Genomic DNA, 144179 nt, shown 5'->3' with positions numbered 1-144179 from the left:
AGGGTGAAATCCACTGTTTTACATAGAGTAAGCAGGTGAGAAATTGATGTATAGCAAGAATTAAAACATGAAATCTTTCCTTATGAGCTGCTGCTATGATTCACTTCAGGCAATCTACCTTAACAGATGCATAAACCCCGGGATGGTTTATGGCCATTACTGTTTATGACTCTTCATGGTCCTTCTCTTGACCCACTCAGGTCAGAATATTTCAGAAAACATGTGTTTTATTCTGGAATCCAAATAGTCATGTAGATGTAGAAAAGTGATTGATGATTGAAAAAAAAAAAACCAAACTGAAAAAGTAATGTATTTGCACTCCTTGTCTCCTTGATCCCTGGAAATAGGGACATAGACCTGAGCTATGAATGTGTGTTCAGGGGATATTTCTTATATTTCAGTATTTACAGTGGACTGTAAGGAAAATGAGTGTAAAATAACAAAATTAATATTTCATTTCTCTTAATTTGATAGCGGGGGATTTTTGAGCTTGACAAGACTCACTAATTAATTTGCTCTTCTGGTTGGAAAATATTTCTTCCATTTTTATTCAGGCTATGAAAGAAACAGCATTTTTCTTCCTTGGAATGTGCTCCCTGGTGTCTCTTGCCTCTTATAAATAGGATTATTGGAAAAGGAAATCAATGGATGACTGGAAATGATTGTCTGTATGTTTTGGTGGATATTGGGCTACTGTGGTAAGGTCAGTAGGAATCAAGAAAGCACACAGAACTTACATCCTTTTTTTTTCTTCCATGTAGAAGGAGCCTTGTAGAAGGGTGGCTCTTCAGGAAGCTGTACCTACAGAAGACTGAAGCAGTACAGCTTTGAGGATGAAGGAAGAGAACATCAAGGACTGAACATGTTTATAGAAAGTGTGTTTATGGAGAAGACTTTTGGTAGTTTATTTTCCCTGGACTCAACTACAAGACTGAAAGGACAGACTTTCTTTTCCTGATGTTTGTCAGACAAACCTGAAAAAGAGAAGAAAAAGGGAAGAAATTTCAATGTGAAATTTCCTGGAAATATTTTGTCATCCTCACATGATGCAACCACCAGCCGTCTGTTCTTTTCTGTAATGAACATGAATGTAAAGGGGAACTGAAGACCCTTATCTGCTATGAAAGAAGATTTGAATAAAAAATGATTTTTGTCTTTTGTTCAAGTCAGCCCAAGAAATGGTTTTTAACCCATGTGGAAAAAAACCTCTTGATGTATTTATATGCCCTGTAGCTAAGAGAACATAAAATACTATTGGAATTTGGAGCAGTTCATTAATTACTCATGAAATTGAGTTCACTGTGAGCCACATATTGAATGATTCTGGATTTAGCTTATGTAATTTATATAGGGTTTATATCACATCCCCTATGGAATAAGTATTAAGCAAGGGAGTTAACCGTACCTTCCTTGTCAAGCAGATACAAGTTAGTTTCAGAGGGTGAAGTATTGTATTCCTAAGCCACAGAAGAAGAGATCAATGGCCTTCTTTCTTGACAAACTTTAGAAAATCTGTGAGGCAGTTATTTTGTGTTACTCTTAGCTGAGTGTTACATATTCCATCAAGTGTTGGAAAGCAAATTTTTAAAGGGAGGAGTTTTCTTCATTTTTTTTTTATAATACCATAAAGACTGATGTGCAAAAGAATATAGATTATGTCAAGTCCTTTCAGATTCAAAATTTCAATATTTTCTTCTGCTACAACAGTTTAATTTAGAGGAGTCTTTTGGTAAGGGATTTGTATCTCTTTAATGAAACTGAAGAGCATGAAATGTGGTTTCCCTTCTTTTAAATGAGGCCAATTTTAGAGAAATAAAATGAGACATGAATAAATTGTTGAAGTCACAGTGCATGAAATTAAGAGAGCTCTTGACTATATTGGCAACAAGTTTTCTCTCTAGTGTTTTGATGACCATGTAGCTAAGTGGTTGTGGGCTAATTGGGAAGAGTTGGTTTTGTTGCTTTGTTTTGTTTTGGTTCCTATGCCTTTTACAGATCTATTGGCTTCAAGTTATTTTGCAGGTTCTATGGACCTGATCCCACAGAAGGCAGGTGGAGCCTTCTGGCTCCAGCCAGGTTTTCTGTGTATAGAAGCAGATGCTTTTTGATTTAAATATCCCTCCTTGCAGGCAGGTACCTTGAAATCAGCAGGGCTTAGACAAAAAAGACAAATATTACTGCAATACCTGTCCTTCCATACCTCCCAAACTCATCTTTGCTTCTTTATTTTTCTACCCCCAGCACAAGGAGGTATATCAGGTCCTGAAAATTTTCCTTTCAGGATTATCCCCCAAGAAGAGCTCTACTTTTTCTGAAGTCAATCACAGAACACTCTCAATGTCCCCTTGTAAATTTTACACTCTTCCATGTCTCCTGGAGTTTCAAGAATGATAGAATTCTGAAGAGAGAGAAATTCAAAGGATTTTTAAAAAAAGAGACCTTAAAAATAGGTGAATAAAATCAATCAAATTCAATTAAATTCAATAGGGCAAACAGTGAGAAAGGGAAATTAAACATTCTAAGAATGAAAACCAAGATACAGTAAATTTCAAAATTCTACCTTTTTGAACTACTTTGGATTTATTTTTTGAAACGGAAAAGAAGTCCTGATTTTCTGCCACCAAAAAAGGGGGAAAAAAGAAAGCTAAGAGATTCTTTAATGAATGGAGCACTAATTTTGAATGAGTACTCATCAGAACACAAGAGAATTCTAGAATTTTTGCAAAATAGAACATTTCTCCTTTAAAGAACATTAACAGGTGTCAGGTTTTTTTTGAATTGTGACATTTCCTCATCCATTTAAAGCTGGATGTGTGTCTGAGCTCTGTTTCAGAAAACTAGAAGAAAAGTTTCATATTCTTGATCACAGTAAATGTGTGATTTAGGAATCCATTATTATTTAGCACTATATTAGCAATATAATACTGCTGTTGAATTTCACTTACAGACCCACTGACTTCAGTGCTGTGGTGCTCTGGGATCTAAATATAAATCTAAATCACAATTTCCCTCAAAGCAAAGGGAATATATTGATTTAACTGACTGAAGATCTGGCCTCACATGCACACAACTATATATATTTAAATCAAAGTTCAGTGTCTCTTGTGGGACTCTGATGGTTTTAGAGATGTATCTCCAGCCACTGTTATATGGCCACACATTTGTCTCAGTGTTCAGCATAAGAAAGACTTCAAACTTAAATTGTTCATGAACCTGTTCTATATTGTTTTAGTGGAGAGGATGGGAAAAGACTAACTTTTCTTGGTGAGGGTGGAGGGGGAATCTCTGAGGTATGTAAAGAGTGTGTCAGAGAAGAATATAATTTGTTCCTCTAGCTTAAACATCTATCAGTGTAAGCCTGACTGTAATGTGGTAACTAAATGGCAAATCAGAAACCCCTGTCAAAAATGCTCAGTCTTGGAAATTAAGTATCACTTCATGTAAGAGAAAAATGATGGTAGATCGGAAATACTGATGCATAAGAATGGAAATAATTGTGATTTCCATGAGAGGATTGCCAGTTTGCAGGATTTAAATTGCATGCAAACTGGATTTTACATCTCTAATTGAAGATGTGTTGCCTTAGAGGCTTGACTTGACATTGACAAACTTCAACAGAATACAAAGACAGGAAAATGGGCTTTTGTTTGCCTTGAAAGTGATTAACAAACTCATACTGTGATGTTCCTTTTATTCCTAGGAATGCCAGTGGGATGATAAGGTTGCTTCTGTGGGAGATTAAAGGTGCCTGTTACACAGCGGTGGTAAGAGGTACTGAAACACAAACAGGCCATGCAGAAGGACTCTGATTTCCCAGAGAAAAACCTCTTATTTTCTAAGGTTATAACAACTACAAAGGAAGTTTTTGGAGTGATCATATTCATCAGGTTTTCTTTTTAATGAATAAAATTAATTTATTCATTCTAGAGATGAACAAGATGTCTGATTGCTTTTACTATTTAAAACTTTTTGCTCATTAGATTAGAAGTTTTGCATGCATTTAGGAGAGCTTCATCCTGTATAGACATAAAAATTTGGGAATAATATCATTGTTTGAGACCATATAGCAAAGTTTATTACTTATATTACTTATATTACTTTATTACTTATGGTATATATTGCTGATTATGGAATTCTTCTGTTTGTTTTCTTTTTTCAAGGGCCCTCTATATTTTCCTTTCTCAAATATGTACACAATGCTGGGCATTAGTTAATATTCAAAGGGCAGAACAGATTTCTTCTACATCTGGAAGGATCACTTATTTTTTTTTTTTTCAAAGGAATCATTGCTGGGAGATACAAGATGATATAATTTCTAGGGGATGAACACTTTGTCAATAAGAGTTAAGGCATGATATAAGAATATAAAAAAGGTAGTGTGAATTCTAAAAACAGGATGCTGTTAGGTCAAGGACATTGTCCTTTTCACATGGATAAGCCAATGCTGAGTTGTCTTTCCTGAAGCTGGTTTTCAACAGAGTTAATTTTTTTGTGTTTGTCTTTAGATGCATGTGAAAGAGTATCTTACTGATTTTTATTACTGTATTATACATTTATTTTTATTGCAGAACTATCCTTTGGTATTATTTTGCTACTGATTTATATAGATAAGCAAATTACAGAAACTTTTTCAATAAAAATGAGTGCTCATGTTAAGAGAAGCATGGTCTCTCCTAGCCTGGGGGCTGGACATGCAAGAATTACTTTCTGTTCTAGGTCACACATTCAGTTTCTCCTGTTTATTTGAGAAAGGCAGGACATCAGCCAGAAACTGCAAGGTAACCCATATTTTCAAGGGGCAGTTTTGAGAAGTGAACAACAATAATGTGTTACAGAGACCACAGGATCATAACTGGTTAGGGGGTTTTCTGGAGGATTTTTGTAATAAAGATATGTTGTAATCCTGACTGCAGTCCTGAGATTTATATTGATGGTTTCATCACCCTGTCTTGTCCCTCTTCTGGACAGGGAGAGAAATATTTGTTGCTAGAGTGGACGTATAACAAAAAGTAATGTTTGGCTGGTTGCTCAGCACATGCATTTTCACCTGGTTGTAGCCAAGGATGAATGAGTGGGTTTTTTGTGCCCTGTCTACAGAAAATTTGCTTTCATGAAGTGTCAGAAACAGACATTCTCAGGATGACTGTTCAGTTGTGGGGTGCACCAACAGGGGCTTCAGCAACCGAGCTGTCCATGGGTCTTATTAAATCCTAGGGACTAAGAAGCCTCAAAGAACCTTGTTACAGTTTTATGAAGGTCAGATTTTTGTCTTCTTTACCTGAGCTGGTTTTCACTATACCCTGTGTATAATCTTGTGATTTCTCAGTTTGCTGAGCCTCAAGTATGAGTAACCCTTAGGTTAAACATACTTTATTATTATAGACTGAGCTCCACTGAAGTATTTCATTTAACTATAAATGATGAAGAAAAGTAGACAAAGTTCTGGAGCAGCATCCCTTGCTTTGTCAGGGCAGCACGTTGTGTCCACATCCTTTACTGTTATTAAGCCATATAAAAAAGTCAGTGCAATAATACTGTGAGTTAAAAAAATAATCTTAAGTTGTTCAATATGCATATAAAGATTATATTATTTTATTTATTATATATATGTTATATATACGCTTATTTATTATATATTATATTTACTTATATTGTTTCATGCTGCAAAGACTTACTGTAAGTACAAGCACGCCCTCTAAAGTGAAATACTACTAGAAAAGGTGCTTGTAAGCTGCATAAAAAAGCTGTATTAAAAAATAAGAATATAGATGCAAATAGATTGTCTGCCATGAATGTTACAGGTCTCCATGCTGTAAAACAAATCAAAAAATAGCAAAGTGCATTCCATTTCTTGAAAAAAAAAATTGTTTTGGTATTTTTTTTTTTTTGCCTTTATGCATGCTTTCAAAGCACAATAAGGGAAAATGAAATTTATTTTGGCCACAGGTAATAATCCAAAGACTACTCTTCTTCTTCTTAAAGCTCTGTCCTGGGGTGACTTTGTGATGCTTGTATCCCCAGTTGTCTGTTCTGTTTATGCTGGATATTAAGTTCTGCACCTTTAAGACTGGTTCCAAGAGCAAAGAGGGGGGAGAAGGAGTGTGCAGTTGGTTTGTTTAATATTATTCGTTGTTTTTTTGCTTGTGAATACTTTGCTTGTTAAACAAACAGTTTTTTCCACTGTTCTTGAAGGAGGTTTATCTCCCAAACAGGTTGGGGGAGGGGCCACATGAATGCTTTCTGGAAAAGGCCACTTCAGAAGCTTCTTCCCAAAATTTGCCCTAAACCAGGACAAGCTCCTGCAGGCAAACAAAGAGAGATTGTCTGTAAATATATGACATTTCCTGTCAGCAAATTTTGAGATTTTATATATATTTATATATATAAATATATATATGTATTTATATATATTTATCCAAATAAGGAAAAATTTGTACCTATAATAGTTTTTAAAATACTTGATGTTTCTTTAGGTAATAATTTCTGAGAACTCTTGCAGTTTTAGGGAAAAACCCAGCAAATACAAAAAATAGCAGGATGATAAAACAAGAATTAAGCACCTTATAGAAATTTTCTCATTTGATTGGCGTGCTATTCCTGCATCTACAACTTAGCATATTAATCACAGATAACACTATTTATAATCTAAACTATATTATGATAGGTTGTTAGAGTGCAAGGTGATGATTTTGTTGAGAGCCTTACTTTTTGTAAAAATATTTGTTTTTCTAAAATATCCTGATTATGGGACTCTTCCCAAGAAGGTAGAGCTAAAAAAACCCCTCTAACCTCTTTGAAGGAAATGGATACTTAAAAAATAAATAGAGAGAAATTATACATCTCATCCCTCCCCATTCCTAGACTGGATTCCCTTGCCTCTGACTGAAAACATTACCTTTCTGAAGGTAAGAATTGAATGTGTGCTACTTCCTTCCCATTCCATTTGAAACAGTAAATATTGATTTGTTACTTTGGCACAACTTCATTTACGTATACATTTTTTTAGCTTCTTTGAAAAATAACTTTTGTAATACAGAGTCTTCCCTGAACATAATTTTTTATTTTAAATGACACAAAGTTCCTTGAAGATTTTTGTGAGTGTGTTCAGGACATTTGAGGTTAATTTAAAAAAAGAGGCTGAAACTATCTGGTAGTGGCTTGTTTATTTTTTTCTGTTTGGGAAATGCAGATGATTTAGTTTCTGTTGGAGACTCTGCATGTGCCAGGTTACATACATTATGTTGGTACTTATTACAGCATGTTAAAAACAAAGTTGTTTCACTTTACCTCAGCTTCTAGATTCAGCAAATTAATTATGATGCAGGTCACGCAGAGTATGGACCTTTGAGTGAAAGTATATTTGAGATAGAGAAAAAAACCAAGCCAGTAATTGGAATCCAATTTACCATGCATTGACCTCAGCCAAGGAATATATTAAGTCACTGTAGCAGGGTAGCACAGCAAGATCACATTTGTTTGACATTTTGGCCAAGTCTGACAGATGTTTTCAACCTGTTGTCAATCTCAAATATATTTTAATGAGTTTCTAGTGGTCAGAACTCCCCGCTGCAGATGTCATTGTTCCTGAAACCATGATAAAAATCTCTGGGGCAATGACAGAATGGGAAATTCTTTTGAGTAAATTGTGTGTCAGAAGAAATGCTAACTAGTGCACAAGTGCTGTTCCAGAGGATGGTCCTCACCTTTTCAATAAACTGAGCTGATACGAAATCAATTTGGTTTGTGGGAATTCCCCAAATTATAGAAGTGTTTGATTCTCAAAAATACAGGTGAAATTTCAGAAGAATTCTTCAAGATTTTCTGCTTATTCTGGTTTCTATGCTACTCAGAAAAAAAACATTTGTGGAACAACCAATTTTTTTCTGTTTCCACATCTGTGTCTGGGTAGGACATAGAAGCATATTGACATAGAAATAACAACAATTTTTTTATAATGGGCTGAGAAGAAATGATGTTGACCCTTCAATTGCAAGAGTATGGTAGAGTTAAAATAGATCAAGTGGAAAGCTGCTCTTGATAGCATTGATGTAGCTGGGCAGGAGAAATGCATTGCAGAGCAGATCAGTGGCATGACTGAAATACAGGGGGTTACCTAGGATGGCAGTCCATTCCATTCCTCACTCTGATAAAATTTATTGAATTCTCTGCTGGGTAAAAGACCAAACTAATGCAAATTGAGTTTTGGGCAAACCCAGATTTAGTAAATTATCATGAGTAAAAATATAATATAGTATATTACAGTATTAAACTGGGGGAGTGACTGATTGAATCTTTTTATTGCAATAATCTCTTAGTTTTCCAGCTGGCCAAATGAATATATTTTTCCCTTCTTTCTAGCTCTTCTTTTTTGCACAACATATACAGTGTTAGAAGTCCAGTATGTGATAGGATTTATTTTGTATTTTGATGTATTAAAAATTGAGTAAATTTGCAAGAGACCACTTAGTATGGTGAATGGAAAAGCTCTTTTCATCTGTTTGAAACAAGAGCCTGTTTATCCCTGAAAAAAGATAAATTTTGAACACAGATAATTATTATATTCACTGGTCAGCTAGATGTGAGTATCATTATGTAATTTCACTAATTTGTTAACAGCCAGACCAAAATACCATTAAATTTCACAATGAAGTCCCAAAAACAGGTCCTGGAAATTCATCATTTAGAGGTCTATTAGTTTATCTGTCAATTAAAGTAATACTTTAATTCATGTATATGTAGTTTTGAAACAAAAACTTTGTCCAAATAAAGCTCTGTCTGGGGAGGGATTTGTTTGTTTGTTTGTTTGTTTTAGTATTTTTGTTTTTCTGTGTTTATTTGTCACATGAGCAACTCGTACAGGCTGTGAAAAACTTTTCATAATAGACAGAAGAAAATGTTTTGGAGGGATGAACCTGTAGGTTCTTCATTAATAATCTTTGCTGTAATACTGGTCATGGTATTCTTTGTCAAATGGAATTCAGTATTGACCAAGGTATCACATTCAGTTTTATGTAAGAGTTTCTTGGAATTGAGCATGTTCCAAAACATCCTTTTAAAATGTAAATAACTCACTAACAGTGCTACCTAGAAGCTCTGCCTGCTTTAATGGCTGTATAATGTCAGGGCAAGGAAGAAGGAATTTGTTGGGAAGAGAAGGTGGCCAAAGCATGTATTGGTTTCAGGGATTGCATTAAAAAAATTGTGCCAAATTTTATCTCTGGTTTGCCAAATAAACCAATACCTAAATATTTTTTCAGAATATTTTCACTAATACCAAAACCACACAAATGCATTTCTTGCAAAACAATTTGGGTAAATGTCTGGGATGTACCTAAAATTATAGTATATAGATGCTCAGAAGGAGAAAAACATTCAGGTGAGAGCTGGAATTTGTTTCTCATATATCAAGGCTATCAAAGAGGACACCAATTTATCAAACTAATAACTGTGTAAGTATAGAAGGATATAATTTAAGAAATTACTGTATATTTTATTGGGTGATCTGACTTCTATATTAGATATTATAATGTCACTGAAAATTGTTCCTTAAACCAACCTTTTAAGAATATGGCCCTTTGGCTGTTGCTCATTTCAAGCTTGTTTAAACTACATTAACTCATTTTTGGACTTTTCTTCTTCCATCATATTATATGAAGCACACCCTATTCATGGCTGGGGAATGTGAGAATGAGAAGTACATGACCAGAGGCACTACATAAATCCATGACACTTCTTTGCAGCCAGCTACAATGGAGAAAGAAACGAATGCTGATGTGGTCACAGCAGGTTTGGAGGTAAGAGGACAAACAGGGAATCAGTGCTGTTTCCAGATTTTGATATTCTACTGTATAGTAATTAGTAACACCATTCACAGGTAATCACAATCTATCTAAATCAAGTACACAGTTTATTACTTTTTCTTCAGCCCAAAGAAGAAAGGACAGGTTTCCAATCTTTTGAATCTGTTTTACTGCTCTGTTCACCTGTTCAGATTCTGTTAAGTTATCTGGAAAGCTTGCATAAAAAAAAGCCAAGTTGCTTTTTCTCCACCATAATTCAGGAACAGTATATTCTGATTCAGTTGCTGTGAAAGCATATCTCTGAGAAATTCAGCAGTAGAAATCTGGGTTCATGTTTTCTCTAGAATAAACCACACTTTGTGCTTCAGCTTATAAGAAGAAAACCCAAGCATTTTCTTGAGAAGGCCCTGTGCTTTTGAAACATGTGCTGATTAGTGGTGGTGTGTCACCAGCTGGAACTACTTGAACTAGAGAGCACTTTTTATTTTTCCACTCTCCTTTGGTAATTGGCAAGTATATTTTCTGCTTGTAATCAATGACTTTTATATTCTGAGTAATATTTTTAAGTAAGAAGAAATATTATAGCAGCTAGAGAAGATATTGATTTTAAGCAGAAAATACCCTTTCCAAATGCCACTCTAGATGACTGAAATAAAAAGAATATCTGTGACATCACTAATATGGCCAATAGACCTGTCACTGGGTAAAATAATGAACATGAGTAAATGTGGTTCTTAATTTTTCTTCTGTATGAACCATGGCACACAGACAAGGGCAGGATCAAAGGAGGCGTCACATACAAAGACCAATCTCCTGAGCTAATAAGTGGAAAAATCCTGACTGGATATTGTATAACAGAGCACCAGGAGTTCTGTTTTGTTTTAGGAAGAAAAGTGGAATATCAAATGTAATTTTTATTATCCTGAAGTCCAACAGGTAGTTAACAGCCCATGGATAAATATGTGCTGCTGTACAGTTCTAGTACATCACAGCTGATGTTACTTCAGTTTTTCCACCATGGTCTTTATGAGCACCATAACCTGTATTTCAAGTGATCCTTGTCAAGGATGCATTCTTTTAGCTACTAATGGAAATGTAAGATGAAGAGTAATGGGAGGAAATTTCTTGGAGGTACTGTGTCCAGCTGAGAGCCTGCTCAGTTAAGTAGAGGTCAAGAGAATAACTAACCCTGTTCTGGCTACTACTTTTTTCATAAGTGCTATCTGGCTGTAATGTATCTTTATTATAATCCAGAAGAACTAAATATAATTTTTTTTAATGTTTATAAACTTTGTTTTGTGAAAGCTCTGGCAAAAGGAAAATGAAATAAAGATTTCAATTTTTTTTCCTGATATATGGCAAGTTTGGAAATATCTTTGCATTCTTGAGGAAAATTTACTTTCTAAACTGATGGATCAGCAGTTTCTAGATTAGTAATGTGAACTTGTCCAGTGACAGTCTTATTGTTCTTGCAAATTCCAAAAATCTCAGAGGAAGTGGCTAGAAAATTATGAGAGGTCTCACTCCTTGAAAATTATGAGGTTCAACACCTAGACTTTAAGTAGAGGCCTAAGTAGGCTTTGAAATCTGCTTACCAACAAAAACACCGAAGTGACTGCACCTTACCATGTCCACAGCCTGGCTGCTGCATTTCAAAGTACTTGAAACACAAATGCCTTACCTCCCATTTCATTCCCAAGAGCTGTACATCCTGCAGCTGAATCTAGAAAATACGAATGTAGGAACATCATGGGAGGAGCTGGTGGTGAATGCATCACCCTCCTGTTCTCTCTAAAAGATATTTCTGTAAAATTTTAGGGCTCTCTTAAAAGATTTTCTCTGTAGCCCCAACCCTCTATTTAAAAAATTGCTGCTGCCTAAATTTTATAAGAGGGAGATCCATGAGAACTGGCCTGGTTTCCCTCTCTGCAGGTGGCCCTGTGATCCTGCTGAATATTTTATGAATGATAAACAGGAAAAGAAATACACTGAGTATATACAGTGAAGGAACTGCTACATCAGCTTCTGTCCATTCAGAGGTACTCCTGCGAAAAAAATGTGAAATATAAACTGCAGCCTATTGCCAGGCATTATTATAAATTTTAACCTGTGATGTGTAACTGAATTTCACAAAAAGAAATCTGTCACTGTGTCAGTGATCTTCTGTGTGAACAGCAAAGCTGGAATTTCCAATTAGCATTGTCTGCACAACTGGAACAAGATGACTGACAAGGGAAGATGGAGCATGCATGACCAATGATGTTGTTTTGTGATCTGTAAATGTTAGTAAATCTCTTGTAGCTACTGAGCCACTCCTCTGTTTGTTGTTGAGAAGCTTCAGTGTGCCTGCTCCTGTGCTTGGCAAAGATCTTGTCCTCTGATCACACAAACATTTCTGGTTTATTTCTGTCCTTAATCTGAGGCTGGTTTCTAGGAAGACATGACCTGCTGCAGATGAGGTTGGCATCTCATTAGAACGCCGTTTCTTCTTCCCGTGAGCGGCTCTGTGCCCTAGGAAAACTACACAGGTGCTGCTTACCATGGAACGTATTTAGCCTTACTTTGAAGACTTTGTTGGTCTAGAATTTATGTAGTATATCAACAGAGGAAAACAGGCCACCAAATATTCAGGAGAATCAAAATGTTAATACATGTGGAAGTGAAATATCCTGCCTTCTTTGGCTCTCAGTATTAGGGCCTTTGCAATGAAGTTAAAGTAACTCAGTAGAGTAAAGCTGGCTCATGACATTTCTTTGCACTTTGTTTGAAGCAGAAGGCTGATGAGCATTTGAATACGTGACCATCTCGGATATGTAAGTTTTAGAGCAAAGAATTAATGATGTTTTATAACCTCAGTGGAAAGAAGCTTCAGTAGGCTGTGTTGAAAAACCCTCTTTTGATATTTGAAAATGGAACAGCCAAAGAAAGATTAAAAAAAAAAAAAAAAGCTACAGGCTTCATCTTGCAAGCTTTCATAGAAAGGTGAGATGAAAGAGAGCAGATGGATTTATCTTTTTGCTTAGCAGCAAAACTACGAATCATATTCATATAAACAGATCTCTCAGCCAAATATAGCTTGACAGTAATTCTATAAGATTTATCAAGTCAAGGGAAGTGATTAGGTCTGATGTCAAATAATATGAAAATAGGATATCTCATGTGATTTCAGTATTTGAGACTTGAGTCCATTAAATAAAACTTTCTGATGAAAATGCTATCCTGTGTTGCAAAAATTTTCATCTTCATATATTCAAACTGCTGCAAAATTCTTATACCATTCAAATTCTCATTTTCAGTAATCTTAAATTATTGAAATAATTTTTGGAGCACAGATAATATTGTGACTTTGAATTTTTATTTAATGGTCAAGGTAAATTTTAAGTTTTTGAGACAGTTTCCTTGGATAGAAATCCAAAAAGGTCTGTTTTACATGTTAAGGCTAAGTATACAATAATCTCTTGAAATGCAAAAGCTTCAGACAAAAAGCATGGTGTAAGATATGAAATAAGATGCATCACAGTCTTGCTTTCGTCTTTCTGTAACACCCAAAAGTAGGTCTGCAATGCCATTAAAAATAAAAAAATTGAGGCATTACCTGCTTCATCGAGGCTCTCAGATATAATTAATTCTAATGAAATCTCTCTAAGCCTCTAAAATATCTAATTTCTGTTTACTGAGTTCTACAGACTATCTGTTTAAATGGAGCTAGGTTCCCATGCACTGTGCCATACAAGCTTCTGACTCTTGTTGAGTCAGTAGGAACCAGATGCCTAAAATGCTTTGGTAGATTTGACTTTTAAAGTTTTCACTACATATAGAATTCAGGACTTAATTGTTTGCCTAAGTCCTGTTTTTATGAGTGATTTAAAGATATCTTGAATGAAAAGACTATAAGGCACTTGCCTTCTCAAAATCACATATGTACCTAAATCCTGTTGATTTTACTGTAGGTTGGGTAGGTAAATGCTGTCTGGATGTGATTACTTTTAGATTATTCATGCTAGTTACCAGCACATATTAAATAAGGGATGTGTGGAAGAGCTTTATTGCTTTGTTCACTTGTGTTATCTCTCATTACTATTTTATTATCTCTTGTACTATTTAAAGGACAGTGTACTTTTTGGAAATCTTTCCATGGTTTGTGTAATGTTTGATTCAGCTGTCATATGTCTCTGAAATGATTAATTGATAGCCCAACCCACAGCACCAGAAGAGAAAGTCTTTGCTGATGAGCCTGGAAGATCAGGCCTAAACATGCAGTGTGCAGTGCTAGGGAAGGTGTGCTGCAATATCTCATTTACAAAAACATGGCAGGTGGGGACAGCTTGTGCACAAGTAGAGTGCACATTGGGCATGCCAGGGAAAAAAAACTTGCACTAAAACCTATAGAAATCTACTTCAACTATTGATGTTGAAGTCCACAAACTCTACAAACTGATTGCCCAGGTGCAGGAGCTCTAAGAAGCTTTTTGAAAGGTGAGGATTTTCTGATCTTTCAAAATCAAGTCATGTTTGTTCAGCTTGAAGCTGTGATTTAGCAGGAAAGAAAAGGATACCAAATCTGCCAGGTTCTTTCTAATGACACTGATCTCAGGCAGAGTAATCTCTTTCCTAGTTATAGTGAAGAATAAAAATCAAGAATTTTTATAATGAGTATGAAATCTGTGGCAACATGAATAGCATTAGTGGTGCTAGGAGTATCTTTAGGGAGAGAATGATTAATTGCAATCCTTCTCAGTGACCTCTTTCCCCATGGAAAACTGTGTTATTAAATTAGATTTTCATGGCCTAGGAATGGTATTCCCCAGTTTATTGTTTGCACTGAAACCTTCCAAACCATCCTGGCCAGAGCCAGCATACAGATAGGAGCAAATTCCTCTGAGCAGGTTTTCATACCACACTTTCAGGCTCTCAGGGGAATGGCATTTTTCAAAGCATAGGTGTCAAGTTATGTTTCTTATCCTTAGCTAGAGTTCTGAATCAACCATATATATATATATGCTTCAATTTAAATCTTACAAAATTTCACAAAAAATTTTCTTTCAGAAGAAATATGATGGACATGGGCGAGCTTTTGTTTTCTGGGAGCATATTATAGAATATTTACTATTAGATATTGTCTGAGAATTGTATACTTGGCTGACACAGAGAGAAATAAGTGGGGTGGAGGAGGGTAGGAAACTCCCTGAGAACTTGAACTACATAGATAACAAATGTTTTATTAATGTTATGATCCAGTTATTAAAATTCTTACAGTGATGCCTCTGCCCAAATTAAGGTGCAAATGAGTCAAAATGGCAAAGTCAGTAGAGCAGATTTTTATTTAACAGAAAATTGTGTAGTAAAGGGAGATAGAAGTAGGGAATGAGAGTACAAATGGATGTAGTCACCACCTGTTGGATCCCACCACTTGATGTAATTTTGATGTCTGATAGTCTGTGTCTCAACCCACCAGAGGTAAGGAAAGCCCACCAAAACACCAAATTTCCATGGTTTATATTTGTTCAGGTTCAGCTGAGGAACACCCACATACCTCCCTTGGGGTGGGAAGTTTCACACTGAGTGATGTAATGCTTTGAATCAGGAGACACTTCAGGAATATTTGATGGTCCTTGACACCTCCTAGGACACCACAGCTGCCTTTCATGTTAGCAGTTGAGTCAATTATGCCCTATCAGAAAATATTAATGATTCAAGTATCTCACAGGAAACCTTAATACTTTCTGTGTAATGTACCAAGGAGTGAGGTGATCCTTTGTACATCTCCTCGAAGATACCTGTTTTTTGTTGGCTTATGACATTTTGGAAAGACTAGGATAAAATCATGATGTTAATTGTTAATGATGTCTTGAGTGAAGACAGAGCCTTTCAACCAAGTCTGGGAATATTTCAACACAAATTTACCAAGTTACTCAGTGACACAATCTTCTTGCTTTATGTTGTAGGTATAAAAGAACTTGAAAAACTAATGCTGCTTTTTTCTTAAGTACCTTCAATTGTACATAGAAATGTAGGAGATTTGTCACTTTCAGAAGGATAGAAATGTGAATGAGTGACAAATGATCTTAGTAGAGTTTATAAAGGAATAATTAATGGTGCATTATGCTGAAATGAATATGCGTGTCAGGCTGCAAATGCGTTCATGGAGCTATCTTTTATCTTCAGGAACGTCTTTCATGGTGTTCTGAATATGGATGATGAGTACTTAGATCAATCTATTTTGTTGAAATTTAAACTGCTTTTGTTTCTTTTATATATATGTGTGTATATATATATTTATTTTATTTTTTTTAATGTGTGATATAACCACTAAATTAATTTCCTTTTAAGTGAATTTTTACAAATCTCATTTTTATACATGCCATAATAATTTTCTGGAGATCAAAGACTGTGATCATTAGTTAAAAGTCCTAAAGGCTTTGTGAATTCCAGATGATGCAAACAGTAAATGAGGAAGTGTTGGTATTTGTCAGTGAATTCTTGGCATTACAATATATTGTCCCTGACTTACATTGCTGTAGATATCTCCTGAACTATAAATTATCAATTTGATTTAATAATACCTAACAGCAGATGTCAAAGATAAACAGCTGTGCTGATAGAAAACTTTACTTTGCATGTTGATCTCTTAGAAGCCCACATAACAAAACTATTAATAGTGTAGTTTCTGCCTGCAATATAGAAACCAGACTTTGAGTACCTGTTTTGCAGCATGGTGACTTTGCAATACCAGTAAGTGGGTTACCTGCCTTTGCTTTTTTTTTTCTTTTTTAATTTTATGCTGCTATTCTTTCCAGTTGTCATAGAAGAATGTGTTTCTCTTCTTACATCCCCTGCAGTAATCTGTTAATAACAAAACCAAAAAGTAGGCCTGTCATTGGTTTACTGTGTTGTGTGAAAGTAGTTGTTGACAGGATACACATCTGCTGCCTAAAATGATGGTTTTTTGGCAGTCTGACAGCTCTTTTATTCTTGTCTCCTTAAGCAGTACTGAGGTCCTCTGAAACATTATATATCAGCCAAGTTTTGAATCCTTACAATATGGTTGTTTAACGTGCCCATGGTGTCGTTTGTCAACTATTTATTTAATTTTGGGACTTTAGTTTTAATTTTATTTTAATACTGCTTAACTACATTTTCAGAACTTCTATGATCAAAATCATTATCCAGGGCTTGGTTAACATACATGTCTTGCTGTGGAAGGTATCATCAAAAATATGTTCTTTCAAGCATTTCTGGTGATAGTCAGAAACTAATTCATGTGACAGAGAAAATGTGCTGGTCTAGCAATGTATTGGTCTGTCAGGATGATTTTTGCTGTCAAGCTTTACTCGGAATAAATATATCTATAAATGCCCTTTCAATGAATATATAAATTCACCTTCTATTTACATTTCCTAAAATAGGATGAAAAGAAACTAAAAATAAGTAGTTGTTTTTTTTTCCATTTACTTGCTTCCCTTTATTGTTTGCTCTTTAATTTGTAGCTGTTCATGAAGCTACCTTGCTTCCCAATGTTTACTTGTGAGAGATCAATATATTGATCTATCATATTTTGGAAAGCTACCTTTTGAACCATGATTTATTTTTGCTTTTTAAAAACTGTATGTTTGGGAATCACCTTGACTCTAGGTGTGCTGAGAGGACACAAATTCAGCAGGGTAGAATGAAAGGTATCTATTAATTTCTGAGTGGATGCCATGTACTTAAGTTGTTGTTCTTGCCTAGGTGGTTTTGTGTATTAGAAGGGGAAAAAAAAATTGACAAAATGTATGTGAAGAATTTTCACAGCAGATATTAATATTAGGAAAATTCATCAAGTCTAGTTAACAGGTCTGTTTCTCTAAGATCACTTTTTGGTTTTCATTGATTTCCTATAAGACATGCAGAAGAAAGGGCAGAGGAAACATGTAATCTAATCTAATGTGGCAAGACCCTTTTGGAAGAGTCTGAAACTGATTTATTTAGTGTAAAGGAAACATAGCTGTGTAGAGGGTTTTACATACAGTAGTAGCTTGAACAGTTCTAATTTTGCTGCTAGTTTGGCGTCTCTGTTGAAGTGTAAGTCATCTTAGAAAATAAAAAACCCCAATTTTTGTCTCAGTGGAAATCAGTATGTTGAAAGTAGATGACAATGTAATCTGCAGACTGATAGTTATTTTGACTCAGTGGAGATCTTTAGAGCGATGAAGTGCAAGAACTTAAGAAGCCAGAGTGTCTCTCTCCCCACATGGCATTGTGAAAGAAAGGAGGATAATTCTGAAGTGGCCTACAGTGGTAATTGTATGATATATCAACAGATTGAGATGTCACGTAGCAGCTCTGCTGAATTTAAACTGTCGGTATTGCGTGCAAGTTTTTGCCTTTTCTTGGAATATGAAGAGTGAGAATGAGATGGCTAGGTGTCTAAATCACATAAATGAATATTCTGTATGTCACTGCGACAGATAAAAGTCAGTAACAGCAAATAAAATAAGTGATCTAAAATACAAATTTAAATCAAATAATCTTTTTTTATCTCTACTGATGACAGTTTATTAAGAGCGTTAAAATAACAGCATGCAGATACTTGTGGAAGCATGTTTTCACAGCAATACAATAGGGAATGCCTTGCCTTTTCTCTATTTACTGCTACCAGAATTTAAAGCATTACCCTGCATCCTTTACTTCGGGAAATTTAGCCCATGGAGTCTTCAGCATCTGAAGAATCAAGGGATATCTGCAAACTGTGACCAGAGAAATGACAGCTGACAAAAGAAAGGTGTCCAGCTGCAAGAATTGATATTTTTTTTTTTTTTAAAAAAAAGGTCTTTCTGTGTTGCTGCTCAAAGAATTAGTTTTATTTCACTCAAATAGGATTTCTTTGACAAGATATTTTCTTGTCAGGTGTGTGCTAGCCAGAGAAATTAAGCTGTATTCACACTTCTGACCTTGTATCTGCTGTTTAAAATGTGCAAGTTAAATGAAATTTTACACTTCTTGCAAAGGTTTTAAAAGTAGGAGAAGTACTAAAGTGCAAATATTTTATTTTCAGTGCTTAGCATATCCATCTTTATTAATTGATACAGGGAAGCAAATGCCTTTTAACATCCTTTAGTGATGCAGGCCCAAAGATCTTTATCACTACTTTGATCCCTGCTGATGTCCTTTCTCACATACTCTTTCCTAATTCATTAGGATTTCACAGCCAAGAGTTCTATTTGGGACTTTTTTGACAGAATGCTCTCTATCACAATACAAATGTATGAGGTTTAGCTATGAAAATGCATTTTGTTAAATACAAATTTTTGACATTTATGGTTAGAAGGAAAGGTCTGTTCTAGAAAACAGACTGTTTTGTGTCTTCTGTCTGCATATGGCAGCATGCCTTCTCTCAAGGAAAAGGCTCCTTATCAGGCCATGTTTTTAAATTTACTTTTGTTATTTGGCAATGGCTCTGAGTAGCTGAACCTTGAATTTGTGAGGCTGGTGTCTCTCTGTTGTTTGGCACAAACATGTTTTGATGAAGAGTATTGTTTGACTGAAACTTTAATGAAAGACTATTTCAATTTTTGCCGTGTTGGTTGCTTGGCAAAATGTCAGCATGAAATCAGAAGTTGAGGCATATAAAATAGACAGCCTCTTTTAAGCCAGTGGTATACAGTGGGTCACATTTAGCAATGGCTTAGCTCTAATTGATTCCCTGGAAATGCATTTAAGTTTAAGTTGGCTCATTATTTCAAGCTAAACCTGTGTTATTTGCATAGAGAGCATGGTTAGGGTTTGGGGGCATGTAACCGCTGTATCACAGTTAATGAATGATGTAGAATGAGGTTCACTTGCCAAGATTTTTTAGTTTTTTCTTTTTTAAATTCTTCCCTTAGGGAATATTTGCTAACTGTGTTGGAACTTTAAAGCCCAACTCTTTTATTTGAAAATTCTGGTTATCCCAATAGTGTTCAGATTGTGTTTTATAAAGATTTCTTCAGTTTTAGGAGGTGGATTTCATACAGTCCCTTAAATTTAACTATGATCTGTGTGGGAAAACATATAGATGGACATGTTTGGGAATCAATAGCACAAGGCCCATGGTTTATGATTCCTTCTCAAGTCATAAGATGATTAAGAGCATGGTTACTTTGTGACTGTTATCAGCATTATGTAAAGATATTTAATTTAAAATAAGTAGTATCATTATATAAAATGAGGAGGATTGTTTGTACAGCTACTGTGTTATGTTTTTGGTGCTCATTCCCATTTTTACTAAGCAATTATAATTTGTTTTCTTTTAAATGACAATGTACCTGTCTTTGTAGCTTTAAAGGAGATGTTATTTGAAAAACTGTAATTTAAAGTATTGCCAGTATTTTCATCAGGGCTACCAAAATCATGTTAAAGACAAATTACACTTAGGAGATTTTTTTGGTGGGCTTTAATAGTTTTTAAACTGGTCAGAGTTTCATCACTAAATGAGTAAAGATAATGTAAAAATTCTGTACCCTATTGTGGTGATGGGTGAAGAAGTACAACTGCCTGTCATCCTGCAGGTATTCTCCTGCCTCTAGCTGGGACATTTCACGTGCTGCTCTCTCTATTGAAATGAATTTTTTTCTCTGGCTAATGGTCCTTGCCTTATGGGAGCAGAACCAATAAATAAAGAAGCAATAATGATGTAAAGATGTTTAATAGCATTGAAAGGTCTCAGAAACCATTGCAAGTGTGCATGCCAACCAGACATTTATCAGAAAGAGAGGAGTGCCTATATATAGGGCACAGAATTCTGGGGAACAATAGAAGTACAGCTTTAATAGACTCCTAATTAACTTTGCTTGTATGTACTATTTATTGCTATTTGCCACTTCTGTATTTAGAAGTGTAAATTGATATTATTGAAGCCATATTTTGTAAAAGATGAGAGAAAACATTTTTTTCTCATAATTGCTCTTAATGCTTTAATACATTATATATATTATATATATTAAATAAATTGAAAATGCAGTGGGATAGCACCAGCCATCTCATTGATGCCTTTTGATTTAAGAGAGAAAAATTACCAAATGCGCAGTTATGATAGAAAAATTACCAAATGCGCAGTTATGATAGAATAACTATAATAGTTATGTGCAGCTGACAGAAAAAAACTCAATAAAAGAGTGAGACAAGCCCTTTCCTCTGGAAAGAATGGAAATATGCCAGTGGAATTCCTGGGGCAGGATGTTACCTTAGGTGTACAGGGTATGTTTCAAAATTCTGTCTTTTACAGATCTTTTACAGATCTAGACTAGAAGCACAAAGCTTAAGTTTTTGATATTTTCACCATGCAAGTTATGGGTGTGTCTATGAGTTTATGCAACAGTTCATTTGTGAAAGAGTTTTGAATGAGAAGATTAATTTAAAATAATATTAATTGTAAATAATGTAGTGTTCTATAGAACTGAGCTTGCTAGGGTATCTATTTTCTGTTCTGAAGCTGATAGTCACATGGCAAATGGAGTATTTGGTGTCAGAGATTATTGCTTTGCTTTCATATTTCTGTCAGATTTTACTTATGGCTTCTGAACACAATGGCAGTTGGGGTAGATACCTTTGCTTCCCTTAAAAAAAAACTATGCAAAAAATATTTCCATATCTCCAAAAAAAAAAAGAATTATCTCCATATAAACTATATCTAATAAAGGCAGAAAAATTCCTTCTTAGTTCTCTTGTGTTCTTCTAGCCTTCCACTGCCCTTCCCTTCCTGCCCAAAACCTGATGTATATATCAAGATATCCAACACTTTTCTATATATCTCAAGGAAAAAGAGAGCAGTTGTGCAAAATAGGCTGGGAACCTGTAGGTTTCTCCCGTTTTTCTTTTCTCTTTGTTTCCTTATGATGCAAACAGTTGAATTTTCTTTAGAGTGACTAAAAAATTATTTCATAAATAATTCTTAAAGGCACCAGATATTATCTTAGATAAATGGCCTGATAGACCTGAGAAAACTGTCTGTCTTGTTTTGAGACAAGGTTTATAACTAGGTAAAACCGGGAAGATCTTTGTCCTTTTTCTTTTCTTTTTTTTCCTCCTGAAACAGCTTCTGGGCTTTTAATGCCATTTTTGGGTGGCTGACTTATACTTTTGCCCTGTTATTATGTGTAAAGATTTTTCTCTTCTCCAAATTGTGTGGAGTATATTTTGTAGGCATTTCTCATGCATGAGGAGCTTCTTTGTGAATGACTTTTGAATTAAAATGTGTTCATTTTCTGCGCTGTTCTAAAATTTCACTGTTATTGCACTTCTTACCATGTATTATGATAATGATGCTTTACACTCTTTTCAATGCAACTGCTTCAGATAAGCTCCTTATAACTAAGAGTCAGAGTCTTAGTGTTTATTTTTCTTTTGCAGAGTTATCAGATGTAGTGTATTATTTTAATTTTTTTTTTTTTTACAGAGAGCTTAGAAGAGCAGTGTTCCTAGGACAGTCACAATTTCAAAAGTATAAGTGGTCAAGCTCAGATCTAAATTGTACAGATTAATTTCTTTCCAGCTATGTCTTTGTTTGCCTGTGGGGTTGTGATAATTGTGTAGTGTCCTCCCAACCATCGTGAAAACAAAACATTGGCATAACTGCCATGAAAATTCACGAGACTAGAACTTTTTCAAACTCAGCAAATAATGCTCTTTCTGCAACCAAACAGTTCCTAGTCTTTGTGCAAGCCAGTCAAATTGCAATGGAGTTCAGAGCTGGTGAAGAACAGAACTAATTCCGATGTCCTTGCAGTTGAAAGTTCCCTGGACCAGGGTGTCTACAGGCTTGCTCAACGTTTACAGAACAAGTAAGAATCCTCTGTCTCTTGCATTTTTCCTACAGAACAACTGAAAATTTCGGAATGAAACATTCAGTGCTCAGAACATTGTCTAGTTTTTGGCTCTGTGGTGTTGAAACGAATCATTCAAAATGCCGGCAACATCAAAACGTCCTGTCTTTTTGAAATTTGTGTTTGAAGGTATCGACTGAGGGAAGGAGAAGAGAAAAGGTTTATTAGGTGTACTGTGGGTTCTACTTATCAGGTTCAGTACAATCATCTATTTCCTTTGTGCTCCTGTGTCCTGTCATCTGAATTCTTAGCCATCCATTGGCTCTAGAGTTAAACTACGTGCTTTTGATCTATGCTTTTTGTTGCAGCTGTTCCATGCCATGTAGAGTTGGAATTAAGCCCATAGGTGTTACCGAAACAAAACCAGATAACAAGGATACAGGATGGGAAAAAAACCACCCTCGTATTTCATGCAGTAAGCTTTGGAGTTGATACATGAAAGTGAACTGCTCCCATATGTTCTTATTGAATAACTGGCAAATGATATAAAAAAAGTAAATTGAAGAGGCTTCAGGAAACCTACATCCTTGTAAGGAGAAAAGCAATACAAAAGCATTGAGTGTCTTTTATGCCAGATAGTTTAGTGTCTAAGAATTTAAATGTGAAAAAGGTAAGACAAATGGTATGAAGAAAGGGAATTTGTTTGTTTCAATCATGTTTGACTGTCAGAGTTCTTTAAATCCTTTATCCTACTCAAAATATATGGTCTTTTGTTTTCTAGCGTAAGGAACATATAAAATCATGAGAGCTTATTGTAATTTTTAATGATTTGCAGCTCATTTACCTATAGTATAATTAAAAATGGTGTTTGAACTCTCTTTCTTATGCTCTCAGTAAGGACACGAATTTGGAGCAAAATTTGCATAATAACATTTGCTTTTGTCGATGTTCAGAGCAGTAATATAATTAAAAAGGTGAAAGGCTTAAGAGATGATGGTTCATAATGTACTTATTAAAACTCTGATTAAAATAAAATGTCTGGGAAAAAAGGATTAACCAGCTTTGGTGTTTCGTTTTTGATTTTTCTCATTATGTGTATGGTAGCAGATGACTCAACAGTGCTGTAAGAGAAAAAGCACTATAAGCTACTGCTGCTTGGGCAAACCTATTCAACTGGAGTTTTTAACAGCTGTTCCCAAGCTTCATTAAGGCTCATTATAAGTTGTCATGTAGCAAAGAACTTATATTTTCGGATGATCTGTGCACAGCAGTGAAGATAAAAGTCTATCTTAAGGCTGCACTAAACAGAACAGAAGATGGTACATATTAAAAATAGATTACTGAAATTCCCTAATTAGCTAGCACAGCCCTATAAAAGCAAAGCACAATCAGTGAGTTTTAAAGAGGGGTGGGGAGGAACAGCTCATCTATGGATGGGCTCTCAGGCTTGAGCCTGATAAGCTCATTAATAAAAATTATTTACCAATTATCCTTTAATAATATATGCATACTTAATCACATGCTCACGTGCTTTTATTTCCCCAAAATCTAATGCCTAGATGGTCTGTTAAGAATTATTGCCACATTTGTCTTATCTGACAGCAGAAAGGGCAGTCAAATTTTTGATTGAAACTCTGCAAAATACGTGATTCTAAAGTGATACAGTCCGTGAATTTAAGTGTAGCATCTAAGCAGGGCTTCAAATGTGAATACATCTGACTTTTGGAGAGGGTGGAGTGGGGAAGGACAGAGACAATAACACTGTTCTCCATTTTGCAGCATTGTCATGTAGGTTTCCATGTCTCATTTAGCCTCCTATAAATAACTAAGAAACATTTGTCCCTTCTGTGTTTTGAACGGTGGGAGATGTAAAACTTTTGAAGGCAGTGAATACGTGTTCCATAAAAAGCTTAGAGGGGGCAAGATCAACAAAATTACTCCTCTTGAAGAGAAACAGTGTGACAGAAGACTCAGTAATACTCTAGTTGTTTTAACCCACCTCACTTCCTTGATGATGTTCTGGAACATGAGGATAATGCCAGTCATTTGCTAAAGTGATGATTCAGTGTGAAATCCTGATTCTTTTCTGCATATGCTGTCAGCAAGTGAAAGGGCAGGGCGTGAACAAGACAGGGAGTCATAGGACAAATTTCTCTCTAGTGAGTCTCCCTCATTCTTGAGCAGGATCAGACAAAAACAGACCTGTAAACAGATTTTTTGCAAATGCTTCTGCAAGTCCAGCTGGAAACCTGATCCCTCAATGTTTTGATATTTACCCAGAGATGTGCTATATTTTTTCAGTCTGTTGTTTTGGTGTTAAAAAAAATTACGAGCAATCTGTTACAAATAAGAAGAATATCTACATTTTTAAAATGAATTTATGCTATAAAAAGAAATATTCTGCATAAAATGAATCTTCTGCTCATGGTCTGTGACACAGACCGTTGTGTAGCAAGAGCCTGAAAAGAAGTATTTCCAGTTCTGCTGTTATTCTGCTTTTAATGCAGTAATACTTACATTCAGAGTTGGGTTCTGATGGGAATAGAAGTTTGTTAATGTTCATTTTCATAAAAGAACTCCTCCTCTTGTTGCAGGTGTTTTGTTCAGAATTTTTCAGGTATTTTCTAATCTCAGTACTCTCGGTGTTCGTAACTTGTAGTGGATATTATGCAATAGGTAATTTCATTGGCTCTGTTCATTTCATTAAACCAGTATGTTATCCAGTATAATAAATAGGTTGTTCTCACTAGGGAGAGATCACCAAATGGGCAGAATGACATCTTTCAGGGCAAGACTGAAATGCATCATAGTGCCTTCTGACAATAAAGGCTATTAGAAACCAGAGCTACCAGTTTCATCTTCCTCTTCACAAAAATTTGCCCCAAATTATAATATTCAGTAAGTCTAGTGGAGGAAAAAAATCCTGAAGTACTGGTTTCCTTTTGTGCAACTAAAGCTGGAGGAAAACAGGTTCCTTTCTTTTTGGAAATGATGCATGGTGGAAAGTCTCTCAATGAGAAAAATACCTGAAGCAGATGGAGGTGCTGAAACATCAACCTGACAGCTGAGGAGAGCGTAAGGATGCAAGGCACAAAAGCTGAAAGTGCTCTGAGGAGAGGGCCTGAAAAGGTCTGGAGGAGAGGGGTAGAAATTTCCAGCAGGAAGATAAAAGGACACAGAGAATAAGAAAGCACCAAGTCAGAGGAAGGGCAATGTATAAATACCATCAAGGAAACTTTTATCAAAGATTGCATGAGATGGGGAAGGCTGGAAGGGAGAAAATATGAGAGAAGAGACAAAGACAAAACAAATATCTTGTTGTTCTTGAAAATACATTCAGACAGAAGTTGCTTCATTTATAAAGAATCTTCTCCAGGCAGTTAATTAGCTTTGTCAGTCAGCTGTCGTAAACCAGATTATTGAACTGTTTCATATTTGAAATTCTTTAAACTAACGTCTTGACATTGCCAGTAGGTGTGTTAATAATCTGAAGACATGAGAAGAATTTATTAGCTTTGGTGTGCCTGTCTGTGAAATGTAGTAGAGAGTTAACTTCATATTATCCAAACACAACTTGAGCTTTCTCCTGAAAGGTTCTAATTGCATTTTGAAAATGCTATTAGCTTACTTTGAGGTGGCAAATGGCAGTATGATCGTGTGGGAGGCTGTGTGTACATAATAATGCATCCTCGTGGAGCAAATGGCAGTTTCATGAGTGCCACACTGCTAAAAAGAAGTTGAAAAAGGGAAAGAATTTGTTTTATTATTTTCAGCTAGCAGACTCCAGCATTTTCTGACATGATTTGAGGGCAATCTTAAGCTGTTTTGATTGCTGTCTAAATGCTGAATTAGGCTGAAAATCTGTTGTAAGTATTCATATGGATTTATCTGTTTGGCATGGTGGTTTTTTCCTCCCAAAGTCTTTATTCACAATAGCCCTGTGGATTTCAGCAATATGTATATTTTACAGGAATATCTGTGTGTGTGTGTGCAGCATTATTTATTGTTTAAGTGTTATTTCCCCTAATTTTCCTTTTTTCCAAACAAACAACATGTAGTCATAATTTTTATTTTAAATATTCTCATCACCATGGACATTTCTAGTAATAAAAAAAACCACATATTATGTCTCACGTGAAGTGTCTTTGCCATCCAAATTGAAGATTTTTAGTTTTTTCATAATTTAGAAAGTAGTGTCCCATCCTATCTCTCTTTATGACTGTAGTGACTTAGTCCTCTTGACAGGCTGGTCCCTGTTTCCTGTGCTGACTGCCAACTGCTTTGGCTTTCAGTCCCTTTGCTAAATTAGTCCTTTTAAAAAGAATTCATTAACTTCCATTTGCTGCATTTTATTCCATTCCATTCACACACTCATGTAGTTAATGTTTAAGTCTTGTCTCATCTGTCTTCTGAATCTTACTAATTCCTCTGTTCTGCTGATTTCTTCATGAGAAAAGACATCCCAAAGAGTCCTTGTGGTCCAGAGGATGCAAAACATATGGAAACCCTGCTTAGATCCTGAAACTCCTACAGCATGTCTAGAATGGCCTCATTCTTCAAGTAATTTAACTCAAATAATGAGATTAACTCAGATCACACTGTAGCATGTACAAAGTAATGCTTTTATGAAGACTAATAAGTTGCTCAAATTCGCATTTCTCAACCTGCTGACCATGCAGTGGTCACAGTGCAGGAGTACACTGTGACCCAGATTTTTTCCATTCCCATTTAACAGAATCCTCTCTTCTCTTTCCAGTGAAATATTTTGTCATACTCTAACCAGTTTTATAGTGTCTGATTCTTGAAGGATAACGATGTAAAAATGTTATGAAGTTTTCCTTTTATGGTCTCTAACTTTTCCTGGCAGGTGGTAGTATTGCCTGTAGATCATTCTTTACAAAGCAAGCAGTGCATAGCTCTGCCAGCTTTATCACTCTGTACTTCATACTCATCTCTGGCCAGCTTTGTACAGCCACTTATAATTAATAGTCTCAAAGTCTCAGCTGTGCATCTAACATTCCAGACTTTAATCTCTCTTATCATCCATCTTACCTCTACTTACCTTGCAGGAGTAATAATTAACCCCTAATTTTCTTTTTTTTATCCCCTTTTGACAAAGTCTCTTATCTTCTATCTAAACCTGTGCTATAGAAAATAAGTCTTAGAATACATGTAAAAAATATCAGCAAGAATTACACACTGATATTTTAGAAGACTTCCTTGCAAACTGAAGGTTTGTAATCATAGTGTTTGGGAAAAAGGACCACTGATTGCAACCTGGTCCACTGAACTGTCATGCAGATTTTTTTAGAAACTTCAAGGAGTCTAAGATTTTATTCCATATGTTTTAAAGAGATTTTCAATATCTTGTGTCACTTTGCACCTCAGCCTGGATGAGAAATGGTAGTATTATCCTGCAGAAAAGGTACCCCTGAATTTCTTTCTCTGGCTAGAATTTTAAGGAAAGATTAAGATAAAACAAATTTTTAGGCTTCATTTTGCAAAGCTGCCTGGAGTTCTGATTGCCCAAGTTTAATGTTAATAATTTTGAAAAGCTTGGTCTTTCATTTCTCTAACATTGGGATTATAGCAATAGTGGTCACTGTTACTACTGATTTATTTGTAATAAATCAGCAATGCACTTATGAATTACACTTTGTTGCCTGATGTCAATTCTTCATGTGAATTAATGTAACTTGCGTGAATTCTTGGTCTTCAACACATAGCTTGGATTTCTTTCAGGAAGAGCCACTTCAAAATTAATCGGGCTTTTCTAATGATTTTGATATTATGATCTCAAGTATAGTTTATATATTATTGTAGTAGTTAGTACATATAATTTTTATGGTCAAAACTGGTAAGCTTTGCCAATGTAGGTCAAACCTCTCTATTTTCAAGTGCTAAATCCCAGCAGCAGAGTAACTTAAATGTGAGTTTCTCATATGAGAACTTCATACTGCAAGCGAGATCCAATGAGTCTTAACCTGAACAGAAGAGTGATTTGAAAATAGTGATCTACATGGATTCTAATACCTTTCAAAACCCACTATGCTTTGACACTTGGATTTATCATCAGCAAGTTAGTCATGTTAGTATTATATACTAAATAGATAGAGAATTTGAAAAATTGTGGGTTTTTTTGTTTAGATTCACAAGGTTATATCTGCACTTACTGTCAGCCTAGGTTACACTGGTTCTGTTACCAGAGTCCTTCGCTGGCAAGGGACTAGATTTACCCTACTGTATTTTTTTAACTGCCTTGTTATAACATCTTTGCTACAAAAGTACCACCAAAGAATTATCTTGAAACATGGAGACATTGTTCTTATGGATATGACTGCTAAACGTTTGAGCATGCCAAATCCTTGCAGACCTACAGGGAGCCTGGGGGTTTGCTCTTTTTCTTATCTCGAAGATAAGATTAATTCTTACCCTAAAAACTGTGATGTTTTCGTATTTGCTTCAAAATAATCTCTTGAACTTACAAAAGAGATTGATATCTCCAATAATGAAGAACAAATACTAGAGCTGATTAGCATTTCTGGGAATATTTTTAAATCTTGTTCATACCTTATATTTTTATTCTTATTTAAATAGTTTTTCATGTAGAGGAAACATTTGTTCCAGTGCTTCAGTAGGTATTTTTTGTGCATTGATTTCTTTTTTCCTCCTCTCATGACTTTAGTTGAAGGACCCAATTTTGGTTTCAGGGCTTCAGTTTGCAATTAGGTCTTGGTCTGTTTGAGAGCTGGAGTTGTCTAAGTCTCTTCAGAGTTTCTAGATTGTTGACCTACTTTCTTTACTGATTCTCACAGGATACTTTTCTTGTTTTTGCAGTTGTGAACAGTTCTGTTGCTAGAATAGTTTGTTGTACTATTTCTCATGCTCATAATTTTTTTCACATGGGAACTCACAAAAGCTCGAGTAGCGGGGTCTAAACCATATTTTACAAGGCCTTTCTTTTATAATATCTCAACTTGTATGCAACACTATACAACATGTGTGGAAATGTGAATGAGGAATGTGTTTGAAAGCAAATATGGTTTTCAGGTGTCATATATACTATAGCATTATTAGAGATAATCATGTCCATTCCACGTAATTCCTTCTGGGAGGATAACTTGGTGACAGAGTCTGGTGCTTTTGATGCTCTTGATCGAAGTGGAGCTCAGCTTTTTGTTTGCATCCTGTTTTGGTACTTCCAATTTGTTTTTGCATTGTGTTGTGAAGGTTAGTTCTGAGGTCCTTCAGTTCTTGGAAAGCCTGTGCCTGCATGGCATAAACTGTGAGCCTGCTTTCTGGGAGCCACAACTCTCCAGCAGCCTTTTGCACCCCTCTTGAGTCCATTGAATCAAAATGAAATAGGAATTTATTAATATGCAATTTCCCCTATGCTTTAAACACAAACATAGCCATCTGCCTGACAGAGTAATGCTGATAGAATTCAGTGTACTAGGACATAAAAAGAGAATACTGTAGTAGATCAAAATATATTCTCTGACTCAGCATGAAATTTGGAAGACTGTAATTCATCATTCTGAGGAGAAAACCAGCTGATACAGGCACATAGTTGTGGGTTGTTTTGTTTTTGTTTATTTTTTTAAGATGCTGATTGATAACTCAGAAAACCTGCATGTTTTAAGTTGCACATGTTCCTTAAATAGAGCTAAGTACCAAAGGATGTATAACAATGTTTTGGGGGCTGAAAAAATTATAAAACTGGTGTAAATTCAGAGCACTAGGTACTGAAGGGCAGTTGTAGTAAATTAGGGTCTGAATTTATGGATGGAGTATAGTTTAGAATTTTTTTAATACACAGTTAAGGGTACAGTAAAAGTACATTAATATTAGCTACTATATGTAACTTTAAACGAATGTTTACAATTTCATCCATGTATATGTAGGTACATATGCTAGAAAGATAAGTAAAAACTAAGTTTTTTATAGAAAGAGAAGAAGCATACTAAGGAAGAAAATAAGAGATGGTTTATCTGTACTATATAGAAATTATTGATGTTGTTTTTATATATGGAGAACAAAAAGAACAGAAGGGATGCAAAGAGAAAAAAGAAGAGTATACAGATTCTGGCAAATCACTATTTGTTTTGACATTTGTTGTGAGCAAAAACTGTTGGAATGGCTCAAGCCCTTCAAAGATAGAAAATGAAAGGATAAAAGTTATTGATTCATAGTGAGCATAAATTATAGGTCACTTAGGAACCATGCAGATCAATATCAAGTGTCATATTACATTAATTAATTTTGTGCCTAAATTAGTTAGTGACAGATTTCAGAAGGCGTTCATTCTTCAGCAGGACCGAATATGAAGTCTTTCTATTTTCTACATTTCAATGTTTAGTTTAAAAGTTTTCTAGAAATCTGAATTGGAAGACCTCTTTGGAAGCTGAGGACATTAAAGGGGCCACAGGGATTTCCAGAAGATTCCAGATTTTCAGTTGAGGAAAGATCCCACTTTGGGTTGAGACATTACAGGAAGTACAGTCTGCATGGTGTGATGAGCATCACTGATTAGGTAAAAAAAGCTGGCCTGGCAACCTGGGCTTTGTCACAGATGTGGAGAGATCTGACAAAGTTGTCTGGCTCAGATACGGATCCATTTTTCCTTTTGAGACCTTGAACTTCCTTGCATACCTAAAGAAGTAGTGCTAGAAATCAAACAAGTGTTTGGGTATGAAGTCCCTGGACTACGGTAGAAAATGTTTTTGACCATTAAGCACCCAGCAAGTCTAGTATTACTGGTGCTGAACAAAACCCTGAGGCACTTGGCTGTAATGAAGTTGAAGAAGCACCTTTTGACTCCAGCTTTAATTACTGGAATGTGAAAGGAAATATTCTGAAATAAAACTGAGGCCAACCACAAGAAAAATATCTCCCAAGTTATTTTTCCATGTGAAGGACTCTATAAAATTGTACAAATAAACTAGAGTGATAACATATATTAATTTGTATAGAATTTAAATGCAGGCAAGTTTTTCTTATATTACTCGTGAAACAAAGACAAAATAATTCTTTCTTTACTTATTGTCCAAAAATCATAAAGGTGCTGAGGAAAGGGGAAATCCTTTTAAATTCCACAGTGTTTCCAACTTTTAATTGCCGCAGTGCTAAGAAAGTTATCCATGCTAATTTTCTGTAGCTATGTAATAGCTTCACATCTGCAACCTGTGTGATTGGAGAATATTCAGTTTTAAATATCCAAACTCAAATATTTATGTTCAGTATTTACAAGGCTGTCACTTCTCTATTCCTCTTAAATCCTGAGTGACTGTATGTATATTTACTCTTCTTGGCTAGACAAAACCAAACTGAAGGCTGGTTGTTCTGCTTGATGACTTACAGCTAGGCAAATCTGTATTGTCTTGGCTTTTAAAACTCTCCAGTTATGTAATTCACTGGAAAAAAATTCAGGTGTTTGAACAGATTGTTTACAAAACCTTATGTGAAGAGATGAGTGTTCGGGAATAAGTGAACTCAGTTTTGAAACTTTTCTTCAATCAAAAATCTGTAAATAGATTTTTAAAAGGGAAACACAAGTAAATCGGCTCATAATCATGTGCTATTATGACGTTAGAATTTGAGAAAAGCATAGCATCCTGAGACACTGGGTTAAAATGTGTTAAGAATATGTATTTAGGTAGGTTTTTTATGTTGAAAGGAGTACATAATAGTAACAACTATAGGACTCTCACCGAACTAAGCAAACTACATGCTTAATTCCTGCCATACTTGAAATAAATACTATGAGCATTTTAGTATTGGCATTAAGATTGTGTTAGCTAAATTTGTAGAAAGATGCCTCTGCCCGAATTAAGATGCAAACGAGACCATATGCCAAAGTCAGTAGTATGGGTGTTATTTAACAAGAAATGAGCGAGAGAGAGAAAGAAAGAGAAAAAAAGTAGAAAAGAGGGGATGGGGAGAGAGAAGAGTGACAGAGACAGATAAAGTAGAAACCCTCACCTCTCCATGGATGCCAATGGCATCCCTTGGATGCTCTCCGTCAGATCTTCTTGGTGCTGAGGGTTCCCCGCACACACGGAGCTCAGTGGGTTGATACACACTTGGGCCGGGTGGGAAGGCGGCCCAGGTACCTCCCCTGGCAGGGGAAGTTTGACCCAGTCCCTTGCAGCAGGCTCTGGATCTGTTGCAGCCCTTTGCATCACGAGCACTGCTCTGCTGCAAGGCCTCAGCAGTGAGTCTGGGGAGAGCTTTGGGGGGCTTTGAAGGATCGTGGCACCTCCTCAGCTGCCCCTCACAGGAATGTCCCATGGATGTGGCCTTCCCAGGGTGGGCTTTTGACAGCTGAGCCCGATTGTGTGAGGGAGGATGGGTGTTCACTGGAGCCTGTGACCAGAGATTTGGTCGCAGCCCCAGAACTCTCCACCTCCCCTCCTGGCTGTGGGGGAGTGTGCACAAACGTGGCCTCAGCAGATGAGCCTGTGGGCAATGGCCTCCCCCAGCGCCAGCCTGGCCCAAGGTGATTTTCAGGACAGCTGCAGGGTTGGGCTTTCTTGTGGATACATTCTCCTGCCTTAGTCTTGTTTCCTTGTCCCTAGACCAGAGGGAATTGAACAATAGCCTTGTCACCTTTATGGTACCTCAGGTTGCATGGGGCAGCTCAAGTCCCAGCCCAAAGCTGCAGTCAGGTGAATGAGGGTGGGCTTGGGCGGTCTCAGCCTCTTTATTCACTTTTGCCATAATGGGCAAATCTCCCTCCTGGCAATGTCTGATCCCTTACCCATGACATTTCGGTGCCCCTGTGAGCCCCAGTGCCACACGACAGCTACCCCGAGCCCCACAGGGCCGAGGCCTGGCTTTGGAGGGCGGGCTGTGCGGGCCATGAGGAATTGGCCAGATGGACGCGGCCAGGGAGGTGCGGTCAGTGGCTCCGTGTCCAGCGGAGGCCGGGGAGGAGGGGTGTCCCTCAGGGAGGGCTCTGCCTTGGCCCCGGGGCTCTTGAATGGCCTGGCCAAAGACGCAGAGAGAGGACGGAGCTCCCACTCAGCACGGGGTTTGCAGGGGACAGGGAGCTGAGCGGGGCAGGGGCTGAGGAGAAGCACTTGGGGTGCGGATGGAGGAGAAGCTCAGCGTGAGCCGGCAATCTGTGCTGCCAGCCCAGAAATCCAGCCCTGTGCTGGGCTGCATGGAAAGGAGCCAAGAGCAGCAGGTCTAGGGAGGGGATTGTGGCCCTCTAGTCCATTTTTTAAGACCCCTCCTGCAGCATTACATTAGTTTCTTGGGGCTCCAGCACACTAAGGAATTCAGGGGAGATTGGTGCATATCCGCAGAAGGTTGATTCTTTTTATTTTTCTTTTTATCTTTATTTATTGGTTTATAGAAAAGTTTTTCTTTTAATATTTATGTCACATTAGTTTTATATCTAGGAATGTTTGTGTTCAGGACAGTGGAGGAAATTTTCTTTTTTAATAATATCTTTTGATGTTTCAGGATGAAGCATTTATCTGTGGTGTAGATGTGTTGAGTTGAAAAAGCCAGAAAACTGAGGGTAGATTTCATCTATTTTATCACTAAAACAGAAAGTAAATTATCTTATTAGGGTGATAACAGGTGAATGGCATTGAAGAACCATCTTAAAATGGAGGAAGTCCAGATGTGGACTATTAACAGTTGCTGGAGGAGCTGGTCTTTGTCCAGACTGATGAGTTGTACTCCTCTTGGCTTTTGCTTTTGCTGTTTTATCTATGACAGCCAAGTGAAATTCCCCAGCCAAAACTTCTATCGGAGCTGGCAGGTCAAGGAGGACCTACCTGCTGATTTCTCAGGCTTATGCGTATTCCTTATCTAATTGAAAGTATTAACCTGTGTGTTGAAATTAAAATTTGTTTTCCTACGTGAGTAGACAATAGTGCATATGGAATAGGGTGTTGCTTTTTAAGTCTGAACATCTTACAAAGATGCTGAAATACAGCTGTTGAGAGACAAGGCTTCAATCAGCACTTGCTGAGGTGCTTATCTGAACCAAGACATGGAGGCAACTCTTAAGATATAGCTGGTATTGAAGTTTTCCTGTCTGGTAAATAATTTGGATGTAGGTTGATCAGAGATTGGAGGTCTTTGTGTATGGCAGTTTTTTGTTCTCTGTCTTGTCTTGGCTAGTCAGAAAACTAAGATATATCTACGTTTTCTATCTAACATAGGTAAAATTAAGACAGAAAATGAGAGGAGCTGAAAAATGACCCTCCATTTGGAAATGCCAGATGTGAGAAGAAGGTTGTGATGTTTACTCAAAGGATTTTCTCCTTGCCAAAAGATACACTTAGAAGATTAGATGTCCCAGCAGCATATGATTAGAATTTGTGATGGCATTTGGATGTCCCTTCTAGACTTAAAAATTTTAATGTTTCCTCTGGCTTCTGTGTCATAAAATTGAAATTAGAATCTCTAATTTTTTCAGAGTGACAGAAGTATTTGGTAAACAGCATTTTTGCAGTGAAAAGTCTGGGCTTTCGGGATTTTGAGAAGAATTATTTTTAGACAATAGTCTGTGCCTAAGTTCATCTTTGAGAAGGATATAGAAAAAAATGGGGGAAATATGAACTGCCTCTTTAACAAGTGAACTCTGTCATATTAAATAGAATGTAGTGAAAGTGAGTAAGACCCAATGCCATAAAACAGAGATCTGAGGCTCAAGCTGCAAAGTATAGAATTTTTTACTCTAAATAAATTTGAAACTGTGAGCTCAAATACATACTAGCCTTCAGTTTCAGGTTCATCAATTTATGTATTTGACAGTAAAAGTAATTTTTTAATTGTGAAAAATTCCAGAAGTCTTTTACTGCCTTGTTTCTCACAAAGCAACCTCATAGACTTATAGAATGGTCTGGGTTGGAAGTGACCTTAAAGATCATATAGTATTTTAGATTACTATTCTGATGAGCTCTGTTAGGAATCCGTCAAAATTTAACTAGCCCAAAATCATAGTTTATGACTGTAGCCAGTTTAAAAACTGGTAGGGTAACTCCTGACTATTTCTAAAACCTTTTTTCTGTTTTTCTGCTTGAGAATGGAGTGCTATTGTTTGTTAACACTAACATTAAAAGCAATTAGAATACCTGTTCACAGTTTTTTATTGAATTTTCAACAAAAACATATATTTGGTTTGGCTGATTTTGTTTCTTCTCACAGTTCTCAATAGCTAAAATACTTCTGTTACTTTTGACGTCAAGTAACATGTACAGGTATATTTCTGTTTTAAAACCTCATGGTCCATATTGTATGGCTTTATTTTATGTAGTTCATATAAAGTTCCTTAATAGGTGGACACTGTCTTCTCTGGTAAGTAGAGAAAATTCCCAGTTGAAAAGGAAGATTCTTATGCCAGCTAGGGGAAAAATTAGCCTTCTAGGAAGAGGAAAAACAGCAAACTAAAGGGAAAGTTAATCACTTGCAACTGAAAAACCTGTTGAACTAAAATAAAAAAAAAAAATTGATAATTTGGCAATACATTGTAATGAATTGAGTGAAGCATGCTCCTCTGAAGAGGGAAGATGGGTTCAAAATTTAACACTGGAATAGGTGTAAATGAAGACTTTTCTTTAGTGAAAATGCAATTCAGTCTCTCTTATTTTAAAAATTCATCTTCATTGCTGTGTTTTCTGGATTCCATTTTGTAACAGAATGGCTTCTATCCAGGGATAGTTAAGTAAATTTAGAGAGGCTTACAGGCATTATTATCCCCAGGAGAAAATAAATATGTGCAGTAAAGACTGTGTTTCTGGTATGAATGTTATATAAAATCATCTCTTTTATATGCAGTCCCCACTGTAAAATTAAAATTGTGTGGTAAAAGAAATGCTCTCTTGGAGGAAGACATCCTGCTTCCACTCCAGGAAATTTAATAAAGAAGGTAAGTCTTCAATCAATAAATCCAATGTGTGTGTATATATGTATATATGTATAGATGTTAAAAATCTCTTGGGACAACAGTAAACCCAAAAACCTCCTTGGTCATGTTTGGGCTTCTAAACTGAAACTCGGTCGTTAATTTGTTTTCTCCACATATGGCTTAAAAAGGCGACAATAGAGAAAAGCTAAAATGGAACAGGAAAAGTCGGTTTCAAAAACATTCCTCCAAAACACAGAAAGGAGAAGCTCTCTTCCCTAGACTCACGAGCTGACAGTGCTGACCTTGCAAGTTACTGTTTGGTTCCTTTTTTTCATTACTGCTAACTGATTACAAAAGTTAACTTTAAACATTTATGTATTCTGCAGTTGCTATTTAGGTCATAACCTTGTAAGAATGACTTTCACAGACTAACTGCTGTATGTAAGGGAAGAAGGGAAGATGAAGAGGAGTTTTGAATTTTTATTTTTTTTTTTAAACTTGTCTGATTGGGCCTCTTTTTCAAGAAAAGGTTTGTAGGAATTAAAAAATTGTATTTTAAGTCGGGTTATTTTATTTCTTCAAGAAGTTATTCCTTGCCCTATCACTCAGATATAGGGACTAAGCACATCTAATCACATCTTTTGCTTGTCTCTGAAATAATCAGCAATCATCTGTTCCTTTTGAAATGAAGACCCTTCAAGTCAACACAATATACCATTTGAATACAAACTTGATTTCTATGATGACTTTATGTTATCTTTCATTTTACTGTGCTCCCTTTCTTATGCAGATTAGCAATGTATGACTTTTTTAACTGTTACAGTATGCATTGAACAGTATTACCATTCTTTCAGAAGAGTTTCATTTGGGATTCAGACATTTCCAGAGCTCCAAGTGTCTTTAATGTGTTAATGTTTCATGTGTAAATGCTCCTTCTCTGCAATTGGTTTTCTTTTATTTCTTCCACAAAGTTGTTTTCAATAGTATTTTCAGTATCTTGAGAATGTATGAAGTATCTCATACTCACTTCATTTCATGTGGCAAACATAATTTTGCAGATAGAATTTTTTCCTACTCTGGTCAGAGTTCTCTAAGAAATCCTACAGGGCAGAATTTTTTTACTCATGCTATATGTGCATTGCTTTAAAGTTGTCATTGTGCAGAAATATAACTCCAACTAGGTATTTGGGGTGATCTTTTTCCACCTGAGCCGACAGCAGAGAAACAATTTCCGGCTTGATTAGGTGCTTACCATGACTTTCAAGTTGGGTGCTTGAGGATGACCTGTATTTATCTTGTGAGAAAACAGACTTGATTTTCAGCAGGCTCCCCCTGCCTTCTAAATAATGTGCTGGGCTCCATAGTGCTCATGGATGGCATCCTGAAGCAGCCCACTATCATGGTGCAAGACCTTTCAGTTATTTGATGTTCTGGCTTCCTTTTCAGCTATCTTCCAGGTGAACCTTAGCCTCTTTTTTGTAGATCTCTAATGGGGTTGATGGGAGGGGTGAGCTTAGTCAACCATGCCTTGGTAAGTCTGTGAGTGATGTGACACGTGGAGGAAAGAATTTGGAAAAGGGGAAGTAAAATGCAGCTGGGAGCTGATTTGTACCTGCTGCTGATGGAAACATTCAGCCACTGCCCTCGTGAAGCCAAGTGCTGCTGGTAAGGCAGCACGTGGAGCCTTTTTCCTTTGAGATTTTTCCAAAGAAAGAAGGGTTACCTTACAACCAGATGTTTTATTTCCTTTGCCCTACAGATAGTTCTGAATGGGTGGGCTTGCTTGGGCTCAGCAGGAGGGTAAGACTGATAAATGAATTAGTAGACTGGATAGCTGAAGGTTGTATGTCAGAATTCCCATTAATGCGACTCCACATTAAGTATGTAGCTGAAACCTGAAAAGAAAAGCCCTTTAGTAAATCCACAAAGAATAGGGGAAGCAGTCATAGAAGTAATCCATTCAAGATTTTACACTTTAATCATGTTCAAAATGATATTTTAGGAATCTGATGAAAGTTTTTTTTATCTCTATAGTTCACATACTAAACATCTTTTTCCTTGGTACTGGAATTTTTATATTTTGCTCATGGATATTGAGGGAGACATTTTTTTAGGGATATTAAGTGGTTGCTAACATAAAGTTGCATAAATGTGTGACACAAGATACAGCATAATTTCTTCCGAGGCATATACAATTTTTATAAAGCCTTTTAAGGAAAGAAATCTACTTGATTGCATTCCATAACTATGAAGTGTCTTGCATAAAATATCATAAACATAGAAACTTCTTGCATTAAAAGATGGTAATGTATGCAGTTGCCTCTAGTGAAGGACACAGCTGTATCAATGGCATAAATACTACCTCAGTAAGTGTTAGAAGCATACTTTGAAAAGTGTAGTAGCTGACTAACATTATTATTTTACCAGTTTTTTGATGTAGGAAAACATGTATAGCAACTGAATGTGAAACTTGAGGAGGGGGATGAAATTTCACTGTCTATTGAGGTCTTGACGAAAGTCAATAAAGAGAAATAAATTCTTGCTGCTTTAAATCAAAGTGATAATTTGTTTGGCATGATTGTATTAGGGGAACCTTCACCCATCCTGTCTGTTCAGGGCTGACAGAGAACTACCTAGAGCACAGGTGATTCCTTTATATTCACTATTTTGGGTTTTCTTGTGGGTAGTGCAAAGTTTCATCTTCTGATGCAGTTCCCCCTCTTTTTTTTTTTTTCTCTTCTCTTCTCTCCCTCCTCCAAACACCAGTAGGAAACTAGCTCAGAAGAAACAAGAGCTTTAAACTATAAGCAGCTTCTTCCTAATGTCTCTTTCCTAAAGGTACTAAAAGCAAAATTATGCCTTGAGGATGTTTCCAAGCACAGGAGTTGCTACAATGGTATGACCAGTGTAGCTCCTCATTCAGGACAGTCTGGTATTTTTAAGAGATTTATGGCTGGAAGTAAGACTCTGACTGTTCAGTTTCTGGCAGTGATCAATATCTTGATTATTTCTCTGGTTATGATAAAATAGCTTTACTATGTGAGTGTTGTTATGTTAAAAACCCCAAAATTATGTAAAAGAGTTAAGTGGAGAATTTTTCTGCTCTGAGCTTTTTTGTGTCTTTGGAACAGAGCAGTTCATAGAAATTGGTGGTGGTATAGTAGACATTTAAAATATTGATAGCTGCACAAATAAATGCTTTTTTGTCAGTTTTCTTCTTCATGCAGAACTACAGAATATTCTAAGTGTGAAGGCACCCACAAGGATCATCGAGTCCAACTTTTGAACGTTTTTTACATTTTCTGTACATTGCCCATTTTGTACAATTTCTACACTTTGCATTCAGTAACCACTTCATCATTTTATGTTGATCGGTGTTATTTAGGTATTAGAAGATAATAAATATAAAAAATCATTGGTGAAATTCATAAATTAATGTCATACTTCATATTATGATGTAAGAATTTTGAGATAAAAAATACACATGTAAACAGAGAGCTCTTTTAGTAGACATCCATGTGTCTTCTTGTTATTCTGAATCCCATTTTAAATTAAAATTTCTATCAGGTTGGATAACCTTTCCACTGCAGTTCATCAATATGTATTATTTAAGTACTGTACCTCTTATTTATACTGGAATGTATTCTTTCCATGGGAATATTGAGAACTATGTAATTAAGGAATAGCATACAGGTGAATGACCTAGATATTTCACACTATACATCTGGGAATAGACAAATAGTTCTCATGTTTTGGTGCATTAGCAAACAGAGGAAATAACCTTTTATGAGAATCTTTCATCTAAATCAGGTGAATGGATACATATCAATATTTATTGCAATTGGATGTAGTGGTTTACACTTGACAGAATACCATAACAATATTTTATTTAGAACAAGTCTGTCTTTGCATTGTCAGGATATTTTGTTTTACTGCTCTCTGTGTCATCTTCTGAGATCCCTGTATCACATCAGGAACTGGTGGCCTGGAAATCCTGAAAGCAATGGCAATATGTGACCTGCACCTGGAAAATGATTGTCTAATAAGACCACTAATGAAATAGGTTATCAAGTTTTCTTCAAAAAGGAAAAGGTAGAATGAAAAATGAAGCTAAAAGATGAATCAAACCTTGTAACATATTTAGATAAATCTGATGGCATAAGGTTACTGTGAATAAAAAGTAGGATAAAAAAAAATCACATTTTGATTTCCTGCTCCCCCTTCCCTGGGATTTCCATGAAGTCATGTGGTATATTTCAAACCTTGTTTTCCAGCACAAAGCATTTCTACTAAGGAAGATTTTTCCCTTTTTAATCTAGGAGAAATGAAAAAGCTTCAGTGGAAAGCTGTGTACCCTTAGGCTAAGTTAGCTTTAAGAACACGTTTACAATTGATGAACTTTATCAGTTGTGCATGTTTAGAATGTATGTAGTGCAGGTGCTAAGAAATTCTTATTTGCATTGTTAGAAATAAACTCAGATTTTGAAACAATTAAGTGCGGTCAGCCTTCGAAACAAAAGACAATTATTTTTTTATGACAAAACAAAGAAAATTATTTTTTATGACAATTCAGCTGTGCCAGAGACCTCTCTCCCCCCTGAGAGCCTCACACAGACTCACTAGAACAAAATGGCAGCTTTTTATACCCTTTTCCAGCCATGAGCGATATCTGTCCCCTTTCCCACAGGATGGGTACTCGGGAATTAACATTCTCTCCCACCTGCCTGCTCTTCTGTCCCTTCCCCTCTCACCCTCCTCCCTTTTTTGGTCCTGTCTTCAACCCTGCCCCTCTCCTAGTTCTCAGCAACACCCAACAGATCAACCAGAACAAATCCCAGTCATAAATAACAACAGATAAGGAACCAACATCTTCCATTCTTTTACTCAATAATCCTTTTTTTTGGCTGCAGCAAAATGTTATTTCGTCCCTCACAGCACGAGGACTAGAAAATGAGTGGAATCCTGTAATTTAGCTGAACAAGTTGTTTGCAAGTTAATGTGGTGTAGGATGGTGGACATATAAGGGTATACTGGTGCATTATGTTCTTATGGGAAACCACACACACTCGACTCTAAAAGGGGATTAACTTCATAAATTAGACATCCAGTACATTTAATATTGAAAAAGGTGCCAGTTCTTGTTTAAAAGAGTTATGTCCCTTATTGTATAGTGAATTCTTTTGTTTCGTATGTGTTGTTTTTTTTTGGTTTTTGTAGGGGATTTTTGGTGTTTTTTTTATTGTTATTTTGTTTCTTTGCCTTGTTTTATTTTGATTTTTTTTCCTCCCAGAAGACTGACTCAGCATAGGGACTGCAAGTGAAGATCCCTCTGATTCAGGTCTCAGATGTCACCCAGAGAAATAAAAGTAGTTTAAGATGTTTACATGGCAGTCTGAGAAGGGTCTTTCTTTCAGAACAAGGGGCAGTAGATTTGTATTTATCTATTTTGCAAGGTCCTGTTTCAATAACTTTTTGATGGCATCTTGCAGGGTGTTGTCTAATTTCATGACCAGACTTGTATTCTGCACATGCTCAGCTCCTTGTTAGGAGTTTTCCCCTGCAGGAAGCAAAGGCCAGAGTTCTCAGCATCATTTACAAACTGTGACACTTGGAAAGTTTTGAGGGCACAAAGTGAGGTACTTATGAACCATGGAAAATAATTTAAACAGATGTATATTTATCTTGAAAATACCTATTGCTACTTTAATATTAGGTAAGGCATTTTTAAATCACTTTGAAGGTTCATACACTTTGGATTGTTTGGAGAGGTTCTGTCATTGACAGATTCAGGAATTTATGTTTTCCTTGCTTATCTCCAAATCCCACAAAGAGAACTTAAAATCACCCTCCATTTAGCTATATTTGACATACCTATTGACTCTTCACACTCTGCCTGCTTTTAGGAAGCTAGGCTTTGTTTGAACACCTGGTCCATCCAATTTCCTGCAGCTCCTGATTGTTTTTTCCTCTGTTAGTTGACCTGGGTAAGCCTTTAAGGCTACATAATAGGTGTCTGGTACAGATAAGGGTTAGGTGTTTTAATATTTGGTTGATCTGTACAAAGATGTGGTGAAACTCTGAGGGGGAAAGGAAGCGTGTCTGTTCTTAAGTGTCATAGTACTTTTTCTGCTTCACTTGACTCTGCAAGCTTTTTTTTCTCCTCGTCAAAGAGCATGGAAGGGATCCTCTCCTGAGCTTCCTCCAAGCTGGCCAGGAGCTGTGTAAGCCTTCATAGATGCACTAAGTCAGAGCATCAGTCCCATTGAAAATTGTGTTGTGAACCATGGCCAAGACACATTGAGGTCACTTCTAAGTGACCTGGTAACCATCTCTCATTTGCACAACAGTTTAGTGTGTTTGAAGTCCCTGGACAGGCCGATAAAAAGGTGAAAGTGCAAAGTACTGAAGTTAGCCTAAAAAATGTAATTATATGGTTCTGTTGCTAACCATGTTTTACTTTCCTCTCCTCTTCTTCTCTTACAGCTGTGTGTGTAGTGCCTCTTGAAGGGTGGTAAACAGGTTCATCACAAGATTATGGATAAACAATGTTAGAATCTCTGCTGAATGAATTAACTTTATTTTGAAGCTAGATATTTAATTCAGCTGAATGTCTCGCTGAGTGTTCTGAAATGCTTAAAATACTGAAAGCTTGGCACAGTGGTTTTGAAAGTGTCATTTATTTTTTCTGCTTTTGACCAAATTGGCAAGCAGACCTCTAACCTAATGGCTAAATTTAGAAAAAATCCATTTTATTTCAGTGAAGCAGAGGTTTTTTCCATCCTATGAGCCTTTGATTTGCTAGTCTTTGATTATTTTTTCTTTCATTTTTTTTTTCCTCTGGTTAATGGATTGATTTGAATGGGTTTGTTAAGGGGCAGTGTTTGATTTCCATTTTTTGTGTCAGTGGAAATTTTGATGCCCAAAGTCTATATATGGCTTGTGTCTAACAGGAAAAAAAAAAAAAAGAAATTTGCTCTATTTGAGGTTTGGATATTTTTATTGGTGATGTTGGCCATCAATCTTAATAATATCATAACTCCAATTTTTGCACAATTTTAATAAAAGGAATACTTTCAGTGTCTTGGAAGGGTTGCAAAACCAATTACAGAAATGTCAGAATTTCCACAGAAGGTAACCTTCCTCTTAGCAGTATCAGGTGAACAGAACAAACTGATAGTGATTAAAGTGTCAGGATATAATTGCATTTTCTCTCGAATAAACCATCAACTCTCAATAAATAATTAAAACAAGTCATGTTTCTCAAGATGCTGCAGTTGAGTATCTTTTATTAAAAAGTGCTAGGAGCCATTATTAGATTTTTTTTAATGATAAGTTTTTTCTTAATGTCAGATTTTATTACTTTGCTATTCTTTGGGGTATATTTTCTTTTCCCCAGGTTTACTGGGAGAGCATAACTTGTGTCACAGGCTGTAATGAGATATACTCTCCATGTGATTTTACAATGAACTTGTGAACCTAGACTTAGGAATGGTAAGTAAATTTTAAAACTGGTGTCCCAAGAGCTATAACGTGTCTATGTAAAATTTTGACATATATATTAAAGAGTGTCTTTCTCTTTTTTTTCAATATTTTCTTTAGATAATTGCTTCCTCTCTTCTGTCTTAATAAGACACCCACTTTTAATAAACAACATAAAACCCAGAGGGACAAGGGAGCCATGAGAGTGGACTATGTTCTGCTCATTGGTGATGATGAAACATGAACTAGATCAAAGATTTTTGACTTGAAAAATTCAGGAGTATTTTGTGGGATTGACAGGTTTTGATGTTCTTAAATTTCCGACTGCCTTATTAAACATAGTAAATTACGTTCCAGAGTGCAGTTTTATTATTTTTCAGTATAGAAGTAGAGATTTAAAAATGCGATATTAATATTTTTCACTTAAGCCTCCTGTTTGTTTTCTTCTAGGCTAGTGCTTTTCTCTTTTTTTTGGTCTGATCTTAGCTGGTTGTGCAGTCTTCTCTGTAAATGACAGAAACTGTTGAAAATATATTTTTTTTATCTCCAGAAACTGAAGTTTAAACATGAACCTTAGTTTTTCATTTTGCCTAATTAAAACTTGTCATCTAATTAAATCTCCAAAACAAGTATAAATTAAATGAAAACTGAGTAAAATATTGTGTAAGACAAGTAATTAGCAAGCAGTTGTCAAATCTTGTTGCTGCTAGGAATAAGCACATAAGTTTATTTGAGGTTTCAAACTAACCAAAGGTTAGACTATGCTAGACATCTCTATGTAATACAAAATTTAAATGGGATTTGATCTAATACTTGGATTTATAAAGGTGTGTAAGGAAAAAAGAACCAAAAATTCTTCCAACTTTTGCAATTTTTGTAAAGGTGTACATATGGAATTTGCAGATTCTTAAGCCTGGGGTGCAGTGGTCTTGTATAAACGAAACAAAGATTTAAAAAAATAAAGAATGGGGCCAGCGTGTTCTCTCTGTAGATGAAGGCTGTTACCTTCCTTTTCCAAGCCACAGCTTAATTGTGCATTCTCACACTAGTACTTTATCTTTGTTTACTTGTCTCTTTGTATGCTGGTGGGATAAACTGGATGTTCTCCTTGGAAACTCTTCTACTTTCATTAAGTTTTAAGAAAGCGTGGTGGATGTTAGTGATCAATGCACAGCATGTGATACCAATGACGCTTCCACTTTTAAATCCCTTTTTTGATGTAGTAGCCTACTAAAATCTGTAAAATCTGTTGTTGTTCTGATGTTCTGAGCATGACAGATTTGTTCCTCTTGAGTGTAAAGGTTTGCTGAGCATTCATGGTTTACTAAAATTAGCAAAGTTTTCATGTTAATATCTAATGTTATCCTCATAAGTATTCCCAAAGACTTGACTCAATATCTTAGAGCTGATTTCATTGGAAAGAAAACTAAAACAGTTTGATGATTCAATGGACTCTATATTGTCACATTTTAGTCTGCCTGTTGTTCTGTACTTTCATACAAAGCCTTCTAAATGGCTTGAACATTACAGCAATGAAGCTTGAAGTTTAAAGAAAATAGCCTGTTCAGGTCTTCAGCAGGATGAGTGTCTGATTCACTTGCACAACACTGTTTTCCAGCTCTTCATTATTGCTGAAACAAATCACAGAAACAGACAGAACTCAACCAATCAGCAGCTGTTTTCCCAAGCACTGATCTCACCTTGATCAAATCCCAGCTCTGTACAGCAGGCTGTGTAACTGGAAGTGCCTTGCAGCATGCCCTGCAGGTCTGGTAATGAAGTCTAATTCCCACTGAGGAACAGATGACTATCCTTCAGAACAGGAATACTCCTCAGAAGATTTAATTTATCCTGTACTGGGGCTTTTGGGAGCTAGGCAAAAAGGAGCTGAAAGAAGGTCCTAAATAATACAAGCATGTTCCTGATGGTTTTAATTCATTTTTGCTAAACCCAAGTAATCTTGAATATCACTACCCTGGGATGCTCTTGCAGTTGGCACATAACAGCATATGCATTGCAGATGTCTTGTCACACATATATTCTTCACGTCTGCCCTCCTCTAGTAATGCTTCCTGCTGAGAGCTTTTCTTTTGCTGCCTTTTCCTCTTTTTTTAGTGCTCTTCCTGCTGGATCACACTTTTGTCTGCCTTTCCCCCTCTCACCCCATCTTCTACAGTCTCTTGCTTTTTTTTTTTTCTCTAGAGTAACAGTCCTTCTCCTACCTTTAACCACCATAATTCTCTATCAATTGCTTGGAAATTTATCAGCATTATTATGAACCCTTTCTTTTCTTTCTTTCTTTTCTCCAGAAAGCAAGCTCATTTCTGGATTTTTAGAATTTATCTGCCCATCAGTGTAAATGTCTTAAACAAAAGAAAGTGTCTTTAACAAGAAATAGGTTATTTAATTCAATTAAATGGTGTGAAAAACTAGGTATCTGCATAGTGACTTTGGGAAAAATACATCAATTTAACTGCTTCAATTTTTTTCCTAGACTGTTTGGAGTTAGTAGGTGTTATTGTAAAGCATCATTTGCCTGATCATGGCATACAAGAGCAGCTGTGGATACATCAAATAGTGATTTATATTTTGTGCAGTTACAACTGAAATGTGAAAAAAAACCCAACAAAGACATTTGAAATATTGAAGTTTTCAGAAATTTTCTTTTGATTGAACAAGTTCTCTTGATGACCTGTCTGATACGAACTTGTGATTGAAGTAGAACAGAGATTTGAACTCTTCTGGCTCTTTTTTGTAAGAGTGGAAAACTGTTGGAAGCTTTGTGTTTCAGCTGGGAATAAGAGCTGGAGTTGTTTTGATGAACTTGTTTTCCCTTGCAGCAGGAGAGAGCAGAGATTGATCAACTCAGAGCCTAGTGAGATATCTAGTAGGACAACTTTCTTTCCATTTCCTTGGGTATGGACTGTCTTCAATCACCTGCCAGGGCAGAAATTTGAACAAGAGGTTCAGGCATAAACTGAAAAAATATTTTTCAAATTTTATCATCTCAACAAGCAAAAAAATATTAGATAACAGACACATGAAGTAAAAGATTGTTGTTATCTCTTTTTTACTGTGATATAGTAGCTCTTACCTGTTCTAGAAATCTTTGGAGTTTGTAATTTTTCCTGATATGAAGTAATGTGCCAATTCCTACTTGACTAGGCAAAATTTCTGAAGTGTTTTAGTTTTTTCAGTGTTTCCAGGTGAATGGTTCCTTGGGTGCAAGTGTGTGCTAATCCAAAAGCTCTGTACTAAATTATAAACTGCCTAAATGTGAAATGTAAGACTGAGATTTTGAACCCTTTGTTTTCTGGTAGCTTGGGTATTGAAATTTTTCTCTTCATGAGTAGACTTTGAGCCTATTGACTTTTTTTCTTTTTAAAGAATGTAACACTAATTGTACTTCTAGTATTCTTTCATAAAGAAGCCAGCAGTGAGACTGCTTGGAAAGTTTACTTTACCTTTGATCATGATGTTTTAATTACTTTCTGCCTCCAGGACTGTATGAGTGTCTCTATATAGCGAAACAAATGCAGGGATCACAGGGTCAATGAGCAAGCAGAATGGAGCAAGACCTTTGCCTGTGAAGCTGAGGAAAAAAAAAACCCTAGCAAAACCCAAACAAATCAAAAGAAAGTGCCTCCAAATAACTATGAAGAAAAAACAAAACCCCTCAGCCCTCAGCTCACCAGATTCAAAATCCACAAACAAAACAAATAGGCAGTGGGGATCTGATTTTTCTTATTTTCACAGGACTTAAATTTTCAATTTATAGCAACTATGTTTGTTCTAACAGGTCATGTGTGCAAATAGATTAACTGAAAGGATTAATGCAAGAGAGAAAAAAAGGCAACTCTTAACTCTTGGACTAGGCATTACATATTTCATAGTTTTTTGGATTGGCTTGAAGTTGATTGATGTGGAAAACACCAAAAAATCTGGTGGATGATCTTTTTGTTTTTTATGCCTGCTTTTCCACTTACAATCCTCTTTTCCTGTAACTGTTTTTTATCATCTTTATGTAATTTCACACACACACACAGATTTCTTCTCCAACGTTCAGGAATTTTAGCTTCTTTCTGAAGATGTGGATGTACAGCAGCTTTGAAGGTTTGCACCACATAAATGGAGCTGCAATTCCATTACTGATGCTGATTTTTTTTGAGTGACTTTTTTTTAGTTCCAAATTGGCTTCTTCTTCTGTAAATTTATGAAATTCTATGTGAATTTATGTTTTTGAAACAATTTATCTCCTTCTAAACTTGTGTGAATGCCTAAAAGACCTTTCAGAAAGCTTTCTTTTAAAATTTTCTGCCTTTCTCTCTGTATTTACATTGTATATTGTCAGTTGAAGGGCACTTTCTAAATCAGTGTGTGCTGTAGCATCACTTGTATGATCTGCAAGGAGGACCAAACTCTTTATCTGAGTGAACATATCTCACTGAAGGGTTTTAAACTGAAAGGCTGAACTAAAATATTTGGGACCTTCTCCACATAAATACATAATGATTTTATGAGTTACTAATCTCTGCCACAATAAATCACTTGTTAATAAGAATTTAAAAAATAAATAATCATTGCTCAGAGGCAGTTTATCCACTCTTGAAATTTACCTGACAAGCCTTCAAGGCATATATTTGTCTTTGCCTAGGTCATCTTTGGAACACATTTCTGTGTCCAATCGTACATATTTTTATCGATCTAGCAAAACACCCAAGCTGTAATTTTTATCTGTGGGTGCTCTTTCCTTTTCCCTTGCTCCATCTGACAGTTATCATCTCTACTGATGTAATTGCACTGGCTTAATGGCTGTGATTAAATTCATGATTTAAGAAGACTCACAATGACATCTCCTTAATCTTGACATCTGAAATGCAGTTTTTGTGTTTTTTGTTCTTGTTCCTAATCAAGATGCTGCATGGCTGCTGGTGATGGCTTGTAGTGGTCCAGGGACTGAGAATTCTCCAGGGAAGTGGGTATTGTGTTGAGGATATGTGTGGCTGAGGTCAGACTGATAGCTTGTCCTTCAGTTTATTATTTGTAGAAAAGGTTCCTGAGTGTTATATTTACACTGGAGGAAATCACAAGAAACTCTGGTAATGCCAAATAATTTCTGGAATGACAAAATTGGCATGACATCTTTTGTATTGACTGAAGAAGTAAAATGTTATGATAAACCTGAAGTGATGCTTAGGGATGCTCCTCTTTTAATATTTCCTGGGTGGAAAACTTAGGAAGTGTTGAAGCCAACAATATTCTTGTTGCCAGTTACTTTGGCTGCCAACTCCAGCGCAGATTCTCTGAATAGACATAACAAATGGTACAGGATGTAAGTGATTTCCAACAGAGAACAGTTTACAGAGGTTCCTGCAGAATCAATTACCAAAATCCCATACCAAATGTGGTAACAGCTTCAAGAGCTCTTCTAAGCTGGAAGCCATCCTCACCTGCTATCTCATGGCTTTGCTTTACAAGGTTTTACACATTTTGGAGATGCTGTTAACTGCAGTTAGGAATATAATGCTGGGGTTTTGATTTGAGATACTGTTTAAGCAATTCTCTTGTTAGATTGATCATAGCACACTGGCAGGGGATCTATCAAGAGAAAAAGATGTGTGTACATTCATTACCTATACATTATAGATATGTATGTTGTTAAATTTAGACCAATTGTGGACACAGTCTTGGAACACTTACACAAGTAGTGTTTAGTCATTCTAATAATCTTACCCAAGTGCCTGCACTTGATTGCTTGGTATTCTGAAATGATGTTTGCTTTCTTTAAGAAAAACTTATTATAAATTTTGCGTTATTTATACTTGCAGCTGCTCCTTATTGCAAATCTTTGTTTTAGCAGTTAATACGGTCTTATTGTGAAAAAGGATTTTGCCTGTAATGATGATTTCAATGCATGAAAACACTTCATAACATTTATTAAAAAAGAATTACAATTTAAGAGGGCTTTGACCCAATAAGCTGTTTAATAATGTTAAAGGCAACAGCATCTTTGGTGTAGAAACAAAGAAAAACAATCTGATACAAAGCTATAAAAAGGAGATGTTCAATTCAGATTTACACCTATGTTGTTTAAGAGTTGAAAGTTTATATCATAGTATTGTGTTTTAAAATTTTATTTCCTATTAGTACGTTAAATATTTTTAGATTTATGCTCATGTGAAAATTATATGTTTTTCTTTTTTTTTTTTTTTTTTATTCTTAATAGTTTATTCGTAAACCATTTCACTAAATCAGGTAAAAAACTTAACAATTGTTTCACTGTTTTGTTCTTCTCTATTTATTTTGCCTTCTTGAGCTTGGAGAACTCCTTTCAACATATCAGGTTGTGCCCAACATAATATTTACTTAAACTACATCAAATCCAGAGATAAATACACTGCTTAATTAACTCACCATGGTCAGTGTTTTAATAGTTAAAAGAATTTGTATCTTCAGAGGCTACTGTTGCCTTTAACTTTTTCTAGATGATTAGGATACCCAAGTCAATATTGCTCAATTAATTTTAGTAATAGGCACAGTGGTCTGGAAGCAGTACCATTTTGTTTATTTATTTGGGTCATGCCCATATGTAGATAAAATTCTTGAACCTACAGCAGCTCTTGGCAGTTTGAAAATTAGTGTTAATTAAGTTCTGTTCTTATATTCCTTCAAGCTAAAGTGCAGTTGATGAGTTATCATGGAAATACAATAAATCCTGAAGCTATTTCATAAACATAGTAATTTAACCTGAATTAAATGCTTCATCGATGGAGACAAATGAATTCTTTAAAGCCATATTATTTGTTGTTTGCATATACCTCAGTATTCTTGTAGATGCATTTGCAGTTCTGGGAAGTAGAGAGTCAGAAGTGGGATGAGATGACCTGATGCACATATATCTTTACAGATCTTTACAGAAGTGGATGTGTCTGCTATCCCAGTCCTGCAGCTGGGGAATCAGGGACGGATATTATGCCAGTATTCTGGGTATTTTAATATTTTTCTCCCTTCTTAAATCTGCATGTTATTTATATTGAACATTTTGCCTGAATTGAGAAGAGAATTTTTCAATTTGATGTGATTTATTTTAGTTATTTGCAGAGGATGGTAATAATACCATTGAATGTATTTCCCTCAAAGTGTGTAAGAAAAGTAGTTACCTGTTACAGAGTTTAATTGAATGCTTAATTTATTCTTCTTTGTTCTCTCCAGAGAACTACTGGTTGAAGATTTAAAAGCAATGTTTTTCTTCTGATCTTGGATAACAAAGGCACCATGGCTGTTCAGATGGGAACAGCTGTTCCTAGCCTTTCAAAGTCTGAACTGTGCTCCTTTTTTTTCCTGGGAGAAAGAATTAAAAAAGATCCTGATGGCTTCATGGTATTGACCACTCAAGGTTCTTATTCCAAGGGGAGTATTTTCTGCATTTAGGAAATGAGTACTGAAAGATGTACTTAATAACTTTAACATCACAGTCTTTGCACACAGAAATACAGCAAGAATTTGAAACCTGGCCCTAGGGAACACGATTGTGTGCAAACTGACATTGTTTTATCTCCATACTGTCAGTGTTCTCAAAGCAAGCCTGTTCACATCCATTGAGAAGAATGGTGTGCGGGAATAATTTCAGCTGTTCTCAGGAACCTGTGTTTTCCTTTCTACCTCACCCTCTAACTTTAGAGTAATTGACAAGTCCTGCTACTCTGTGTACTGGTGTTTTGGAGGGGGCAAATTAAAATCTAGTGGTTTTTCTTTCATTCACAATTTTTGATGAGAGATAGAAATGGTTCTTTTCCTCCAGCTGTTTTAATCGAGCTAGCATAGACTGTGAAGCTCAAAATCCAAAAAAAGGACCTGAATTCAAAGTCCAAAATTTTACTTGGTGTCATCTAAGTCAAATAATTCTGCTGGCATGGACAGAACTGATATTAATTTGATATACCTTGGACTATCTGACTCATAGCTAAATATACCTCTCTCATTGGTTAGATGAGTGTACAAAAAGTTGATTTTAAGATGATTCTTTGGTAACAATTAGAAATGGAAAAGAATCATATGTCTGACAGAATAAAAAAATGATGACAAGAGTTATTTCAGGAGTTTTCAGTAAAGTATGAAACATGGATAGCTGTCTTTTCACTTGAGGACATTGTGTTCTCCAGCACTTCAGTGAAATTTCTAATACTGACAATGTGGCTACCACAACATTTAAATGTGAAACTGGAGTTTGAAGTGGCTGTTTAGGCTCTGTGAGGCTACTTAGGTGTTTCTGGTGAAGATGTGGGCTCTGCCTCCAGACTGCTGAAAGTCTAAGTCAGTGGGGGAAGGTATAAGGAAACAGAATAGCAGAGGGTGGCATGCCAGATTGTGATGGAAAATATATATTAACCCATGAAGCAAAGACAAGGATTATCCCAACTTTTGTGAACTATTATCAGCTAGGTGGCTACTTCTAGACAATTTACTGCTGTTCCCCCACGTTGACAGTGGGCTGTGTTGGCCCAGTCTCCTTGAAATTTGCAATTGAGTTGTCAACAGACATGGCTGGAGTGCCTTTGGGGTGTAGGTGCAGTAGCAGAGTGGGTTTTTTATATGATTTTGTAGAATAAGTGCTCAAGAGTCAAACCTCCTCTGATATTTCGCTTAATAAACCCAAGCTCCAACATCCTTTTATCTCTGACAGAATATGAAGGATACTTCTGTCATCATAAACATTTGCTAAAATGTTTTTAAGTGACAGGTCCCATAACTTTAATTTCTTTTGCATGATGCCTCATGAAAAAATTTAAAATTAAATCAAAAACAACAATCATGCCACATTGTTATTTAAATCAGATATTGTTAATGTCTTGAAATGTTATATTTTGATAATAAATCTCTTTGCATAAAGAGTGAATTAAAACTCCATTAGAAATCCTTTTCTTTCTGTGGGGACTGAAAATTACTGTGAGGCTCTTGGAATTAATTTAAATAACTGCTTTTCAGAGACAAAATTCATCAAACTTTTATAAGTATTGTCCTTATGCTTTTTTAAAAATAATTTGCTATCATGAATTTCTGTTATAGTAATATTTTTTGACAGCTGTAACAGCTAGCATAATTTGTATCTTGAAGAATGTGTAAATAATGGAGAACTTGATGAAAGAAGTTTCTGTAACCTAGGGGCCTATGCTGTACAGCAGAGATACAAGGGCTTAGAGAAATAGATCTCTCTGATATGTCATGGAAAGGTACACCAGATATTAAGACAATTGAAAAATACGGTCTTGAATTTTATTTATAGGCTGTGCAGATTTTGAATTACTTGAGATGGAAATTATTTGAAATGAACCTGGCCAAATTTAATTCCTTTCTCTTTGTAAACTACTGCTGGATAGCTTGGTTGCTTTAAAAATAGATTTTCTATTTATTATTGGCAGTTTTTACTTTTAAAAGCAATCCACAGGAATTGCAAGCCAAACTCTCATTTAATTCAGAGATTTGAGCATCTTGCTACTTTAGTATCCTTTGAACTTTCCAACCTTTGTGTATGCTTTGAGAATCAGGGGTTAGCAGCTGCTTAGTTGAAGAATGTTTTATGTTCACACTGGTTATCTTAGTATGGCATGACACATTTATACGAATAACTTATACGAGAACAATGTTTTTATTTTCAGATTTGAAAGAAGAAAATGCTTAGATCTTGCCTAAGGGGTTTTACAAAGTGCCAGGGCTTTTCTTAAGTTAAATGGGTCAAAGGAAACTCATGTGTTTTAAGAATTTGATAACTTAATCTGATTTCATTCTTTGGATTTCTCTCCAAGAGAAGTTCTCTCTGGGTTGAGGATGTTGAAAGATGCAGAATTTTAAGCTGATCCATTTGACTGTGTTTGGCTTATATCTGCCAACTGTAGCATCAGCAAGAACTACACGTCCTCTTAATTTGCCCCTTGAAATTGACTATTTTTCTGGAGATGCTGGGAAAACTGAAAATAACCCATGTATTAATTCTACCGGAGTCTTGGGTTTTTAAGTAAAGTTTTTTCTGTTTAAACATCATCACATTTATTGAGTATGTGTGAATGTATACATTTTTTCCTCAGTTTTTGTTTGTAACTCATGGTGCTGGGTATGGATATCTGCTGACTATGAATAGTTAAGTATTTAGAATGGGTTTTAAACTGCATGCTGAATTTTTTGATCTACTGCAGCTGCATGACCTAATGCCCATTAGATTTCACAGCCCTTTGTCACCTGCTCCTCCACTTGCGGCTTGTGCCTTGTCCTGCTGCTGCATTGCAGTGAAAGAACATGAAGCAGCAGTGTCTTGCCTGGTATCTACAAGTGGAGATAGAGGATCCTTACACGTGACAGTTGATGAAAGAAGTGTCAGTTTCTCTAATTTGAGCAGTAGATGGCCGAATTTTTGATGTGTGTATGTTTTGATCTAATTATTTTCTTTTATGCAGTTTATTCTTGTTATAGAATAGTTCCTGTTTCTGGTACTGTATTGTAACATACATCCATAGACGTGCTCTAGCTGGGTAGAAAACTTGTTACACATGAATAAAATTTACAAAAAGGATTAAAAAAAAAGTAAAGTGAGTTTGTGTTACACTTAGATGGAATTCTTCTCCAGCAATCTTGCAATCAAATATCTGATATTTACAAATCAATGCATGTTAACAGCTCCTGCTGTATTTTTCATGTATGGTTGATGGCTTCATTGGGAATAAGAAGAATTTAAAGAACTTTAAAGATTTTATAATATCTTCGTATCTTTTATTAACTTTCTTTTTTTCTTCTCAAGGAGAGAAATGAGGTAGTTTGCTGGAATAAGGCTTTGAGAAAGCCCTTAGAGCACCATCAAAGAACTTCTGTGTGTTCTAGTCATGCACTCTGCACTCTGAAGCAGGGTTATGCAGATCAGTATGTTTTTCCAAAGTGAAAACTTGACCTGAAATGAAGTGTATGTGGCTGTACATTAAATATTTGCTACAACTAAATACAGATTAATTTTTTTAAATGATTAATAAATATTTTATTATTCATATATATAGATATTTTAATCTCTTTCGGGTTCCCTAAATGATAGTGGCTGCTCAGCACAGATGTGTCCTGGCAATGAAATGCCAGCTGTCACACAGCTCTGGGTTCCTTGCAGCCCAGCTCTCTGCTTCCTTTTCCACCTTTGGCAATTCTTGCTGAGTATTGTGAAAAGGGCTCCTGTGGAAGTTTCAGTGTGACAAAAAGTGTTTCTGCTCTCTGGATTTAAAATATACTAACTTCAGATATTATTGCAGGAACACATTCATTTAAAAAGTAGGGGCTGCAAATGCATGAAAGAACAGTAAAATATATGAAATTTTTATGGTTAAACTTAATATTTAGGAGGCAAAAAAGGTGACTGTGGCATCCTCCACTGCTAAAAGCAGTACCCCTTTAGTTTGGGCTAATGAAGACAAATGCTGCTAGTGAATTAAAGTATTTGATTAGTGCTTTTACAGCAAAGCACTGAGTAATTTAAATGTGATTTAATCACAACAAGTGTGCTGAAAAAAAATACAGCTAAGAGAAGAAATCTGTCATGCTCAGGATTTGTAGGCACCTAAATATAAACATAGAAAATATATTCTAATATAGAATATAGAAAATATTCCAAGAGAACTGACCAACTTTCTGTTAGGCAAATACATAGGAATAAAAGGCACAGTTGTTACTCATTTGTATAGCTTAGCTAAAGGAGGATATACAAAATTTCCCTCCTGACCATCACTGCTAATATAAAAGTCTCTTCAGTTAACTGGTTGCTTATTTTTTGCTCCTTTGCAGTTGAGGTCACCACCTCAGAGACTCACAAAGAAATCCTGGAACTTACTAATTAGCACAGATGCTAGTGGTATATCTCCTTTTTCTTCGCTTATTGTTAACCTCAGAAGCATATTCTTGTTTCCTTGTGACTTTTCTAGTGCTTTTTTCCCCCTTCATGTACTCTCCATTGTTATACATCTGGCTATTAACATTTAGCATCCTAGTTATTTTAATAATACCCTTTTTGCTTGTGCCAAAAAATACCTGGGGTTTTTTTGGTCCTAGAACAGCTTTCAAGAACATGTTGCTGTGTTGAGTCAGCTGCACATTTTTCTTCCTTCAGACCTCTTATTGAATTTTTATTTGCTATTTCATCTATGCTCACATTTGTCACGCTTTCCCACAAAACAGTGAAGTTTCTTTTATTTAATTAATGTGCCTCTCTGTTCTGACTTCATTTCCCACCCCCCCCAGAATTTTCTGGCTTCTGTTCTTCTCTTTCTGGGCTTAACACTTAAACCAATGGATGGATGGGGGATGGGTAGGGCAGAAGTCAGTGTACATTGCAAGTAAAGATTAAGTATCATCTGCCACCCCTATGCAAAATGTCAGTGCAAAGTCTGAAAATACTTCAAAGGCTATTAGTTTAATAAAAAGATGTTCACAGTAATTCATTCCAAAGTACAGGGCAGAAACACTAAAATAACCAAAACAAGTTAACAGACTGTGAATTGGCACATGGGCTACTACCTCCCTTCCTCTGTTGCCTTCCTAGGTTTCAATATTTAGTAAGTGTCCATTCTCTTAAGCAGGAATAAAAATCGGTGAGAACAGCTCCAGTAAGTTTCTTTTCCAATAAATAGGAGTGAGTTTTTTTGATTAAAAGGTAGTAATTGTCTTTTTTATGTTATGTTTCAGTATGATCTGAAGCAATTTTTCAGTAACCTTCTCAGTGCTTGCAAAACACCTGCAAAAAACCCACAAAAAACTGAAAAACAAAAAACCCAGCCAAACAAAAACTCAAGCAACCGACATACCAAAAAAACCCCCCTGATAACACTGTTTTTTTTCAACAAATGCAATTACTGTATTTCTTAATTAATTTTTAGTGAGCTGTCAATAAATATTAGTCCATTAAATGCAGAATTTAATTAGCTGGGATTATGATTTACGTGATTTCTGACTTGCTTGTTATTTGCAATTTCTAGTAAATGTTGCCCTTGGCAAAATAAACATATTTAATTTATAGCCAGTGGGTGAGCAATTATTTTTGAGTTTGGTGACACTAAATGCCACTAAAATTCTGTCTGTTTTAAGGGTGGAGATGCACTGCTCTGTTGCCAGAGCTTGCAAATGTGTTTGTGTTGGTTTAGGTTGTGGAAGGGTTAATTTTCTTTGCAGTGTCTGGTATGGGATTGTGTTTTGTACTTGTGCTGGGAACTGTGTAGATAATTCAGGGATGTTTCTGCTATTGCTGAGCAGTGCTCTTGACACAGGGTCAGGGCCTTTTCTGCCCCTCAGACTGCCTTAACAGTGGCAAGATTGGGTGTGCATAAGAATTTGGAAGGGAACACATCCGGAAGGGGACAGAACTCTTTTTACTCTTTATATTTGCAAGGACTTTGATGGAGAAAAATAAGGAACTGAAGGAAAAGGGATAAAAGCTGTTACAGACTGTTATGGAAGGAGAAGGCCAGGGAGCATATTTTTGCCCAAAGTTTTTCAGGCATCATCACTTGACTCCCATTGTCCCAGCCAAGATCTTTTCATCCAACAGTGTCTCTGATCAGGGTCTGTTTGTAGTTCCTTTTCAGTCCTCATGCTGGATGCAAGTTGACTCTGTAAAGACCAGTGTTTTTGTGGCACTCTTCCTTACTCTGCTTGCTTAGATACACACAGCCTTTCAGTGAGATGTGTCAGAGTGGAGCTGTGCAAAGCCTGGTGAAACTGAAGGGGACCAGAATGTAGCTGCAGTAGTTTGACATTAACCTGTAGTTTGCTAATCTGCCACATGCACCAGTAGAGTACCACCTGCAAGAACTGCATGGTTTTGTACCTGGGTGACACTCAGGAAAGCACATCTGTTGTTTAAGAGAGTAGTGAAAGTATGCTTTTATATGTGCCCATAATTAAAGGTGAATGGTCTGTGATTTTCTTCTGGCCTTCAATTAAAAAAGGTGTTATTCCAAATTATCCCAGATCTGCTAGCAGAGTAATTAAAATTTTGTTCTGAACTAAATGCAGGGTCAAAATGAAAATCAGAGAGTTTTTAATTTGTCATTATGAAAATAGTTGTTTGATGAGCCTGGTAAAACTTGCAGTGTTTTATTCCCAAAGAGGCCCAATCAATGAACTTTTCCATAGTACCATCTGTGAAGTATGTTGAAATAATGACAAACTTATGCTCAAGAAGTGCAGTTAGTCAAATCGAGGTAAAAGTTTGAGAAGCAGACTTGTCTTGACATGTGTGTTCGTGCTTAGCCACTTTAAGTCCAGTTAGACATGTTACAAGTTTTGTGCTTTGGATCCTCATTGTGTTGCTGCTGCCAGAACGAATATCATTATTATTGTATATAAAGTGTTGTGTATCACACTTATTAATATGAGGGAAAAAGAAAATGATTTTCAGAAAGCGTTGTGCATGCAAAATTACAGATGGAGCAAAAAGTCTTGATGCTGACTCTCAGCCCAGTTCTCTCACTTGTTTTTATGCTGTTGTTACTGGGCACCTGTTGTACCACACCTTGGTTTAGTTCTGAACCTGTTTGTGAGCCCAGGTGAGCTGCAGGGCTTGTCACACCCAGTGGTGATTCTCTCTGTGTGCTTTAAAATGAAGGGAAAGGGGATGGAATAGGAAATGATTATATTCCTTTACACTGGAGTTCCTGAAAGTCTTTCATTACCTATGGAAGCGTGGACACTTTTATCTGGATATTGATCTCCAAGAAACTTCCATGGAACACAGAAATGTCCAGCACATTGGAAAAAGTGGAAAAAGCTAGGAGTCATGGCAAAAGGACATGCTCAAGTTTTAGACTTGGGATGGGATAGGAGAGAAGGGTAACCCGGTGTCTTGGTTTAGGGCAAATTTTGGGAGGAATACCCCCAAGGACTGAGCAGAATCCAGTGACTACCAGTTTAACTGTCATCATTGTAACTCAGGACAAGGAATCCTATGGAGTGTTTTTAATGTAATTACAGACAGCTTTTATTTGTGACAATTTCTGATGTAAAAGGACCAAGACAAAACAAATTTAGAACCTTATAACTGCAGGAGGCTTGTCTCATAGACCCTTTAATTCCTGGAATTAAAACTTAAGCAAATAGCTCTTTTTTTTTTATTTTTTTTTTTCTTCTTACATTTTTTTTCCTGAAACATTAGAGATATAATTAGATATAAAGCTATTGTGCTGCAAAATGATGAAGCAGAAAAAGTATGATGTTTTTTCTGAAGTGATGTGCATGTTTGCAAACAAAAGTGCCTTTTATGGGGTTAAAGATGAAACTGAAAATTTATATATGAATGAGAAAATGTCATAAGCATTTATGTAAACAGGTAAATATTAAATGCATGTAATATATTTTAATTTTATATATAAACATTGTAAAGTAGGATATTAGTACAGACTTCTACCAATAAATATTAAGAAAAAATCTCTTTGTAAGAGGTAACAGATAATTTTGTACAAGTTTTATTAAGAATTATATGATGCAGAGAAATTAAAAAAAAAGAAGAACAAGTAAAACAATTACAGTATCTAAAGTATCTGTCCACTTGTTTGGAATTATGAAGGAAAATATTTCTTAGCTGCATCATAAACTACTATGTGGATGCTATGAAAGGATAAAGTAAATAAGGTAACAGACATGAGTGTCCCTGGATCTTAATTTTACAGGACACTGAAAGAAATTTGAACTTCCATCTTGATAGATTTATTTATTATGATCATTCATGAATCACCCCTCCTCTCCTGGAAGGGAATAAGGATTTTTATAACAGCCAAAAGCGAGAGAGCCTGACTAGCTGTGTATGGTATTTGTCTATGTCATGAATGAAGGTTGACAGAGGGATTTTGGCACTGTGGAGTCAGATAAACTAGAAAGGCGTGTAGATGTATACACTTAAATCAGCTGGGAATTATTCTAGGCAAACTGTTTGCAAATAGTGTTATGAAAGCCCTGGACCTTGTGTAAGTAAGGCATAAAGCGTTTAGTAAGTTAGTTGCTGCAGAATAGATGTTTATTTGGACAGAAGGACAATATATGTAAAACATATTAGGCAGGCACAAGCTTTGGAAGTACATTTAACAGTGATGAGGAATAGATCTGGACAAGGGGCTTGGCTTGTGAGCTAGAGAATGAGATGTAGATTGACATGCAGAGTGAGCTCTGGGTGGGAGCCCAAGACAAGAGGCAATTAACTGCCAACCTTTGGGATAATAAAGTGCAGGAAACATGGGTAGCCATGGGAATGGAGACTGTGAGACATGGCAGGAGTCAAGAATTCCTGACGTTTTGGATAATAAAAGGAGTTCAATATGGGTGACTGCAGGAAGATGAATGAACACAGAGTGGGGACAAGAGTTGAGGTCTGAGAAGGAAGGGTGAGACATGTGCATGTGGAGACTGGGGAGGTATAAATTCCCAAGGGGTCCTCTGCTGGGGGTCCTTCCTTGGAAGGGTGGAAATCTATATAATTACTAATACAAAACGTACAAACGATGTTGGTTATGAATTTCTCTGGCAAGATGTGAACATGTACTGTCAGATATCTTATTTATGGATGAAATGTCTTTGAATGCTTTTAAGAAGCCTATAAGAAGTGAATCAAATAATAACTCTTGAACTGAATGGCAATAACCCATTCAGTTTGTAGTTTTGTTTATTGGAATGTTTTAACAGCGCTCTTCTGCATTGTGCTGCATTGCTCAAATTTGGAAAGTAACATCACTCCTCTGTTCAGTAGTATGGATCCTCTTTATGTGTTAAGTAAAGATGGAAGGTCACCAATATCCATGCTGTCTTTTGTGTTTATACTTTTGATTGATATTTTTCTATTTTACTACATTTTTCACAACTGAGACTTTTTTTGTCCTTCATAGGTTGCCTTTCATTCTGTTGCTTCTCATGACTTCGTCCACTGAATTCTAATGTGTTCCACATGTATTTGATTATGTTAAATTTTAGATGGTCAGCTACAGTTTGAAAAGAAATAGAAACAACTCTCATTCTTCCTTTGATTAGACACGTGCCTGTCTTTCTCATAAGGTAATAATTTTAAAATATGCCTTTCTCTTAAATAGCTTTGTTGCATTGTGGTTGGTAAAGGTTGGAGAATAAGTTCCATCTTAGATCCTGAATTATCAAAGTGATTTTGCAGCACTAACAAACTTGTACTACCTAAGTGAGAAAATCAGGTGAATATCATCAAAATGTTACCTTTAAAGAATATATTTATTCTGAACTCACTATGTGCACAAATGATGCCTTAGATGGGAATGGCTTCCATTTCCTAGTTTAGCAGACCAAAACTCAACTAATAAGCTTGCTTTGTGTTTTCCTTTTCACTCTGGAAGAGCAGATGTTTTTGCTAACTGAAGCGTGTCAAAAGAGCTGGAATACCTGGCCCTCTTGTGCCTCTTCCTGTGTGCTTTTACAGACACTGGACAGGAATAAGCAATATTAATTTGGAGTATCAGATCTTCCCAGCCTGCCTACTGTAAGGTTTTGTGTACAGAAACTATTCTCTCTCTTTAAAATTGAAAGACAATGAACTTCAGAGACTTGGCTTCCTTGTAGCGAAGAAGGATCCTATAGAGAAATTAAAATGTAAAGCATCTCAAGACTATTTTCTCAGGGTTTTCTAATTGGAGGATGGATGAGTTGAGGCAGATGTCAGGAGAAGTGTATTTTACACCTCAAAAACTGTCACAGCAGAAGTGCTAGCCTGTGGTTCAGTCATGGAATATGAAGATAACAGATGGTACCATAACAGAGATATCTGTCAGAACAGGACTGGAAAAGCAGAAAGCTTCAAGTAAGTAACAGTTTTGACTGCGTAGGTTTTAGAAGTGAACCAGGGAACAGCAAAATCAATATGCCACAGTGTAGACAGTCAGTGAAAAATTCACAGTGGGTTTAACATCATCCTAACAGATCAATCAGCAAATGGTACCAGCCAGGGTAGCATTCTGCTTGCATGCCAAAGGAAAGAGTCAGTTGCCAGTTGAACGTTCCCTTCCCCCCATCCCCCCCAAAAAAACGAATTCCATCCATCAAATTTGTCCCTGTGTTTTTGAGTATACATGCCACTGCCACAAATGTGTTGAAACAAGATAGAAAAGGAAGGGTTTTTTTGTAGTATGTAATACGTGTGGCTCATCTTCTTTTGAGGAAGAGTTGCAACCCCCCCAGAAGCCCCCCAAAACAAAAAAAAATCCAACCCCAACCTTATGATTCTTCATATTACTTTGTGCTTCTGAGTGGGCCTTTGGGATATATATTGAGACAAAGATGAGAGAAATACCTGAACTGAACCAGAAATAAGACTGATTTTTCCTAATCTGTCCTAACTTCCATGCTTGAGAGTGAGCTATCAAGGTTGTGATTGGACTTGGTGAATCATTAGCATTTTCAAACATACCTTATGAGATATTAGAATGAATTTAAATATTATTTTAAATATAGTGTAAAGATTGTAATTATTATTATGAATAATGTTACTCACTGAACTGCCCCAGACTAGATGATAATGGTAGGTCTTTTCCAACAGAGCTATTCTATTCTCTAATATTATGTCAGAAGGGGCAAGGCAATAAACCCTGTTAGAGACCCTAACACTGCTGTGCATTGATGTCTTGCAAATCCTTGAAATGCCATGCAAAGTTGGTGGGTCTTCCACTTTCCATTTTAAGCTCTCTGAAAACAAGCTGTGTGAAATTTATATATAATTTTATGAATGAAATGAACAAATGTATATCTAAAACCCCAAATAGATGAATTATGACTGTGGTCAGTACAACATAGAGCTTAAAAAATAACACCCAAGACATCATTTTCAGATGAATGTCACCAGAAAGTCAAAAGAGGTTTCTTTTTTCCCCACTTGCATTCTTGGCTTGTTCCTATGGGAATGTCTAATTTAGACCTTGTGGAAGACTTGCTGTGTAAATTATCCCACAATATTAATTATTTATTCCTTCCTCCCTATTTATATCAATCTTTTATCCTTCAACAGACCCTTCAGAGAAAACTTTGTCCAAAAAGAAAATAAAATGAACAATAATGCATTATTCTAACCTCTAAGCATAACATAATATAAAGGTCAATGTATTTGTCAATGTAATGCTTAAATGTAAAAGCAGTAATTTAGTTTCTTTAGACTGCTACAGGTTATAGTTCTTTATTATGCTAATAAGACTGGATAACTAACCTCTATTATTTTATAAATGCAGTAAAATTAGAAATGGATTGAACTAAAAAGTACAACAAGGTTATTTTAAAATGCAGCATTTAACCTCCTTATTTTCAAAATCATTGTTCCCAGCTGATGCTGTTTTCCAGTGATTAATCAAAAACTTTAAAATACCTAATCAAAGTTTTAAACTGGAGTGGTTTGTTAGGTTTGTATTGAGATGTGTGTTTGGTTTAATTAAGAAGGATTTGGTAGAGAATAACTGTAACAATTATTCTCTGTGCAGGGGTAAGAGAATTTTTTAAGAAGGAGAATTAGGACATCCCACTCTTTTTGCAGTTTTGTGGATTTTTTTTAAGGATCTTGAAAAGATGGTGAACAGTTTGTTGATCTGTAGCTAGGGTGAAGAAATTTTTACAGTACCAGGTGATTTTGGTACTTAAAATAGTAGGCAAAATTATCAGGAAATCTTTGCTGTGCATGTTGTGATGTGTGCTGTTACTTCATTTTCTTATTTGATGAAATGACTGGGGGGCAATATGAAGAAGGGCTGTGAAAGCCTTGGTCGTGTAGAATTCAAGACAGGGATTTCAGGAGACTGGAGAAAGGGTCTGGCAGAAATCTTGTGAAATAAAAATAAGGAAAATACAGAGTCCTGTAGCTGTGGAGGAATATGCCTCCTGAGCTGGCATCCAGCTGGAAAGCAGCTTTGCAGAAAAGACCCTGGAGTCCCTGGTGAACACCAATGTGTGCATGATCCAGCAATGTGCATGTGTAACAGAGAAGGTTTAGCAGCCTCCTGGGCTGGGTTAAGGGATGTTGCCAGCAGCTGAAGTTGATCCCTCTTCTCCAGAAAGAACTGGTGAAATGCATCTGGAGTGCTGGAACCAGGGTTGGGCCCTATGGAAGAAACATGGAGATGCAGGAGTGAGTCCAGTGTAGGGCAAAGTTGAAGGTGTAAGATAATCAGATCTATCAGAGAGAGGCTGGGAGCTGCAAATGCTTAGCCTGGAGAAGGAAAGGTTTGCTGGGATCTTGTCAATATCTATAATTAGATTAGGAGGAGTGAAGAATACTGAGCCAAATGTCTCAGTGTAACTTGTGATGTGCAAAATACAATGGACACAAGCAGCAAAACAGGAAATCCATATGCATGCAAAAAAACCCACTTTTCTTCCCCCTCCCCCCCCCGCCCCTTCTTTCTGGTCAAGAATTGCAGCAACTTGGCCAGAGAGTCTGTGGAGTCTCCATCCTTGGTGGTATTTAAAACAGTCTGGATGTGTCCCTAAGAAATAACCTGGTCTGTGTGACTGCTTGAGTAGGGTGGTTGGATGAGGTGATCCAAAGAGGTGCCTGCCAACTTCAGCTTCTGTGGTTCTTTGAGTTTCAGTTTCTACTGCTGGTGATAAACTGCTGCAAAATCCAACATTAGAAATTTTAGGTACACCTAAGTCTACTTACCTGAATGTCTCTGACCATTATAATGATGTATTTTACTTAAAAAACACAGAGTTTTCTGTTTCACACATACACAAACACAAAAACCTTAGGGTTTTTTTGCAAATATTTGTAACATCTTTGCTTACTTGTGTCTTTTATCCTGTAGATGCATTGCAACAGGGACAAAATACCAATGGCCAAGACTGCCTACTGAATTGAAAATCAAATTGAAATATAAGTCACGTACACACTTGCTCATGTTCTCAAATTTACCTAAACCATAGCCCCTTAGACCTGAAAATGCCTTGTCACCTCTACTTTGAACTACTATTTTTTTTTCTGGGGAAAATAAAATCATTGGTGTAATCTGCATCAGAAATCTGCCAAGGATGCTGACAGATTCTGCTCTTGGTATGGATACTGTCTAATTGTTTGGGACTGCCACCTTATTACTTCTTCCTCATAATTAACATGTTCTGCCAAGGCATTTTTCATGATAGGCTGAAACTGATTCATCTTTTCTGAGCTTTATTTATCTCCATATATAAATGAGAAAAGCAACTGTATTGTCTTATGAGTATGGTAAAACTTTATTTCCTAGTGCATGTTGAGCATCAATGATCATTATATTTTTAATAGAGAAGAAAAAAGACCCACATAGTGGTATTTCTTTAATTTGCTGGTGAAGAGAAGTAGGATTTGCTATTGGCAGAATCATGTAATCCTCTGCTGGTAATAGCACCATTAATATTTGGAGGACACAATCTGGTAACACACTGTCCTCATTAACTTCGGGCTATGTGTTTATTGGTATGAAGTGAGTGATTTCAGGGATGACCTTGCAGAAGTTTTAAGATCTATTAATCAACCTTTATTTCTCTTGGTAGAGGAGGGCCTGAAGTAAGAAAAAAATAGATTTTTTTCTGATAAAAATTTCTGCACCATTCACATATTTTGACTGAAAAGAAAAAAGATGGTGTGGTATATGCCCTTTTAGAATCCTTCTATGATTCTCACAAAATAAGTTTTATACTGTTGTTACGTTTAGGAGAGGGAAATAATCATTGAATTTCCACTTTTACCCCTGGATGCATGGGTTAAGTTAGTGCCTGTTTAAATTTAATGAAAATATGGATGGGGAGGTTGGGGGAAGATAAAACAAAACACCCTACTCATCTTTTCCAAAACCAACCCACAAAGCCCTGAAGAAACCAAAAACAACAGAAAACTCAGTGGACCATCTCTCTGGGGTGCCTAAAAAAATAACCTTTCCCAGCCATATTTGATGGAAATTTTATTTAGTAGCACATTTTAAAGTATGGGGATTTTGTTTGCTTATGCTTCAAGAAACAGCTGAGCAGTTAGTCAACACTTTTGGGTTCTGTGTACCCTAGTGGAGGGATATCTGGTGACAATATGTATTGGATACTTTCTCTCTTTGTGTTTGGCAGTAGTGCATCACATAGTTCAAAAGAGAAAAGAACAGAGAGAATTTCCAATATGCATTTGTCTTTCACTTTCTCTGTAATAAAATGCAAACAACTTTGTTTTCCATGAGGCTATTGGTGACTTGCTTTTATTCAAACGAAGTGTCCTTGTTAATTCACAGAACTGCCTCTTGAGCTGTCCAATGTGGTTATTGTTTATATTATTATGAGAAGGTTGTGAGAATATAGTACTGCAGACATTCACAGTTAATATGAAAACACTCTCTGTGGGTTTTCATTAAGAAATGATGACCTCAGATCAAAGTCAGAACCCCTTGGAACTCAAGATTCCAAGGCAGTCTAATTCTGAGATGTCTACTGAAATCTTTCAAAAATGAAATATAAACTACTGTAATGTACTATCAAAACTGTCAAGCTGGCTCAGCATAATGAGTGATGTGTTTAAGTTTGATCTCTTTCAAAAGCTCCATGAAACTAGAATAATTTCATCCAAATTGCCAAAAGCCACTTCTGTATCCAATTATCAAAACCAAGTTTAACAAAAACTATCAAGTGCTGAATTGTGTTTTGGAATCATGCTGTACAGTGATAAAATGATTACCCTTAAAAAGAACTTTGCACGTAGATGAATAAACATTTTTCCTACTTAACAAATCAAAAGCAGTAATTAAATATCAAAAGGAAGCAGTTCCATTTTTAGCTCATGCATATACCCGAAGTTTAATTGTTACTTTTGCCTACATTTTTCCAACAATTCTGTAAAGTGTGCAAGCACAAAAGGTGAGGATTTAACATTAAGCAAAGTCTCACAGATTGTAAGTTCTCACAATGCTGCCCTTGTAGAAAAACACTGATTATATAAAATTAATTAATATAATTCTGATCAGTGATTCTCTCTCAGTTTAACAGGAATTAATAATCAGCTACTCTTTGTATTTTTAAATATATGCTTCTGACTTTACTGTGCACATTAAAAATAGAGCTGAAAGAGTTTTTTAGGGAGCCTTGCTGCAAGCTCTTGTCTCTTTAAAAATAAAATAAAGTCAAGACAAGCTTATGAGAAGAAATATAATTAAAGTCACAGATGGAATTCAAGAGGGTGGGAGAAATGAGGACACCGAAGATTTTTCTCTTCCCTGCCCTTTAGAATCCAAAGCACTGGGGGGTAAAGAAATTGAGAGATAGAGGGGGGAAAAAGCTCAAACCAGTTCCTTTTTAGTTCATAGAAAAGTACCTTAAAATGTTCAATTCAATTGAAATTTCCATTTCCCAGGCCTTTTGGAGCTCTGCTGTGACTAGGTCTCTCTCATCTCCAGTTTTAGCAAAGAATAACTTAGACACAGAAGTATGAAGATAGAAAAATGTGGTTAACATAGATTTCTGCTATAGGTACATTGCTCCTATGTTGCTAGCATTTTTAGATTACCAATGAATTTTGTGGGAAATTGCTGTTTTTCTTGTTGAAGTTCCTAGGGGTAGAAGAAGCAGTTCTCACTTTGAGGGAAAGAAATATGGATTTTTTTAATCTTTTAACAAGACAAATAAAAGTGGAAAATGTAAATGAGTGTGTCCTGTTGGAAACCAAGGGTTGAATGAAAAAATCTATACCATATAGTTTTAAAATACTCTTGTGGACTGTGATGACTCTTCAAGAGAAAGCCGCCTTTTTCTTGTTTAATGTTTAAATTTTTTTCAGGAGAATTAATTAAAAAAAGAAACCAAACCAAAAACCAGCTGGTTTTGGGGCCCTCTTTTGGAAGTGATGTTGCTTCTTACTGAGAAGAATTCAGCAGAAGCAATTTTTTGTTTTGGAAGAAATATTTTGCTGTATGTCTATAGAATGAGATGCTTCACTGTTTTAGTATTTCATTTGCTCTTGAAATTTGATTTCTGGAAGGCTGAGTAAATGGTTATCTATATTTAATGGTTTTATTATATTTATCTATATATTATATATAAATATATATATCTATATATCTATATATATAAATATATATATCTAGATTTATCTATATATTATATATATTATCTATATTCGAAAGATAAAAGCTATTAATTAGCTTCTCTTTTTCTGTTTTGAGTCTTCAGTGTTTACTGGGACTGGCAGGTGAAGGCAAGTAAACTTCTGATTTTCCAACTTCTATATTTGTGTTTTCTCAGCCAAGACAGAAAATAGCACACAGATTAGAAGCAGGTAATGCTTTTCTGTGTGTTTATGCCATGAATTGATTTTTCATACTATTAAATTTTAGGAATCCCTTAACATTTGGACTTCAGAGTATTACTTCTATAAGTAATCTCTTAATCTTTCACCCATCATCAGAGACTTCACTTAAATGACTCTAATCTAGTCTGCCTGTTAAATTTTTCTTTCCATGATCAGCTTTTGTGAGAAAATGAACACTATTTTTGATAAGTAAAGTTTCTGAGCTAAGAGATGATATTCAATTCTTCTGCAGAGCATAGTCAGAATAGAGGGCAAATTTGTGTCAGCAGGAAGATTTGTTGTTGTTGTTTTTGTTTTATGGTTTCTGGTGTTAAAAGTGTTGATAGTGTTGGGTTAAAAAGTAGCAGACAAAAAGGTGAAGGCTTTTAAACGCCAAAATAGGCAAAGTATTCATGAGTACTTAGAAGTGAATTTTTTCAGTCACATGGCAGTACCTTCAAGGAACATCATGCTTTGGGCTTTGTGGGAAATTCTGCTGATACTGGGGAAGTTTGAGATGGCTTTGAGATAAGCTGATAGTTTATGAGGCTGAAAGGTCCTTTAAGTGTTATGCTTCAAATTCTGGCCAGTGGACACTTAAAATACATCACTGGGCAAACATATATGTGTTCTATGCTGTTGAAGTGGAGATCAGAGTAAGCAATAAATATTTATTATAAATTCTGACAAAGGATTTGACTGAGATATTTGTGAACTCCCTGAGAGTCTGATTGGAGTAAAGGCTTTCATTCACATTATGCACACACTTTTTCATGTTTTTATTAACTCCTAAAGCCTTGCCTAGGCTTCTGGAGAAGAATTGGTGTCAGACTGCATTTGCTGAAATTTATAAATGTCTAAAGAATACATCCAGTGTTGGTATTTTAGAACTTGGCTTATCTCATTTTATTTGTCTTACTGCATGTGTCATATTTATTACTTGCAATAATTTTGCTTTTAGGAGCTTCACTGCTTCTCCAGTGTTTTTCAGTAGATAGCAATTCATGGTTTATAGTGCAAACTACATCATAGGGATAAATCACATGTCAACTTCATTGCTTCTCCAATCACAGATTGAGCCAGGCTAAAGAATGGTAACCTTTTTTAGAATTTTCTAGTTTTGCCTTTTGTCATTTAGGTAAATTTTGTTTCACTTATTAAAACAAACAGAACCTGAGCATTTTTTGAAAGACATTTCCTAGGACATTTGTGCCTTGTATTCTGTGTGTAAATTCTGAGATATATATAGCTAAGAACTCTTCCTTTGGAAAAACTGTCATCAAGGGAAGGTATTTTGATCAAAAAATTTTTAGTAGGTCATATGAAGAAAATATTTGTTTGTTTCTAAAGAAGTTTGATTTGTTGCAGCAAGTAAATATAAACAGAAAATGCTTTGACAAAAGAAAAGAGAAAATTCCTGCAGTTCTATTTGGCAACAGCTGTTACTTATTGAAATAGCAGAAATTAAATGAAAGAAATGGATTGTATTAAATTACCATGCTCTAATGAGATGTCATGAAGAAATATAATGGTAGGAAAAATAAAGCAGGTAGAATTTCAAATTGAAGCCTGGCATTAGATTTTCATAAGTATCTGTAGTGAAAAAATGTAAGGCTTCAAAATATCTATTCTGTTTGCTTTAGAATGAAAAAGATGATATAAACAAAAAATGTTTACTGTGACTAATATTTGACAGTGTTCTTTCTTCTTCTATGAAGAACATGAACTAACTGTATTTTAAATAGCATGTCAGCTAAATTCAGTCTGAAATCCCAATCTGTAGCAATACTCTGTTTGTAATGATTCCAAATTGTTTTGTTTAAAAAAGAAAAAAGTTATGATAAGAATTTTTTCTCTTATTTGTATTTTCTATAAGGAAAAGCCTTTTTTCCTGGAAGAAAAGCAAGTTGTATTATAAGACTTCTCTAAAGACTTGTGACATTGCCAGTGTTGGCTATCTGTGTAATTATGCTTCTGTGATATTTCCTGTTCTCAGTTTTGAATACCAATTAAGCAGATATCCTAGGAAATATTTAAATCTGTGCCTTGTGCCAACTGAGTGTAAACTTAGGAAAGGTCTTAAAATGAAACATTACACACTTGAGGTAAGTATTCTCTCTTGGTGCTTCATGCAATAACATGTTGGTAGACACTTGAGTTGTGGTGCTGAAAAACATGTGCAAGTGGTCAATAAGATGATATAGATGATTATTTTTCATGGGTTGTTCCTTAATGAGTTTTTCTGATATGATATCAGCTTGGGAGTGAATTTTTATTTTAACTAATTTATTCTGATCTGTTGCTTTATAAAAGCACATTTCACGACAATGTGACTGATTTCTCTTGAACAAAAAAAAATACATGTTGTAAAAGCTCAAATGGTTTGGATGTGTAGAGGACCCCTAAAGAACAGAGAGGGTTTTTTTAACTCTTCACCTCCTCTATCTGCCACTTTTTAAACCCAAATTTCAATGCAATTAATGGTGGCTTTGCTGGCATTCTCAATGAATCAGGTTTTCTTGTAGGATCAGAAACTGTAAATATAAGTGAGCTATGACATAATTACTTCCATCTCTGGAAACAGGATTTCAGTGTGAAAACACAAGACAAGTACTTTGAAACTAATATCAAGTGATTGTTCTGACTTATTTTTACTCCATATCTTCACTGTCATTAATTAAAATAAAATCTTCCTCTGGGCACTTGGATATGTCCTGGCAAATATATTGTTTTGTTGTTTGTTTGTTTTTCTCCCTTTTCTTAAATTCCCCCGTCTTCCTGTCTTTCTTGCATTTTGAGGGAAAACTCCTTAGAACAGAAAGTTTGTTTTTTGTTTTGTTTTGATTTGTTTGTTTTTATGTTTTGGGGTGTTTTTTGGGGTTTTTGTTGTTTTTTTTTTAATGGAGCTGAGGTTGTTTGTTTGTTTGTTTTGTTTTAATTGTAACTGTGGTGCATGAAGCTCGATGGAGATCTGTTACTTGATCTGAGCTTCTGTGAGTAACTAAGACAGACAATGGCAATAACAATTGTACAGCTCTGGAACGTTTTTGACCTGACATAGAACATGCTTCATATTTGTTCTCTATTTAGCTCTGCATCTCTTTTAAAGGCACCTGCCATGTTGAAAAATTAAAAAAAATAAAGGAACCAACACTGGGTTTAGCAACACTGAGAGGAATACTAATATGAACTTCTGCAAACATTATTCTGAAAATGCCATTCTAAATAGACATACCTCTATGAACACTAATCTGACATTTATAACTATACTAAATAATGCAACAAAAGAATTTTCAAGGTTCATGTGAACCTTTCCACATGTAGACTTTGCAGTATCTTAAATTATTTACCGTGTTTAGAAACCATCTCAGTGAATCAGATTTTTGAAACACAAAGCAAATATTAACTATTGAGTTACATGAGAATTTAGAGTTTGTGTCAGAAGGATGATGATGGTAATCTTATGTGACTTGTGGTTTTACAAAATCGTGAGGCAAACTATTGCATTTCTACCAGTACAAACACATTCACTTCATCTAATTTTTGCAAGATATGCAGCTTTAAATATTTCTGCACTGAATTGGAATATCATGGTAATATTTCTGCAACAGGAAGGAAATGAACAGCTGATTCTCTAAGTCTTGTGCACCTTGAGCTGGCTTCTTTGAGGAAGAACTCGACCATGCAGGTGACCTCACACTGGAACACATTGCACAGCGATGGGTGTGGAGTCTCCCTCACTGGAGATATTCCAGAACCATCTGGACACAATCCTGTGCCACGTGCTCTAGGCTGACACTGCTTGAGCAGGGAGGTTGGCCCAGACCCATCGTGGTCCCTTCCAAATATAACCATTCTGTGTTCTTTCATTTGGCATTTAGTAATACGACTTTCTGTGTAACACTGCAAGCTTGCTAATGTCACATGGGGTTACTAATTTAACAAACTATTTAATGGTATAGGAACTACTGATACCTACCAAGATACAATTTAATTTTCAGATTTTTAAATTTCACCCTGATGGCTGATAAAGTCTTTCATTCATTGTAGTCTTGAAAGAAAATTACTTTCTACTTTAACTTTACACGGAGTTGGACTTGGTAGTATGGGTCCCCTCCAACATGAGATGTTTTATGATTCCATGAACTTTTATCAATGTGAATATCTGGGAAGAATTTTTTGAATATTCAGGAGTTTCTGGTCCATTGTGGGTTTTTTCCTATGCCGTGGAATGAATACAGGAATGCAAAACCTAGGAAACTGTCCCTTCTAGCATAAATTCAAGTGTAGATGCTAATAAGCAGGTACTGGAAATGTTCTTTATAATGTTTTGAAAGTCTGTCAGTATCATTGGGGAAGATATAATTTGTAATGGAAAAACCAGTAATATTTATCTCAGACCCTTGTCATCTCAATAGCTGTCTTTATGATGGAAGTATTAATGCATGTATGCTAAGGCTTAGTGTCAAGGATTAAAATTCAGTTGTACACTTAGTTCCTCATATTTCTGAGATTTGTAGGACAAGGCTGGTTTGCTTACACAGATTTGTTCTTAAAATGAACTGTTCTGGAAATTAAACTAACTTAAGAAATAACTAGATTTTCAGCTGTTGCAGTAGTGTAACGTGAAGTAATTTATTTAAATCTGAAACAGGTGTCAAGTCTCCTGGAGCTGACTGCTGAATTTGGGTCTCTGTGAACATAGCTATTGTACAACTAAGGCAACAAACCATACAGTTTGCTTTGGAAATGAATATTCCAAATACTCAAATTTTCTTGTTGCTCTGTACTATACTGGATAAAGAAAAAAATACTATTCCGTTTAGGACCATCTTGTATAAGGAGAGTGTGAAAATCCTGTTCTACATTAAGGAATGGTTGTAAAATAATTTTTTTGATAATTGGTGAAAGTTAAGAAAAGAAAACTAAACCCATGCACCAAAGTCCAAACAACTCTGTTGCTTTCCCTGCATCAGACTGTATTTTGAAATAGGATGAACTTGAAATATCTTTTAACTGATGAATATGTAATTTTTAAAAATGAAATGTAGGCAGCTGAAATTGTTTATATCAGAGTTTAAAGCATTCAGTTCACACTTGAAAGATGTAAGACAGCAAGCACAATGACCTCCTGAGATTTCTTGGTTTATTTTGTCAGGGAATTAATTTTCTTCAGGATTAGTTCAGATACTGCTGCGCAGGCTGTGTCAGATTCTCAGTGTATTTGCCTGATAGCCATACGTACTCTAAATAGGCAAACAAAAAAAAAACCAAAACATGACAATCAGTTTGTGAAATGTCAGTTTTAATTTCTTGATTGGCTCACCAAACTCTGCTCTCCCAAGAAAGGATAGGAAGGGAAAAGCAACAGTTATTTTTGACATGCCCCTAGGTGATTATATTCTTCTTCATCAGACAAGAATGTGTATGCTTGACTGCACAATGCAGAAATTAAAAACTGCTGCACTCATTTGTAAGGCATGTTTTCTTTTGGGGTTTGTGCCACCATTTAGAATAATCTTTGTCTCATTTTAGCTGTGATCCTCTCTTGGGGAATCAAGAAGAGTGTGATTTTATCTGTATTGATGAAGATATAGCTGATCAAAAACACAGTAATGTGTTTCTTTATGTGAGGAACTTTCAGTGGGCTTTCAATTAAAATTTTCTTGTAATAGTACAGAGAGAGGAGCAGCACATGTGGGAAAAGATCCTACAGGAGTAATTTGCTTTTTAGAGCACACTGAGCCAAGTGGCTTCACATTTCATTGGTGAGCACAGTGTTGCATGAGGTAAATGTCAGACCTTGTCCCTGCTGTATTATAAATTTCAACTTGCATGTGCCCTGGGGAGCTGCCTGGTGCTAGATGGAGCCCTGAGACTGACCTCGGTCACCATCCCATAGGAAGGTGGGATAAGAGCCTGTTCTTAAAGGAGAGCTTGAAGTCCCTCCTCCTCTTCCTTCCTCAAGTTTGAGCGCCTTGTCCTTATCTGCAAGACATTGGAAGTGTGCATGGGGAGCAGCTCTCTGCCCCTAAATTACCCTCATGGTGTGGAATTTCTCCCCAGAGCATGGCAGGGAACATAATTACTGTCTCCTGTGGGATAGCATATCTCCTATGCTTTTCATGCTGGCAGGTGAATATGGACCAAATTCATCGAACACAGATGCCGAACATCAATTCAAAATTGGGAATTTAAATAAAAATTGCTTTCTTTTCTGGGCACTGACCTTGTAGCAGCTGTCCATTTTGTGGGTGCTTACCTGATTTTTGTGGTTTAAGCCCAGAAGGTAACGCTCTGGGCACAGAGTAGCTCTCTGGCCTGCTCAGGTCAGTTTTTCTGGCCATGTTCCTTCCCAGCTTCTTGTGCTTTTCCTCGCTCTCAGAGTAAGGGAAAATAGAGTCCTTGATTTGGGGTAAGCACTACTGAGCAACAGTTGAAACATCAGTTATCAATCTAAATCCAACACAGAGTTAATTTTCTTTTTAGTAGATAGCATGGTGTTATCCAAAAGCAGGACACTGACTTTAAAATAACACTGATATGGTTAAAGTGCTAAATATGCATCTTTACAAATCAATTTCTTAGTATTAAAATTGTAAAATTCTGGTTGAGGCTGCCTATGCAGTAGATGCTTCCTTTCTTCATTTTCTATTTGCATGGTTATGTTAATTAGGGAATTAACAAAAGAAACCATGATAATAAACTACTCCAACTCAGACATGTGGCACCTAATTCCTGCTTCTCATCTGGCTTTATTTATTTCTGCTTCATTATACTGTCCAAATTCATATCAGATACTGTTTCTGAATGTTTTTTCTGTTTTGAACTTGATAGAGATGGTTAAATTTTGTTCTTATTTGTAGGAGGTGTTTTTTTTTAAGGAAAATGAATATAATCTTTTTTGTAGTTCACTAGTTTCCTAATCTTGAAAGCCACATTATCACCACCTTAATATAAATGATGTGCTGATTGATTGACTGGCAGGCAGAAGTTTTTCTCATTTGGCTGGAAATGCATTTTCCAGAAATAAGCCAATTTTTGCCAGCCATTTCTTTTCTGAAATGAAACTTTATTCCACTTGAATGTTAAAATGTTTGTTTCTGTACCATTATACAGGGAAATAGTTTAGTACTGCTTTCCCCATATTAAAATGCTGCATGTGCAGCACTGCTTGGATTGAATGATTATGAATATATGTTTAGAGCTGCATATTGAATATCACATTTGAAGTCAGACCCAGATATGTGTAGAATAAAGCTTTCTGCCTGTGTCATGGTGTTATCATTTATCTGCCTCACCACATAGCAAGCTTTGCAAATAAGATAATTTTGTAGCAGTCTACAGCCAAATATTAACAGCTGTCTCTCTGTTGTGCTCAGATTCAGATCTGAGTGTTTAATGCAGCTCTTCTTCTAGAATACTCTTTATCATCATGGGAAGGGGAGAGACAGCTGCTTTGCATTTTTCAGATGTCATGTGGTTTGGGGTTTTACCAAGACTCAAGTCTCTTGATAACAGCAGAGCATACAAGAGTGAAGAGGAGAAAGCTTAATATTAAAACAGTAAATAAAACTACAGATAACCTTTGGAAAGGAACACCTGAGTCACATGTAAAATAATATCTTTAAAAAATTACATTTTATTTTTGCTCTTGCTGAATTGCACCAGTTTATGACTTTAAGCCTTATGAGATATATGTCTGCTCAGCAGGTGTGAGAAATAGTTTCATCACCTGCAGGTAGAAAATTGATTTTTACTTAGTGTAAGGAGATGTGTACTATTTCTTTAAATTTATGATTGTAGCAGAACACATCCCCTCATGCTGTATAAAAATCAATTTACCAGAGCAGAAGGAAACTTAAGTGTGTTCTAAGCTGTGAAACAGAGTGGAAACAAACAGTTATGGAGATAGCACTTACTTACTGCTGACTGCATTAAGGTTTACTCTACAACTGGAGAGGAAGACAGCCTTTTTAAAAAATTTTTCCTCATTTCTTTTCGTTGTTGGTGGTTGTCTTTCAGGCTTTGTAGTGCAAAACAAGTCACTCAATGGCTTGCTTTGTTTTTTCCTCCTAAATCGTTAACCTGATGATTTTGCTTTTTTACAGCCAGGAATGCTTCAGTGTCTGGATGTTGTGATGTCAGCTTAAAACAACAGGCAAGGCATCATTTAACTTCAAGTGGTCTTTTTCCTGAGATTTTGGGTCACTGCTATAAGTGGTGCCCTCAGGCACCCGAGTGATAGAAGCTAGCAGGAGTGTGACCTCTGCTTGTTCCCATGGTGGCAGCTGGTGGGAGGTTAGTGCCACCACAGTCAGGGGACCAAAGGGTACAGAGCTTCAATTCCAGCTTTTGTAGGCATAGTTACCACTGTTTGGCCAGTGCAGAAACGAGGGCAATTGCAGCAGTGAGACCCTCAATTGTAGATTATACACTTCCAGTTCAAATGGATCACATGGAAACTGAATTTGGTCTGCAAGCCGGATAATCAGATCTTGCTCGTTTGCAGCAACAAGAATTGTAGGCACACTTTTGGATGCTGGTTTAGACAAATTCACGTTATATTGACATTAATGCAAGCACAGCAAATTGACCCTTAACCACTGCTAAAGATCTGGTGAAGCAGTTACAATCAATGACAGCTACTGATAATGATAAATGATAATCCTTCACAGCAGAATTTCAGAGAAGTCATGAAATCAGGAAACCCTGTACTTGGTGCTGGCCAGGTAAATGCTCCCTTCTGGTAAATATGAAGAAAAGTTATTTCTATCAGAAATAGTAATTGAGCATACCTCTACCAAAATGAATAATGTAATTAATATTGTATGTGCTGGTAAAGCGAGCTGAAAAGACTGTAAATTGATGAACAACATGAAAAGCCACTATGATGTCTCCTTCTCATCCAGTTGTAGTTCAGTTGATCATTCATTTCTACATGTGTGTTTTCTGAACAATGCTTAATTATATCTGTATTTTAACCTTGTAAGAAATCTATATTGTGAGCCTCATTCCCACATTAGATAGTGGGATCTGGGGATTGTCCAGGTTAGTTAACTTAAATATAAAATTTTATTGTCTTTTCCCTGGGGAGCTGTTTATTTTTAAAGAAATCCATCAGATGAACCCAAATCATTTAATAGGATGTGTTATCACTGCACATCACACAAATTGGCTTCATGCAAGCCTTGTTGGAACAATTTGGCTGATTTTGTGTGCATGTGTGTGTGTCTGTACAGATAGACTTCCAGGTTGTGATCTGTGCATGTTCAGCATGAGCTGCAGAGTATGCCTTTTTGACAGCTTGGTCATATCTGAATTCAAAGAAGAATTGTCATGAGAGAGATTGAAAAATGTGACATTTAATCTTTTCAATAAGAAGTCCTTGTGCAATACCTTTGAGGAAACATTGGGAAAGCTTCAGAATAACATAATGTTATTTAAATTTGATAGCCTGAATCCACCAGCAGTAAAAATACACTGCTTTAAGCTGTGAAAGTAACACTCTACAGCTACTTGATCTACCTAAGAAATGGCATTTTAAATGAATGTTTGATAAAGAAAGGATCTGTGGCTATACCATTCAGCCACTTCTTATTGCAAATTAAAGCCTGTAGTTAAAATTTCAATCTGCCTTTTTACCATATCCAAGCCTAGTGATAATACCCATCTCCTATACCATGAAAACCTAAGTCATAGCAACAGGATTACTGATTGGTTTCTTGGTCAGTGCTTTATTGTTTAAAATTATCAAGTTTTTCTGTGCTGAGATTCCATACATTAAGCAAAGTTTGCATTGGAAAGTAGGTGCTTGGTCTGTATACAGAATCTTTGTCCATATTTGTAAAGCATGGTCAGGAAACTGAACAGCTTAACATGTCACTGAAAAATCCAAAGTTTAGAAGACTGATTATGTTAGTAAAATGTCTGCTTTGCTGAGTTTTTTGCCCTTCTCTTGCTGTATTCAAGCTATGTATTTGTTGCTGAGCACAAGAGCTAATTTCATTGTTTGATTTTATTTACACCAACACAAATACTAAATTTATATACTGATTTCTGAGTTCAGCTTTCCTGCTGAAAGAGAAATCCAGCCTGTCCAAGCATCCAAGGATGCAGGACTTAATTGTCGTGATTTTATATTAGTATGACAGAATTATAGAAAAACACGACTACCTGAAACCTTGATAGTAGATACTATAAAATTGGTAACAAAATGAATGATATTGAAATTGACAGCTTGGTATTGAACTGTATTATTTTTTCTACTTTCCTGTGACAACTGTAGCCATGTGTTGATATTGACAAATACTGATAGTTTGTGGATTGGAAAACTTTGCTGGGGTTAGTAATGCCAGCTTGGGTCGGGGGTGTGTGTGTGTCAGCACAAGGCCAGGAAGCAGGGATTTATAGGCTGTGTTTTGGTGCTTTGAGAACATGGCTGTGGTGCTTTTTGGGCACCAAAGTGTAGGCTGGTTTGTTAGGGTCTCAGTCAGTTTGGGGATCTCTGTGCTGCATTCCTTTGTGCTGCTATGTAGATATGAGCTAACTTGTCTTTTCTTGGGAAATACAATAAGAACCTTTACAGAAAAAGAGTCCAGTCCTCTATGATCATCTGAATTTGTAAAAATGGGATTTCATGCAGGGCTTTTTTTTTTATTTTTATTTTTTTTTTGGTGCTAATATTTTACACATGTGATTGATACATATGCATTTTTGCAATCTTATATATCCTGGACACAGTTGTGAAGGCTCATTGGCTCATACCTAATGTCCTTCCTTTTCTTTCAAAATTAGTGTTAACATTTAGATAACATTGTCTTCCACATCATATAATCTGCACTATATGCTGTTTAGATTTGGAAGACACCAATAGGAATGATATCTTTTAATCTGTAAATAAGTTGTGTCCATATCAAGAAATGCTTCTAAAAGGTTTCTCACCTTGATTTACAGACTTCTGCCTTCTCTCTGAAATGTTTGGTTATCCAGTCTCCTGTTCATCCTTATTTGAATAAAACATTTTCTCATATTTCCACATTACTCTTTCTTTTGAAATTTAGTCTCCACATAATAAAGAACAAAGCCATAGTTTTGATGGACAACAGTGACTTAAATGAAAACATCCCTTTGAGGAAAGCCTTTATAAGGGTTCAGTTATCTAGTTTTGTAAGGTTCAGTGCCCTTTCTCATAAATGATACAATATTTCTTAAGAGGTTTACCTTGTCAAACATTGTTAAAATGTAAATAAAATAAATAAAATTGATCTGAAACCACAGGGTGCCTTTAATAGCACTTTGGCCCAGATGTGAAAATATATGAACTTTCTATAAACAGCAGATGTCTTTGAGATTGCAGATAATGAGTTACATTCCTATGTTGTTCACTGTAGCTTTGTCTGGCTTTAATTTTTGGAGTCAAGGGGCAAAAAGCCATACCTATGGATTTTGTGTTAAGAGGTTCATAAATTATGGATGAGGAGTGACAGCTATTGGTATTTAAAGACATCATTCTTGTAGATGAATATTAATAAGGGTCAAAAACCTGAAGGAATTCTGAATAAAAACTTTTTGAAATAGAGAAACTGAAGAAAGATTGCACAATTCCAAAAATAATGCCATTGATACAGAAATAATGTTTCATTAAGCAATGCATCTATGAGTATGGATCCATCTTATGCCTGTTCTTTGCATAGAGGAATGAATCCTCGTAGAACAACTCCTTAACTGCTAAGCCAGACTTTGAAGTTAATTTTCAAAGTGGTCATTCTTATGCAAGCAGTATGAATGAAACCTCTGGGTCTTTAATTTGTGCTCTATGTTTGGGGCAGTTTTATGCAGTGGTTAGCCAACAATCAACCAGAACCAGGCAAGCAGACATGTTTGACAAACCAGTTGTTAGAGGTGTTTTCTATGATAAAAGAGGCAATATCCAGGCCCACAAGCTTGCATAAAATCATTTATGTTTCACAGATGATTAAAAACACTTCAGATTTTACTTTTTTTTTTTTCTACTTTATTTTCTTATCAAGGAAGAGCATAATGAAAATATTCCTGATAAAAATAAATATGCAACATGCTAAGCAAGGACAGTGGAAGACAAGTGGAAATGCAGAGAGCACATACAAGATTACAATGAAAGTCAAGAGAAGAAAACTAAATACAGACATTGTTTATGAACTTAAAATAGGCAAGTCTAGTTGAACCTGGTATCAATTTCTGTTACCTTTTTGTCTTCCTGTTCTTGTGAAATAACTAATGGTTCTGTACCTGCCCAGTCCAAAATGGGAGCTCTGGCTAGATCTGATCCCCTGTCATACTACAGAGGTTTATTTACTCATTTTACATGGAATGCTAAGAAAATATCTATTCTCTCATGCTTGCTTCTTTTTTAGGTTATTTTGTTGCACTGCTGTAGCTTTCTAGAGGATGTGGGAGGGATTTATATGCTACTGCACAAGGATTTATTGAATTTATAACGAAATTGCCGAGTTTAACCTTCATTTCTAAACCTTAGTAAAAGAAGTATAATTGATCATTTTAGAATAATTCTGGTTTTGTCTTCAAAGAGTATTTGTTTCAGATAATTTAGTCCTACATAAATCAGCTATTTGTTTTTAATTTTTGGTGAATCTTGCGTAGTATATTAGAGATCTGATGTGCAGAGGCTGAAACAGTAATTACATTTACTGTGTGGAGATGATGCCCTTACTGTAAAGCATTCTATTTGTCAATAAGCTTACATCAATACTTGGCACTTCATTTATGCAGCTTTAATGTTTCAGAATATAAACTAGACAAAGTGACTAATATAAAATTGAAATTGCATTGCATCTGCAATTGACAAATCCTATTTTGAAAGCATGCATGAACATGAGGATCAAACGTAGCTTTTATAATTTACATTTTTTTTCCAATGGGGAAGTGTCTGATCCACTTCTAATTCACCTGTTGAGGATTTCCTCATTCTTTCCTAATCCCTTGAAGTTGAGATGTCCTCACCATTGGGGAAGAAATTAGCAAAATCCCTGACTGGAGTGTATGAAGCATTCATTAGGGAAATGTAAAAGGTTAACCTAAATCCTAGCACACAGAGATGTCAGACTAGAGCAAATAAGCATGGAGAATTATCTGGAGATGGCACAAGGTTAAGGTGGAGCATATATGTATCATAGAAAGTTTGTTTATTCCAGGCAGAATTAATTTTTCTGGATGAGAAGGCCAAACAAACAGAAATACAGATGTCCAAAGGTCCATGGTGAGCAGAGATGGTTTTAGGCTTCAGGTTTCACCTGGCAAACACCGAGCTGGAATATTTTAGTGCTTTTGGTATGTCCAAACTAAAAATACCTGAGTGTGGGATAACAGAAATGACAGGATTGCTGTCCTCTCTGGGTGGATGTACCCTTATCAGTCAGTTATATTTTAAGCTCATTTTCACCCAAATATATTTTGGACTAGTTTCAACAGATTGGTCAAATTGATTCTGAAGAAGGGTGTTCCTTCTTTTCTAACCCAATACTGTAGGATGTTTTAACCCTCCAAATCGGAGTCATTCAGCCAATTTCAATTTCAGCATGTGCTGGTACAAGAGTGTTTTGCAGTATGTATATTGTCTAATTTCCAAATCTAAATACTGTTGGTTCTATGATTGCTATGTCTAAGAAACTAGTGTCTTAAACTAATTATGTGTATGCATACATATATATATATATATATATATATATATATATATATATCAATCATACCTATAAAATATTGGTTTTGGATCTTGGTATGACATAAATAGGCATCATTCTACTGCCTCTCTTGCTCAAGATAGGCATATATTCCCATTCCTGGAAGTGTTCTAGGCCAGGTTGACTGGAGTTTTTGGGCAATCTGATCTGGTGAAAGATGTCCCAGCACTTGACAGGGAGGCAGAACCAGGTAATCTTTAAGGCCCCTTTCAACCCAAATCATCCTAGTGTTCTATATTACCACATGATTCCAGCTGTTTCCTAGGGTAAAAGTTTAATTTCAGGACACTTGGGTGTTCACCAAAGGATTTGCACTGGTGTGTGATTTTGTCTAAAATCTGTTCTGAAGTAATTCTATTTCATGCTCAACATTTGCATGTACGTTTTTAATATGTAAACGGTCCTGCATTAGCCGGATGCGTGCTACTGCTGCTGGAGCTGGCACAACAAAACGTGAATTTGCTGAAAGGAACTCCGGAAAAAAACCCCTATTAAAAGAGATTGGAGATTTGAAGAGACCAATTAGTGGGAGAAGATTAAATGGTTTCATTGTACCCTTTTCATGCAGGCAAAATTCAATGGAAGATTATGTATTTGGTTTTGGAGGGAGGGAGGAGCCCCAACCAAAAAAAGGAGGCATAATCAGAGGCATAGTAACTGAGGGGATACTATAACCATCTCAAATGCTTGAATAGAGAAGAAATTTAAAATGGAGCTCAGAGGAAAAAAAAAAAAAAGAAAAAGAAAGAGGAAATGAGAGTAGCAATAAAAAGAGAAGAAAAAAGGTAAATGAAAATCAAATTCTTTAGGATGCGGAATGGCCAGCCCAGAAATGCTGCAGATAATCCATTGATGGAATAATTTAAAATGGAATGCTTTCCGAGCATTAAAAACGTGAAAGCTATAAAAAAACAAGCATTTTGAAAGAATTGTGTAATGCACCATAGGTGTTTTTATCTCTGATCTCTGTGTGTGCATTTATGCAAGAATGGGTGCAGTAACACTTAAAAAAGATAGGTCCTGTGTGTGGGGTTGCTGTCTGCTAATTTACATGTTTGACTTAAGAATGCCTACAAGGTGGAAATGCAATGTTTTTCCCTCATCCTACTGCTGATAATGTATTTCATTCATATTGTCAAGTACTCCATAAGTTTCAGCTCACTTTCAGTTGGCTTTTCAGTGAGAAACCATTCAATTTCCAAACACATGTCCCAGCCATGCAACTGTGGGCTTTCACTGCTAAATTGTTCTTCCATAGATAAAATTGCAAACATGGCAGGCTTGAAATATTTAAAGAAGTTTGGCTATTATTTTTCATTTATAGTTTTTTTGTTTGGCTGGTTCAGTTTGGTTTTATTTTTGTTTGTTTGGTTGCTTGGTTTTGTTTGTGTGTCTTCTAGTAATCTGAAAAGAATTTTTGTTTTCAATGTGTTCTTGAAGTTTTAGTCTCTACTCACCAAAAAACATGGTAGAAAGTACTTTCTGTGACCTTGGTTATGTGAGCTGTTTGCTTTTACTACTCTATGCTGTGTTTACTTCATCATGTAAGTCTTTGATGGAGCTAAGAGTTTTTAGATGTTTTAGTTCATTTTATATACTGCCTGTAGATAGTTCTTCCTACCAGAAAGTGAAAATTTCCCTCTTGGATCAACAACAAGAAAGTCAGCATCAATAATACAGTAACTGGTTATTAGATTTGCATACCAACTCATGGTTTTTTTGGGGCTTTAGATAAATTAATTACTTCTGCCTCTTTCCTGAAGGTTGATATATTGGTTAGACAACCTTGTTTACCACTGCTAATATTTCCCAGGCTGATTGAATCACCTTATCAGCCTTTTTGATTTGTGTTTTTTCCTATTTCCTTTAGGGTGTTCCTATGTTTTTGAAAGGGGCTATGGGGAAAAATCAGAAATAGTGCAGAACACTGAGTGCTTTTCCTGTTCCTTTTTGGTCCATGAAATTACCCTGTGAACTGTTATCTTTTCTTTGTATAGAACAGCTTCCTCAGATACATACACGTTGCCACACTTAGACAAAAAAATAAGTATATTTTGGCAAAGAAACAACCCTTATTTTTAAAATTATAGTGTTTTAAAATTTACTTGCTGCTGCTCTGTGTATGAAGGGTAAGGATTCAAATTATACTCTGGAATTTTGTAATGGGTTGCATCTGATTTTGTTTCTATTTCAATCTACTACAGACAAATTTTTTATCTTTTTTTCATCTGTGACAGCATCTGAAATTTTCTTTTGCAAGGAAAAGGAAAAAAAAATGTACCCAACAATAAAATGCCACCCCACAGCAACCAACTCCTCCCCTGCCCCTTCTCTAAACAGAGTGTGTGAAAATTCCCCAAGTGGGATAAATGACAAAAAAGACCCTTGGAAAAACAAAGGTAGTCAACTGATTTGAAATGTAACTGAACTGTGGCTAAACAACTTTACTGAAAATTCAGACTTTGATAAGTTTTTCTGAAAACCTGCTTATTTGATGTCTATTAGTCTTAACATCCTCATAAATAAAATCTGATTTACTAATGTACTGCTAAAATTGGTTTTCTATTTTGTGGTTGCTCTTTTCAATTGCTGACTTGTGATTATTAATGATGACAGTGTTTATTTCATTGTTATTTCATTATTTCTGTGTTTTCATATCCATATCAAAAGTTTGTGTTAAACATCTATGAGGAAGACATCAACCTATTTTTTATAATCCTGGTCTCTTCCCTGGTGTTCCAAGTGACATCAGGCCATACAGCTTAGCAGTTGATGATATTTGTGCTTGCACCTACTGCCGTGCAAGGAACATCTGTTACAAAAAGCAGAAAGAAAATGTCAGGCAGGGAAACACTGTAAGAATTAAAATTGGTGCTGTCTTTAATCAATGTTGAGCCTGTCAGAAGTTGCACGAGCCAGCCCTAACTATCCACAGCAGGCAATCTGATGCCAGCCTGCTGTTAAGCAACCAACATTTAACAAGGAATAGCGTGTAGATGTAATGTGCGGCTTAAAACATTGTGTTGAGCATCATTAAAACCGAGTCTCCTTAGAGCCTTATTAAAAAAGTCCTTTCTCTCTCTGTAATAAAACATTTCTCTCTGACTGTTTCAATTAAGGTTTTAACAATACAAACACAGTGCCTCCTAATTCAGTACCGCATTGGAGGGCCACTGTTACTGTCAAGCTGTAAAGATAAATAGAACAAGTTATCTCTGCAAACCCCTGTCTAGCCGGCAAATGAGAGGCCAGGGATGGCTATATTTTCCTGGTCTTCTTCTGTCTGTCATCCCTGCTAAGTCTGATATTTGCAAATATTTCAATGCCTGTGGTTCAGTGTTGATGTCAGCTGCAATCCCCTTTATGTGACTTGTTGACACCAAGGTTTAGGACTCGCAGAAGCTGAGGTGCTGGGCATGCCCGCTGAATCTCTTGGATTAACTGATGTTCAGTTGTGACATTGATGGCCTCAAGTATTCACTTGCCTGGAGAAAAAATAAATAGTACAGATAAGTTTGGGCAGTGTACCAGCAACCTCATTGTGTTTGGGTTGAATCAAGTTCTTCCTAACGCTTTTTGGCTGAGTTTTGGAAATATATTCCCGCAGCACGATGTCTGCCCATGTGGCGTTCCACAGACTTCCTTATTCATTTCAGCACTGGAAACTTCATCATTTGGTACAGTGGCCAAAATGAACAAGCCCAATTGCATTATCCTGGATTTCAGGTATTAAATTATAAGCACAAAGGGAAATTGAATTAGTATGTTAGAATATTAGGAGTTTTAAGACAACCTTTACAGATGAAAATTCTGAAGAGCTTTTTAGTTGTCTTGCACCCCGGAGACACTATGGAAGTCCTAAAAATAAAACATTTGGTACAAGCAAGTGAAACACCTATACACTTGATTTGGTGTACTTGACAGAAAGAACAAACTTTGTGGAAGCAAAGAGATATTTTCTTGTACTGGAAATCAAAAATAAATGTTGCAAGTAAGAAAAAGCCCTTTCAACCATGGGTGCTAAGTGTTTGTAGCAGGGGAAGGCTGTTATGTTGTACTCAGTGAAATAATGATTGCTCTTCAAATGATTTATTTTTAATTATGTCTTTTGCAAATGATTTTTTTTTAAGCCAGATGAGCTACTACCAGTTACTACTGATGTATTTATGAGTTTTTAGCTTTTAAAACAGAATATCCGCAAAGCCACAGTTTCACACACGAGCGCGGCAGAATTAAGCCATGATGTTTCTTTGAGTTCCAGCCCAGCTCTTGTGAGAATAATAACGAATAAAGAGAATTTAAATGAAAACCAAACATAAATTACTTAGGAAAGGTTTTGGCATTGGTGGTTCAGGAATGATGATGTATGTTGGCCTAACATATCTTTGTTTTTAAGGAGTGCTGCCCTCTCTCCTGGAGGCATAATGCTTCTGAAAGGGCTCCTCATGCTGAGCTTAATACTCAGGGGAAAATTACATGGAAAAATGTTAATATATAGCAGTAGATTTTCTCAAATCAACAGGGTATCAACAAGTCCAATAAGCATCCATGGAATGTGTTATTTGTCATTTTTACAGACTATGTAGTCAATTACATCTATTGCACAAACTTTGGTGCTGCTGCAAGTTAGTGATTGTACAATATTTTATACAGATTTTGGTGACTATATTTTTTTTTATTATGTAAAAAAATATGTTAAAAGAACTTTTTGGGCTTTTTAATGTATATAATTTTCATTTTAGGCAGTGTAGCATAGGCTTAATTATGGTTACACTGAAGTCTTTGCTTGTTTCTGTTAAAATGGAAATAATATTGTTGTGAGAATGAAAGGCACTATATACCCACAGCAGATTTCACTGCAGATTATAGCAAGTGGTTTAGATCATGTTATTAAAAGCTGAAAGTATATTGATTTCTCATGGTCTCGGAAGGGCCATGCATTTTCTCCTGTTCTAAGTAAAAATAAACCAATAAATGGCTGCATTAATGATGGTATCACTGGGTAGCAGCAGTATTTTTCTTAATGTCTTAGGCCTCAAACATGCAATCTCTTACTCATATGTTTTACTCTAGGCAGCTTCACAGAGCCATTAGACTCAATTGGGTCATTTGTCTCAGAAATGAATTCCCTAAAATCAGACTTGGTTCAAGTCACACATTCACTTCTGAATGGATGTGAATTTGCTGTGTGCTATGAAAGCCTAACCTGGAGGAAGATATTTAAAACTATTGCAAGCAGTGCAAATTGCTGTACAGGGCCTCACTCCCAGTGAATTTTGGACTGTCTTCATTATTTAGAAGATTTATTTTTCATCTCTTATAGTAAGATAAGTGATATATGCCAGCACTGCAAAAATCACGGCATAGGTAAAAGTAAGTAGTTTCTTCCATTAGTTCTTAGTCTGTCATAGCCGTATATTTCACTCCTACCAGCCCTCATCCCCTCCATATCCGTGACCTTGTTTAGTCTTCCTTGTGAAAAACTAGAGCATTGTGCCTCCCTTGGGATTTCATAATGGTGCAGATAACATTTATTTGGCACTGAAGTGATTGAAAGTCTCTAAGAGAAACTGGAGCAATTTATGAAGATTATTTTTATATATTTATTTAAATTTATTTTCATGTCACTCAATTTGTGTGAAAAGGTCTCAAAACATGTATGGAATCCATCTGTTTTCAGTTCTGGGACCCTCAGCTATAGAAATATGGAGTGTCTTTTTTGCTTGTATAAGTCCATACTGGGATATAGGCAGGCTGCAACTTCATTTACAGCTTTTTATTTTACTCCAATATACTTTCCAAAGTACCTAGCAGTATTGCATCAAGGATGCCCAAATGTTTCTTGGTTTATTGAGATGTTATTGGTGGGTGTGAAGGCCAAAACCTCATCTACCTACAGATCTTGATTAGAATTCCCAAAATCAGGAATTAGAGAAAAGAGAGGAAGAATTACTAGCTATGCAGGATATATTTCTTCCTGCTTCAGGCTGTGACCAGGCAATTTATTGACTGATGAGGATTTCTAACCTACCAGTGTGACTGGAACTCTTTGCAGTAATCAAAATCTAAATCTCTGATAAGACCTCTGGATGCCAATGGTGCTTTGCCAGTCTTAACACATTGGTAAAAAAGAAGGAATCACCTCTAGATTCCAGAGCTGCCAGAAGGAGCAGAGCAGTTCCTCCCAGCATGAGCATCAGCTGGTGACACAAACACAGGAGTTGTACTCCCTACTCAGAAGGCTTAAACGTAATAGATGTATTTTGTGTGTGCAGACAGCAGAAGGGAGATGAGCTTCTTCCCTCAGATACAGAAAGAAAATATGTGGTGAGAAGAGTTTATCAAAATGAGCATTCCCTTAGGTATTTGTAGCCAAGAGATCTCTGTGACCATATAGCTCCAAACCCACCAAAATTGCATTCTGATTAGTGAAAAGGTAAGAGATGTTTAAGTAGGCTTGCATCTCAAACAAAACCTTAAGAATTGTCCTTTGGAGCTGGGAATAATCTCAGCATAGGTGCACTGGGCATTTGATTGTCTATGCATTCAATAATTAAGGTACAGCTTAATTTCTGCAGATGAAATTGAGATAAAATCTTGTGGCGTTCATCCTGGATATCCATTTGTTCTTACTGAGCTTCTTCCACCTATAAATGGATGAATAATAGGAGTAAAAATCACCTGGATCATTCACATGTTGCCTTTGTTTGGGCTGCTGAATGTCTGTGTTCATTAGTGGATCTGTACTAAGCATGTCATCATCAACAACCAGTTGAAGATTGAAGCTTTTTTTTTTTTTCCTAGATCCTGATGGTTGGTGGCAGATGAGTAGGAGCATGCAAAAGTCTCACCTGTACTCCATCTCTGTCCTGTAACAAATACAGTCTGAGCTTACACTTAACAATGCAGAAATGACCTCTATTGAATTTGTCATGCTGATGATCAGAATGCTCAGAATTAAAATGTCTTAAGATACACCTTACAGCGTAGTCACAAAAAAAACCAAAAGGGAAGCTTGAACATATATGTCCTTAATTAAGACTTTCCACATGAACAGATGTTTTAGAATAAAAAACAAACCATATTTTAATTTTCTAATTCATGTTTAGTTGTTTAGGGGAAAACATTATGTTTTTAAGGGGCTACAGGCACTGATATGAATTAGAAAAAAAATCTTAATAATTAAATTCTTCATTTCAAATGAAAGTTAAAAATACCATACTCAAGAATTCTAGGGCCCCAATTCTTTAAACAGGTCCATGGACTTTAGTGTCCACTTATAGTAAGGAGTGGTTATGCAGATGTGTTGTAAACAATAAAGGTTTCTGACAGAGTACAGGACCATGCTATCCAAATCAATATGGAAGCAGTTGCAAAAAAATCAATACCTTGATTTTCTGGTAAGTTTTCCCAACAACTTTATAAATTACTATCTTAGGCAATGTATATTTTCAATAACAGTATTGTACATGAAGATACTGCCTTGAAGGCTTTCCAATATGAAATAAAATTAACAATATGTCTCTTAGAACAATGAGGAGCAAAGTAACAATACAAGAAAAATACTGTAATATGTAGGTGCTAGAGTGATAGCACACTAATGGCTGCAAAGGAATTAATTAGAAGTTAGGTAATTAGCAGGATGAATTCATTATCAGGTTTGCACAAGGCAGCAGAAAAATCTTAAATGTTCTACTTGCATGGCTTGTATCTTCCATGTGGAGTCTAACAATAGTCACCAAAATAGCTTATGGTGAGTGTTAAATGGTGACTCCATGTCAAAACTTTAAATGGGACACAGAAATCTTCCTTAGATATTCTCTTTAGATGTTCATATATTGATTGACTGAGGCATTTTCAAAAGTGTCCCTGCTTTGCTGTGTCAGCCAGAGGTTCAATGAAAAGCTAAGCTTAAAAAAGTCTTGGCAGAAAGTGTCTTATTAACTCCTCACTAGCTTACTAAGTGAGGTTCTTAAAGTGATGCTCTTATCCAACAAAAAACCTGGATTATTTTGTGCATAAATCTACTTTCATGGAAACAAAAATGGTCTTGTATTTTTTTTTTGTTTGTTTGTTTTTTTTGCTTTTAAAGTAAGCCTGAATGCATCTTAAGTTAGGTAAAGAAGGGAAATCTGCAGTTGTCTCTACTCTCCCTGGTTTGGTTTGTGTTATGTAGTAGTCTTTGCCTGTGAGAACTGGATTCCTTTGGGATGAACCTAAACTGGAAGAAAAAAAAAAAAAAAGGAAAAAAAAAATGTAAAAAAAAAATCTGTCCCCCCAAAAGCACAAAGCAAAATGAGTGTCCCTGAGTACTCACTGATGTTCCCTTCAGAAATTACTTTTCTGTACTTTGTTGTTTGCTGATATGGTAAGAGCTATTGATGACTGCAAGGATTTACTGCACATGAGAACTCTGTGGTCAGCTTCTTTTCATGCCAAAACTAACACCAAAACAGAAATTTAGCCTGATCTGGAGTTTCTGTCTTGATCTGGAGTGGTTATGGTATTTGGCAGCTGTGGCAAAGGAAGGGTTGCCTGAAGGCATGTGTGTGAAACTAGCATTAAACTTTCTATTTCCTTACCTTCAAGTCTGTGAAAGTGTCTGTAAAATACTTGATAGTTCTACAATGACTTTTAAAAAGTATTTGTTCACCTGCCATACTTTGTTCCATTTACATTTCCTTCAACTGAGAAATGTAATTTTAAGTGCTGTCCTAGAGAAGAAGGATTGCTCTTGGTGAAGGAGATTGTATCAGTCAACAGCAATTTTCTCACAGATAAAATTTTCTAAACCAATCTTACACAAATTTTCTTTCATTGCAAGAAAAATATCTGATGGAGAAAAGTATTCTCTGAGACAACATAATTATCCTATGGCAAAATGGTATGTACATGATTTATGCAATGATTGCACATAGCACAGTTTTGTTTTTACTTTAATGAATGGAGACGTAAAATGTCATACTTATGAAAGAATATTTTAAAACACTCTTGGTATCAGCTCAGTATTAGTTTGCTCAACTCAATATATATAGGCCATGTTTTCCCTTAAGCATGTCAGTCACCATCAGAAACAAAACCAGGAAGATTGCCATGGACACATTTCAAGAGCAGATGATTTAAAACTCAAAAAAGAAAAGTCAACAAAACAAATCCACATTTCCCACTTGTTTTAAAAATGTCTCTTCAAAGTATAATTTTATAAATGTAACTTTGGAGGAGAAAACAAATTTCTCTCAGAGAGATGGTCCAATTTGTGAGTGACTGGAATGATTGATGCTCAAATCATTTCGTGTGTGTGTGAGGGGAAGGAGCAGGTTGGGTCTTGCTCTGGTGAGGAGATGCTCTGCTGCATACACGCCCTCCCCACCCCAAAGCCTGTATCCCAGCCTGGCAGTGGCTGCCCATCCCTGGCACAGCACAGCAATGCTCCACAGCCACCTCTGGAACCCCTAACCCAGCTCCTGGGTGGCCAAATGACCAGAAATCCCACCTGGGGGAAGGGTCCAAGAAAGCAGAACATGGGGCAGGCACATGTCTTTACCCTACCTCCTCTTGGAATTTCTATTAGCTGGACACTGCTGGAAACCAGGACTGGTATTTATGTTTCTTCTTTTGTATCTATCTTCTGTCTTTCCCTAATTTCCTCTTGGAATTTTTGAGTAACTTAAAATTGAACTGACTTAGAGTGTGCAGAGTTGAATGGGTTAAATTAAATGCTTTAAGAAGTATTTCATGTTGTTTGAATGTTGCTTTAAACCTTTGGACAAAGTTTTCTGATTTTCTGGGGTTGCCAGAAAAGTTTTTTGACCTCCTGAGAATATCTTGTTGGTATTTCTCTGTGTGTCTAATTCATAGTACATGAACAACTGTAGTGCCCTTTTAAAAATCTCATTGAGTGAGTTTTTTGGGACCTTTCCACAAATATGGAGGAAGTTAAAACCGTACCTGCTTGAATATATTGTGGTTTATTTTTTTGTTTTAAGAACATTAATTAAAGTGAGAATAGAAATTGTATCTCTGTGTAGTCAGGCACACTCTCACCCATGCTTATTCTCATGCTAGGACTTGTTGCTCCATTCTCCTTAGGATTATCTTCTAGGAATGAATGATTGTGTAGCTCTAGGATTGAAATTACTATGAGCCACCTGATAACACCTTCCTGAGACTTTTTTACAAAGCAATATTTTAGTATGGGTTCATGGAACATCAAACTTCAGACAAAGAATAAAAAAGTTGACAAATAAGGTGCTATTTTCTGGAATTACAGATGGAAACAAATTCTTCCCAACTGTGGTGAAGAATTGCCGTCTTCCCTGGGGAGACAATTATTGTCTTTTTGTTTTGTTTTGTTTAAAATAGAAATACAGGAATTTTCTTTTGCAGCAATTAGTGGTGATGCATGGAGTGAGCTGCTAAGTACTCATGACTTATCTGGATAGACAGGGCTGTCCCCTGCAAATCACAATGAATATTGGGCTGTCCATAAAGAGCAAGGAGTGATATCAAAGAGAACATTCAGCTATTACCAGGGCAAACTCCTGGCCATGAGCTTCTGCAGATGATAATATGAAAAGACTGAGATGAAATTAAAAGCAGTGTTAAGTACCCAGGAGGCAGAAAAACGTGCAGTTGTTTCTTTGCATTACTTGTGTATTGTACTTGTGCATTGAGATGATATTTTTCAGTAGTATTATAGGCATTTTTTTGAATGTAGAAAATGCTGTGGAATTATTTTTATATGGTAGCAAATGAATGGAGCAACTGGCTCCAGCCACACAGAGAACAATTACTACATTGAGTATATATGGTTTTTCTTAAAGCTGTATAGTCAATGACTTTTTTGTGTAAAGATATCTTACTTTTGCTGAGGTGTAACCAGTGGTTATGTCCTCCAGGGGAAGTGCTGCAGCGTGCAGACTTTTTCTTTCTGGTAAGTCAGTAGAACCTCTCTTGCCCTTACCAAGAAATTCCCATGTAAAGGAGGGTGAGTGCCACTGATGTGAGGTTTCTGTTTCACACAAATTCCTCTGATACTGTGGAAGCTGTTGAGAGCTTGCTCCTTCCTTATTGATGTTATTGTGCTACGGGGAGCATTAGAGAAAACTTCCTGACCTCTGCACAGATCCTCAGGGATCCATTTTGGTTTAGGAAATTAATTGCCATTTTCTCTCTGAGGGGAGCTCTTTGCAGGTACAGTTTCTTGAAGTATATCTGCACTGAAGCCCTGCTGTGACTGTTGCTCCTTCAGAAGGGCTTAGCTTGCCTTAAAAAAGCAGGGTTTTTTGGTTTTTTTTTTACCCAGTACAAAAAGCAAACAGCCTGATCCTGGGCAGCAGGGTGTTGCAGCCTTGCTAAGGTTTTTTTATTCACTGATACTCTACTAGCAGAACCTGAGCTGGCTTGCAGTAGCTGCTTTAGGGATGTCTATAGTACCATGACTGCTGTGTAGGTGTGTCTCAAGGAGTAGCCTGTCACATGTAGGCGGTGATAAATTTGGAGGAAGAGCTGCTGCTGGGTAAAGGTTAAAAGGATGTAATGGTTTACTAGATCACAGAATCATAGAATGGTTTGAATTGGAATGGACCTTAAAGATCATCTTGTTCCAAGCACCTGCCATGGGCACCAACCAGCCTGAACACTTCCAGAGATGGGGCATCCAAAACTTCTCTGGGAAACCTGTTCCTGTGCCTTGCTATGCTAATTTTTTTCCTAATATCCAATCTAAACTCACTCTCTTTAAATTCAAAGCTACTCGCCCACAACCTGTCTGTTCTCTTGTAAAAAGTCCCTCTTCATCTTTCTTACAGGTTCCCTTCAGGTGCTGGATGGTCACAATTAGGTCACCTTCTCTATTCCTTCTGAACAAGACTGAATAAACCCAGTTCTTCCAATGGCATCCTCTGGACTTGCTCCAACATCCTCCCTGTGCTGGGACCCCAGAGCTGATGCAGTGCTCCAGGTGGGCTCTCACCAGAGCAGAAGGGCAGAATCCCCTCCCTCCCCTGCTGCCCATAGGGCTCTGGATGAACCCAGGACATGTTTGGCTCTCTGGGCTGTGAGTGCCATGGCTAGGGCATGCCAACCTCTCACCCCCAGAAACCCAAGTCCTTCTGTGCAGGGCTGCTCTCCATCTGCTCATCCCCAGCCTGGATTGATACCAGGGGTTGAATGTTTGTCTCTGTTAAGTAAACACTCTCCTAAACCTCAAGCCACAAAATTGAAGAGCAGGTAGACTGGTAATTACTATTAGTCCTTAGAAACTCTTGCCATATTGGGGTCAGGTAGAGAGAGAACTGAAATCTGTAGGTGGTGTGGTATAGTGTGGGGCAAAAGAAGGACAAAATAAGGATGTGACATGAGTGAAAGACTAAGACTGATTAAAACATCATATCTTATTGCTTCTGAGTCTTACTTTCTCTCATTTAAATGCCTTTATTAACTTACTTGTTTCAAAAACATATTTTCATATTTTTGTGCACAAGGAAAATGTAATATTTCCCAGTTGCTTTTGTATGTGCTTAGCTCTGCCAAAAGCTCAGGAGAGTGGGGACATTTTCATATTATTTTCTTTCAAAGTACAGTTGAAATTTCACCTCTTCCTTCATATTTTTATGTAAAATAATTGCTAACTTTCAGGAACTTAAATCCTTGAAATATTATATGATTTTATTAGTTTTAAATCTTCAAGCTCTTCCCCGAGTTACAAAAATGTAGAAGTCATTATTTTTAACAATGTAGCATTTCCTTATGTAAGTACTGAATATTACTGTAAGTACTACTGTGAGGAAGTCCCTCAAGTTCCTAAAATAGCTCAGATTTGGCTCTGTTATTGTTGAGAGTATAAGAAAAATGCTGTGGACAGAATACTGGTGGAGTTTTCAAGTGCTTGTGATGAATGAGTTGATTCAGCTCAAGTCCTGTTGGACTGCACATCACAAATGCCACCATCCTTTATACACCTTCAACAAAAAGATGATTCTGCTAGGAGATGGTTTCCTTGCTCCTACATTTAGGTAAAACTGTGCTCCCCTCCTCTTGTGTGGCCTTTTTTGTTAGCTTACCTGTATTAGGCCCGCTAACCTTGGGCAAGATTATTTTTTTATGCTTCATCTTTTTAATTTTTTTTCTATGAAAGGATTAAAATAAATGTCCTCAAAGTCCAGGCCTCTATTAAGGTTGGGAGGAACTGGTTTGCTAAAGGTGGTGGTATTGAGGGGATAACAACGAGGGTGAGAAGAGGTAAGGATACGGGCTACTACTAATCTAAAAGTCTGTTCCTTTTATACTGAATTTTTACAAAAAATAAAGGTTAAAATTAGGTCTGTGGGCTGCTTATGGATATTCAGATAAGCAAGGGCTCAGGATCTTGTCCACAAAACCAGAACACCATGGCTATGTTTTCTAACTCAAGAAATATTTCCCTTCTGCAAAGCTGTAAGTTCATGCAACTGACTTGTGAATGCTTAAATAGTAATGTAAACAGACAACCCACTTTTTGGCCACGTTTTTGGAGAACAGTTGTTCTGTTAAATGAAGTTTATTAAAAGTGAGTGGTTTGCCAGAAATTGTCTTCTTCTGGCAATCAAGAGCCATGAGCACAGAAAGCCAGCAGCACTTCTGTAACTCCTTTGACCCTCACCAGTTACTAAACCAGTGTAACTTCTTCAGGCTGTCTTATCCTTTCAATTTGATTTAAGCCTGTAATGTCATTGACATATGTCTACAGATCATGCTATTTGAAAGAAAGCTATTTCAGGAAAAAAGATGTTTTGTTGTGGTTAAGAGCCTATGTTCATATTTCAGAGGACAGTTTGTTCATCTCTAGTCTTGTGGCCTTAACTCTTGCACTTGACTGGAACCTTAATGATATCCTTGGTTTTGTCCTCAGATACAAGAAGTCTGCAGAAGCCAGAAATTCTTACTATGAACAGCTCCAAAGCCTTGATTTTTTTTTTTTTTTCATTTTATTTATTCAGAAAATGATGAAGAACACCTGCATCACAAACCAGACTTCTATGTGTGTCTACTGGGGGCCAAAATAAAAAGCCAGTACCAGAAAGTGCTTAAGAGAAGAAGGTATCTGTGTATTGCTTCTGATTTTGGCCTCCCTTGTGAAAACCAGGAGCTGCAGATGCTGCCAGATGGAGATGTTTGTTCTTGCCTGCTGAGGCTGCTGCAGGATCTCTGTCAGATGGACCAAACCCATTATCTCCTTGTGGCAGGAATGGATAGAGGAGCTCCAGGCAGGAGGGAAGCTGTGCCCCTACCAGTCTAGCACTGATAATGGAGACAAGAACCTGCATTTGTGTAGGGGCATGAGGAGGGTCAGTCAAACCAGGCACATTTTGCTCCTTTCCTTTCAAGCCTGAAAACCCTTTAGGCACCTGTGAGGAAGAGGGTGGCCCCTGAGGAAGGTGTAACAGGGGTCAGCAATAGCAGGCCTGGGAAAGGAGCCTTCCAGCATGCTGGACAGTGGCCCCTCCTTAGTGGCCAAATGCCCCTATCGCTGTGCTTTCCTCCTCCCTGCCCTGGTCCCCCTTATCAGGCTGTATGAACCTGGGAGAGCTCAGAAGGGGGACTTTTTTCTGCCATTGCAAATTTGGGATAAGGCAGTCGAAATAGAAGAGTGTAAACATAAGAGCTGAGTTTTTCTGAAGACTGCCATGTAGAATGGTAGGCTAGTATACCTGCTTATTCTGGACTGTATTTTTTCTCCGTCCTAATTAAACCAAAATGAATTCAGAAAAAAATACCCTGATTTATACAATTCAATGGCAGAGATGAATTTGCAGCTGCTTTAAGATGGTGGCTGTCACTTCATCTGGAATACAGCATGCAGAAGGGCTGCATATAAATAGTGCTGCACCCAGACAATGTTTTACAAAAGCAAGTGCTCCAAAATATCAATGCACGATTCCAATTTTTCACTAGGCAGCTGTCTCCAATCAGAGTGGCAATTTGTTACCTATTAGAAAAGTCATCTTGCTGCTGGCTGTCCTATAAAGAGAGCTTGTTTGGCTCTCCTTTAGAAATAGCAGCTATTGCTGGCCTCTTTTATTGATAAGGCAATATGTGGTGGTAATAGCCGTGTAGTGGTTGAAGAACAGCTCCTTGGGACATTTTTGATCCCTTGTCCTAATTGTGGCTGTAAGGAAAAGAAAGACAAACTGATGTCAACTGGGAATTGGTGAGAGGAAATGAAGCAACACCCATTTTAAGCCAGGTCTGAATTTGTGGTGCTAGTGTACACAAAATGCTATCAAGATGAAAGTGATGAAGAAATTCCTGCTTGTTTTCAAAATAGTCAAATAGGAAATCTTTAATTGGGAGGAATGACTAATGGGTCACCTGAGAACAGAAAAGTGTCTTATGAGAGTGTAATCTCTTATTCTTAAGCATTTCCTGGAGTTGACTTGCTAAGACTGATTTTTTTTCTGAGCAATGCCTGAATAGAAACTGATTGAATTGACATTCTTCCTTACTGTGATAATTATTTATTTTTCCTATGGATGCTACATCTGGTTCTTTTTGAGGAATATCTCAGCATCCTTTAGTCCATCTCCTAGGAAAGCCTGAAGTGATTGATACAGGAGTGGTTAACACAAATGTGTATGAGCTCACAGAAGCGAGGAAATGGCTCTTCATGAGTACGTGCATGAAAATTTTCAAAGTCAAAAAGGAGTGACCTAAATATTTGGTAGAGAGTAGGCTTTGCATTCCTAGATTACTGTGGCATTGAAAGCACAGCAGTAGTTTTCCTCAGAGAGCAGACAACATGGTTATAGGCTACTTCCCAAGCTAGCTAGCTGTTTTTGGGAAGGGATCCTCTTTCTGAATGTGTGAAATAAGCAAGACCCTAGACTGATAAAAAATTCTGTAGTATGTTTGCAGTAAGGGCTTATTCTCAGGCTTCATTTACAGATTTCCTTCCTCAGACCAGTTATAAGTGCAAGTTCTAGACAGTGCTTGCCTCTTGCCAAAACTGAGATCTTATCTGTGCTGTTGTGGTAAGTGTGTGACTGTCAGGGCACCTGAATTTCTGCCAGAATCCCTTTGTGAGATCATCCTGAACCCCCACATGCTGAGTCAAACACGGTGAGCCTCATGGAGTCTTACAATCTGTAGTGAGCAAGAGCTGACAAAAAATGTCTTTGTCCCTGGTTTCGTGTGTGTTTTTGGTGTGTGTGGATACAGAGTTTTCTAAATGAAGTCGTTAATATATAGCTATTCTGATAATTGGTGGATTATTCTTTGTGAAGTGATGCCTTCTCACTTTTGGTTTGATAAGGACCATGCAAGCATGCAGCAGAGCAGCACTGGATCCCACTAAGGCTGCACTTTCTCAACCCACCATTGAATTGGGAGGTGTTGAAGCCAGCAGAGCCTTGCTCTGAAACATCCACCACAAATCCCAAAAGTTATTCTGTCTGGTGTCACAACCAATTCAGCTGTGTTGATGATAACAAAAATGCCCAGAGTAAAACTGGACTTTGTGTCAGAGTACGTGCTCCAATTCCTTAACTGGTTTGCAGAATCTTCTCTCCTTTTCATTAAAATGCAGGGAGAATTAAAGTTAAATTTGTTTATAAAGTATGCTTCTCTAAACACATTTACTTCTGTGGCAGAATTTTTTTTGCCTGTTTCCCAATGACAGAAAGAGAAGCTACTTTGGACGAAGCATGAAAGACTACAGACTGTCTGCAGTTTATCCCTCAGTGCTTGAAGCTGCTTTTTATTATTCATTTGTATCTTTCTAGTCCTTGGAGTCATGATCTAAGCTTTGGTGTCTATGAATTTGTCTAATTCCTTTCCAAACTGTCTGATAGTGTCTTCCTCCACAACTTCATATAAAAACAAATCCCAGAACTTTAGGATCCACTGTGGGAAGAAATACTTTTTTAATCTTTTAAAAATGAATCCCCTTTTAGTTTCACCAAGTACCTCTCAGCTGTGGTGTTGCAAGGACATGAGGAAACGGAGTTCTGCAAATTTCTTGCTTGATTTGGTAAATCTTTGGAACTTCTCTACAGCCTTTTCACTCTCTTCTTTTAAGGAAGCTGCTCCAACTCTTTGAACATTATAATTACCTCCTCTGTACTTTAACCATCTCTGCTACATCCTTCTGAACTGACTTTGACCAGCACAGAAATCTCTTTGTCTTGTTCTTCACAGCATTTCTAATAATGCTCAGTCTCTTTCGGTTTTGGCCCCTTCTCCACATTGGGCTGGCATATCTGGAGAGAATAATTTGGCAAGGTGACTTCTAGATCTCCTTCCTGAGCTTTAATTCCCATTTCTGAGGTGAACACGTGTAAGTATAGCTTGGACTATTTTCTCTGAACACATTCCTCTATGATGAGTGTACTGGTTTCCAACTTTTCTGCCCACTTGTTTGTGTTTGCCTCCTAAAGTTTACCTTTAAAACCTTTGTTTATCCTCTGCATCCCTTCTTGGCTTCCTCTGATGTATTTTCAAACATTTTACTCTGTTTGAAAGCTTTTTTTGAGGCAGTCCTCCAAATTTCTTTAGTTCTCTCAATTTCCATTTTAGGTTGGTCCTCCCATCTTGTACAAACATTCATATTTACCTTCATCCAGAAAGTTTTCAATTCCCTAAATGCCAACATTTTCTGTAAGATGGCACCTGTGACATTATTTTTTGCTGAGGCTTGCTTGTGTTTTATTCTACATGCACAATTTATTTGTTTTTTATTTATTCCAACTGGAAAAATCCTTTTAAGTGTGCTCAGCAGTTATTTAATAGAGGTTGATTTTTCCTGCTGCTTTATATATTTAGTTAATATGCATTCTTGATCAGTAATTTTCAAAGTCATGTACAGATTAACTTGTTTTCTGTTGCTCAGTTTGAACTGGCATCGTGATCTTTCTGTATTTGAGTCCCATTAGTTACGCTATCATGTTTTTCTCAAGAGCTACTCTCAAAAACTAGGCTAAAAATGCTGCCCAGTGAGTTCCAGGATCTTGCTATGTTGGTTATTTAATTTATGGGATTAGTTCTAGCCTTGACCCTCTGTGGATCCAAACCAACAATTCTATTTTTCACTTTTACATTTATTAACTAGTCACTTTAATGTATTTTGTTATTCATGCATGTTATGGTGGTAGATTCATCTAGTCATTGCAGGAAAAAAAAAAAAAGTATGTTTGAATAGTGGGGTTTTTTTTGTTCAAAGGCCAGATTTTTTACAGCTGACAAGCAATAAGGTTTATGCTTATTCTGTCTCTCTATCACTGAGGTCATGTATTTCAATTATGGCAAAAGTTGTTCCTCATACAGAATCCTAGACCTGTTGAAATTGCTAAGAATTTTGCAACCAGGGGGATGAAGTTTAGCCTGTTGGCTTCTTAGAAATTCAGAATAATGCAGCTACCTTTCTCAGCTCACACTCTTATCTCAAATGATCATGCTTACCCCATTTAGGGATTTTGGCCTTGTTCTCTGGTAGTAATCTCAACTGTATGTTCCTCTGTTTATTGCAAATATATATTGTTATAGTTGAGTGTATATTTCTGAAACCATGAATATCTACTACAGAATAAATGCCAGCTTCCATTTTATCTAAACTTTATAATTTTCCCATTTACATAGTTTTTATTACCTTATTCGCTCTGCCCTTTTCCCAAATGCTAACTAAAATATCTATACCTGAATTGGGGTGAGATTGCTTATTGGAAAATGTAGCAGAAAATTGTCGTTGCTCTTCGGGCATTTTCCTTGTTGACAGTAGATTTTTCTGTCATCACACAGCTCTTATTTTGCCATGTCCCAGCAACTTCTGTTTTTCTACTGAGCCTTCTGAGCACACAGACAGAAAATGCAACATTCAAATACCAGTGAATAAAATTACAAGCTTTAGCAAACAATCCACCAGAGAGGCATCGGGTTATATATTTGCCTTAGCTCTACCTTCATTACTCCTGCACTTCCCTGCAACAGTAATAAAATGTGTTCACTGGGCTTTTTGTATGCAGTAAGAATTTTAATTTACTCTAGGAGGAAGAGCTAGTTCATAACTCAATAGAACTGACTGGACTCATAAGTTATTTAGTACAGCTCCTTGTGATAAGATCTGGACACGACACCGTTTATTATGCTTTTTCTGCCCTCTCAGCCCTGTACTTTGACTGAGAGCTAAACAACAGAAGTGGCAAATGGATTTGTTTACAATGCAAATCTGAGCCTGATCGGAAATAATGCAAAAGGCCTACCCAGTTACATGTTTCATAGCACAGGATAGCCTGAAATGAAAAAGATTGAACTGATCTGTGCCCAGGGATGCTGTGCAGTTACTGAGTCACGACTGCCTTGTGGTTCTCAGCACCTGCAAAGGATCTGATGCTGCTCTCTTCAGGACTGCTCAGGCACACACTCTGAGAAAACAGGCTTGCTACACATTTGCCTTTACTTCTTTGCTGTTAGTACAGTGGGTAATACAGAGAAGAATTTCACACATTTAATTTTTGAGGAGAACAAAAGAATGATTCTATGTCTGAGATAAATAGTCTATATGTGTATGTATATGTAAACTTGGAACTTTAGTTCCAACTTAGTTGGAGAGAAATGGAAGGGGAGTGGGAATATACAAAAAGAAGGCAAAAATAGTCTAAGTAAATATATTGTTATATAATATTGATCTATATTATATATCATAGATAATATCATAAAGAACATAATAAATGATATCATAATATAGTTTTCCTTGCGAAGACTTTGTGCAAAATATTAGGGAATCAGTCTTACAAAAGTGAAACTCTCAGCAAAGCAATTAATTAGTCAGTGTTTGTCCTTGTTTGAGGCTAAGTTTCAGGAGCACATAGTAAAGGCTCAGGACATGGCAGGGAGTGTGTTGTAGTTTCCCTGCAACACAGTCTTGGAAACCTTGAGGTAAAGTTGACTCTCATGTAAAACTGTTTTCTTCCTTGTCTTTGTAATTACATTTTCCCCCACCCTAGCAGCAGGTACCTGTCCTCTGAGGGAATTTGAGACCAAATCTCAGTGATCTGACTTCAGGTTTATGTTTCCATATAATTATGAGATAATTATATTTTTTTCCCTTCTTCTACTTATTCTCATTGTAGGGAATAAATATTTAGAGGCAAAGGACAGTAACTCAACAACTCTTTTTTTGGAGCAGAATTGTTTTCATGAATACAAAATCATAATTACTTTATGCTGATCACATATCAAATCTAGTTTTAGCACTCAGCACACAGCAGTGGCAAGCAAGGTCCATTTAATCAGAAAGCAGCTATTTAATGTGTGCATCACTGTTTTGAAAGCTTGCTGCAGTGGTTAGAGGCCGTGCTTGCTTGTTGGGCTTCTCAGAAACAGTTGTTGCAATTCTTAGGGGTGCAGGTTATTGAACACTGCACCTTTTGAAAGAGCAAACAAAAATATGTAGGTAATCTTTCATTTGGAGTTGTGCACTGGAGAAGATCTGAACAGATACATAGATGTATATGTTTGGTACGTGAAAATGTCTCAATATTGAGTGAATATTTGGGAAGACTGAAGTTATTTGCTCCTGTATCACCATTGCTCTTTGGCTTGCCTCTTAAAATAATTTCGGAAAACAATTAATTGACAGATGTGATGGATTCCATATTAAAATAAAATAAATTAATGCAGTCTAAGGGACTCCATGAACTCCATGATTGCTATAATTTTGTGTTAAAGTGTGAGTCAATTTAAAACAATTGTCTCCCTTTGTAGTAGAATGACTTATATTTTGGTAGTAGTTCTGTGTCTCTTATGCAAATAATGGTACTGGAGCGTATGTTAGAAATTTATTTTTTAAATCATCTTCAAAGTAAAGTGGGATCAAAGTGTCAGGAGTGTAGATCAAAACCATCAAATGCTCACATATATAAATATATATATATATATTTATGTATGTATTTTAATCAAGAGTTCAAAGGAAGATTATAAACACCATCTTCTTGATTTCATTAATGGCAAATCAGACCTTCTAAAACAGTGTTCAAGTTTCATCATGATGAGGACAGTCGAGAGTAAAAAAGAAAGACGCTTCAAATTTTGTTAGAATAATAACCTCCATCTCCTTAAAAAGCTGAAAATATTAAAATAACTCCCATAGGAAAAAAACTTTTACCTGAAATATGGAATCACTACCAAATCTGTTGGTTGGAAGAATAGTTTTTGCAAATGAAATAAGTTTTCAGTGCCGATAGTATTCCTCTCTTCTCTATAAACTGAAGATAAAACAGATGAAGATGAAGATGTTGAAGATAAAACAGATTGCACAGAAGGGCTGAGTTTCTATGGTTGCAGTAGTTTTCTGAAGTGTACATTTATAAAACAGGACCCTTCAAATATTCTTCTGGTAGGAAGTGAAGGTGTATGAGAAGTTGTAAATATCAAATTCTACTGGTTGTTTGCTTCTTTACTTGATTATGTTCAAGTGTTTGGAGACCACCTCCTTTGGTGAATGCCTGAATCAGACATATCAGAAAGCTTTCAGAATTTCAGTATTTTAACAGTACATGCCTCTGCTTTGCTCTCTATACTGGAAAAACCGTTCATATTTTTCTAGCTGTCTGTATTTCCCTCCAAGTTTGTGTACCAAATTAATCACAGCTTTCAGCAAATTCACAAAAGTTCTGCTTTGCTGTAAAAATCACCCATTTTCTTGAATGCTTTTGTTCTAACTAAAAGGATAAAATTAAAAACGGTGTTTATTCAAGTAAAAAATCATAAATTAGAAAACTAATGTCCTCATCAACTTTTGCTTTCCAATTTTTATGGAATATTATTATTGGAACAAAATCCCTTAATGATATTGATAGATTCATTACAATAAATGCTTAATAATAGCATGCATTTGTATTACTTATTTTTCTACTAATGATTTTCAAGATATTAATTCTAGCTATTTTTGTGGCTGTTCTAACCTGACATTTGTTCATATTTATTTCATTACTTGCCATGTTTAATTTACCAGCATATCAAATCCACTCTAAATTTCAACATAGTTGCAATGGGAATAGTTTTCATTATGTTCTTCATTTACAGTGAAGAACAATTCTCTGTTTGTTTTTCTATAAAATGACCAGAGATTTGGGGAATGTTAACCAGCTAGAAACTCTGGTTGACTTTGTTCTACAGGTTTTCAAACTTCGCTGCAATAAAGTGTCTGTGTATAAATCTGACTTACAACAGTCCCTCAAAGCATTCTTAGGAGGTAGAGTGATTGTTAAATAAGGCATTAAATGTTGATGCACTGCTGTTGGTGTGGAAATAATTAAAAGCAGTTGTTAACTAAGGCTTAAGGAAATCAGCTTTGCCAGATTTGGCATGATTTGGGTGAGTAAAACTTTCCATGCAAGTAATAGAAAGAGGTGAGACCTAGCTCCATAATTTGTAAGTAGGTAATATGAGATAAAAGACAAAAGTGAATTACAGACTGCGTAGAAATCCAGGAAAGTTATTCTCTTGAGGAGATACATAGACATCCTATACAGCAGAAAAAGTTTTAGCTCTTCATTCCTAACCTTGGTCACAGCTTGCCACTCATGATGAAGTTTTTTGCATAGTCATGCCCAACACCAAGTCACTGACATTGTGTGTTTAAGGAAAGAATATTTCCTTTCCCAATCCTCTAAGTAAATTTCTTGATTTCTCCCCTGTCCACAGCTCCTCTCTTATGCCAGCATTGGTACCGATTTGGTCCTTTGCTGAGCTGTGTCCATTTGCAGTTTTCTTTGCTGAGCTGAGCTCTTCTGTTGTGCTCCTCAGGTGTTTTTGGCTCATGAAGGAATCTACTGTTAAAACTACTGTAAATTAAAGGAAAGAGGAGACTGAAGGGTGTAGGAACAGTGCCTCTTCCCAGTAGTCACTCAGCTGGCTCACTCCTCTCCTAATAAAGTGCAGTCTGAATGTTTGCTCAGGAATTGAGATGATGTTAATGTCAAAGAAGAAAAAGAAGACAGCTGCAGCCAAAATATCCAGCAGTCTAAGTGGTGCATGAGGTACCAGATATGTGCAGACAAGGAAGTGCAAGATTGCTGAGACAATGCTGCTTGCTCTCAGCACACCAGCAGTTGCTTGCCAATAGTATGTTTTGAGGAGAAGAGTGGGGCACATTTGTTTATTTTCAGAAAGCAGCTTTTGTTACACTGATGAAGTGCAAGGAAGAAATTATAGAAGTAACAGAGTAGTTTTATCTATATAATGATTAGAAATTAAATTACTTATTTTTCTAAGTAATGGATTTGGATTTTTTTTTTTCTTCTCTGCACTGCAGGGTAGACTATGCATGCACATATATTTTTGGGTCACTGACATAAAATTATGAACAGAGACACTCCAATCTGGATATCGAAATAATAAAGCAAACAAATAAAAGCATCAGACACCTCTTAAAAGACACCTAAAAACACCTCCTTTGCCCTCTCCTAAAAAGAAAATAAACACAACCAAAACCGACTCATCCCAGGCTTAGTCCTGAACCAATCCTGAACCTATCCTTGTCACAATATCTGACACTAGTTACTAATTTAAATTTGTGAAAGTCTCTTAGTCATTGGTCATTCAGAGGGCTCTTCAGATGTTTCTAGCACTTAGGAACTGATCATCAGCTAGAATAAATGAGTCCATTGCCACTGGAGGTCACTGCTCATACTACAGAATAGTTTTTGGAATGAGGGTTATAAGTTTTTGGGACAAAAACCAAGAACTGTTGCCCTACCCAGCATTATTATCTAGCTGACAGCACACAATAAACCCTCCAAACTCTAAAGAGAGAGCAAAAATCTAAACTAGAGATTTATTTAGTATTTCAGAACTATTGTTTTATGCTTTGTTCTATGGTTGCAATGAATTTTTTGCATTTATTTCATTTTCTCTAACATTGCTTTCTCATATTGGGCCGTGCCACTTACTGTTTGTTCTTGAGCAGCCTAAACAGCACTCCGCTGATGTAACGTGCCACTTCTTATGATTCATCTCTAAGTTCATAAATGTAATGTATTCAGGAAGAAATACTTGTAGAGAAATGTTGCTGGAAATCTGACAGCAGCCTTTTATGGAAACATGGCTCTCTTCTTCTGCTCAGGGTGTGAAGAGGTGGCACTCAGCCCGGCACAGTTCAATATAAGGATCAGTCAAACGTTGCCTGTTGATCTCACTGCAAATTTGATGACTTTTACTCTCTGCTGCATAAGTGTTCCCTAAAGGAAAGTATTATTTACAGGACACTTTCAGATCAGGGTGATGGCTCTTCACTTCCCATCAAAACAATATGAAGAAGATATCTCAGTGAAACAGGCAACTTTTGTGAACTTTGGTTTAGTTCTGATGGGTGCAAGCTGTGTTTTGCTCCTTGATAATATTTGTAGAGCAACATCAGTCAGTGACTCATGGATGTTTCCCTGATATGTATCTACTCTGCCTTTAATACATGAAGTTTTTTTGACAGAGTGTTATAATAACAAGTTTTTTGGGTTCAGAATAGATTTCCTCTGTCAGCTGGGAAGCTCAATAACACACCAGTAAGTTGTGTCTCTCTTTAAAACACTACTGACTGAAAGAAAACTAATCAAAAAGGAAAGGGTGTCCCTTTGCAGCCAGATGTAGAAGACCAGCAAGATAACTTGGGGTAAGGAAAGAACATCAGAGAAGTCCAACTTCTTTGTAGTGAACTGTGCTTTGCCTGAGCATTATTACTGTGTGCTTCTTTTCTTTACCTGAACATTAATATCCAGAAGCTGAGGGCTGGCTCTAAGGTAGATCTTGCCATGTAATACCTGTTGCTTCTGCATTTTACCATCCACGTGTAGGTTTGGATATCTAAAATATTGGGTTATGTTCTCCTGTGGTACGAATTCTTTTCTATATTTTAACACCCTCTGAATGTGTGTATCCAGGGATATTCAGCTGTTACTCCTGCAAGTTGTTGTACTATCATTTGTCCAGACAAGGAGTATGCAGGAATGTGCTTGTTTATAATTGCAATAAAACCAGAAAACTGTCACGGTCTGTTTCATGCAGGTTTGTTGAAACATTGAGCTTAGCATGGTTTGTGTTTCAGTAGCTTCCAAAAGATGGCCTAAAAGCTGCTGTTTTTATTTTTTTTTTTAATTTGCTGGTATTCCTTTGGCATCTGAAATTTCCTTGCTATGACAAGTTGCCTTTTCAGTGTATCAGTAATGTCTAGTTATTTTTCTCTCTGCTCTCACATCCCAATAGAAAATTTTAAAAATAGTGTTTGAAGTGTGAGTATTGAATGCATCTCTGCAGGAATTTTCTTTTCAAAAATGTTTTTTTCCTTTAGGGAAGGGAAATTTGGCATGCAGTGCTTTTACCTGTTTATGCTTTTATGTGTAGTAAAAAACATAAGAGCAATTTAACTAAATAAGCTATGTGTGTTTTTAACAGGATGCAAGGCAGTCAGAAATTTGGGTTTTACCTGTTTATTTCTCTTCTAAGTAGTGAGCACCCCAAAGGATGTAAGAAGGCTTTTAAGCTGACAGCTGTGTTTTATTAGAAGATAAACTTAAATAACTAACTTGCTAAACATAGAAATCTTGAAGTGATGTGAAAAAGAGACACATGGATCAAGCACCTTAAATGTAAAATGTTCATGTAGAAGAATATCAGGTTGATAATGATAACCTGGAATGCAGAAGCCACACTCACAGTCCTGTTTTTCAGTTTGCCCCCATGGGTGACTGGGCAAGAGCGATGGAGAAGGGCTTCAGAGGGAATGCAGAGAACTTGCTCACCATTAGCTTTGATGTGCATCCCTCCTCCCACTGCTGCCACTTTGCAGCTCTAACCTGAACACTGAAGGTTCTTTCTCATTGAGAGCTTCTGTCAGAAGGAAGAAACTGCTGGAATCTTTATTTTAAGTAATTTAGTTTTATTTTGCATTTTCTTACTTTTCTACGGTGTGAACCCAGCCTCTCAGTAAATGCTTGCAGATAACCATCCTCTTCATTCAAAAGAAAGTTGTAAAGACAGCTGAAAGTACACACAAAAGGGTGCCATTTTTACAGCACTTAATGTTGGAGAACTTCATAAGTTTCATAATGCAGCAGAAACAAGAGATTCTCAGGAGAGGAGCATGACAGTCTATAGTGTCATTGATGCTGTGGCTGTACTTCAAAGTTCTTGAAAGTCGCAGGAATTGCTCTTTCCATTATGGTTTCCAGGACATGGTTTCCATGAATATCTGTTTTAAAGACAAATATTGTAATGCATAGAAGGTCAGAATGCCAAATACTTAGAGGAAAGAGAGCTCCTTATTTTTTTAAAAAAATTTATTTTATTTTTTCTTATTTATTTATTTAATTTAAGGTTTGTTAAAAAGTTGCATAGATTTGTCTTTTCTTCCCACTTTCAAACATATCATATTTGAACTTAGCTCTTTTGACTCATATTTATTTTTCTGTGCTGTCATTTATGCTTGAAAATCCTTATGTGAACTCTGCTCTCTAGTTCTGTTCTTTGCTTCAAGCCCTACCTCAGAAGGTACCAGAGTTGTATGTGATTTAACCTGATTTAAAAGAAATGTCTTTAAAAATAGAAAACCATCAGTCTGTGAAAAACTTTGTGATTATGTTGTCCTCATACTCAATCTGTTCCATTTAGCATTTCCTATTTACATGTGCTGTATCTGTATTATGCTAGACACGGGAAATTTACTATTATTGGTAAGTGCCTAAATTTATACTGACCTGAAAAATACGGTTTTCAGGATTTTCCTGGGATGTTCTTGACTGTCTGAACTTATTTTTAGCCATTCATGGTGATCTCCTACAGAAATTTGGTCCTGTTTTAATGAGTAATTTGGATACTAAATATTCCAGGAAGTTTAAAGGATATGAACATAGGGGTTTTTTTTTATATGAACATAGGGTTATTTTTTTTAAATGGAGCATTTTCAGATTTACTTCGAAAGCAAAATAGAACAGAAAGGCAAATATCTCAAAATTTTCAAGCTGGGGTTTTTCCCATGAGGAGTGCAGGAAGCAATGAACTCTTTAGTACAAGAGAATCTAGTTCTTAAGAAAAAAATAAACAACTGTGAGACTTTCATGTTTTCAGTGGTACAGGATTAAATCATCCAAAATGAATGGATGAGAGAAAACCTTTAGCTTCACTAGCTTGTCTTCTTTTGGAAAGAATCAGTTGAGCTCATGGTGCTTAGGCATTGCCCATCATGTTCAATTTAAATAACTTTGCAGTCTTTTGGCTCTGTTAGTTAATTACACATCACTTTTAAGATACTCATAGCCATGTCATTTCAAGGAATAAAATTTTACTTGCTCCTCCACTGCTTGTAAAATTACTTTAAACTTTTTCTTTTTTCAATTTTTTTTAATTTTTATTACAGGTTTGGGAACATTTGCCAATTAGACTAGTATAAAACGTGCTGAAAACAATGAGCATTATTTTTACCACTGTGCACAAAGTCCCTCTTTAGTTGAATAAAGTAGTGTAAATTGGGTTAATCTAGTAGACACTACTGGAGTTAATTATCATTCTATATTTTACTGTAGCTATGAGATACAGAATTTGCATCCAAAATAAAGGCAGCTAGTTAGAAGTTCAGGTGTTCTATGTGAAGCAAGTTTGGCTCATTATTGATACACAAAGGGGGATGTTTGTGTGGCTGAACTATCTCACCCAAGAAGCAGAGATGATCCTTGAAAATGGAAAAGGTATGTTTCATTTAACCTGAGCAGATGCAAGCAGCATTCTTCCAAGACAAAACTTTGGAATGGGATGAATGAAAGGGTTCTGAAGCTGTGAGAGGTAATTGTTTCAGTTCACTTCCACTGTGTATGAAGAACTTGAGACATTCTTGTAAACAAGTATTTTGTACCAGAATTCTGGTTCAAAACTCTGCTTCTGACTGATAACCAATCACAAGATCCTGATTTTAGGATTTGAGGAGATAAGAGTCACCACTGTGCATAAGATGGACTTTTAGAAGCTAATTTTTTGTTTTTCTCAATATTTTACTCTGATAATTATATGAGATTTTGCAAAGATCTCTCTTGTCACATTGATGCAGCTCTTCAGTCTTCTGAGACTGTCAGTGTTACAGAATTCACTGACAGCTTAGAAAGATGCCTGGCTGGTTCTTTGAAAACCCTTCAGTTATCTGGATCTGATTTTTAAAATGTCAGACTTCAAAAGCTGCTAGCTAACATATTCCTGACGCAATACAGGAAAGTGTTTCATCAGTCCTGAGGCATACACCTTTGTCTCTGAAGTACAGAGCAGAAATATTTATTTGGCACTCCTGTCTTTTTCTGAATTGCAATTAATCATAGTATTCCTACCATATTTTAACAGGCCACTGTTGTCACTTGGTTTCTTTTTGCTACTGAACACTTATAAACGTTGAATATGATAAAATTTTTGATTGGAAATAGCCCATAATTGTTCTGAAACGTGCCTTCCAAATGCAGTGCTTTTTCTCCACCACAAAGCACAGCATGGAAAGGAAGTGGACTTTTGAAAAAGTTAGAGGTAGTATTTTGAAAGATCAGATTTGGCACATAAAACAGAGACATCTGGAAGCATAAGAGGGTAACCATGTCTGTAGTTCATATTTGTTGTGCACCATGTTTCTTGGCATGGCTTGAAACGGAGTGCAAATCAAAACTGTTGGTGATTTTGTAGAAATAAATGGGGAGAAAACACTTTCTTTTCAGGGTATGCATTTGTGGGCAATCATTTGATATTTTGACACTGAACTTATTCACACCCTGATGTTATTAATTCCTCGGGCAGAAAATTGGTTCTGGTTACAGTTACTCTCGCTGGCTCCAGGACGAGGCCACAAATGAGCACATTATGCTGTCTGCCTTTTACATCATTCCACCTCCAGTTCTGGGATGCAGTGTTTGGCAGGATGATTCTTTATGTGTCAGTCTAATGTATTCTTTTTCTCCTTTCCACTGACAAGCATAGCATTATTTCATTAAAAACTTGTCATAAGGACTATCAGTATTCCCAAGCACTCGAGCTGTAAGATGCATGATTTCTGTGTTGGCAGATGTGTTACATGTTACAGATTTTCTCTGGGTGTGCTATGCAGCTGAGAAGGAGCAGGAATGAAAAAGTAGACCTTTGTCTGATAATTAGATTTGATAGGTATTTGATGTTCTCAAGTTAGGGCTTAGATTTGTATACGAGTCATTTGCAATCATGTTGCTTCCTACCCTACTGAAGGACATATTCATAATGTCATGTATTTTTGTGATTTTTAATAAATTGTGATTGATACCACTTGGGTACCAGAGTGAACATAAGATGATAAATTAAATCAGTTTATAATTTTCTCCCCCTTTATAACTAAGGTGTATCTTATTCAGTAATCCCATGACAGTGAATTTTGTCCCATTTGTCATTTTCAACTCTTGTGCTTATGCCTTTGTGAATGTTATCTGCTCTGCAGTGTCTTAGACTAAACAAGAGCAGTAAATTCTTTTAAAGAACACCTTTGGTCAAACAATCACAACTCTTTCTCTAAACTTTGCATAAAATGGTTATAAAAATGTTAGGACTAAGTTTTTTCAGCATGGAACTACTTTCTGAGCAGTTAAGCAAAAACATTCAGATATTAGCTGGATCAATTTCTACATTAAAAAAGTAAGGCTGATTTTTTTGCTAAACAATAAGTGCTGAAATAATTTCAAGTAGTATATGCAACACATGTTAAAATTAATAAAATACTCAGGCTTGAAAATTTGTGTAGAAGGTTTTGTATAAGTAGAACTTTGTTCTATTACTTTATTACTTTTAATACTTTTATTACTTTAGCTACTCATGCAATTTCCCTTGTAACAAAGAGATCAGAGCATAGATTGTGCTGAGATCCCTTGGCAGGCCAGCATTTTGCTTTTCTGTGGAACTTTTTTATTTTAGACCTTCAAAACAAAAAAAAAAATGAACCTGTAACAGCTAATACTTGTCTGTGGTAATGAACTCTTAATATAATGAAAATATCTTGACCTAGCAGACAATCAAAACTAAGTTTGATTTACTCAGTGACAATGCCCTTTGATTTTCCTATCTTTTCTTAAAGTGTCTTGTCACTCACTGCAGCCTTCAAAGGCATTTTGTTCTGGCCACTGGTGTTATAAGACATTCATGATGACAGTTACACCCTGTATTGTCTTTTGTGCCTTCAGATCACTGCCAAAGGCATTTCATTCTGTAGTATGGATGAGTCTGAAAGCCAAGTAACTTTTTTTTTTGGTGTGTGTATGTGAATATCTTTTTTTTTTTAAAAAAAAATACATTTTCTTCTCTTTTGTATTGTTTCTTTTGAATATGCAGATTCAGATGCTAAAGGCACACAATTAAACCTTTTCTTTAATTTTGAAACTTTTCATAATATCTTTGGAGAAATATTCTTCAAGGCTTAATTTTGCAAAGTTCTTTCATAGATTTTATTTTAAGCATGGACAATGATCAAGCAATTTTTCAGAAGCAGGAACACAAGCCCCTCAGGGCTGCACCATTCCTATGCACTCTCCAAACTTCTGTTTTCTGCTCTTGGTGGTTTTGAAACCTTGAGACTTTTAAATAAGTTTCTAATGAGTTGCAGGTACTAAAAGACCAAACTCTAAATTCAGAGACTCTCCCAGGATATTTTACTGAATGACATGACCTTCTGCACTGCAGAAGTGACACTTCTGACACTACAGAATTTGCTGGCTTTTTTAACCATACAGAAATTATTCTAAAATTAAACAGCTGAGAGAGGCTCTCTCATATTAAGTCACAGAAGTTAGTTTCTATCACCATTAACTGTTTTCTTTCCTCATTCAGCCATGACTTGCATGTAAGTATATTTCTATGTGTTTATCCATGGCAAACAGAAACAGTGGAAAACACAAATATATCAGCTTGCAGTCCCTCCTACGATGGACATTTTCCTCCTTATTCTTTCATCCTTCTTGTCAAAGCAAAAGAAAGCAACCCTTAAAATAAAAAAAATTAAGAAAACAAAAGCAGTGATTCTTTGAGAGTATTATTTTTCTGGCTTCTCCAAAACCATGTAAGTCCTACAGGTATCTGGATTACCTTGTTCTTTTCAACGTGAGTGATGTGTAGATCAAAGGCTGGATCTCAGCCCCACAGGCTGTGTGCAGCAGATGCTGTTACAATGTTAAAGCAATAATTTATCACTGCTCTGTGTTCTCTGCATTACAAACAAAGTAATTCCACTTCTGAACGGTGTTAATTGATTGATTGTGTTCCTTGCATACTGCTCGGCCACTTCAGCTCCTCAGCCTCTCCCACAGAGAGCAGAGCCTGAGCACGGCGAGTGGTGAAGTCTGAAGTGACTCTGCTTGAGGAAATTTGTTCAAACACTACAAGGAGTGTTTATTTTTAGCTAAGCCGTTTTCACTCTTTGAACTGTTTTATTTTTTGCAAAAGCTGTATCAATACATGGTTTAAAATCCAGCCAGCCGAACCCCACCAAGACCTCTTCAACACCAGTTGCAAAATCCATATTTGAGCTGTTTAAGGAAAGAAATATTACATTTGTCCAAAGTTTTTATAGTTTATCTCCCTGTGCTTCTGGGTCACAATTCTAGTGAAATAAACTGTTTTAGTTTTCTCACTAGGATTATATGGTTTGTGCCCAAAAATATATTTGCATTTAAATTTGGAAGGGTTGTTTTTTTGTTTGTTTGTTTTTGTTGCCTCAATAGTAAAAGTAGTTATCCTCATTCTTTAAGAAGAAAAGTTGAGAGGACGGTTTCATTTAAGGAAAACTTGTGAAATTTGATGCTGACATTGAGTTTTAGGGTAGCAGGTATCTTATTCTGGAAACATGCCAGCTTTGATTTTTGTTTTGTTATTCAAAGAAATTATTTTGTTCCTTAGAGAATCAACCTCATTCAAGCCATCCTTAAATGATAGCAATGGGAAATTTTATAAATTTTGTGCAATATATTTCAGCTCACTCTGTGTAGGACTTTGTTAGAAAACCAGCATCATTTACAACAGGAGACAAGATTAACTTTCATGGTTTCTTCTGCACTCATTTATTTGCAAGACATTCATTTCAGGGTGATGTTATTGCCAGCAAGCACTGGACAAGACTAAATGGAGAGTTTCAGTGGTAAATCTGGCAGTTGGGTTGTTTATCTGTAAACCAAATTAATTTTAGCCAAACATGGTATTTCCTTGCAGCAGCCTGCCTGGGCCTTCATGCTGTGTGCATGCCAGTCTTTCCATCCTGACATTTAGTTATTTTAGTTGTAACAGGTGTAATGGTGAGTGAGGGGTAATTAGATATGGCTCAATAGCTCTAGAAAGATTTAAGTGATTGTGAAAATTTGGAAAAGGAGACGAAATACTTAGAAATGCTAGGATTTGTGCCACAGACTCATACTAGTCCAATGAAATGTCATCCAGAAAAATTCCCAGATAACTCTGAGATCTGAGGATTGCTAACCAGTGGTGAAAGATATAAGCATGTAACAGAGTTCCTGTTGTGCCTTTGCAAATGCTCTTAGACTATTTAATTTTTAGAATCTGAGTACAGGAGTTAATGGTCAGGACCTGGTTCTGGAAATTCTCATTCTAGCTTATAGTGTGCTTTGTTTGCTTATTATACTTTGAAACTAACTTGGGTATCTGTGAGCTATTCTTCTTTTTTAGCTGATACTAAATTTAGGACTTTAGTGTCCTAAAAAATACTGGGTTTGCTGACTGATCAGGTAACAGCACATGGACTGTGCCTGGAGCTGTAAGTGGCACTTGGATTGACTCCCTCATCCTCAGGTACTCTGTGATACAGAGATAAGTTTCTCTAGCACCTTGTTTTGACCAAGGAACAAGCCTGGGGAAGGCATTGAAATTCAGGGATGTAAAGTTTCCCACCAAAGCATTCCAATGCCCTGTGTTCCGTGGGGTGCTGCCTCCTCTGGGCTCTTCTGTATGCCAAGAAAATTTCTCAGGGAAGGCAAAACACTGGAATATGTTCAAATGAGTGTAAGAAATGACAAAAACTGAAGTCTTAAAGACAATGTAGAGCTTTCAAAACTCTTTTGTGAATAGCAGATTTGGAGGCATGAAAAACTGGGACAAGTACTGTAGACAAGGCCTGATTGATTACGTTGTTGTTGTTGTTTTATTTTCTTTCAAAATTGAATGTTATAATTAAGAGGCAAGGGTGAAGAAAAATCACATTATGCCATGGATCAGAGAGCATGCAGAAATTCTTAGCAGGAAATAAAGCATCTAGGAAAGAATCTAAAGAAGGCCTTGAGTTTGTCCAAGGTATTAACATGCTGGTTGGGTTACAGCGAGGAAATCCCAGCTTGGAATATTTGTTTCCATGAAAGTGCCCTGCATCACCTCATTTACAGGTCATTTTTAGGATCCATTGACTTGGGCTACAGGAAGGTAGAACTGCTATGAGACCTATCTTCAGTTTTAAAGTGCAGTTTCATGTTGATGGTTTAATGACTAGGGCATTAAGTCTTGGGCCAAAATGTGCTTCAGCATAAAGATGAGATAAAAGATTTTTAATATGCAGGTGCATCAGTGACACTGTAGTCTATATGATGTGTCCTTAGCATGAAATCCATTTTTCACATAATATAATAAGAACAGTGTTTTCCAGTGATTGGTATTATGATTGGTATTATATGCAGTGAAATAAATGCTGTTATTAAGGAAATCCTATTAGCAGGTCCCTACGTACTGTGCACATGGTCCAGATTTATTAACATACCCTTCTGTAGTTACTTTCTTGAAAACAGTTTTGCCTCCTATGAAATACTGAGCAATAATGCCATTAATAAACGTGTCTAATTGCAGTATGTAACTGTGAAAGCCTGAATGGATTCGGATGGATTCGAACAGAAGCAGGATTATTGCGGTGGGATGTACCGAACAACATATATTGTACGTCCATAATTTTTGTGCTACTGTTATGTCAGGAGAAGGAGTATTAAGTATATAGTCAGGCAGCTAATAAAAACTGTAAGCCTTTTCATAAAGAACTGTCAGTAGATGGCAATGTGACTATTTTATACAGACTTTTTATTCCATATGAGGCTTAAGTCTTATAATCATCTGCCATTGCTGCTTAAATCACTGGGGTTTTTTTAAACCTCTAAGAACCCTTTAAAACTGTTCTTTAAATAATTGATGGTTACAAATGGAAATCTTAGCCCAGAACCTCCAAAAGTGATCAAAGTAGTTTTAATTTTCCAATAGCTGGGGTTGAGTAAAAATAATGTTGCATAACACACCATCAGTAAACAGGAGATTATTGCACTTATGTCTCATGTTGCTGCAGATTCAGTAAGCCCATGTTTTATTGATAGCTAGATAGTTTGGCCATAACTCGTCCAAAACTGTGGCGCTTATAATGAGCACCAGATGGAATAACAAAAATAAACATGTTCTTGTGCTGTCAGAAGTACATCCAGTGGAAAGCTTACCAGTGTTTTTGCTTTCCTCTACTCCCTCTTCCTAGTGAATTTAGCCAGGGAGAAATCAAGCTTTGGAGCATCAAGCTCATCATCTGGCATTATATTAGATATTATGGTCATGTCAAGTGTGAACAAGTACAGCACAAATGTATATGTTTAGTGCTTAATTGGTAGTTGCTGTTGTTAATATTTCATGTGACAACAGTACAGTGAGACATAACGTGTTACATGCACAGCAAACAACTTGGAAAAATTGTAGTAACATATTCCTTATTAGGCCTCATTGGTTTTCAATAGCAGCATGGATTTGAAGGGCCTGATTTGCCACAGCTTGTTTGTGTTCTGAAGTATTCAGTCCATGCTTGAATTTATAAAAGTGCCTCACATATTTGACGTCCACTTTGTTATGAAGTTTTTCTTTTTATAAATCTGCCAGCAAATACTTAAGTCATATGTAGCAAATTTTCCCTTAGGTCGCTGCCCTCAGCAGGACTTGATTTAGGAACAGTCTGTCTTCATTACAAGGGTCTCATTTATGAATCATACTGTGGTGTGAGGCAACAACCTGCCTGTGCATCCACACACCTGAGTGAAGAGGCTGCTGGCTGAATTTAATCGGTCTGTAATGGGCATTTATTCCTGTGTATCTGCATTTTTAACCACATCAATTTCTCTTGCATGGAGAAGATGTGGGTGCCCCATCTCTAGAAGAGTCCAAAGCCAAGACAGACCTTGTTCATGCAATGATCTTTACAGTCCCTTTGAGGCCATGCTATGGTTTTCTGTTTTAGAGGCTTGGAGGGGTGCAGGGCTGGCTGTACATCCTGTACTCTTCCTTTTGAGTAGATTGCTGTCATAGTGACTCTGGTGAGGGTTCCTCCAAGTTCCTGGTACCAGAGATGTGACTTGTGGTGGAGTGGGTGCAGCCACCCATCCCTAAGTGCCTCTGTGGTGGAGATGCTTGCCAGGTGAAAAGGACTGGTGAGCTTGTCCTTGTGGGTGCACAGCAAGCTCAGGGGCCTCTCTGTGGCCCTTGAGGCTCTGGAAACAGACAGGCATCTCCAGAGAGAACCAGCCACAGAGAGGGGAGTGGTTTAGGCTTTTGAAGCAAGAGGTTATGGCTGGTGTTTGCAATGGGAAATTGACCCACCCTTTGAACTTTTGAAGAAATAAATTCTTTTACTGTGGACTGGACACTAAACTTGTTTTTCAGTTCCTTTCAACTATTAGCTGAGCTTTAGTGGATCTTTTGTTTGTTTGCTTGGTTTTTTTTTTTTTTTTTTTTTTCTGGAGGAGAAGCTGCTTATCCTGGTCAGGCATATTTTTGGCACATCCCTAGTCATTTGGAGTGACTGTATCCTCTTTTCCTGAGCAGAGCAGAACTGGATAATAATGAACAGGTTTTTTAATGCAGACTTTTATACCTATTTTTTTCCCTTCACTCCTGCGCCCTGGGAGGTCTATTTCTATTCTCAAGGCCAAGCCTACATCTGTTTTTCTGGCTTCCTGGTGGTTTCCTGCCTACGTGTACCAACACATCTACCTCCTGTCAATACAGAACTCGATGTTTCCAATCAATCCCCCGGGCCTCCCCACATGGTGTTCCGTTGTTTGAGCTGTTTTACTCTATTAAAGATCTTAATTCCTCTGAAAAAAAAGAGCTGCTAGCATGCACATCTGCTTGGAAAGGCCATGATTTCCCATGTAGCAGAGGCATCCTTGCTGGCAGCCATTAGCACCTTCCAGGGAAACGATGCTCTGCAGCAGCGTGGGGCATGGGAACCCACCGCTCCCACGGAAGAGCCCTTCTGCAGGGAAACCATCTGCCAGGATGTCTGCCCAGCCTCCCTCTTCTGACAACTGTGCAGTGGGTAGGCAGTCTTAAAGGACCTTTGAGAATTAAAAAAGTTTATTTATTCATGTATTTTGATTCACGTTGCCTTGAAGCTAAATTAAAAAATCTAGTTCAACGTATTTAATCCTCACTTTGCCCAAATCCCTATCATGTAGATGGAAAGATGTTTTTCTTCCTATGGCTTTCTACAAATAGGTTTGAACATGTAAAATTATTTTTCTTATATTTATATGTAACTTGCTTATATTTATATGGCTGTGTCTCCTTAAATCTGTGCATCCAGAATTGCTGTTGGCCAAAGACATTTAGGATGAGAAATGATGTCCTATAAAATGACAGGCTCCTGGTTAATCTTAAATGCAGAGTTTGGGAAGAATTACAGATTATCAACATTTAGAGGACAAATATTAATTACTGACTAAATCACAGCAAATACTCCAATACCATACTGGACCCTTACATACATTCATACAGAAAAGCAATGCAGTCCCTTTTTTTTAGCTGGTCTTAATAAATTTGAAACAAGGACATTAAAATGTGGTATTTCATTAGTTCCCATTATGTTTCTTCACATTCGGTCATGCCACCTATTTTGTTTTGCTATGGATGTCCCTTCTCTAACATTAAAAAAGAAGCACAATGCCCTGCTTCCTTACCAGTCTCCTGAGAGCAATCCTTAAAAGATTCATGAGAAGGATGAAGTTTAGCAGTATTATATATAATTTGGAATTTCTGAATGGTTGAACAAAACCTCCTCCTAGATTGTTAAGAGCTGAAGGCTGTGTCTTACGTCATTCCACAGTTAATTTTTCCTAAGTATGTAATAGGATTTTTGATTTAACCAGTGTGCTTAATGTCATACAGCTTTAATTATTATCCATACTTTTGGAAAGGCACTGAGATAAAAAAATTACACTGTTTCTATTGAAAAGCTTTTGCTTGAACTTTCCCTTATCTGCATTGATGATTGGTAAATATAATGTGTTTTTTTTTCTTATTTGCATAGAAATTCCTTCAATACATTTATTTATTGATAATGAATTAATAACATTCATTGATGGCTGTGGCATGTTAAACAGAAATTCAAAATGTAGGAAATTTCCTAATTAGCCCTTTGGTTTAGGAACTGACAAATATTTTACAATATATATAAAAATACAACTTTTTATGTTAGGTGTATTTTTTTCTCAGTAAAAAAGATGAGCAATATTACAATAAAAAAATGAAAAAAAGTGTCTAGATTTTTCTGTCAGGAGAATTTTGCCTTCTGTTTGAACTGGTTTAGCTTTTCACAGAAGCACATAAATACTGTGTTGTGGATGGTCTTGCTAGGTCTTCAGTACTGAGAAACAGACATTGACAACAGGAATCATCATTCTGACAGGCAGAAAGTAGCTGAGAAAGTAAAAAGCGTGACTTTTCTCCAAGAGTTTGATTTAAATTTGTAACACTTTGTTTTACGTCCTGCAACCCACCCCTTTGGAAGATTTTCAATATTAAACTCAGACATTTGTAACCTATGTGGACCAAACAAGAATATTTCTGCAGTACTGGTTTCTTTGAGCAATCACAGTGGTTTTCCTGTGGGTGTGACTCTCTGTGGTATGTTTTCAACACTTCTGCATGACTTGAACTGTTAGCCTGGTAGCTGATGGTTAGACAGACAGAAGCTCTGCTTTTGCTGAATAGAGCTGTGAGGGGTTTTTATACTGCATAAGAAACAAACTGGGAGGAGAAGAGAGGTTGCTATCATGTGTTAGTGCAGCCTCACTAAGGGTTGAGTGCAGCTGGGTTGCTGTGTACTCAGACTGGGGAAGGTCTCTTCATTTCTGTAACGTAGAGGTAGACAACTGAAGTCACCTACACAGCACCACTTACATTCATAAGTCATTGCAAGGCACATCCCAGCTTTGCTTCACTGTGAAGCAGAAGGAAAATGTAAACATCTCAATAAAAACCCTCATTATGGGTCTGAGATGCAATAAAGACTAACCCCATCTCAGATTTTAAAAAGCACCACATAATGAAACAGCTTTAAGCTTTTGAACATCATTTATGCAGACAAAATAACTTCTGTTCTTTGTGTTTGTTGTGTTGAGGTTTTAAAAATCGGATGATTTGACACATTTAATTCAATACTCTCATTAATTCCTTGTGCTGAGTGCTCTAATGCCAATCATGCAGAAAACTTAAATATGACAATTTCTTTTTAATTATCATAAAACTGTATTACAATAAAAGCAAAATGCTTGGTGAAGACATTTAAATGACATAAGCCAGATCTGAGTTAAACAAAAAACCAAACATTGCAAAAATTGCATTCAGAAAAATGTGAGAATAACAAAAAGGCTTTCATTATGGAATCACACTTCTCTGCTCTCATGTTTCACCTGGGAGATTAAAGATGCTTCTTCTCCAGAAAATGTCTGATTTTTGTTTTGTCACAGGAAGGAATCAAATGATTCCCATTAATTTCAGTATGCATTTTAGTTATCTGAACTGGAAGGTTTTTTGTTTCCTTTACACTAAAGATTTCAGTATTATCCAGCGTTTGAAGTTGGGGAGTGAGGGAGATGCTAATAGAAGGGGGAAATATACAGCAAACCATATGCAAATATTAATGCATTTTCTTTGATCTTATATGAAAAATATTGTAGACTTCTGAAGGCTAGAAATGTCACAGCTAAAATCAGCACCCTTCCTAGAGGGGGATGCTGCTTTCATCACTTTCTTGATTTACCAGTAGTCTGAGTTAAGATCTCCCAGTTCTGAGACTTGATTTCATAATTTACGTATTTAGTCCAACAGGCGTTAGATCTTGCCACTTCTTCGGCTCCTTTTTAGTCCTTAGATCTATGACTTAATGGAGGGGAGAAGAGAGAGACAACATCTAAAGATGTGCTTGAAAGGAGAGTCGTAAAGCTTCGCGTTTTATTATCAACTTGCCTCCTGTCAAGAGCCATTTCTGTAAATCAGATAAAAGAGTAAATAGATCATATAGACCTCTTGTTACTTTTGTAGTCTTGGAGGAGCCTGGAGTATTTCCCATAGTGCTGTGATTTCAAGGGATTCAGCTCAGATATGCTCTTAAATGGCAATTCTCAAGCTGCAGTTTGGGGATCACTGTCTCGTTCAACTAGGATCCACTTGGTACTGCCCTGACTCTTCTTTCATGCATTTCCTAGCACTGCATGTAGCTCAAAGGTTGTCCCCACAGTGCTCTCTCTCCCTAGGAACAACATTTGCAGATGCATGTAGATATTTTGTGGCAAGAATTGAAATGAAAAATGAAACAGAGAATAAAAAGGTTACTTCTCTTAAAGTGTTTCTATTTCTCAAAGGATCCTGTTCACTGTTTTTAGTGGAAGATGTCTTGACTGAGATTTGCCAAGTTTTAAAAATTGTAAATTTGAAGGAAAATTACTTGATTTCAACAAAAGTCACAGAAATCACAGAATATTCTGAGTTGGAAGGGACCCAAAAGGTTCATCAAGACCAACTCCAAAGGGAATGACCTACACAGGGATCCAACCCATAGACTTGGCCTTATTAGCACCAATCTCTAACCAACTGAGCTAATCTCATATATTCATCTTGGATGGCTTGACTTGAAATGACTTACTTTGAAAATATGACTGATTTCCTGCTGAGTTGTCCTTTGGAGTTCTTGTTATTTCACTGACTAGGCAGAAATTGGTAAATTGGAGTCAGGCAGTGGCTTCTCCTTGTGGGTTAACCTTTTTGATGTAAGGCCTTTCCCCCAATCCCTTTTTGTGAGAAATTTGAAGTTTCCACCTTTTTTTATCAGAATCAGATCCACTTTCCCCAACCCAAATCACAAAAAAGCCCCAGCCACCACTGCCAAGCACCAAACTTCTCTGGTATTCAATCAGCTTTCCACTTGTGCCTTACAGCTAAATAAATCTGAACAGGAAAATCTGCATGTGTGAGTGCACAGGGATGCATGTGCATATAAAACATTGGTGACTTGGCCTCTTGTCAGAGATACAGAAATCTTGGGACCAAATTCCACTTGTGCTTAATTCAGGATAATTCAATTAATACAGCAGTGTAGCAGCTGCTTTGGAAATTTTGACCAGGAACTTCACCTTGGATATGTTATCAGTGGTGCTTTTGTAGCAAAAGCTATATGTTTCAGCAAGTAGTGGCATTTTTGCTCTTTAAAAAGTCTCTTAAAAACATTCTCAGTGCTCTCAAAGCAGAAATACACATCAGTACTGCCCCTGAAGGAGGACAAGGTGGGCCTGGGGGTGACCCCAGCACCATCAGAACTGCTGCCATAAGTCCTCTGGTGAACCAGCTGGGATCCACAGCCCAGGGAATGTCTGAGAAGGCAGAAGATGATGGGTCAGGCCCTGCACTGGCAAAGGAAGTCTGGCCAGGATCAGGAGGAGCTGGGGCTGGGCACAGGAGCTGTGCTGGTAAGTGGGACCTCTGGGAGATGGGCAGGTCTATTAAGAACCTGCTAGTGCCCTCAGGACCTGAAAAACTGTGTGGGGAGTGCAATTTTAAAACATATTTCTCACCCCACTCCTATTTTTTTCCTGGTCAGTCAGAAAGCTCTGCACCAATTTACTCACAGTTTTAAGGAAAGAAAAAAGTGTTACTCAGACCCTTTATCATCATCAAAGATGCCTCTCTTAAATCAGAGAGTTGCCACATGATGGGAGCTGTGGGAAGCAGCGAGCAGGGTATGGTGGATGCATGACTGCCCTATGCATGATATTGCTCACAAATTAATTTGATGTGTGAGCTGGTTTTCTGCTGTGCTACTGGTGTATACTTTCCTTCACAGGATTTTTCTGCCCAGAGACATGCTATTGCTATTGAAAACATCTGTGATCATCGTGGCAGCCGACTTCCAGCTCAGATGAGATGTAAGATAATGCAGGAAAGGACATGAATTTTAATGGCAAATGTTTTAGGTGACCGGGAGGATAACAAAACCAGTAAAACAAATACAGTAACAGTGTTAGAAAAATGAAATATCAGTAACTTTCTGTTTGTAATAGACAAAAATTTTAGAGAGAAGCCTGTTCTAAAGTTGACTGTAATAGTTTGCCTGTCAAGACAGATTATATCATTTGGGCAGAGCTGAGGAAAAAACCCTCTGTTTTCATAAAATATATCTGTGGAACTTTCTGCTATGCATACACTGTTACATAGATTATGACCCAGTGATTTCTCTAGTGCATTGTGAAGGAATAAACACGTTTGCTCCTTGGAGGACTCGTGTTTTAGCATCCCTGTAAGAGGGAATTTGGTACTCTGTGTGGTTGTGAAGAAGCCCTGGTGCCTAAACTCAAAGGGTTTAATCTGTGGGTAATGTTGATCTAAAGATGTGGCATGAATGTTTAGTGGCCACAGGCTTTTAGAGATTTTGCTTTGTATGAAGGCCATTCATCTTACAAAATTATGAGGAAATAGATCTATTTTCTGATCCTGCTTTATTTCAACGAAGATCACAGGAGATGTTTTTGTGAAGACAGTGTAGGACTTTTGTGTGTGTGGTATTTTTCAACATAAAAATGCTTTTGAAATAGAAAGTTTAAATAAGACTGCAATGCTTGAAAAAAATACAATGAAGGTGTTATGAACTGCATAAATAAAATGCAGTGTAATATGAAATCCTCATACAATCACAATGGGAAGAGCAGATACAAGAGCAATTAGTAAAACATAAAAATTCTTTTGTCCTTTTGCTTAGGGCCCTGCAGGCAAATGGCTTTCTAGGTTATGACATTCTTCTAAAGGACATTACTTCAGTTTTTTGATCTCTTTTCTAAACATAGAGTTTAATGCTCAGAAAATTTACTGGATTGTCAATAGTGATGTTCCTTGAAGGCTTTCTCCTTTTAAAGCATTTTGTGGGGTAATTTGAATTAATAATTTTTATACTGGACTTTCAAACTTTTAATTTCACTGGGCTTTCTTTTGTTATTGATTGTACTGTGATGGGCCAGCTGGAATACATATCATTGCAAAAATACAAAAACTGGGACTTTTTTTCTTAAATCAGAAAATAATCGGCTACAGATAACTCAGTTTTGGATTTCGAAAAAGATTGCATTATAAACTTCAGCATTTGTGAAATATTTTTTAAAAAATGTGAACATTTTCAGAACTATTAGGTATTGTCCTGTCTTCTAAGTGCTAATTCAACAAAACCTGAAAATTTAGTTGTTGGCTTATTAAAAATTTTTCAGGCAGTTGCATGTTTTGCCAATTTAACGGGTTGGAGTTGTAGTCTATCTAGTTTTGTTGGACAGAAAAGTAGTGGCACATAGCTGAAGAACATTTTTTCAAGTAGAAAAAGCTCAAAATAAGTGTCCTTTTGGGTTTTTAGGGTTTTTCTCGTGTGCTAAGAGCTGCTCATCTTGGCCACACAGATGAATGAAAATGAAAAGTGCTGTGAGCCATATCCTGTGACTGCACTCACCTTCTCAATTCTGCTACTACAGGTGCTAAGTACAGTTAACAGAATTTGACCCATTTCTCCTCACTGTGATTTGGGAGACTCGAATGTCTGTCAAGCAATAGCAAAACCTGTTCTATTATTTGTATCACATCACACACAGTCTGTCAGAGACAGATTTGTCCAAGAAAGCTCCCGAGATAGCAATGGCACTGATAAAACTACCTCCACCTTACTCCATTTTCACCTTAAAGACACTGGAAAATATTAATTAGAAATACGATTTTTTTTTTTTTTAATGGGAATGTGTATTCAGTATTAGTCACCAGTGGCAGGTGCCTTGTAAAACCTTGCACAGAAAAGATATGCTGCTCAGTTATTTCGTCTGTAAATTGCCTTGTGCTAAGAATTTAAATCATACCCTTTTGTCACTTTAATGCAAAGTGGTTTTCCATTGTACTAAGAAATGCAGACAAAGATGTGATTTAGGATGAATCCTGTCAAGGTGTAAAGCTATGTTAAATTCTCAGAGAACTCATCTGAAGACCAATATTGATGTGAAAAATATTTATGGTGGGAAGCTGTATGTCAATAACTCAGGCTCTGTGGGTTCTTCCAGCCTCCAGAAGCACAGTTTGTTTTTTTTTTTATTGGTTCTCCCACAGCCAACGCATTTGTCAGGTTGTAACTGCTTAAGAAACACCTCTTCACTTAATATTGTGGTATATAGAATTTCTAATTTTCTCAGAGAAGTCATGAAAATAGAGATTTTTAGCCTGGAGGGATAAGATAGAAGTTGTCTGACTATCAAAGGAATCCTCTTCTAAGAGGAGAAGCCATCACAAAGTCTAGCAGTTTGAATATAAAACTGTACAAACCTTCAAACTCTTAAGTATAAAGGAGTGTCAAATTGCTGGTAGTTTTCCTTTTTCTTTCTTTCTCCCGGTTTCAATAAAACGATCCTTCATCTGATCAAGTGTAACGAGATGACAAGCGGTAATTTAAATGGGATCATATTCTCTATGTAAATGATTGCAAGGGAAGAATGAAAGCTCATTTCTCCTGTGTGCTTGCATATACAGCAGCTGCTCATCACATAATACTTATGGATGGATTCTGTGATTCTGACAGTGCGTTAGGTACCGAGGTAAAAGCACCAGGGAAATGAATGAAAGAAATAGCGTGTGCCTGAGATGTTGGTGCAGCCAAGGTATAACAGATTTGTCACTGGAGATAAAGCAGCGTAATTCAAATGCATCCAAATGTAAGAAGGCTCCACCAAGAGGGGGGAAAAAAAAAAAAAAAGTGAGGCTTTTCTTTCTCGCTTTTTTTTTGTAATTTTTTTTTTTTTTTACTGTTGATTTAAATGAATAATGAGAGGTTGGCCATTGTGGCTGTGTTGGGGGCACTTTGTGATTAAAAAATCAGTGGGGCTGAGGCTGCTCTGCAGCTTTAGATCTGAACCTTGAGGTTTCATGCTGTTGCTTTGAAAAAGGGAAACCAGCATGAAGTCATTGTAGAAATGGCCCAAAGAAAACTGTTGAAACTATTTTCTTTATTAAAATTATTTTCTGTGTGAGAAATGTGTGCTTTTTACAGACAGTTTTGACTTCTGAGTGAAAAAATGAAACACCTGAAAACAGAAACTTTCAGCTTTCAGCAGAAAGCTGGAAACCTTTGATTTGAAAATGCTGCTGTGCTGGTTCACAAGTGTTGTATTCTACTAAAGAAAATGATTCTCAGAAGCAAATGTAATTGAATTCTAGCTCTCAGGAGGTTGGATTTATAACCTGTCTTGGGGATTTTTGTCTGCAATTTTGATGTGTTGTAACAGTGAAATTTTTGTGGGGTGGGATGAGTAAAGCTCATTTTTGGGCAACTTTTAGTTATGGTAGACCAATTTATGAGGACACATGCATACTCTCAATAATCAACCCTTCTTTTAGAACGTACAGAGACCTGATTCTTTTTACTTAAATCATACTTAACTGTCTTCCTTCCCTCACACTCTTAGAGAAATGCCTGTGTAAAGGACAGGTTGTCAGCAGATGAACTCCTTTTCATCATCACAAATAACTGTAGACATGAAATATTACTCAATTTTCTTGAGCCACGAAAGGAGCTTTACTTTAAGGGAAGGCTTAAAAAAATTGTTTCAACATTTCAATTTTCCATCAGAATATACTGTGCAGTTATATATCTTAACTCCAGCATTTTGGACTGCCTCCTGCTACGCTGAAATTTAGCATGCACCCTCCTTGTAATAATTTGTTTTTAGATGAGACACATTTGGAACCTCATTATGAGACAGTGAGGCATTTATCTTCACTGCTATTTCTAAGCTGCAAAGTAGGAACAGGAGGGACAGTTGAGGGCTACAGGGGTCAGAGCCCCTAATCCAGGGTGGCTGCACACATGCTATTTATATGGAGAGGCTCCACAGTGCTCTCACCCTGCAGCTGTACTGAGGAATTTCTTGGGAGATGCTGGGGTAGACTGTCTTGGGATTTTCAACCGCACAGATAAATATGTTATGATATCTGGAATCACTACAAGCAATTATTTTAATTTCACAGAACACAGGATGGCTTGGATTGGAAGGATACTTTGAAGATCATCTTGTTCCAAGCTCCAGCCATGGGTAGGGGCACCTTCCACTGGACCAGGTTGCTCCATCCAACATGGCCTTGAGCCCTTCCAGGGATGAGGCATCCACAGCTTCCCTGGGCAGCCCGTGCCATCGTCTCACTGCCCTCACAATAAGGAATTTATCCTTAGTATCTTATCAAACCTTATTTGGACCCATTCAGATTGAACCCATTCCCACTTGTGCTGTCTCTACATCATCTCTTCTTTCCTGTAAGTTCCTTTCAAGTGCTAGAAGGTCCCAATTAGGTCACCACGAAACGTTCTCTTTTCCAGACTGAGCAAACCCAATTCTCCCACCTTTCCTCACAGGAGAGGTGCTCCATCCATCTGGTCATCCTCCTCTGGACTTGCTACAAGAGCTCCATGTCCATCCTGTGCTGGGACCCCAGAGCTGAGGCAGTGCTCCAGGTGGGCTCTCACCAGAGCAGAGGGGCAGAATCCCCTCCCTCCCCTGCTGCCCACGGAGCTCTGGATGAGCCCAGGACACGTTTGGCTCTCTGGGCTGTGAGTGCCATGGCCGGGGCACGTCCAGCCTCTCACCCCCAGAAACCTTCTGTGCAGGGCTGCTCTCCATCTGCTCATCCCCAGCCTGGACTGACAGTGGTCTTGTACTGACCCAGATGCATAACCAGACCCTGGTTTATTTACTGGGATAGACAGACAGGATTCCTGGAAATGGCATATTGGAAGTAAAAGAAAATAATTTTAATCCCAGTGTACTGATCAAATGTCACCTTAGGTAATGGAACTGTGCCCTGCAGTCTGAGCTGGTTAGACAATTCTGCTGTCATCTCAGGTAGGTAGTGTAAATCCAGTCCAACTGCACTGGAATGAGCAGCTATAACTCTGTGAAAATGGTGTATAGGAATGGCAAATAAAAGTCTCTCCTTTCCTTGCTGTTCTTATTGGCACAAAGTAAAATTCTTCAAAACTTTGCAAAAAAATTCTCTAAGGTTGGATCTAAATATGAGAATCAGCCATGATTCTAGAATCTGCATATAAAAAGCAAAAGAAGAAAATATTTATTTTATGCAGGTGTGATGCATTTCACACAGGCTTTGCTAAAGAAACGCAGAGCTGCTCTTTTAGCACTTTAGCAACCTTGCCACAGCAACATTGTCAAAGGTGCTATGAGGGTGAGGCAGATATTAAACAATGAATGGGAATTCTAAGATTAATTCTGGAGAATGTGTATATTTTTGAGGCTTATATATTCCTGTGAACACAGGGATTTTGTTTTATTAGAGATATGCTAACTGCTTAGATTTTGGTGAAGATTCTTCACACTATTATACTTTACACATTGTAAGCAGTGACTTAGTTTCTTAGGCAACAAAGGCAGATTAAAAGCAGCAGTCTGGTACCTGGAAGGGATCCACAAAAAAAGATAGGGACTTTACACAGGGCTGTGGAGTGACAGAAAAAGTGACTATGACTGTAAGCTGAAGGAGGGTAGATTTAAATTAGATATTAGGATGAAAGTCATTACTGTGAGAATGGAGAAGCATTGGAATAGGTTGCCCAGAGAGGATGGGGATGCCCTGACCCTGGAATTGGTCGAGGCTTGAGTGGATGGAACCTGGTCTAGAGGAAAATGTCAAGGAGATGGAACCAGAAGTTCTTCAAGGTCCCCTCCCAGCCTGAACCATTCTGTGATTCTGTGATTTATACTCAGTCAACTAGATGAGGTTTCCTTTAACTCTCCATTGCCTTGTTTCATATTCCATTGTTGCTGAAAATTTGACACAGAAAAATCAGACAATTGTACAAATGCTGTTCTTCAATTATTAATACCTGCTATGACTCCTGTGACATAAACTAGCAGAGCAAAGGTTTTGCTTTCGTGGTGGGTTACTCACCCACTTGAACCATCCAAAAGTGTCACTCTATTTCTATGAAGTCAGACAGGTGCATTAGCGCTTTAACATGCTCAGCTGCTTCTTATCTTGTCACATTAATATTCTGTCCAGACTTTTAAGTAAGTTACAAGTATGCAAGTCAAACAGTGTTCATGCTGCAGGCTTCTTTCTTGTATTTCACTTGGAGCAGTGCTGGTAGGTCACAGTGGTATTAATCTATAATAAAGATAAGGAAATTTTAAACAATGATTGATTATAAGGTGACTTTACTTCTATTTTTCGAGTTACTGGATATGATTACCAGAAGAGGCAATCATCTCCACACCAGAGCGGCAAGAGTAGCCCTGTCAGGATGGCTGTCTACAGATGCATTCTGAGTGACTAATGACAGAAAACAATATTGGAGAGCTGTGTGAGAGGTTTGAAAGAACAATTAATTTGACTAATGGAGGATTCCTTCCTGTTTGTGAATAACCCATGTGTGAATTCTGTTTATGGTTTTATTGCTATTTTAAATTGCCCCTTAAATTTTCATGAAGGAGTTCCAACGGTTGAGGTGATTGTAAAATGCTTGCTGTTAGTATTGCCTGGAAGTATCCACTGTTACTGGGTGTTCCTGCGTGGTTCAGTTGCAGCATTTTGTCTTATGCTTTTCTGAGGAGCCTAGGATGAGAATTCCCAATTTGAGCTGATGGATCTAATTTATGATGGTCATTCTAATTAGACTTATTTCTGGTAAGTGAGACTTAGAGTGCCTTGGCTGAGAAGAATAGAAGTTGCTAAACATTGCTTTTAGAATTATACAAAGTTTCTAAGTTTAGCATTGGAATAAAGATAAATTGATTTCAACAGCCTTGCAGAATCTAGAACCCTACTTATCACTTTTTAGTTGCAGCCAATGCAGTTACACAGCATCTTTATATTATAGTGTGGTAGTCTGAACCTTCATCTGCATTGCATGAATACCATTTGCTCATGAAAAAACCAAAAATATTTAGGATTACAATAAAAAATATTTGGCATTGAATAACTTTAAGCCATTCACATTTTTTGTTAATAATAACAAAGCTGTGGATGCCATTTTGCTCAGTGTTGTGATTCTCATAGTGTAGCAAAAGGAATACTTAAAATAATGCCTGTTAATACCACTTTCAAAACTGAACGTGGACATTTTCCTTTTGTCCAGATCACACACAAAGAAGTGTGTTTCTGACAGCCCACATGCTAGGAAATTATGTTCTCCAAGGTTCCTCTATCAAAATTTGTTTTCTATCCTCTTATAAGTGTTTTCAATGAGACAGAGGCAGGCAAGAGAGGATGCAATAAAAATCTTAATTTGGTAAAGTAATTAAGTACACCTTTCCTCTGCATAAGCTTCTTCAAAATGTAGCTGACTTTTCCCTGTGCCTGTTTTCCATGTTGGCACAGGCCTGTGGCCCTAAAGTTCAAACAGTTTTGTTCACACACTTCTAATAAAAGTTTTCAGCCAAAAGATTTAGTTAAGTTTAGATACAGACTCCTCTTATGCCTTGGTTATCTCTAGCCTGGAAAGGCAGAAGGGCTCATCTTTTACAGGGACAGCTCTGAGTGGCTCACATGACTGAAACATGTCCATTTGGGTTAGTTTTTTAAAATTTCTTGCTGCCCTAGATGCCACAACAGCAGAATCTGCTACAGTGGATATGTTCGTTTTAACTCTTCCTGCACAAACACAGAGCCTTTTATGGAGAGAAATTTGGTTTCTGCTCCACTTACCTTTCTGTCTGCATAGACAGGTACAAGCACAGTTTTACGAAGCACTTTGTAAATGGTATCTCCCTGTGCCTAATCTTAACTGCATGACTGCTGTTAAGCACAGAGAAAAGGGAGAGTAGCCATACAGACTGCTTTAAAAACAGTAAAACCTTTGCAGTTTGGATTCTTTATTATACAGGACCAGGAAATTATGTCAGGTACCTGCTGCTGTCAGTTATCCCAAGCCAAGGACATCTGGTGATGGCAAAACCCTTCTCAGGATCTAGCTCAGGACACCAGATTCTTGACGATGTTGGAGAAGAGTTACTCAGCAGTGGTGTGTTCCTGCCAGTCAGGATGCTCAGGCTGTACTGGGATGTGTAATGTTTCTGGGAACAGATTTCCCTGCTTTTGAAGCTCTTTTGTTTAACATCATATCTTTTTATTTTTACTTTTATTTTTTTTTTAATTTTTTGTGCTCTGTGACTTATTAATGTCTCTAAAATCCACCTTATTCTTTCTTCCTCTGAAAACTCTGTGGACCAGTCATGCTCATGACACTGCCCAGATGTGTGAGAGCACTGGGGTCTGGTGTGCCAGCTGAGAGCAGCCTTGGCCCAGATGATTCAGCTGTGCTCCTCTCTAGGTACCTCCAGAAGACACAGACTCTTGTTCAAGATATATAAAAGAAAGATAAAAAAAAAATTAAGGGCAGTGAAACTTTATAAAAATTTCACTGGCTTCATGATTCACACACACTAAGGCAGCTCCAAGAATCTCAGAAATAGCTCTAAAACACTTGTGTAGGATGTTTCAAATCACAGAAGAGATGATCTCTAGTACATGATGGACTCTCAGTCGCAGAGCAATAAATTATTGCTGTGGTCTTGAAATTCCAAGGAGGGGAGAGAAGGTTGGAAACTACTGATATACCACTTTACTGGATCCACCAAAAATCCCCAACAATCAAATAAGATGCCCCACTTGAAAGTGTTGTCTTATGGAGCTTTAACAGAAAACTGCCATATTTCCAATTCAGTGCCATGCAGGAATATGGATTTTAAAGCATTTTTTTTTTATTTATGGACAAGCTTTACATGTCAAGCAGGTAACACAGTATGATTTATAGGCAATTAGAGCCTGTGCCACAAAAATGTCTTAAGGGTTTAAGTCTTGCCTTAGTGTCTTACATCTGAAATGATGACCCTCTGGAGGAAGTGAGAGCTCTTGCTCAGATGATGTCTCATGCTGACAGTTTTTGACTAAAAGTTCTCCAGACGACTGGAGTGCTGTGCTGGGGATTATTGGAGAGACCCCCTCGCTCTTTGCACGTGGAAGCACCTCTGTGTGCACAAACCTTCATACATCTCACTGGAAGAGGCTGATCAGAAAATTTATCCAGGATATACTCAGCAGACCCTGTTCTTCCCACATCTGAGCCATCAAGTGCATCATGAGAGCCTTCCTTTCACCACCCCTTCTTCCCACCTTGTTAATGCTACACCTTGTGCTTGAAGGAGACAACTCGCTAGGATGTGGGGCTAACTGCTTTAACTTTCTTGCTTTTGCCTAAAAAATGCTCTCATCTGCCAGCTGAATGTGTTTCAGAGAGAGGAAGAAGCCTTAGAAGGGTTTTCCTACATCCTGGGTGAATTTTGTAAATAAAATCATAGTCAAAAATTCAAGCGTTTCCCTTTGTCATTCTTAGAGGAAAAGTGTCACCCTCATTTAGTTTTAAAAGAAAAACAAACAAACAACCCCCAAGCCCATATATATATATATATATATATATATATGTTTGACTGGAATATGCAGGTCATGGCTTTAATCATATTTAATCATAATAATTATAATAAATCATAATTTAGATCATCATCAAAAGAGGAAGGAATAAAAGCAAGCAGCACATCTTTCAAGTGTCTTTGTCTCTGGTACTTTTGTTCATGTATCTGCAACATGTTTTTATGATTGGTGCCTTTTAGAACTCACAGTCTGAGATGACCAAGCTCCACAGTGTTGGGAATCTTCATGCATAATTCAAATTGATAAAAGATGAGTTTTTTTCTGCATTAATTAAAAGGCTTGGAAAGAGTTGATGTTAAAAAAAAATCTGTTATTTTTTCTTATTCCATTTTATAGTGCTGAAAAATTCCTAATCACTCCAGCTGTCTGTTTTTGGATTTATTTTTTTTCCCCTTTTTCACAACCATCTCTTCTGCATGTCACTGTGAATTCACAGACATGATACTACAATGTCAGATGAAATGCTCCTCCAAGTCTTTAGAGATGTCAGTGATGCAAACCCATCATGGTTACATCATGTCAAGATGCTGGTGAATAATGTCACTGGGAATCTTTGGAGTGCGTTTCACGGTAAAAAATTGAAACAAAAAGATGTCAAAGCAATTTCAAAATTGGACCCTTCTGATTATGAAGGATGATTATGAAAGACAAAAGCTGTAAGACCTTGTAAGTTGGCCCATGATACCAGATGTTCTGTCTTCTGAACAACAGCTAAATCTTCCTCATATTAGCTTATAAAAAAGTAAAGATGCCCATGTCATTGAAATGTCACCTCAGTCACTTGTCTAGGATTCTGGTAGCAGTTGGGGAGCAGTGTGATATCATTTGATTTACAAGGATAGAAGGAAGTTTTGGCTGAAATTTTGAAAGCTGAGAGTTTTACAATTAAGGTTGAATTCTTAGCATGATTACTGCAATGTACACTAAGGAAGAGGTAATCCTTGTCAACAATTCTTCTGAGAAAAGAAGAAATGGGAGAATATGGATAGAGGTGGGAGAGTTAGTTTTACCTTGTTATAACTAAATGTGTGCTCAACTCTCAGTGACTTCTGAGCCTCTGTGTATCAAAGCACAAATTAACTGAGACGTTTCTCCTGCAAGTTAGGCAGATGAAAGGAAAAGGTTGCTGTTGACATTTGAGATCATTCTGATGATGCAGATATGTGATTCCTTTTGAACCCAGATGAAAGTTTGCAGAACGTGTGTGTTTTTCTCGTTAGTTCCCAGTTTTTACTAAATTTCTTCTTAATTTGTGATCAATCCAGTTTTTGCAGGCTGGATTTGCTGTGACCAGAAGCTTTTCTACCCAGAAGCTTTACTACTTACAGCATTGTAATTCAAATACAGAAAGATAACAAGTTGCTTGAAGCAAAGCTGCTATTTCTTCATTTAATGTCAGGTCTAGTGTCTTTTGAATGCTGGTATTCAGTTTCAGAAGAGAGTTGTTCCCCTGTATCACTGATCTTGGTGGGCTGGAGATGAAATTTAAAAAATATGATAGCTGGATGTCCTGGGCTACCAAGGGACTCGATCCAGAAATATTGGAGGTCACTGCACAAGGTACTACATTAGATAGGTATTTTATAGTTCTGATATTTGATATTGCACTGAGCTATCAATAGCTTCTAGATAAAAGGAACATGAGCAAAATGTAAAATTCTTTCCTCAATTCTTGATATCTCTCCTGTCACTTTTTTTTTTTTTTTTTTGGGTGGAACTTGTTTTAATGTGAATTTTTTCTGCTTTGAATTTTGTCTGCCTTAACATTTCTCAGCTTTCATACTGCATATTGAGATGCAAAAAATGAAAAGAGGGGATCTAGTAAAAATAACTTACTGAAGTTTCATTTGTTCATACATATTCCTTTGTCAAAATAAACATCATTAAAGAATTATTAAGGCATTTTTTCATTTACAACAAAGATCAAAGGAGGAGTTAAGCAAAAATATGGAAGCATTCATCCATGATTTATGATTATTCGCTTGTAAATTAATTACCTTTGCCCAGGTACAAACTCTTATTTAGTCTATTCTAGCAAGGTTATGGAAATCTGGGGTTTTTTTGATACAGTCATCTCGGTCAGTAAATTCCAAAGTGTAATTTGATTTTCAGAGTACATTTCAATGTTCATGAAAATAGAAGGTGGAAGTTATGAAATTAACAACCATCTGGCATAAATTTCAGAGGATTTCATTCTTGACCTCATTATAAAGCCTGTTATTCAAAATAATGATGCCTTTCACTTAAAAAAAATCAAACTAATTATTTGCATAGTTTCTGTAATAATCTTTGCTCCCTCCTCTAAGAAGTAACAATTTTTCAGACTATGCCTTAAACATGATTTTTTTGTTTTTTATAAAGATGGCTATATTTCTAAATAGGAAAAAATTTGTATAAAAAGGAACTTTCTTGGATAAAAAAATATATGGAAAAATACAATTTTTCATTAATTGAGTCCAAAAATAAAATGAAAACTAATTGAGTGAGTACAAATCTGAATACTAGTTTTAGCCCTCTAGGCAGAGTTAACAGGCTTTTTAAACTAGAAATAAATGTACTAGGGATCAATTTGATTCAGGACGATTTGAAATCTGGAAACTGCTTGTCTCACCAGTACCTGGTGTTCATTACAGCATTGTTAAGACCTCATCTCATTTCTTTCAACTGATTCCAATAAGACCAAAATTGCTCTTCAAGTGTTCTTGTAGGTTTGTTGTTGTGTGAGAGCTGCAAGATAGTGCAGAAAAAAAAGAAATATTTGAAATATTTCTGATGCAGGTAGTTTTCAGATGCACTGTCTAGGCTTTAAAAATATCTTTCTGTAAAGCATGGTCCTCCTGGGTGTTAGTGAATCTTATAAAAATTAAATCATTTCACAAGCCACCATTGAAAAAATGAGTTGTTTTTCTTAAAAGTTAGATAAATTTTCTTGCTATGTTCAGGAAAGAGAGAGATATGTCAGAAAATCCAAGACTTCCAACTTCTAATTCCTTACTTCATTTGAAGGACAAAGTTCATTCTAATAAATCCTGATGATTTTACAAAGCATTTTTAATTGGAAAATAAGTGTTATTGCAAATATGGTATTTGAAAATTTGCTTCAGACTCTCTCATCCCTCCAAGATTAATTTTTGCGTACATCTATGCTTTTAAAAAAAAAATGTTTGTGTCCTCCTTAGGTGTTGTTATCTCTGATGGAAACTAATCCAAAAAGATTGTTCTAAATTGTTAAACCTGACCCGTTCCCATCTTGACTATCTTTACAATCTGTAGCCTAATCCTGAAGCTGAGCTGCTTGGTAACTCCTTAAAATATAGGGTTTTTTTTTCCTTTTTTTTTGTGGTTTCTTACAGTGTAGGCCAGTCTTAGATTTCTAGGGAAACATGAATCTCATGTCTACAGTGAAGTATTTTTTCCTGAGCCCAGGAGGAGCTGGTCTGGCTACTCCCTCTCTTTGCTTCTAGTTCCACTGTCTCTGAAGTCCAAAATCCCAAAGTTATGAGCTGCAGGCATAGCAGCCTCTGACCACAGCAAATGGAGAAGAGAAGAGATGGATTTTAAGGGATTTTAAGTGGGAAGGTGAATGCTGTGACAAAGAGCCTTTTGCTTGTCCTTTCTGGACTGCTCCGTGGGGCATTTAGCTCTGAGGTAATTTGAAAATCTGATTTACAGGAATGTCTTCACAACCAAGGATGGACTTCTGGGGGAGAGCTCAAAAGGGTGCTGGGTCCCTGGAGCTGCTCTTTCCACGTCCTTGGGGTTTGTACAGGTTGGCATAAACCTGTACTGTAAATGACCCAAGTTGATGTGAGCTTGTTTCTAGTTACTTCTGTTAGAAAAAGTTCTGAATAATGGTGGTTTTTGTTTGTTTGACTTATTTTTTTTTGTTTTTTTAAAATAGATGTAATTTTTTAAATTCAAGAGGGCCTTAAAAAGTCATATTTGGACTTCTTTTAATTTATTCACTGCAAATGTATTAACTCAAACACAAGGGTTGAGAGCAAACCTCTTAAGAGTTTATTTGCATTTTGCCTGAAAGAAAATAAATCAACAATTGGCTGCTGCAGACATTAAAATATAGCACTTGAATTGTAACACTGCTGTGAAATTAAATATAAATGCTTCAGAGATCCAAGCAACATTAAAGTGTTGAAGAAGATGGAATTTTAAATCTTGATTTCTGGCAAGAGACTACATATATAATAAACAATTAGGAAACAATCCAACTCCTTAGGAAAATAATTTCCTTGCATTAGTTTCTATCTGAGTTTACATTCTGAAAAATGCAGTTAAATGATTGTGTAAAATATTTATTGTTATATGTGATGCCATAAAAGGAAAAGAGGATAAAGCAATATGAGCCTGATAATAAAATTGTGCTGTTTTATGAAATATGTTTTAATGAAGAAGTTGAGTAACCACTTTGAAACAAAGTTAGACTCTGTTGCTTTCACTGACAGATTTAAGTAATAAACACTCTGTTTATGAGTTATGCCACGCTTTTTCCTAATGTTTTACATAAAAATACAGGAAATATCACTAATTTAGGGCTGTATTCCTAAACAACAGTCAAAGACAGAAATCAGAGTATGAAGAAACTAGAAAATCATCCCTCTCCAAATGCACTACTGTGCAAGAGCATCTGTTCACTGATAGTTTGTCCCATATACAGAGTTGTCTTTAAAAACAAGGTTAATACACCAGCTTCAGGCAGGAATGAGTTTTGGCTGTTTATTTGTCTCGGGGTTTAGGTTGAAAAGAGATACCTTCTGATATTTAATAAACAAACAAACCCCAAACTAAAAAAAAAAAAAAAAAAGGAAATCTTTCTATTTTCACTCCATCTGCAATTCTGCAATTAGAAAATTAGATTTGTAGTCCCAATTCAGCTTCTGCTGCAGAGTGGGAAGGCAGTTGACCTAAAAGACTTGGTGATTTTTGAAATACAGAAGACCCTGCAGACCTCTACAGAGTTTGGGCTAGCTATAGGAATTCCAACATCCTGTTCTACATGATATTTGTTAATTAATTTATAAATGTCATCAACTAACTTTTTTTGTCATCATTCAGTATTTATATTCTGGACTATCTTCAGCATCTTTCATAGAATAGACCTCCCTCCAGTAAGAAAAAGTTTGTAAAATTTTTTTATAGAGGATGATGCAACTGTTTTCTGGTGTCCCTTCTTGCCAAGTGCCTCTTGAAAATTTCAAATGACAGGTGATTAGGTATTTATATGGCGTTACTACCCTTTCTAGTGAAGTAAATTTCTCAATCCCTGTGACCACTAGTGAGGTTAAGGACACTGAAAGAACTAAAGACGAATTAAAGCTAAAGAGACATCAGGCTTACTAGCTAACACCCTCAATATCTGTAATGGTTTTGGGTCCATATGGAATACCATTTGAGATATAATTCAACATACTTTTATTCATAATGATTTAGTACCTTATAAGGTAAAATAAAGCAAGCATGCAATAAATTTCTTTAAATAAATGAAAGTAAAAATGTAGCAGTGGTTTACAAAGTAGGTCAAACATTGATCACCACACCAAAGATGGAGCTACATTATAGGATCAGCAATTTCCTAAAGATGAGCAGGATTCACAGGATGGATAATAATTTAGATGTAAACTACTCTAAAACTGAGCAGTTGTACTAACTCGGTTTATGATTCTGCAATAGTTAAATTTTGAATAACAAAATAAATTCCCTAGTATGTAATGCATTCTTTCACCCAACACAGTTTTAAAATTTCCACCTTATATATTGATTAACTCTCCTGTTTACACTGATGACTTTAGCTAAAAGGTGAATTTTGACATTTCTTTCTTTTTTGCCAGAAGTCACAAAAGGCAGATTTGTTACCTTTATAGATTTTACACTGTGTAGATGTTACAGCTGTGCCTTGAACAAGGCTCAAACACTGATGCATGTCTTTGAGACAGTTTTTAAGCTTTCTAAGCATGGGAGGCTCTTGTCCTGGTGTCTTTATTGTGAGTTCTTGCCTATGCAAATGATTTCATGCTCAGAATAAACCATTTTGTAAACTTTGTATAGAAGATGAAGGAAAAAGGAGATAGCTAAAATAACATGAAAAGTAATTTGGAATGTATCCTGCCTCTCAAAGTCTTCAGAAATAGAGCAGCAGAGAAACCTGCACCTTCACCAGTGATCTCAGAGTCATGTTTTACATGGAATTCTTCTTGTGACCAGATGACTTCTATTGGACAGTGGCTGTTTTGTTTCTCTGTGCTTGACTAGACACAGGTGCTCTGGAGCACAAATCTCCACCTGCTGATCTTTGAGCTAAAGTGGCAAAATCTTTTTGTTGCTGGCTTATGGTATTACAATTGTAGAGTGATTTTATCTTGTATGTGTGGTCTTCTGAACGGTGGCCTGCCTTGCAGTGTGATTCAAATTAGGTCACCCTTGGCTATTTTGCCTCGGTAGTCAGGCCTGCTCACTCCCCACAGTTCAAAAAGTCTGCTGCATTTAAAGAAGAAAGTATATTCCAGCTTAGATGGGTGATCTAATACATGATACAACTGCTTTCCAGATATGTGCAATCTTGAAAAAAAAATCTTGTAAAATGACTGAAAAAATCTCAACAACCCTAAACGAGAAAATCAGCCACTCAGACTCTGACATGCTAAGTAACAAAATTAAGAACAAAATTTCTCTCAAAGAAGACAATTTGCAATGGTAATGGAACTAAATATAGGTCAAATAGTCTATCTTTACCTTTTCATCTTGATCGAAAAGCTTACTTTTAAGCTTCTTGAGATTAAGCTCATTTAAAATGCAAGCTTGTATAGGGTCTGTATTCTTGTGCAACCTATTTTGGTCACAGTTTTGTGCAAGAGCTGTCAGGAATACAATGTTACCCACTGTACTGATTCTTTTTATTATTCCTGTCCTGTAGTTGAAATACATCTCACAGCTAAATTAAGTTCAGTATTCATTTAGGCCATTGTTTTAATGTGTATATGCAGTGTAGATGTTTTTAGTACCTTTTGTTTAATTGGAAAATTTTGCCAGAATTGACAGTAGTTTTGAGAAAAACCTAAACTAGTTGAGGACAATGGTACCTGACATACCTTCCAAATGATGATGGGTATCTTGAGAATAATTATCCTCTGTGCAGTCATTTGTCCTTTATGTTCCTTTCTTCCCATCTACTTTTCTAGGGGGGATGTTAGGGACAAAGGATGTAGTTGCTGCTAATATCAGATTCCAAACTCTATTATCTACTGAGAGACAGCAAAACCTGTAATTGCAATAGACTTGAACAGCAAAGTGAGAAAAAAAAGCTTGTGTATCTGAGACACCAAGCAAGCATAGCTATGAAATGCAAAAGGGTAATGGCAGTTTCACTAGGAATGAAATATTCATGTTGCTAACTTACATAAAACAAAAGATGGAGTGTTTTCTGCAGGGAAATTACTTTTGCTGATGAGCTCCATTTATGCATGATAGAGTTTTAAATTTTTGAAAACCCCCTTGGTTATTTTTTTCTCTTTTCAGTTTTAGCGGCTTTAATTTTAGGCTTATAAACAGATATATGGAAAATTTCTTGCTGAAAGGGCCTTATTCTGTTTAAAAGTCATATTTATTACATACAGCAAAAATAGGATTGCTTCTGTCAATGACAATGAATACAAAATCAATATTTAAGGCCACAGTCTCATAGACTTCTTGCTGCAAAGTGAGTACTTCAGTTTTGAATTGCCGTATAATGAAATGGATCTTCATTTATTGTTCTTCTTTTAATGTCTCCTGAGGTTCAAGTTTGGCACCAGGTAATTGGAGAGCAGACAGTAGCAGAGGGAGTTGAGAAACCCAGCTCTGGACCAAGATTAAAGCATGTCCCCAGAATTACCCCAGAGGTCTGATGTGCTTTCTTCAGGCTCTTGGTGGAGGATGAACATGCATGTCTTCCTTGTCTCAAAGGCAAACCCTGCTGGAATTAGTGGAAAACTCCCACACGCTCTGCGGGCTTGATATGAAGCTGGAGTGAGGAGATCTGGAAATCTGGTCTCAAGCTGAGCCCAAATTCTCTGAAACATTCATGAACCTACCTTGTTTCTGTATCATTACAAGCAGGTTTTTCAAGGCCAGATGATTACTGACCTTATTGGATTTTGGCCAAGTTATCAGACTTAAAAACTTCTAAATGGTTGCTTCTGCCAAGCTTTGGACTGCATGTCACTTCAGGTAACATTCAACTTCAGCAGCTCAGGGTGAGTTGTCGGCTCATTTTCTGTGTCCCAGGAGGAAAAACCACTAACAGAACATAATTCCATCAAGTCTAAGAAAAATATGTTCTTGGAATATGTTAGACAGTGCTAGGGTATACAGAATCTATAAAACAACAGTAAATAAAACCTGTCTGTTTAAAATTAATACTGTTACCTGAATTTCTTTCTCTTTTGGCTATGAATAATGCAGTATTCTTAGTATTTATATTTAGATACCAAAATAGAGTCAGGTTTGTCCCATAGACCAGAGATTTTGTAAATAAGCAGTGAATTTATTGTTCTGATTTGTTTGAAATTGTAATATTTGGCCTACTAAATACGTAAATAATGAAATAGATTTAGTTGATTGCACACAACAGACAAAGAGTATAGAAGAAATATGCATCCAGGGAATAAGCAGGTGCTCAAAGTTTTTTTTTGTTTTTAAAGGCTACTGTAGTTTTGAGTCTCTTGTACAAGTTCTTGCAAGACTAAATTTGCTAACATTATTTTTGCCCTTGACTCTTCAGTGACAGATGACAGATGTTGTAAGTTAGGAAAACTTTCCCTGCAGTAACCTTTTATTAACAGATCATAAGGGTGGAAGAAGCATAACTCTTGTGACATTCAAGATGATGAGCTAAGAAACAGGACAGGTTTGAGATGTGTATTGACAAATGATGAGAAAACTGTTATGCTCTCCTTACTACACCCTTACTGAAGTAAGAATAGAGCATGATTTCAGTATTGAGGTCTTCTGATGTAAACATTAGCAATACGGAGGTGCTGATGATGGTTATTTGTGGGAAACAGACTAGGACTGCCTGCTCATGCTGTGGGTGTGGAAAAGCAGAGTTGGTTCTGCTGCTGGTAGTGCAGCACATCTGGCTGAGCTGCTCAGGCCATAAGGCAGCACATCTGTGAGAGTTAACCAGCTTCCAGACCTCTGGCCCTCCATGCTGTGGGACTGCTGTAAGGCAGTGAGCTGAATGAAGTCATGCACAAATCCCATAGTGGAGTGGGAAGTCTTAAAACTTTCAGCTTATTGGCAAATTAATTGTTGGATCTTCTTCATTTCCACCTGCTCAAATTTGGATGATAGTTGCAGTATGTGAGGCCATAGTTAAGTTCAGTTCTTCCCTAGGTAAATGAATCTATAGTGTTATTGATAGGTAAGCTATCCTTCTTTCTTCTTTTCCTCACAGCCTGAAGAGAAAAGGTTGATAGGGTTGAATAGCAGTTCTAGTATTGTGTTCTTCTTCTGAAACTCTCAAAAGGCCTTTGCAAAGCTGGTAAGCATAAGTAGACCTCATCAGAAACTTCCAGGCAGGACAGAGCTCTGCTAGAGAATGCCAAAACAATAAGACTGACTGGTTTGGCTCTGGCCTTTATTTGTCTAGTGAGTCTTGATAACAGCAAAATACATTTTTATGTTCTGTAATATGTAACAGTGGTTCTGTAAATGAGTTATTCCTACAAAGAAATATTTTTCTGTTGATTGACACGATGGCTTGGAGAAGCCCTTATCGTACTGAGGTTGAGTCTGTGCTTATGAACTGGCCAACAGCCTTATCAATAATTAATTTTTACTTAATATTTTGTGGAAGGTTTATATAATCCTTGGTTTTAACAGTTAGCCAGAGCACTCATTCACCACCCTGGCAGGGTGCAAGAAGGTGTGGTGATTCCTTTGGCTCTGCATTACGGATGTCTTTTCTCTTTAGAGCTATCAGGTTGTGATAGAAATGAAAATGGCCCCTGGTAGCTGACACTTTCCTCTCTAAGCAGATAAGTTATGTGGTAAATTTCCCAGAACTTGTTATAAGCACTATTATTTAATAATAAAATGAAGTAATATTGACTTTGATATGAACAAAGCAGGCTATCAGGTTTGATCTCAGTATAGTGGTGAAAGTTACATTTTGCTCTTCTGCTGTCAGCTGTAGATGAAAAAAACCATGGTGGTGAATGGGAATATGTACAGTCTTAGGGAGACATCCATTGCAATATAACAGCAACCCATATAAACTTAGTGAATATATCAATTAGAAATCCAGGAGAAATGCTAAACAAGGAATATTAACTTGTGATTTCAAACTAGAAGGTGCATATGGCCAGATAGCAGTAAAAAAAAGCTCAAGGTAACACCTCATGTCTCCAGACATGTTCTGATGAACATGTGAGCCAGTATAATCTTCTACTCTGATGTGGGAGAACTTCTCTAGGCTGCTGGGTTATCAAATTGGAGAGATTAAGTAGGAATTCACATTATATGTTTGACAAAAGATTGATTTTCCTCCTCTATTTGGAAAAGTTCAAAGAATGGCTAAAAACCTGTAATTCTTTGGGTCCATCTTCCATTCTGCCATTATATGTGACTCTTTGACACTTTTTTCCTAATATAATGGCATATTCCTTAGACATTGTAGGAATTGATTCTGAAATGTTTCACGCTGATGTGATTGATAACACACTTGATTCATTACAGGGATTTTCTTTATGAATGAAGTATGAAAATGTGCAAATAAAAAAAAAGGGTAAAAAACTTTTTCTTCAAATAAATTCAAAAGTAGATCCAGGGAATATTTTTAATCATTAGCATAAAGATGTTGCCACTTTCCAGAGGGGAAGACATTTTGTAGGAGATGTTTAGCCTTGAGGCAGTTCGCTCTTTAAACAGAGGCATAAAAAATACAGCTCCTGGCTGTTTTTATCATTACTAATAAATGAATAAGCACACGTTCTGAAAAAACATGTTTTATCAGAAGGACATGTTACACTGTTCTTATCAATAATTCTATGCAAGTTAAATTCAAGCCTGCGGGATTATATTGTTGCAATTCTTTTATGCAATCCCTTTTCATAAAAGAAAAACAGACTGAGGTGATGATGAACGACGGATGAAAATTTTAGATGTAATTAAAACAAACAAAACAAGCTGAATCCCCAGGTTCCTTTAACAAAGGGAATAAGAAAAAAATACTGCAAAGCAATGGTTTTATAGATAATATTCCATTAAAGTGAACTGCATGCAGGAAAATTAGGCAGGTTTATATGAGACAGATTGACAAGCTTTAATCACATAGCCATGATTATGTGAATAGCTGACCTATTTTGCTTCCCATTTTAATTGAGGAGATGAAAAGATTAAGGACTGTGCTGGAGAATGCAACTGGAG

General features: G+C 36.6%; 1 long non-coding RNA gene across 2 annotated transcripts; it reads left to right on the top strand.

The window, feature by feature from the left end:
* Nucleotides 1-32550: 32550 nt before the first annotated feature.
* Nucleotides 32551-127773, top strand: LOC111929074 (uncharacterized). 2 transcript variants are annotated; one of them, XR_015287267.1, is made up of 4 exons: nt 32551-33077; nt 36377-36467; nt 93773-93924; nt 127675-127773. It is a non-coding gene; the product is annotated as an uncharacterized LOC111929074 (long non-coding RNA). The 2 variants fall into 2 exon arrangements; XR_015287266.1 differs by lacking the exon at nt 127675-127773 and adding an exon at nt 95942-97436.
* Nucleotides 127774-144179: the final 16406 nt, after the last annotated feature.

This window comes from Cyanistes caeruleus, chromosome 5 (genome assembly GCF_971803275.1).
Source record: "Cyanistes caeruleus chromosome 5, bCyaCae1.hap1.1, whole genome shotgun sequence".
NCBI classification, from domain to species: domain Eukaryota; kingdom Metazoa; phylum Chordata; class Aves; order Passeriformes; family Paridae; genus Cyanistes; species Cyanistes caeruleus.
The sequence above is the reverse complement of the archived record's forward strand: the minus strand, read 5'-3'. Positions and strand labels throughout refer to the sequence as shown.